At 38.8% G+C, this 121,896-nt stretch overlaps 1 protein-coding gene across 2 annotated transcripts; it reads right to left on the bottom strand.

Moving 5' to 3' along the window:
- Nucleotides 1-6,486: 6,486 nt before the first annotated feature.
- Epc2 (enhancer of polycomb homolog 2) lies at nt 6,487-98,130 on the bottom strand. Of its 2 annotated transcripts, XM_032903264.1 has the most exons (14): nt 97,680-98,130; nt 68,849-69,008; nt 43,304-43,449; nt 34,005-34,211; nt 28,739-28,887; nt 27,594-27,726; nt 25,479-25,670; nt 22,352-22,441; nt 20,690-20,838; nt 20,245-20,588; nt 12,115-12,251; nt 10,345-10,504; nt 9,461-9,794; nt 6,487-8,498 (listed from the first exon to the last, which is right to left on the bottom strand). In XM_032903264.1, the coding sequence occupies exons 1-14, from the start codon at nt 97,830-97,832 to the stop codon at nt 8,426-8,428; spliced, it is 2,427 nt and encodes an 808-aa protein (XP_032759155.1). In that variant the 5' UTR covers nt 97,833-98,130; the 3' UTR covers nt 6,487-8,425. The 2 variants fall into 2 exon arrangements, with proteins under 2 accessions (XP_032759155.1, XP_032759156.1); XM_032903265.1 differs by lacking the exon at nt 25,479-25,670.
- Between the last annotated feature and the right edge of the window lie 23,766 nt (nt 98,131-121,896).

Raw genomic sequence — 121,896 nt, 5'->3', positions numbered from 1 at the left:
AGCATCCAAGGGAGAAAAACAACCAATTCCCACCAGCTGTATAACCTACAAACTGTGACAATGACCTACATGTCCAGACATCCCCAACAAATGGCAATAAGACAATAAATGGCAGTTACAGTTTTGGGTTAACCAACAGCTGTCTCACTGAACTTAAGGGCCATGCAGGAGGTGGGATTTGAGCCCGGTACTGTAGACCTAGTCAGTTACCTGTAATCGGAGATTGTGGCCCTCGATGAGAACCTATCACTCCCACTTTCATAAACCAGTACAGTTCCTAACTATACTCTACAGTCCAGCCCTCATTAAAGAATTTGTTTTTAGCAGACGGAGACCATTACAGAAAGCCACGATAGGTTAAAAACCAAAGAACAATTGACTGTGGGTTGCCTAACCCCTGTCCATTTGTCTACAACACAACCTCTGTACCTCAGGCTCAGGCAACTCTGTGAATGAGGTGGTGGCAGTGTTGTAAGAGGTGGAGGCTAAGGTAGACTCATAAAGGAAGGTTTAGCTGAAGCAGACACAGGTGAAAGGATGTTGTGCTGAAGCAAGCACGTAAAGGGAGGGACACATGCCGAAGGATTCTTCATTAACGACACACATGTACTGTCCACCTTACATTGCGTACTTGAGCTCCATTTGTCAGAACTCCAGAGAGAGAACCCACCACAAACTTCTGGAGGTGTGCTGCAGACTCTTGCTGCTTCTGATTGACAGATGATGTTAGCTGAGACAGACTCATCATGTACCAAGGCAAGACCCGTGAAGGACACACGATGTTTGGAGGGACTATAAAAAGGACTCAGAGGACAGCGATGGGAGTTGAGCTTGACTTGCTCATAGAGCTAGCTGTGCAACACTTGCTGGTTGGTATCTTCGCTGATCTTCATTTCACTGTGAGAGGCACAGGAGAACTCTTCCTGGCATTCCCATTGGCCCTGGTCCCTCCCACTGACTCACGCTGAGGCTGAGGCCTATCTGTCTCTGCTGGGCTGTGCCACCACTGCTTATTCATGTCTGCTATGCTGACTCTACCCAACTGGACTGCTGTATATCCGTGAAGTGTTTACAAGCAGATCAAGCTGCCACTGCTAACCTGTGAACTGAACTGTCAGTTTCCAGGCAACACAGACAGGGGTTGCTCCAAAGAACCTTTCTTTTCTTTCTTTCTTTTTTTTTTTTAAGATTTTATTTATATACTTCATGTATGTGAGCACACTGTAGCTGTCTTCAGACACACCAGAAGAGGGCACCAGATCTCATTACGGATGTTTGTGAGCCACCATGTGGTTGCTGGGAATTGAACTCAGGACCTCTGGAAGAGCTCTAAACCGCTGAGTCATCTCTCCAGCCCCCAAAGAACCTTTCTTTTTTCTTTTTTTTTTTTTTAAAGATTTATTTATTTATTATATATAGTACACTGTAGCTGTCTTCAGATACACCAGGAGAGGGCATCGGATCTCTTTACAGATGGTTTTGGGAGCCACCCTGGGAATTGAACTCATGACCTCTGGAGAGCAGTGGGTGCTCTTTGAGCCATCTCTCCAGCCCCAAAGAACCTTTCTAATCAGGTCCACCCCCCTTGTATCCTTTCTTTTCCACTAACTTGGGTGGGTGGTGGGCTAAAAGGGTGGTTGAAGTGTTTAAGAACCATCATTAAAAGTAAGTTTCAAAAAAATTAAAGTTACAGATGTGCTGTGAGATAGTTTCTTGCATGTGTGACAGTGAAGCTGCACCATGAAATCTAAAAACCATGGTCATTTAAAGTCTTACTGCTCAACCATAACACCAGTTGACACGCCATTGAAGCTGGGGAAAGTCTCACAAGGTCCTGCACCTAGATGGAGAGCTACAGGAAATAAATGGCTGCTGAGAGAAGGAAAAATGTCTTTGCTATTTGGTTTCCAATCCCAAGAGACTACCCTTAAGCACACACGCACATGCACACAGGACACACAGACAGACAGACACACACAGAGACAGACAGACAGACAGACAGACAGACAGACAGACACACACACACACACACACACACACACACACGAGCAACAGTAAATGGACCCAGCAGGTTGTAGTAAACATACATATGTAGATATACAGTTAAAGAAGTCATGAATTGGAAAGGAGGGGAAAAGAGATGGGAAGAGTTTGAAAAGGGAGCGGGAGGGTTAAAAAGCGACATAGTATTCATTTGTAAAACTCTCAAAGACAAATAAGAGGTGCATGTACTAAAGGCCTCTTCCCAGCTGCTGAAAATCCAATCACTGAGGTGTGATTGGATCCTGAGGGCTCTGACATAATCAATGGAGTAGCCCATTGTTAGATTGTCAATTCGATGGCATTACTGAGAGGTGATAAGCTCTCTGGGAGCCAGGGATCTACTTGGAGAAGGTAGGCTATTGGGGCTGCGACTTTGGAAGCATATCGTGTCTTGAGCCCCTCTTTGTCTGTCTTATTCGTTGTTTCCTGACCTCTGTGAGTGAGCAGCTTTGCCCTGCCCTGTCCTTCTGCTGTGATGTTCTGTCTCACCCAGAAACAACACAGCTGGCCGATGGTCTATGCTTTCTTTTGAGTTGTTTCTGAGGCATTTGTCATAGTGGTGAAAAACGGGCCCCCAAGCCCTCCACACTCAGGGGTTCCACTTCCTCTGATACAACCAACTGAGGGTTGAACGATGATTAGAAACATCATTTCTGCTCTGAAGTAGCACAAACTTCCTTCCTGGTTATAACCCAAAGAATGTACAATAGCTATTATGTAGTGCTGACTTTGTATAAGATGCTATAAGCAATCCGGCCATGACTTAAGTGTATGTGAGAGGGGACATCCTTCACCAGGGGCTGGCTAGGTAAATGGAGAGAACTAAAAATATTGAACGAAGTAACCTAGACTCAGACAAATGTCACATGTTCTCTCTCACCTGAGGCATTGCAAATTTAGTTTAAATAAAAATTTCCCATCCATCTGGGATGACAGTGCTCCCCCCAAGAGCCACAGACAGTAGAACAAAAACCCCAACACCAGGCATGGGAAGCAACCTTCTGAGTTTTTGGTCAGAGCAGAGAGACTCCCAAAACATCACAGGGTATTGTTGTCCTTGGTAGTGGTAAGTCCCTACTTCAGAAGACAGCTTGTGTCTTGAATTGAAGACCAGGGGGCCTGAGCTGGATCTGAGTTGAAAGCCTCATCCCTAAGGACTAGCTTTCATGGTACTAGAAGGTTCCACGCAAGCTTCCAAGGGAGGAAAGCAACCAATACTCCTACCCAGCTATGGAACCTATGAACCACAGCAACCAAGGGAGAAATGAGGTAACTATAATCTCAAAAAATATTATTATTTTGGAAAGTATAGTGGAGGATGTGTCGGCCAACGCAAATGCTGTGCCACTTCACAGCTGAAACCTGATATCTATGGATTTTGATACCCACCAGGGTCCTGGAACACCTTTCTTTCAGACAACTGATGCACTGAATAGAGGGTCCCATGCTCTCCTGGGCTTCAGGAGTCCACTGGAAGCCTTGGATGTATCCCCATGGGTCTACCATAGTAATACACACACATTGAAGAAGGCATATGGCAGCAAGGTCTGGAGAGCTTGCAAACCTTGAACAGTAAATAGATGAACAGACTCTAGAATGTGCTCCCTGCACTGGCATGGAGGGGTGATTCTTGGAGAAGAATGTTCTGGAAGTTACTTGGAAGCCTGGATTGCTTAAGGTTTGAAGTATATCTAAGACTCATGTAGAGATTAAGGAGCCGCATTTAAAATGTGCAGTGGGCTGTTGAAAGAGTGTCCCCCTTCCCCCCAACTAACTCTTACATGCTTAAAGGGGTAAAGAACAGCAGTTGATAATTTCATGCAAATTTCATATATATATATATGAAATCCTAGTGGCTGGAAACATGCACACTCAGAGAAATTTTTATGTTTTAGAGAAGCAAATGAAGCTGGGGAAATAATTTGTTGCACCTAACTGCCAAGCAAGGAAATAAATCCTGTGCTTCTAAGCAGTTGCCTGCACATTATCACAACTATAAAGCAGAAATATTCACTTTGCTGTAGTTATTATGAGCCTCAGGAACCTGGAAACACATCGACCCACTCAACTACATAAGCAGTCTTGGAATGACCTAAGCACAAAGTCATATCCTGACTCAACTCTGGTGAGCCCAGTCCCATGTGTGAGCACCTACCTTTATTTTCCGGAACTTTCTGCCCCTTGGATTGGTACTGCTGCGGCCTAGACTCAGCTTCCTAGTATCCAGGGCTACAGGTGCGCTCTGCCATGGCCTGCACAAATCTCAGAAGTTCTTGAGGCCCAGAAATGCGGACTGGAACTGTTCCTCACATATCCTCACTCTACTCCTACATCCCGAGGATTTCTACAGAATTTCCTCAGAGTACTCCTTTCTCCCCCCCGTTGGCTTTTGCATGGCTCTCCTATCACGTCTGCCCTTGTCCTTCCTTGGCCCCTCTCCACCTTGCCCCTGTAGACAGGTGCTCAGGCTCTGCTGCCCACTGTTCTTGAATCCAGCTTCTACACACGCTCCGAGGGTGCCAACATCTCTTTTCAGCCCTGACCTGATGGCCTGCCCATCACAACAGCTGCTTGTACTTGAGTGCCTTGAATCGTTTCTTTACACAATTTGGCAAATAATTTCATCACCAGGCAGCAGACATGACCTTCAGTGATGGCTTAAAAAAAGTTATGAATCTCATGGCTATATGAAAATGAATTGTTGCAACCCCAAGAGCTTGGAAATGGATCCCTCTCTATTTGAACAACTAGATTAGAAGGAAGCCAAGTACCAGGAGACTGCAGTAATCCCAAACCTACACAGTGACATCAGTCAGCAGGGTTAACATATGGGTGTCCTCTGCTGAAATCCAAAGACTTCATCTTGCCTATCTTAACCTGACTTCACTTTGTTACCGACCAAAATCAACTTTCTTCAGTGAGACAAGTGGATTCATCACATTTTTAAAAAAGGCTGTGTGTCTATGTGCCCTGGTAGCCCAGAGTTAAGCAGAGGAAGTTTTCTATACATGAGAAGCTACAAGTTTGAAAGTATATGTCATTGTCTTGGGAATGTGATTTTCTACAATGATTTGGATTTCTACACTGAAGGTAAAATATTTGATATGGCTGCAATAAACTCACAGATGTCAGCCTCTGATATGACTTGAAAGAGCTCTAGACTAACTTGAATCTGACATAGCTTACTTCCTTGGCAAACTACCAGTGGCACACAGGCCCCACATGAGCCTCTTTTACAGTTTCAGAAGCCTTCTTACCTTACAGATGGAGAAACAAAGATCCAGAAAGGGACAACTTGGCCAAGTCCTGCTCCCACTGGTGTTTGCAGGCTGGTGTTACGTTTGGAGCACTCGCTGGCTAGGTCTGGAGAACCAGAGCATAGCTAGAAGCCAGGCTTTCAAATGCATGCAGTGTGGGGGAGGAGGAGGCTGCCTTCTGTTGGAAGCCTTAGACTGCTGCAGATGGCAGCGGCACAGTGAGGTAGTTCCAGAGGAGACTTTCATACCAAAGGGGGAGACAGTGCTCAGAAGAGCAGTGACTCCCTACATTTAATAACCTGGCTCAGAAACTCAGCTTGCTCTGACCTTTTTCTGACCTGTAAAATGAAATAGTACTTTCTAGAACTGTTTGCCAAAGGGGTTAAGGGACAATAACATATTGAAAAGTGTAGCATCATACTTAAATTCAGCTGAATTTAATACCTGGTCAAAGTTTCTAAAACATTGGCCTTCTCTACTATTCTCAATGTATTCCACCCCCCAAGTTATATTAACAATAAAATACCAAACACAGTTGCAAACACTGCACTCTACTTTTAAAAGACCTATAATACTATATGTATGCATTTAAAAAACCTACACTGCAAATATTTTCATTTTTTTCTTGGTCTTCTGCAAAAGAAACACACTGTGACTTCCAATACATGTAATACTGACTTTGACTTACTGAGAAAGGCAGTAAGGCAGAAAAACGCAGTTTGACATTTTGCCTATACCGATCAAAGGATGACCCAGCACACAAGTCATTTTTTAATTTAAAGAAATGCACACGTACAAGTAGAACCTCTCTTCCTACGCCTCCAGAGGAATGCATTTCCCCAGTGTTCTGAGAAGTTCCATGGCGGCAGAAATGGCAGCACACAGAGCAAGTACACAAGCCATCCTTTACCAGTGCTTCGTCCTTTCAGCACTGGAGAAGTGCTGGAACTGTGCGCATGGGTAAATGAAATGCATTCTACGAAGCAGGTACAACCATCGCCAGAAGGCTGAGATTGTCTATTTGACCTCAAAAGGAACAAATCAACTGGCCATCAGTCTTTCTCCTAAGTCCTGGGTTTGCTATGGCTTCCAAAAACTGTACAAATACACAGTTCTCATTTCACCTATTTAAAACACGCACACAGACACACACACACATACACACACATATATCACATAAGGCAAATTAACTTCATGCTTTACTTCAGCGAAATGGGGGAGGGGAGAAGCTTTCTCTGAAATTAGCACTGAGTTGTTTCAAATTCTTAATAGCAAGATACATCCAACTGTAAGCAGAATGAACACAGTCATATACATATCAATCAAGTTATTTCCTTTATATCATCAGCAGTGAACCCCAGAGGTAGTATGGCAAAAACGAGCATGGATCCTATCAGGTCACAACCGACAAAGTCATTAAATTTATTTTTTCCCCCTGTGGTTTTGACCATAAATTGCTTTACATTTAGGATCTGAATAAAAACCACTCTCAGCAGAAATCCTGGCCCATTAATTTAACTGACAATAAGTTTACAACTTTCAGGACTGCAGATATAAAAACGGTATAAAATTATGTTCGGTTTGAAATGGTTTTAATCATATTCATTAAAAATATTTACATTTCCCAGGACTTCCAAAACCCCCTCGCAATATAATTCTACACTATACTCTATTTACTTATAAAAGGAGGCTCATTTATGAGATTTCATGACTGCTATACTGCAAATTACTTACATTCTGTAAAATAGTTTAAGAACTTTCATAGCAAAGGTAGTTTATATTGGATTATCTGAAACCCAATCGAGCCCAGGGATGAGCCTTAGATCTTCTCCTCAATGCCAGGAAAGCCTGGGGGGACACGTGCTGCACGTGCCGGCCTGCCCCTCCTGTCCTCGCTCACACTGTGTGCACATGGTGAAATAAACACATATGCAGCATGGCCGTGTTTTGATATGTATTTTTTATTTCCCTGCAGGTTTCACTTATCAAGAACAAGTAACAGGGAAAGTTGTCTGAACTAGTGCATAAACAAACATTCTGAAACACCACTACACGTATCTAATGTACAAGAACCGTATAAAAAAGTCACTAAAACACTACACTATGAAGGTGTCCAACACTTACAGTCAGACGTTTTCCAACCCGTTACTTGCCTTGTAGCCACAGGAAAACTCTCCAAAATTGAAAAGACAATCTTGCCACAACCCTCCCCCCTCCCAAAACCTGGGATGGCTCGATATATAGACTTCCAATAATTATTGCAATGATATGATGCAATACATACCTGGTAAATATCTTTTATGTGGTGTGTTACAGTTTTAAAGCCAGTTAAAATATGCAGTCTTCAGATAAAATGTAATCCATGAAAAATTTTCATATCTGCACAGTTTAAATGTGCTAGATGCATAATTTCCTAGTCCACTTTTTCTGTGTAATTATTTTTTATAAACTGGTATTATAAATAGAAATATACATTCAAAATATATGGAAAAGTGAGTTACTACATTAAATTTGCATGTATCGATCCATCCCTTTCCCCTGCACAGTAATAGAAAATACTATTTTGCCTTGAAGTCGTATTTGACAGTGAAATGCCACTAAAGTGTTTACCAAAAAGTCCATCTAGTCAAATTGTGAAACAAAATGAACCAAGTGAAAACTTTACAGTTCCTTTAGAAAAAAATTACAAGAATTTCATTTCCTAGCTATGAATCTTTAACTTTTTAGACACAAAGTTGGATTTATTTTTTTTTACAAGATACAAAATGTAAACATGGCAAAATAAATAGTTAAAACAAGTGATGCAGGATCCCATTTCATGCTCATGATCCCATTAAAGAATTATTTTTAAAATCCATTCAGTTGCAAATTCAAGTGCAAAAGCATGATGATGAATATCTACTATTCAAGTAACAGAAATAATATTGATGATACAAATAAACTATTTTACAAGGTAGTGATTTTCCCAATTTTACAAAATATACATCATACATCGACTTAACATCCGGTATACTGCACTCCATTTGGGTCTATTGTTCTGCTCTGTGATCCAGAGTGTCGCCTTTGTATTCCGCTGGAATATGAATGACTGCAACCGTCCACACAGGTCAAAGCCAAACACTGCGTTATGTCACTTCCATAGCTACTGTTGTCTCTGCTATTCCATTTAAACCCAGTCTCTCTGGTTCGTGGTTCTCTCTGTAAGAAGGCAAAGAGGAGAATAAGCATTAGTGCTCTTGAGAATATATTGACTATGACTATGTCACGTTTTTAAGTAACTGTCACTAAACTTAACTCCATTTTTATCATTTCCAGGTAGGAATGAAGAGATTATCTTCAGTTCAGAAATTTCACTAATTTTTAATACTAATGATAGATTAGGGAATATATAACATAATTAATCCAAGTCTCTTTTTATAGGCTTAAGATCATAAACTTATTAACTCATGCAGGTCAATTTTCTTTTGATTTACTGTTCTCCTTGCATTAATGTTATCAAAAGGAACATAAACTTGCCCTGCAAAACTTTAGTTTTAGAAAATTCATCAAATTTATACTCATATATACATTCATACACACACACACACACACACACATACTAGAAAAATAAAAATTATTTTTAAAAATATAAAGAATAAGAGTTTGATTTCACCCTAAGCCCTGGTAACTGGTAAGAGCTGACCTACACTGCCGTCAGTCTATGAAAATGGGATAGGATGGAGGCGGACCCGCTCAGGAGCATGGCTGCTCTTGCAGAGGACCCAGGTTTGACTTCCAGCATCCAGATAGCAGCTTGCATCTATCTGTAACTGCAGTCTCAGGCATCTAATGCCTTTTGCTGGTATCCTTGGGTAGCAGGCACGCACATGGTACACACACATCCACGCATGCCAAATACTCATATACATAAAATAATAAATATAAAACATCTTGGTAAGTTTAATAAGTTGACGTTTTTGTGTTTGGTCTTTTCACAACTCTGGCTGGCATTTAAGGATACTACTAGGCAAAGAGCTTTCTTTGTAGTAAGCAAATCCTCAGACTTTTGAAAAACCAAGACTGTTAAAAGAAACACTGGAGTAGTACAGAGCGAGAAGACCCTTCTCTTGATTCGGAATAGCTAGTGCACAGCTCAAGAATGGTACCCACAACACACACACCTGGCTATGCTGCTGATGGCACTGCTGGGAGTAACCTTTGGCACTCTGTCCATACTGGCAGCAACTGTGGCAAGTTTTAAGGCTGTTGGCGATGGTGCTGAAGTCCGTGTATTGATATGCACATTGACAGGAGAAACAACACTGACATTATTGAGGTGCACTGCATTGGTCAGGCAGGAATTGTTCATGGGAAGTGTCTGAGGACTGCTTGTGCACAACGCTGGGATCAAGTGGTTTGTAGTAGTGTGGCCAACTGTCCTTACAAGCTGTACAGCTGAAATCCCTGGGCTGGATGATAAAGCCATATTGGTGGAATATAATGTTTTAGAGGGTCCTGCAAAAGAGGGGAGAAATCATTCAGTTAGTGTGATGAGACAATAAAAAAATGCTTAAAAAAATTAGGAACTCAGTAATAAAAATAAATGTACTCGTATTCTAATTAAATAAATATGTCTCTGAGGTTCAGGCAGTAAGCAGCAAATGGGCTTTCACAGCCACAATGTATCACAGAAGGAGTGAGGGGGAAGGTTCCCTCTGCATCTGTGCACATGGGAAAGCAAACCTAGCTTCAGACTTTGTAACAGACTGTGCTGTTTATTATTTCATTTTATAAACGACTTATAGATGATCCAATGGGGGTGGTTAACAACAAACTCCATGGATTTCCTAACATGTGAGGAAACTGACAGTCCATGAACAGAATCAGAATGGATGGACATAGGTATATAGAAGGGACAGTGAGAACTGTGGCAAACACTCAGCTATTAGTGCAAGGCATTCTCAACAGCACTGTATACAATTCTCCCGTGTATACGACAGAATCAAACACAACTTGGTGAGTGGCAATTTCAAGTTAATAAGAATTACAGAAACCCCAGTTGTACCTGAAGGCTGGACAACACCATTCATATTGTTGTGGCCAGTGTTCTGTTCCTTAGATCCCTCACTGCGACTTGGAACAGGAGCACTGACCACTGCAGATGCAGCAAAGTGGGCGCTGGCTGAGTCAAGTGTTTTAGACATACAGTCCGAGGTGCTTGAGCCCTGTAAAATGGATAGCAACGCAGTTCAGTTTTCCACATTTGTATATCATCTATTAGTCACTCTCTCTTTCTGCGTGTGTTGGGGTGGGGGATTACAGCGTGCGCATCGGGAGGGAGGACAGAGGAAAACTGTCAGGAGTTGGTTCTGTTCTACAGTGTTAGTTCCAGGGATCCAACTCAGGTTGTCAGACTTAGCAGCAAGTGCCTTTGCCTGCTAGGCCATCCTGCCAGCACCCTATACTCTGCTTTGTTAGATGTGATTAATGAATACATTAAGAAACGTGTGGAACTCAAAAGGATATTGCCTTTCTAATCCTGAATAGTCATAAGTTTCCAGATGAGAGATTTAAGACTTCAGACTTTTTTTTTGGTATATGAAGTATGAAAATCACTAGGAACTAGAAAGCAATTATTTCTGAAAAAGAACTATCAAACTGAAAAACCCATGCTCTATTAATTTTCCTACATAATAATAAACACTTTAAAAACTGCTTAATGAGTAGACACTGTGGATGAAATGAAATCATAGACATGATTCATAGCTACTCTATCACAATGTAAAAACCTAGACTGACCCAGCTTTGAAGCAGGCTGCAAATACTTCAGGTTAGTTATCTGAAGAGACTCACAAAAAGCAAACCAAACAAAGTACAGTGGCCACCCTTCTATGCTTCTGTGTAGAACTGGCTGCTAACACAGATAGCCACCGGCTATAGATAAGCCAAGCCAGATCTACCGGGACTGTCGCAGGGGTGTGTTTTCCAACCAGGGTCATTAAGATTTCCATGGTGTCACATGACTTTAAGGTAAAAGGATAGACTTTAAGGTAAAAGAATGAACTGAAGCACTGTTGGCAGATCTTGATCTGAGAACTCAGAGTGTGACTGAAAGGAGTTAACTCAGTCATTACTGGGATTGTTAATCTTTAAAATTACAGATAACGAAACTTCAGACCTAAAATGTGAAGTTTATTTTGCCAATGCAACTTTGAGATTATGTTCTTTTATTTTTGTTTTGCTTCCAATGGCTTAAAGCAATGTTCTTGCACAGTTCTAGAAGCAGGGGCCACAAGAAGTCTCCCAAGACTCCTATCAAGGTTTGCTTTTGCCGGGTTGGGTCCAGCAGCGTTCTCTAGTGCTTTCACTCTTATCACTTTTGTTTGTATTTATGGGTAACTAGGAACTTCTGGTGGCATTTCTTTTTCCTGTCAGGGAAATGCGGTTCACACAGGCAAGAGGGCTTGTGAAGCTTAGATTTAACACACAATTTAATAGAATCCCTTCTTGTCATAAGTAATACTGATGTAGTACTTAAGTATAAACTTGATGTAGAGGTTTGAAAAGCCATAGTCTTGAAAAAAAAAAGAGGGAGGTTTAAAAAATAGGTAATTATTTTATAAACTCTCAGCAATCCTTCTAAAAACTAGCTAATTCTTTCCTAAATCAAAACTACCATATTTGGCTCTCAAAATAACCAGAGACTAGTCTAGAAGCTAGCCATTCAAAACCAGATTAACTTAATAAAAAAAAAAAAAATCTAGGTTAATTCTCAAACTCAAGAACAGAGCTGCAACGTCACCTGGAGGACCGTGAGAGAGAAGAGAGAGGTCACCTGTGCTTTTGGATGTGTCTGCTGTGAGGAATGCTGGGATTGCTGTTTCTGCTGAAGCTGCGCGAGTTGCTGCCTTTGCATTTGAGCTAGCTGCTGTTGATGTGTCTGAAACTGCTCTTCTGTGATGCCCCCTGTGACTGAGAAAGGACAAAAGAGTATTAGAGCATTTTTAATGGCATAAGCAGAATACAACATAAGCCCGTACAGGTAAAAAGCAAATACAAGCCACCATATACATCTGCAAAGTAGAATCCCAGTGGCAAATCTGAGTGTTGTATTTTCACGTCTACAAGCTCCTGTGTTCCTATGTAGTTTTTAACTGTCTAACATGATGGAAGTGAAGTCTGTCTTTGAATTTTTATGAGTTGTTAAATGTTTGTGTGTTCAGCATGTGGGTGTGTGTACCACAATGAATGCACAGAAGTCAGAGGATGGAACTCAGGTCTTCGGGCTTGGTGGCAAGTGTCTTTCTTTACTCACTGAGCCATCATGCTGGCCTCAGCTTTGGAGTCTCTTAGTTTTCCACATTAGGGGCCCATGGAATAATAGCAGTAATGATAATGGTGACTATTTGCATTTACTACTGTAAATATTAATAATTACCAAGTTACAGCCTTAATGAGAGACAAAATGACTTCTGCCAGTTTTTATGACACTTAAGTGAAAATACTTTCCTTTCTGATTCTAAACTGGGGTAGAAAACAATCACATTCAGCAGACCTAAGTGTAAGCCAGTACAGTCAATGTCTGAAATAAATTCTATAGAAGTAAGGGCTGGATAGGAGACATTTTCAGAAAACTAGAGTTACAATGGATGCTCAGATGCAATCAACATGCTCTCAAGAGTATACAAAGTTATGGGTTTTAAGTAAAAGAGCAAGATCCCTGTTTTCTTAAGCCGACAGAAGGATCAGTTCAAAAGTAAAAGGTATATTTTTTCTCAAAGAAGTGTAAATGAAGTTTCATGAACTCATATTTAAGTGTGTTGCTGATGAGTCAACTTAGCGAACACAAGGTATTTTCATAAAAATTAACACTCATTTAGAATATAAGTGTCCAACGACACTAAAATAGATGTACTCTTAAAAGTGTAATTCTCACTCTTCCTCTCTCTTCCCTTTGCAGTGCTAGGGCCCACATCTTAGCTAAGTCAATCCCACAACAGAGCTACATCTCCAGCCTAATTCTACTCATTTAAAAAAGAATTTCTTCTCTATTCACTCACTCAGCAATAATTTACTGTCTACTCCATGCGGAATGTGCTCTAGCAATGTTGGTGATTATAGGGGAAAATGAATTAGAAAAAGGGTTATCAAATAAAGTCCCACAGTACATCTGGGAAAAAGCAAAGTAGTGTCACTGTTTACATGTGCTGAGCGATCTAATCAATACGATGGACACTGAGGACCCTCACTCTCCCACAGCGTGTGTTGGGGAAGACTCTCACCTACCAGTGTCTTGACAGTGTAATCTGACAGTTATACAGACAGACAGACTCATAGCTAAGCTATGCTTAGCAAGACGAGCAGAGCTTTAAACATACTTTCGTCTCTCTCATAAGATATAGCATCACAATTTCTACTGAATTATGAGGGGAGATAAATATTTTATTTCTAGAAGATTCCAAACACTGGCTTATTTATTATACTGCTCACTTTAGAATCTTTACCTGTATTTTTGAAGTACACAATAGTTATTTTACTGAATTACCAACAAAATCAAAAGTCTTTCTTTGTACATGTTAAATTCATTGCAAGTGTTCTATTTTTAAATAAAATAATTAAGTCTAAAGTTACAATCTTCAAAATCAAATGAAAGTATGAAGTATTCATGAATTTCCAGCTTTTTGAAAACCTTGGGGAAAGAGATGAAAAAATAGCTTATTAGATATGAAGGCAGGAAGAAAAAACATAAATCTAAATAATTTAGCAAGTCTTATGTCTTCTAATGCTGAGCCATTTGGAAAGGAAAAGGTAGAGAATTCAAGGCTAGCTCAGTCCAGTGAACCAATGCTCTCTGAGTAGATCTGAGCTTTACGTTGTGGAAAAGTGAGACTCATGCTTATTCATTTAAGGATAAATAGTAAGTCATCACACTTGTACTGCCATTTAAAAACAGAAATGTGAACAAGACTCTTTTTTATTCTTCCCGAAGCCTTGTGAGGCAGTTGGCAAAATGGTAGTAATTTAGAATAAAACACTAACTCTGATAATCAGAAAATTTCCAAAACCCACCCAGAACCTTTTCACCTTTTCATTGTATTTAAAGTTTTAATCTGAGCATTTAGATTTCAAATATTCTGATAAGGGATTTTTAACCAGTAAAGTTCACACAAATATTCTAAAACATTCTTAATTATGTCAGATATAGGACAGTTAACTGTTATCTAAATTCGTAAACAAAATAAAGTGTCATTTTTAATTAAATAAATTATTTTTTGGTATTGAGTGTGGTGGTACCAGACTGTGATCCTGCTAAGGCAGAAGACTGGCTGAGGCCGCAGAGGACCAGTTACTCTCGAGTTAGTCTGCAGCTAACACAATACTGCCCACTAAGTGTTCTGCACACTGCAGGGAGCAAGTAGTAACTTATGTACATATTTAAAGGGGATACTAAAACTCTCATTCTTGGTCCCACTTCTAGTAAAGAATCACTGATAAAACAACAACAAACAAAACCACAGCCAAAACCTAAAACCAAACAAAAGCTAATTCTACAATACAGATAAGATTTTAAAATTACCCTGCCCCCTTTACTCAAGTTTGCTATTCTTGACACTCAGGAATAGAATGTCATTAGGGTGCTCTGTTTCGTGTTTCAAACAAACTGTTCTTTGATCTAGAATTTTCTAGAGTACTGTTTGTTTATTTGTTTGTTTAATTCTAAGATACAATGCTGGAACAACTACCCACCCCTCTTTAAGACAAGGTTTCACATAGCCCAGGCTGGCCCAGAACTCACTATGCAATGGAGGACGATCCTGAACCATGATCACCTACTTCTACCAGTTTAATTCTACTGCCAGAATTAAAGATGTGAGCCCACATCTTTGTTAGCGGTGGAAAAGGAAAGGTGGTAAGAGAGACAGACACAGCAGTGAGCTGATTCTCACGGTTGATGAATTTGTGGGAAAGAGAAAACACTTTCTCAGTGGATTATTTTTCCTAAGTTACTGGAGTATTTCCAAGAGATTCATTTTCTTTTTCACACGGAGTCATCTTGTGGCATACATTAAAATGCATAGGAAAGGTACAGCTACAGTGAACTCATCCATTTGGGATGAAATGCAGGAAACAAACTCTTCATTGGTCAGGGTGGCGGTGGCACAGGCAGAAGTGGTTATGGGTCAAACAAGCTCTCTCCCTGCTTGCAGCCATGCGAACTCTTCTCACTAGTTTACTGTACAAGTTGGCAGCTTAAGAGCAAACTTAGTTTACTCCCCAAAGTTCTATCAGGTCACAATTACCACAAACCTGCCTGTCCTGAAAGGTGACAATACTTACTGCTTCAGGTATATGGGAAGCATTCTTTTCCTTACGTAAACAGTTTTACAAATCTTCCTGGCTAATATCCTCTGACAGACTAAAGAATTTCTTCCTTATGTATCCAACACTGCATAGAGTAGAACCTTGCATTTCTTGCTGCTGGACCTTTCTGGCTATCTTTTATATTCTGGATTTGCTATCCTTCTTGAACTGGCTGGCTTTTATTTTCCAGACAACTCCATATGGCCTTTACAGACACTAAGGGCCATCACTTTTCTACTGTGCCCTTCCTATATGGCGCTCTGCTAGCTAGGGCTAAGCTCTTTGCACCTTTCTCCCTGGTAAATGAGCCATGAGAAAGAAAACCCACAATGTATACTTCATGGCCTTCATATAGTGACATAACTACAAAGAGGCATTCCTGTGGTTATATGAAATATTCTCAAGCATTTCTTAATTTTGTTTACTGATAAACTAAAGAGAAAAATAAACAGAGACATGCACTAGTTACTCTAGAATGATAATCCAACAATGGAATATGGATCTTTTTCACTTGTGCCTGCCTTTGCTTTTTAATTTTTAACAGAATTTCTTAAGTTAAGAAAGCATGATTTTTCAAATACTAATTTCTCACTACACCTAATGTGCTGGTGAAGATAATGTTATCCTACATTCACTACCCAGTGAGTCTTGTTACACATTACAGCAAATGGTTTAAAGCAATGCTGGTCACACTAGAATTTTAAGGGACAGATCTGGGTCTGAACTGGGGGCAGGCAGACAGGGAGGTTCTGTCTTCTATCTTATATGTCACAGTGCAGCGTAAGCAGCAGTTCTCATAAAACACTGGGGGTAGTCCAGGGAAAAGCCAGAGGAGTTGGAATTACTGTACAAATGTTCTATGAACATAACTTGTAGATACAGGAAGATAACTGAAGCGTTGGGAGGGGTAGGAAACAAGGAACAAATGGATACAAGGACAATGACAACAGATTTCCGATGTCCAAACACAGTAGTTCTTATTAAAGGACTGGTAATTCCTTTAACAGTCACACTTTTAATATCTTAGGTCTGAATTTTCTTATCTTTAGAGGCAACCATAATCTCCCCGAATAAAAACAACCTTATGAGTATTTACATTAAAGCTACTTCACTTCCTAACACTTTTTATCCTTGCAAACACTTCATGGCAATTTAAGAATGGGAAAAGAAACTAAACAAGTTCATGGGACTTCATTTCTGCTTAAACTCTTCATTTATTGGGATTTCCCAGCAGGGAAAGACAACTCTAACAGGTAAAATTATATGCCTGTCCTATTAGTTTTAAAAAATGCACAGCTTTGGAGACCAAAGTTCACCCAAACAAGTAAATGACAAAATTATTAAAGGCACAGAAGGGAACCCGTATGGGTATTTACTGAATTGTACTGCGAAGTCCCTTTCGGTATCTAGCTGTTGTTTATAACAGCTCACTAAGTACCTACATCCCACGTCAGACAACCTCACTGCCCAAGTGGTGCAAGGACCCAAACCTGGGACCTACTTGGCAAGCTCTACCACTGCATGAACATGAACTTCTTCAGCCAACAAGCCCAATATTTTAAAAATTTATTAAAAACAAAAACTCTCATGATATCAAGGACAAGAAGACCTCTAGCAGTCTAGAAGTAAATAAACTCTTTGCTTTACTAACAGAAAAGCTGATTTTAAGGACTGAATTCTAGGGACGGGGAGATGGTAGAATTGGTAAGGTGCTTCCTGTATAACTAGCTACAGCAACCTGAGTTTAACCCCTCGGTACTCATGTTAAAGGAAAGTGAAGCAGAAAGCATACATAGTCCCAGTACCAGAGAAACAGAGCTGGGTACATTTCTGGAACTCACTGGCTGGTCAGCTCCAGTAATTATTAACTTAGGCTCAGTAAAAGCTCCCGTTTCTGCAGAGCATCAGACAACTGACATTGAACTCTGGCCTCCATACATGCATACACCCATAACCATATGCATAGGGGCTGACATACTAACACACACACACTACAAATAAACATACACAGAATAACCTCTAATGTATCTCTGTTATTACTTAAACACATTTATTTTGTGTGTACGCATGTTTGTTTGTGTGTGTGTGTAAGTACATGTGCCTATGTGCAGACCAAAGAAAAATCTTAGGTGTAATTCTTCAGGTGCTGTCCACCCTTAAAAAAAAAAAAAAAAAAGACCTGATTCTATTGATTCTATTACTGGCTTGGAACTTAGCAAGGAGGAGCAACTGGTTGTCAGAGAGATCCAGAGATGTGCCAGCCTCTGCCCTCTTAGTGCCTGGATTACACACATATACTACCATACTTGGCTTTGTGAGTGTGTATGTACATTCTAGAGATCAAATTGAGGTTGAAAGGTATGATATTATATATTAAAAAATACAGGAAAAATGACAACGGCATGTACACTTATGGTAACTTAAGTGATTTTTTTCATGATACATGAATAATGTAATTCATTATGAGAGCTGATTATTAGAAAACCATTTCAGTTATATTGTTATAATTTTGGATCAATATATATTCAGAATTGATATAGCAACAGAAAACATATGTTATCTAGAAAATATTTATGTCAAATCCAGAGTTCATTTGAACATAGAAATCTGTAAATACTCAAATTGAGAAGCCATTCAAATAATTTTATACAAACTATATATTGGTAGAGTTAAAAAGTCAACATATAGTCAAACACAATTATCAACACCTATACAGGGTATGGTTTGAATTCCCTTTTTGAGTAGTGTTTGGTACAGAAATTTCTATTCATATAATTTTAAATAATTTTGGGAATTGGCTGGAAAAAGATCCAATACTGTTTAACTTCCTGTAATAAAAGATTCCTAGAAACTCAAAGATCTCAAATTATACGAGATATTTTTATCCTCAGATTAAAAGGCTCATTAAGCTTCACCAACTCACAAGCTATATAGAAAGGGCATCATTTTCTTATAGTTCAGCTTAGAGAAAAGGAACCAGCATGTTCAGAGAAATATAGGCCAACTTCCACTCATTCAAACAACTCTAATTTTCTACTGCAACCTTTAAATGAATGGATGTCTACACCAAATTGTAAAACAGCTCACACACAAGACTGTGATCACCACTGACACTGAAGGAATCTAAAATGGCGCTACAGAAGTTGAATATCATTGCGGTACCCTACATAATTTAGATATGCTCGTGTTTTCTTGTATCAATAGCAGTCCACGCAGAGACTCACAGCTGGTAAAGAGGCAAAGAACATTTGACTGCTGAGTGCTCAGCCTTGAAGCTCCCAAACCATAACATCCAAATTCTGGAAACACTGAGGAAAGGAGTGAAATGAACTAGGCAACAAATAGGGAAGAAGGCTGTGAGATAGTGTCTTATGCCTAGGACATCACACTCAGGAACCCACAGCAGCTGTGGTTGACTGCATAGAGCATACACAGAACGAACTAGTAAATAACATTCACAGACAGGGGAGGGATCTATCTCATGGGTCCCTGCACCATCCAGGGAAGCTAATGGCAACCTAGGGCTGCTGGTGGAGAGGAAGTCAGCTACCATCAGTCATGTAGCTACTGGTGAGTCATTCATACTCCAGTGGATAGATCCACTCCCACATCTACACTAGGGACCATGATTAAACCCAGTGAGTCCGCAAACAAAAGCACAACATAACAAAAGATAAGAAAATGGAGTGGGGACTTGATGAGTAGAAGAGGGGCTTTGAAAAGGCTGGGAGGAAATAAGAAAGAGGAGAGGAACATGTCACCAAAATATACCATTTATGTTCATGAAATTGTTGAATAAATTATTTTAAAAATGAAATAACAGGTTTTATTTAATACATTTCCACTGGCTACCATGCATAATTGCAGTATATATATTAGAAACATATTTGTAAATTACATATACTTGTAAACATAGTAAAATTATCCACAAAATAAAACAAATCAAAATTATATTTTGGTATGCCTATTCAAATTATTCATAATGTATATACCATAAAAACACTAAATTATTTGACCACAAATTCATTACATACATACATACATGCATACATACATACATACATACATACATACATGCATACATACATACATACATAGGGAGACGTGGCCTCAAAAGTAGCTATGTAGTCAAGGATGATCTTGAACTCCTGACTTTCCGCCTCTACCTTCCAAATGTTGAAATTACACACTCATTACTATATCTAGCACAGTATCTCTTAAAATGAAAAAGGCATTTCTGATCTCAACTAGAAAGGCAAGCATGCAGATGAAAATCACTATTCAATAGTGCAAAGGTGCAACAGTGCCTGCATTCCATCCGAGTTAATGAGCATCTTTAACATAAGAAGTAGACAGCATGGTAGAGCGAGGACTAGGAGACAGCCACAGGAACACTGGGCTCAGCCCACACACTCGCCACACCATTCACGTGCCAAATTCAAGTCAGTTAGTCGGTTGTTGCCTCTTAAAGTACACTGAGACTTATTTTCCAAGTAGAAGTAGGAAAATAAGTCTCCAAAATTTAGTAAGAGTTCAATTATTCCATAATGGACACGCAGGAGCGAAGAATCACAGCAGAGATCTGTGACAGACAGAGGCTTACCTGATATGCCGTTCTTGCTGGTGTTCAATAAAGCTACAGATGCTGCAGAAACCCTTTTACTGCTCACAGTCTGCCCTGGTTTTCTTGAGGTACATTCTTCACTATCAATGTCCTGTACATTTAGTAGCCTTGGCTGGAAACACTGTAGTCGACATGATCTGATATTGCTTAATATTTCAGAAAGGGACAGTCTATTTTCACAAGGTTTACTGGAAGCATTGGTCCGAGAGAAATTAGAAGAAAAGTCTATAGTTTGGGAAGAGCTTGAAAACCCATTCAGCATCTCAGGGTCTATCTGTTTTAGGACGGGGTCATGTTCTGTGGATATTCGGTCCATTATGACCCTGTAAAACAATATAAGGGATACATGTGTATATCATAAACAACTGTTTCTCTATTGATTCCCTTTGAGCTAGAAAATGATACCAAGATCACAGCAGCTTACCTTCCACCCCTGCCAATTCGCCTCCTGGCAAACCCTATACATCTTCTTGGAACTGTAAGTGTTGTGAGACAATGCTTATACCTCAACTTATCCAAGTCTGCCAACTCTGAACTTTCACACGGATGGTTATTAGCTTGGTCCAAACGCGGCTGCAAAGAAAGAAAACAAAACAAAACTCAGAGTAATTCTGAAAGGAAGAAAAGTTAAATCATGATAAAAATAAAATGACTGCAAATTGTATTAGAACAATTAAAATTTAGATGAAAAACTGTAAAAATTGAGGCTAAAATATATTAATCCAGTTAAAATTTGTAAAATTAAAATCAAAAGCTAGTCAAATTAGATCAAAAGTTAGTTTATCCAAATTACCCTCTCTAAACTACATTAACTTAGCATGTATTTTAAAAATACCTATAAAGAATATGTCTTAATTTTAAGTTTCTTTATATATATAGAGAGGGATGAAATTATTATAGTTTTTCCACAGGATAAACTAGAATGAATTTTCAGGGGTTGGAAGGACAACTAAACATTTAGTGGAAGCATATGCACAGGTCAAGTTTAAGCTTTCTCTTTAAGGAAAGCTTTTTATTATACGCAGCATCCTGCTTTTCTGTCTCAGCACATGTTCTATCAACACAACTTCAAATCAAATCCCTATCCTTCCTACATTAAATCTGCCCTCAAAAAACTGTCTATCTGTGCATACCATAATGCAATCGAATGGTTTGAATGAACTATGCTAAAAGGTAAAACTACCTTTTCTATTCTATAGTTATATTCTATTCTATAGTTATATTCTATTCTATAGTTATATTCTATTCTATAGTTGTTATATTCCCATTCTATAGTTATAAATTCTATATTCCTTCTATTCTCTAAACTATTCTAGTTATATTCTTCCCTATAAAAAGGATTCTATAGTTATTTCTAAGTATATAAAATAGAGATTTCTTCTATTCTATAGTTACAGTTATATATTCCATAATTCTATAGTGTTATAATTTATGGAGTTACATTTATTCTATAGACATAGTTATATTCTATTCTATAGTTAAATTTATAAAATTCCCAAGTTAGTTATATATTCTATAGTTATATTCTATTCTATAGTTATATTCTATTCTATAGTTATATTCTATTCTATAGTTATATAGCACAGGCCCGTCAAGGCCATTCTCTAAACACTGCACCCAAAAAGGGACATTAATAACAAAAAGAGATTTCTTAATGTGTGCGAAATTTATGGATACATTTATCAGACAACTTTGCCATAAATTTTAAAAAATTATACTTACTGTGTATAACACACACACACACGCACACACACACACACGCACACAATATTTCAGTGAACACGAAGAAGCCACCAAAAGTTCTAAAGCCAACTTAGACATGTGCAATTTTCACAACTGCTGAAACTGTAATTAAAGCTCTAAATGAAGTAACTTTGAAAACCAGGAGCTGTCTAAGTAAAGGATGCTGATTCTTTGAAAGGATTTGGCCTCTTTCATCCTCTTCTGCTGGTATTCACACGCCACAGGGGCATTAAATAAGATATATTGATGCACTTCCCACTTTTAGACTCAGCCTACGTTACCTTGACACGAATGATCTGTTAATTCCAGCTCACAAAAATATCACAAAAAACAAAGTTCTTACAGCATAATACTGGCATCCTGCCCGCCTTCTGAAAGCACAGGGACCATCAGGATCATTTTCTTCTTCAGGTTCTGATGCTGGAGATGGTACCTAGATAAAACAGATGCTCCATTTAGCAGTTACCAAGTTAACATATCAATGTATATAATGACTGAAAATAAAATCAGATCACAAACACACCTGCCTACATCCAGCACGTAGCTAATTTGCCTGAAACATTTAATGACTGGTAAATATTTTCTGTTACCAAAAAAACCCTTTTTAAGATTCATTCTCACTTCTAAGCACAGTTGGTACTGTTTTTGAACATAAAGGCTAGTCTTAATCAGTACAGTTTTTATATATTCCCTTTATATAGTCATAAATTGTGCAGGCATAAATGCTTGATGATGAGAATTATGCTTCACCTATAGGTAGCTGTACTTTTATCTGGAAACGTCTTTCTATAATAAGGGACTCTTTGGACCCAGACACAGCCAGCTCTGAGGTGCCATGTGGGTACTAGAAGCAAACCCAGGTCCCCTCAGAGCAGCAAGTGATCTCAACCACCGAACCTTCTCTCTAGCCCCTTAAATCAAGTCAGAAACAGAAATTTAGCCAAGTATATAAAAACATTGGTTGCTGAGAGAAACTTTAAGACTACAACAGTAGAGGAAAAGAGTTGCTACATTAAAGAGGATTTTGCCAGGACCAGATGCTACCAGCCAAATATCCTTAAATAATCTGAAAAGGACCTTTGGGACAGAACTGCTCATTAGAGCACAACTTTATGTCCTAAGAACAGGTTAAGTGGTGATATATAAAACACCCTTTGGTACAGCACAGAAACAACCAATAGAATGTCTACACTAACATGAAAGCCTCAGTCCTTGCGTCCGGGTTGTCCTCAACCTCACTTTGCAGTACAGCTTATTCTCACGAAGGCCTGCCTCATCTTACTAATGTGATCGTTCTGAATCTCAAAAATCTCATTCCCTTTTAGAGAGGATTTCCCCCCTCCACATTAATTCCAAACTGTGGTGGTTACCATGGAGCTAGGTCAAAAGGGCATTTATGTGAGGTTCCAGTATGCCTTCGATAGCCCACAGGAGAAAGGGACAGTGTACTGGGGCTGATTCTCCTTCCTGAGGCATCAACTCACAAACTCAACCTGTAAAGAAATCTCAACTTCACAGTGTGGCTCCTCTCCAGGTGTCTGACAATTTCTTGCACAAAGTGCCTCACTCCTTCCCAAGTATCACCCTAGGATGGACTCCAGCACACACAGAAAGGCACAGAGCAACCGCAGGAGAACTGGAACTACGATCAGTATGGACAGGGACAGACAGGGTTTCTCCATCTTCCCAGCTACTGTCTGCTAGTCAGCCTTGGTTAAAAGGCTTTCTTACACTTATCTACTCCCCTGTTCCTTGTTTACTGGGTAACATATTATCTCCCCACATGTCCTGGGAGAACTTAGAACTACAGTCTAAAAACCTACATTATTTGGTGATGACAGTCTCCAATAACCGGAAAATACTATAAAAACTAACAAAAGTTGTCTGTGACTTAGGGAAAGGTTTCAGGAAACTCTAAAACTTGTAAAATGCAATTTTAATGTAAGAAAGGAGGGGGAGGGACAACATAAGTAACTATAAAAATTTTGAGCTGAAATGAAAACTCCTTAATACACAAGGAATGTATGACAAGTTAAGCTTAATGAGGCCTTAAGTAAGGCAGTGGATGGAATAGCAGTCTGGAAACCATGCCCCTACGGTCACAGTATCTCATGACATCCTTCTCTTGAACACAGCAAGATGTTCTACATTCTCACTAGTACTGCCAATAAACTACCTGGCAAGCTTAACTGTGTCATTTTCTGACTTAGGCTTTTTAATAATTTCCCACTTGTCTACTCTCCTTACGCCATCTGTTCTATCTTTCCCTCTCCTGTTTGACTCCAGCAATGGCAAACTGCTACACTTCCCTTTCCTCGTGCTGTATTTCTGCTTGCAGCTTCTGTCTTCTCTACCTGGAAGGACTTGATCGGCCACTATGTGCATTCCTCATTTCTTCAAAATGATCATCTGATGAGTTTCCCGTGACTACAAAGGGGTACCCCAGACTACCCAGATAGTTCCTCTGACAAATAGTGACTGGTTTTATTAAGTGGTACTTAAGAACATTCAACATAAAGCATACTTTTGTGTATTTATTAATGCATATGAACACTGCAATATCATCTGGGGAAAAAAACCTAAGTAACAGGGTAAAAATGACCACAGGAAGCACACCCTAGGAACTGGGTTTATGAGGCTGCAGCAACCAAAGGCTTTGTAAGTAGTCTTGAGCCTGAAGTTGTGTATTTGATATTGACTTTTGAAAGAAAAAATTTTAAATAAATGAAATATTAAAATATGACACATCTGCTAGTAGATTCAAGTGGTTATTGTAAATTTTTTGTAATGCTCTAGGTTATATAGAAAAAAAGAAAAACAGATTTTGTCAGAGCAGGTGCTTTTTGAAAAAAATAACCTGACCCTTTAATATATACATATAAAAATCTTCTTTTAAAAATATCAATGATAAAAATAAATTTAAAAAATTAATTCTAAATAGTTTGCCAAGAACCTGTTGAATGGTTGACAAGGAATTTTTTTTTACAAGTTAAAATTTTAATTAACTCTTTTAAATCCTTAAAATTGCTATTACCTGACAAATAAAATTTACATTAAATCAAAAGAGATTATGCTGGTAGATACGAAAGAAAGAACACTGCTGGTACATGTTTATACTTATGTGTAAATGTCTTCTTCTAATACTGGTATCTTGGACTCAGTACTGCTATTTCTAAAAAGCCACTTCAGAAACAGGAAAAAGACAAAGATGCTTGTTTTTATAAAAGGTGAAACCTATGTAAACAACCCATACAGAATACATCTCTACAGCTGACAAAAAAATAACAGAGTAAATATGAAGCTAGAGGCAACATACATGTGTGCAAACACGCATACTTATGAAGTATGTAGAAACGTTTTATAACACTAGGTGAACGAAGCAGAATCAAGACTAAATGCCAATCATGTTGCAAACACAGCAGTACCAAAGAGTAGGAGGACACGTGGTTAAAACAGTTTCAAACAAGCACCTGTGGAAATTCATCTTCATCTGAGCTCTGAAAGTCATATTGCTTAATGTCACTCTTATTGATCACAGGCACTGTCTCAGGAGTGGGCTGCGGCGGGGCTAGCACAGCCTCTGCCTTAGGCTTCTTGGGGTGCTTCTTCTTTTGACGGACCACGTCAGAAGCCTCTTCTTTCAAAGACAAATGATGAGGGTGCTGTTTACATGACGAATTTTCCCCCAAAAGGAAGAAATGAAAATCATTTTAGAAATCATGAAAAACTATGCTCCTCTTTGAAAAACATACATTTTTCTTTAGGAGTTAATTTTAATTATGTTTTAAGTATGAAAACTTTATTATGTCATAAACTGAAACATGGTTTAGATTTACTTTCTGTAATTTATAATGAAAAATAATTATGTGTTTGATTTTGTTTTTTATGAATTGTTAATCTGTAATTTTAAGACTATTCTATTCTCATGCCATCCCATGTTTAAAAGGTATTTAAATTTAATTCTTACTTAAATCCACTGTGTTGGTGAACAAAATTCATTACTTTTTAAAAAAAAATAACTGAATTAGATCACTAATTTATTTATTTAGCTCTACACTAATTTCCAATTTATAAAAATGTCTATGTGAGGTAATTTTTTGAAAAAATAGATTTATGAGCTAGACAAACACTTTCATTTTTTTAACAACATGTAATTACTGCCTTGACTGAACAATAATCCAATGGTCCTTAAGTACCCCAGGGTCTGTGGAGTCCATCTGGCATAGGGTCTGACTGAATAAAGGGTTTGGCCTCTTCTCCTTTCCACGAAGCTTTTGTTTTATATACTGGTTGATAATGCTTTTGAGAAAAGAAGAACTGTCACTGTTAAAAATGCTGAAAAAGGACCATTCTGAGCAACAAATTAAAAACAGTATTAAAACTTAAAAATTATTAAGGAAGTTATATATTGTCTCATGTGGTCTAGATATTAAAAATACCTTAGAATGAGAAAGAGCACACACAAGGGAAATGCATTTAAGGGGCAGATCATACTTAGTGAAGTCTCTTGATAGAGATGGGTAGGGGTATAAACTATTACATCAAAAGGAAACTCCATTCTTAGCAATTTTCATTGTTTTAAGGTGGGATGAATGAAAATTAAGAATAGCAACAATGTGCATGGGGTAAGGCAACAGTGTGTTACACTGTATCTCTAAAAATAATAGACTATTTTTATTTATTTAGATAAGACCTAAAGTAAGATTCAATATAATTCTGTTAGTAAATATGGGTTAAAATTTTATATTGAATACCTAATAATCATCCTCTTAGGAAAAGCACTGATTGATATAAATGGATTAAAAAATAGTTTTCAAAGTGACATTTGTTGTGCTGATAACTTTATTGGGCTATCAACACAAGTGTGATTCAAAGGGAAGCGGTGGGTGGGCTAGATGCCTGTGATTAATAAGAACCTGCTGGTTGCACTGACACGAGCTGAATAAGGAGAGTCACACTGCTCCTCATTCTTCCTTAGTGTTTAAAAATGAACCCATGAGCAATTATCACTATACAGTTTTCAAAGATGAATTTTCCACAAACACCCCGAGTCACGTATAATGTCTTACTGTCTAGGTGTTTCATTCTTATCAATGCTTATTTTAATCTAAACTTCTTAAAATTAAAGGCTCTATACATTTTTGCATACCCAAATTAAGTAATATTGAATACAGCAAATGAGTACTATAGAAAAACACTGTAGTTAAAAATACAGTGTTCACCAAGGCTAGTTCTTTTACTTGGAATAAATTACTTATCCAGAAAGTAGAGGGCTTTCTAATGCCAATCAAGGTATGTAACTGGCAAATACTGGTTCTGGCAATGACCCTGTTTTCTAGAGAAGCAGACAGCACATTAAAAACAATCCACTTTGGTAGACATAAACTGTGAGTCTAACACTTAATACTTATGACTAGAAGTCACAGAGGCAGAGTTCTTGAGGGACTAATGGGTTTGTATGTATATAAAAACATCCATCAACGTGGTGGCATAACAAAAAAACAACATGCTATTTACTTTTCTCCTTTACCACCATATTTTGTGATTCATATGACTACTCATGATGCTCCCCAAAGAATATTTACCTTAGTTTTACATTCTTGAATTTTGTGATGATTTCCATTATGAAGAGTTGCTGGACTGGCATATAACTCTTTTTCTGATCTATTAACTTTCACTTCATTAAGGATTTCACCCCCATAGTCTCCCAAATGATATCTTGAAAAGATAATAAAGTAAAAGAAAATAAAACTGAGTTTAATTATAAAGAAAAATATATTCAAAATAATGACATTTTAAGTAACTGAACCAGCAAAACAGAGTTATCAATTGGGGTAGGGGGGTAGGAAGGGGTGAGACAGGGCCTCAGGGGTCCAGCCAGGTGGCATCAAAGTAGCTTCAACTCCCGATCCTCCTGCTGAAATTACAGGCATGTAACACCAAGTCTAGCTTTAGGATATCAGATTATTGTTAAGAGAAATGTTACAAAAACAAAGCAGTTCATATTTGAAATTCAATAAACAAGAAACTTTAACAATGCCTAAGGTATACAATACATAAATTAACCACGTGATGTGTTTTGTCAAGTACTAGGAATATAGCTTTGAATGGTTATTTCAGCAATAACACAAAGTTCCCTAAAACCTAACAGAACTTTAGTTTATTTAACTATGCAGGAAAATACTTCAAGATCATAATTCTGAAGGGTGCAAACAGGAAATTTTGCCTTCCAACCATTTATTTTAGTGTTCAAGAAAAAGTAATAAAGACAAATAGGCAAGAGAATCCTTAGGTTTCATTAAGAAAAGTCAATGATTCTCCCCAATATCTAAAAAAAAAAAAAATCAATTCTCTCTATCAGTGGTTCTCAATGTTCATACCCTTGGGTCATATATATCCTTCCTATCAGCTATTTATATCATGACTCAAATCAGTAGCAAAATTACAGTTATAAAGTACCAATGAAATACTGTTATGGTCGGGGTCACCACAGCAGTGAAGAACTGTATTAAAGGATAGCAGTATTAAGAAAGCTGAGAACCACTGCTCTATATCAAAGTACCCCCACTCCAATGAAATTCAAATCCATTACAATCTAATTTTAAAAATAACTAGTAACTACAAATCTTAAAGAGGAAGGAACGAAATTCTACTAGACTATCAATATCCACCGTCCATCACAAAACCTGGCTAGCCCGGCCCTCGTAGTACGGAACAGCAGTGATGTTACCTTTTTTCCACAACTTCCAGCGTTAAGTGCAATAATTCCCGTTTGGTTTTCTCTCTTCTCTTAATCATTTCCAAAATTGTTATGGCTCTGCTGAACTCCCGCCTCAGCTTCAGCATCTTCTCATAAGAAGCCTCATCATTCTTACGGTTCTTTTGAAATAATGACAATTTTAGAGAATAATGAAATACGTATCTTTTATTTATTTAACAAGATCTCACTAAACCTCAATTATTTAAATTAATAAAACAAACATCCAAATAGCAACCCCATAAGAACTCATCTGTGTATCTGTGAAAATTTAAGTACAGGCAAATGTTTAGGGGAAAAAATGCTGATAACTATTAGCATGGAAAGAATAGTTCTAATGTGGAAAAAAAGAAAGAAAAAATCCATCTGAACCTAGTATATAAAAATTATAAAGTCTTATTGCAGTAATGTGTTACCCAGTGATAAAAAAAATAGTTCTACCAAGTTCTAGATACCTAAAAAATAGCCCAAATGAGTGTCTAAACAAAAACCGTCTAAATCTGTAAGTGGGAGCTAAACGGTTTAAATATAATCAAGACAACACTTCACTTCTAGCAACACAGAAAACTGAAAATAAAATAATGAAATTCTCACACCCTCATAGAGACAGGGAGAAGGGAGATAAAGTGGTTGGTTTGCGGAGGGGTAACCAGGAAGGGGGACAACATTTGAAGTATAAATAAATAAATAATAATAAAAAATCTAAAGAAAGAAAGAAATGAGATTCTCACACTTCCATGTATAACTCATTGCAGGGAATGAAAAAGATCTAGCAAAAACTCTAGGCTTCAGAATATTGTTAATTTCTTACTTATAAAAATAAAACATAACTTCAACTAAGAGTTGGCTTCATTGTAATAAGCAGCGTTCACCAGAATATAAAATCACCAATGACGTACACATTAGGTCACATGCTCCACAGTGGTCTAATTTAAACTTAGATCTCTAATACTCAATTTTCACCTATACTTAAGCAGTAGTCTTTTCATTCCTGAGTTAACGATAGAATATAGAATTAGAAAGAATCTAAAAAATGTCAAAGATTTCATAAATATAAGATTAGGAATAAAAATAAAAACAGAAAAAAATGAACACCCTAAGTTTTATGTTTTTGTTTTGTGTATATTTTCTTGCACTTGTAAACTAATCATCTAGAAAAATCCATATTCTTTTATTGTGCTACATATGGAGTATTTTAAAATGCTAACAGTTTAATCTTATTTAACCAAAACAAAATTTGCTTTTCCCCTGCCCCTTGTTAGTACTCTGTGACAAAAGTAAAATATAGAGCAGAGTTTTAAGTAGTTTTGGGAGTAAACAGGCAACAACACTTGTAAATGAACAAACTAACATGATCAAAAGCAAACGTGTCTACAACACTGCTAATGCTATATATGTTTCCCAGACAGACAGACAGACAGACAGACACAGACAGACACAGACAGACACAGACAGACACAGACAGACACAGACACACAGAGACAGCTCACACACACAGACACTATGAGGCCACACACACATTGACATTCTTTTGAAGCTCTCACACATTCCCAACACACACACACATCATTTAAAAACACACACAACAATACACTCCCATGGATATTCATCTAGATTCCCAAAGGATAGTTTAGCTTTATCTCTGGTTATGTATAAACATACATAGTAAGATGCAGAATGAAAATGTCCAAATCTCTAATCTGTTTTATAAAATCTTTCAAAGATCCCAAGGATTAGTGGATTTTTTACAAAATTAATTTTTTTTTACAAATCTGACTCAGAATTAAAAATTGTTTGTTCAATAATATTCCATTATTTGGAAAAGATTTTGTGCATACTTTTACCTTTTTTTGGATGGGGGTCTTGCTCACTGAGCTAAATCCCAAACCTTTTTAAATAGAAATTTTATTCTTGTAGGTATTGAAAATAGATCTCATGTTATATGAAAGGATATCAAGAGTTAGACAATACAACTTGTCCTGTCATTGCTGACTACCCGGTTAGGATGGTGACTGTAGGGCTTACCTATTAAAATATTACTTTCCCTTTTAAATTAACCTAGAATGTTGTAGAATTATTTATATTTAGTTTGTCATTAAAATTTCCTCATAAGTTTAATATACAATGATTCTTTACTTGAAATAATTATTAATATCACAGCTGCCAATTGGTAAAAGTTTCTCTGTTTTGTTGATATTTAACCAAAAGAATGACTGAAAAAAAAAGAAAACACACACACACACACACACACAAGAGATTTCCCTTCCAGATTTTTTTTTTAAATGGAAAACAAAAAAAGAGGAAAATAGATCTTGTGATATAATACATGAAACACAGGGTATAAAGTTCTATTTTTCTGTGATCATCATGAATTTGTGGTTTTCCTTATTTTTTTTTTTAAATGGAAAATAGTTACTGTTGTAGTGTATTTTCAACCTGAGTTTCACTGACACTTTCCCATGATTACATTCAGGTTATAGTTTTTTAGCCCAACTACCACAGAAAGGATATGAGTAAAGGGACATGAGAAGAGGAGCAGCCCGTGGAGAAGAGGGTTGGGAACAAGAGGGGTTGGGGACAGAGTAAAAACACACGTGAAACCTCGCACTCTGAGAATTGACTTAAACTTTATGTGCTTCCTATCTCTACTGTAACTCCCATTTATTTATGTAAGTATGGGCTCATGGGCTAGTTATGAGTTACGATTTATTACTCTCATTACTTTAATGCTTCAACATTCCCACCTAACTTCAGGTTGGCTCCTGTGCCCGACTATGGCTCCAACATTCTGATTTTCTTGAACAGCAGAATCCTTTTTCCAGGTTTATGCAGACACTACTTCTAATCTCTTCCAACGGTTTTATTCTCTAGTTTCTGTTTACCCCTTCTTATAATGGGCTCTCTGCTCTGGGCCAACTTGTGCTTCCCTTAAAAGAAAACTTTTCCATTTATGTTTTATCTTAATTGTGTGTGTGTGTGTGTGTGTGTGTGTGTGTGTGTGTGTGTGCAGGTATGTGTACAAGAGTACAGGTGTCTACAGAAGCCAGGGGTGTTGAGTCACCCTGGAGCTGAAGTTACAGGTACCTGTGAACTTGGGTCTTCTCTAAGAGCAGCAAGTCCTCTCAACTGCTCCACCCTCCAGCCCCCTAGGATTAACTCTTTCCTTCTCATTGCAGTTGTATTATACTTCTGTACCTACCATCAAATCCCTAGGGAAGTGATTTTCAAACTACTGTCATTTCGAGTAATTGTGTATCTTTTTACAACGTAAATTGATTCACAGGTGATTGATGTGCACAGGCAGAACTGAGAACCCGGGAGTTTCCCTTCCCACCTAATTACTTTTTTGAGCCAAATAGAGGTAGACAGATGGTACAAGCAATAAATAAGACTGTATCTCTGGAGTTAGCATATTAAATACACACGCTGATTAGGATTTCCATGCTAGTACATTTAGATAAGATCACCTGGTGTAAAAATGTCCTAAAGTACCGATTAATATCCAAATTAATTTTAGTTCAGTGAGTTATAGCTAAGTTCTAGACTGTTATGTAAACATTTCAGGAGACCTTTTGGTCTTTGCATAAGCTGTGTTTTTAAGTTTAATGATGCAAAAAGGAAACAGGACCTTGTTCTGGGCAGTATTATCCCAAATGCTCCATCCTGCCTACCTCCTCTCTATCTTGTATGCAATACAACAATCTGTGGAGCACTTTCCCATCCTTCTAATTTTGAAACACAATAAACATCTGTTAATAGCACACAGTGAATAGCAGGGATAATCCATTTGGTCTACAATTGAAGAGAAGAATAAAAAACAAAGAGCACTGAAGAGGAAATGTAGTACCCTACAGAGGAAAATGAAAATAATGTAGCAAAAGGTGAGAGGCAATGTTAGGAGAAATTGGTACTGGTGATTGTGGAGCAGTGACACGCCCACTTTAAGAAACAGTTACTAGTAGTTCTCATAATACAACTGCTAAAAAAGAATAAACTATATTTTTATATCCATAATGTTACTTACATGCAAATGAACATCAATTTTCACATTTACTCACTAAAAGAAGCACAATACTATTTTCCTTTCAGCAAAGATTCTAAGAGTCATATCTGAATGTAATCCACGGAGCTGGTAGTTCACATTGCCAATGCTGACAAGTCTCTTTTTTGTATCTCCAGTCTCCATGTAAGCAAAGTTTAACTGTGCTCATAAACATAATTCATCTTAGTCTATTCTAATTAAAATGTTACACCTTCAGAATCCTTACATCTCTTTAGCTAAGACTGGAGTACTAAACTGAGAACTAGGCCTGTGATAGTGGCAGTCATATATTTAGGAAAATCTGTCCTCTGATGTTTAGGAAAACCACATTCATAACACTCACAAAAAATTTCTAGTTATTAACCAGTAGGAGAGTTTTTCCTAAAATATAGAATGCCTGCATCTGCTATACTTCACAGCTGTTACACTAACAGCTGACAGAGACAAGTTCTCAATGTTAGGAGAAACAAGAATCCACAGAAGATGCTTTGTTCCAAACTATAATTCTTCAGTATTTATCTGTGTGTTCCTGATCCCTTGTGGTAAGAGAATATGTTACCATGGGTAATATTTACTGTTCCTTATGAGAAATACAAGGCAGTGAACAACACTCTGAAACAATATTTTCATTTTATTCTATATCATTTCACAATACAAAATTCTATTTCTCTTAAATTCTGGTTCACACTTTTGAATTTGAGATGGAGACATATATGCCAATTTGAAATGACATAACTGACAACTAAGAAAATGAGCAAAAAATGCCACTGTTACTCTTAGGGATTGCCAGAACAACTCTTCCTTACTTCCAACCCCAAAAAGAGGCAGCAAGACCTATTTGCAGGAACAAGAATATCATTTCAAAACTCCTAAGTCTCCAATAAGGATAATTAGTGTTCAAATTCTTAACTTCCCAAACAGAAGTGACTCATGAGTGGATGGATACACAGTTTACTGAGGAACCTAAAACCTGTGAGGTTATAAGCACAGGAAACTTCCTATTGCTACAACCGCAAGTCTAAACTAGTTGTGATCAGACTGCTAAGGCAGGCTAAGGAAATACTGCAGACACATGGTGAAAAGATCAGCTGAAGTGTGGGCGTTCAGCCGTCAGGTCATCAGTGTCACTGTGTTCAAATAAGTAATGACAGTAAACACTGTCAAGCTACAGTTAGTTAAGTTACAATCGGACATTACCTTCCGAGTCTGCATCTTCTCTGTTCTCCTCCGAAAGGCAACATAAGGATCATTGTTGGTAGAGCCATCTCTCTTCTCTTGCTTAATCTGGGGGATGAGGGACGGCCCCCTGCAGTTCTTGCGTTTCCTCACCCAGTAGTCATATACAGCTTTAATAAGGTAGTCGTCTTCATTCAGCAGCAGTTTTGCTTCTTGAAGTGTTACAAGCTAAACGGAAAGCACGAGACGTCATCAATGGAAACATCCGAGAAAAGAATCAAGATAAACTACAGCAATTACAGAAAATGTGATCCACTGAAATAATTACAATTAGATACCATGACGGCAGGTGAAGATGTAATTCTATTCAACCTAACACAAGTCTTTTAAACTGGGATGTTATTTTAAGAATTCGTATTTTGCCCAGGGAGGTGGTGGTTTCACTACTTAAAATATCTGATAAGGAGCTGGAGAGATGGCTCAATTAGAAATGTGTTTGCCTTGTAAGCATGAGGACCTGATGTCAGGGATCAACACCCACATAAAAAAGGTGTGTGGTGTGTGTGCCAAGGAGGTGGTGACAAGGGACTCCTGCATACTGCCGGCTGGCTCGTCCAGCTCAGTCAGCAAACTCTAGGTTCAGTGAGGAACTATAACTCAAAAAGTAAGGTGGAGAGTCACTGAAGAAAGCAGGTATAACTTCTGAACACATGCATGTAAGCTCATGTGAGTTCCTGTGTTGACATAAATTTACAGAATAAATGTACTGACCACTGGATTTCCCAAGTCTATGATATTGACTTCTAAGGTCTATTATAATTTGACTGCTCTAGTATGTGTGTACACACACTTACACATATATAAGTCTTCACACAGAAAACTCTTCCTATTGCTACAACTGGAAGTGCTAAGGCAGGCTAAAGAAATACTGTAGACACATGGACAAAAGATCAGCTGAAGAGTAAGTTTTCAGCAGGTCAGGTCATCAGTGTCACTGTGTTAAAAAGTAGTGACAGTAAACACTGTCAAAGCTACATGCAGTTGAACCATCACAACCTTGCTGTATTACTTCTGGTAGGCTTTCCAGTCTTGAAATTACTTGATCTTTTTCTAATTCAGAGTTCATTATAAATAACTGACACCTCCATTTACATCCTGCTAAAAAAAGCTAGTTGAGTGATCCCATCTTCTCAAGGAGTAAGGTAATATATATGATTAAGCAAATTTTTATATATCTTATTTTGAGTTATATAAACATTTTACCTGCTGAATCCAGAAAGGAGAAATAAACCCATTAATGCCTATGTCAGAGCTCTTAGGGAAAGCACCTGTCAGAGACTTAACAGTATCTTGAACCAGTGTTGAGAACAAGAAATTTCTAGCACTAAGCCAGAGAGAGTAGTGGTTTTCTTTTATATGTAATTCCTACAAAGAAAAGCATATACTGCTAATTCAGCTAATTCTATCTAGTCCATGGGGCAGTCAGCTGAGGATACAAAAGGACTAGTATTTCTAAACATCGTTTTTTAAAGCTATTTTTAAAAATTATGCTTATTTAACTTGTATGCATGTATGCAAATGCATGTCTGCACAGGCCACAGCTCCTGTGTGGAGGCAGATGACAACTTTCAGGAGTGGGCTCTCGCTGAGGCATGCTCTCTTGTTTCTGCTGCTGCACTATGAACTGTAGCTTAGCTGGCATGGGGGCTTCTAAATGATTCTTCTCTCTGCTAGTCATCCTATGATCCTATCCCAGGATTACAGATTTCTGCCACTACATCTGACATTTTGGACACGTTCTGAGACCTGAACTCAGGCCATCAGGTTTCTTGTTGTTTTTAGCAGCTAGGTATTTCCCTGATCCTCTAAACGCAATCTTAAGAGAGAAGCTTCAAACTGTTAAACATTGTGTTGAACAGTAATTCAGATCCCTAAGGTCTACAAGAACAGGACTAGAACAAGAACTGAGCTTTCTGTCTGGTTCCTTCCTGTGCATCCATGTGCGCACGAGAGAGTGTAGCAGAGTAACTCAGGACCTAGAGCGGCTAGCTGAGCACCCACCTACTGACGACACTATTAATCCAGAACACAGTCCCTGGGCTTACAGATTCTACTGCACACTGACAGCACCACGGCATCATGGGCAGCAATCATGTGTTGTAGAGCCCAGAAGAGACAATGCTCTGCTGTGCTGCATGTGCTTAGCTGTTTGACCATTAATTACACTGCTGATACCATTTCATAATCCTTGCCAATTAAATCAAGATCTTAGTCTAATTGTAGAGTGAGGAGGGAAATAAGGGCTCTTTTTCAGTCAGCAGAACAAAAGCGAGATTCTTAACCTACCCCACACTGTGAAAACTTCCTATGCTCCTGCGTGTGCTAGAGGACTAAATCGCCTCTGTTTACCTCTCTTTTCTCATGCACTTTACTCCAGCTTGCAATTTCTTTTTAACTTTTAAAATATTTTATATTGCAACTAATAATTTAATATACAATTTATGGTTAAACATTGTGACATTTTTCAATGTCAACTATAGTTTCCAAACATCTATAAAATGACAACCCATGACACTTATGTATGTTTGTTTGTTCATGCATACAGGATATTGCTGTTACTGTAGTCCTGGTTCACAATTCTGCCTCAGCCTTCTCACTGCTGGGATTTGAGCTAGGCACAATTGTCCCGAGCCTTTTCTACCACTTTGCACTAAGTTTAAAAAAAAAAAAAAAAAATCTGTCACTAAACATGCATTTATTTACTAAAACGCAGTAAAAGCCAGTAGTGAACTGGCACAAAGGTCTGTAGTAAATATGTTACTTCTGAAACAGCTCCGGGCTGCTTGATCATCTGGGCATCAGAGGCAGGGAGAAAACTCCTTACCGCTGGGCTTCTCTTCTAGACCATTACAAGTTCTGTGGTACCAAGAACAATTTCGTTTGCTGACAAAACCCAAGGCCTTGCAATCTCAATATATGTTGAATAAACAAATTATAAAGGAGAATTAAAGTTTTTTTTAAATCAGTCAATTAGGCAAAAAGAAAGTATCAGCTCCATTAGTGCACAGATTGTAGAGAAAGGGAAAATAAACTTAGATACATTCTCTGGCTAAAGACACTGAAAAGTGGACAAGACAAATAATGCTGAAAGGGAATGTGGGGACTTCTGGCCAGCGTATGGCTGCAGTCAGACACAGCAGAGCATAGGGTGCTTCATCTGGTGAAGTCTGCATCTGTGAGGGTGACTGCTACGGCCCTCTGTCTTACCTTTTTTCTTTCAAACCTAGTAGTTTCTAAATAACTAATCATTCACATTAAGTGTTAAATGACACCTTTTCACCTTCTGCTCTCTAAGAATGAATAACTACATTCAGTTTAAAACGGATATAGTGAGGAGTGACATGATTTTATGCAGATAACATGAGAAACATTTTTACTTATCAAATCACTTGTAATTTACAGTGCCACACAATTATAAAAAAGACATTGTAAGAAAAAAATCATTTAATGAGGTAGAAATATATAGTATTCTATGTGTATTAAATTGAGGAAAAAACATTACTTTTTCCAAAGGTCTTCAAACTATGGTAATGAAGCTTTGACAGAATCCCAGTCTCAGAGACAGGATCACCGAGAAAAGCATCGTGACATCAGCCCTGTACTATTTTTCAAAGGATATGTGTCCAAATTAGAAGAGTTCTATTTCAACTCTAAGCCTATTAATACCACAGCTAAATAACACAATACTTCCCTTCTTTATATGGAACCAACGCTAACCCATTAAAATTCATAGCACTACCAGGTGTAGTGACAAACACTTGTAACCTCAACGGTTGGGAGGTAGAGGCATGATGATTACGAGCTTCGGGCTAGGCTGATCTACATGAGACCTTGCCTCAAAACAAAACAAAAAATCAACTAGCCAAGCAAACAACAAACAAACTTGTACTATTCCACTTATCTGCTTGTTTGAGTTAACTACTTAAGAAAAATCTTTGTAATCCATTCTTTCAAAGCTCTCACTACAGTTTCATTTAGGAAAACCTTTTCTAGCCACATACTGATAAGATCAGATGTGCTGAATCCAACTTCTGCAACAATACACAACACTCTGGGTTTCCAGTAACACGAGGTTAAAACAAATCTGGGTCCAATAACACTTTGAGCTGCAATGGAAACCATAAACACTAAATTCAAGCGAGTTATTTTAAAAGTTGGATTACTTGGGGGCTGGAGCGATGGCTCCGCAGTGAGCATGAGTTTCTCAGCACTGACATTGTAGCTCACATCCCTAACTCCAGTTCCATGTGATCCAACATCCTCTTTTCATCTCTGCAGGCACCAGCATGGGTGTGGTACAAAAACACACAAGCAAATAACTCTTGCTCATTAAATTTTAAAAATCTAGAAAAATTTTAATTCTTTCATCAACTTAATAACATATATGTAGTAAACATATCACAGCATACAGTGTGACTATTTAAGAACTGCACTTTTGACAGTCATAAAGAAGGTTAGACTACAAAACAGCCCTTTATCAATATTATTTCTCTTGAAAAAGAAGTAACTATTCAGAATGCCCAGGAAGACCCCACAGCTCTAGTTCCCCTTCTATTTCTAACCTCATAGATTCTGCTAGGAATCTAGCACCAGAAAAATAAAACTGCTGAAATCCTGGAACCTTAGTGTGGACCTTGGCTGAGGAGAAGGAGCAGGGCAGAAGTCAGTGAGACTATTTATTCACTACGTCACAGTGTGGCTGTGAAGATGGTAGGCTTTAAGCAAGTGTGAAGTGTTTAGTAAAGAATCATTCCACTGGGATTTAGACTACTGCTTACTAAACCACAGTAAGAGATGGAGACTTGGCCTTTTAAGCAAATGAATCAGTGAAGATCTATAAAAACCCACAGGGCATTCATTGGGGAAGCCAGAGAGAAGCCATGCACCTGGAGTCAGGTGGAAGACTAACACTTTTTCCTCCTGCTTAAAAGGGATTTTATTAATAAAATAGCTTCTAGGAGAATAGGAGTTCAGATGAGAGACAGTAACAAAGAGGTGGAAAAGACAATACACTACTTCAGAAAAAAGCACTAGTTTCGTTTAGGGTACACTTAGCTGTGGATGGTTATGAGTACAAGTACGGTCTGCCAAATGCAAGACGATCCCTTTAAGTAGAAAGGGAGAGCTGTAGGATTGACAAGGGGTCTGAAGAAGATGAATTTGGAAATTCTGCTATGTCAGAAATGTTCTAGAGAAATACTGCCTGGAGCTCAGCAGGTAGACACAAAATGTAAGGACCAGCAAGAGGCTACTGGTAGCTTAAGTTATAGAAGAGTAAATGAGTGCTAACACACGTGACAGGAAAGGGCAATGGAAAAAGAAGAAAAGAGAAAACCATTAAATGCGGGCAGCATAACCTAACACAGGGAGACTGAGGGAGGAAGGTTGAAAGAGGTTCCCAGATGGCAATCTGGAGACTAGCATGACCTTGGGAAGCATCCAACTCAGTAGTTTATGAGTAAACGCTTGTGGTAAACGTAGGAAGCAGCAGCAAATCATTTCTTATCTTTTGAAAATTTAAATTTTCAAAACATAGTTTGTTGAGAAAGATGAAAAGAAAGGAATCTCTTGGAAACAAAGATCCTTGGATACTTTTTGAAAAGACAAAGACTTAAGAAATGTGAGGAAAGATAAGTAAAACTGAAATACTGAAGAAGTATGCAGTTATATATGCAAATCAAGGAGATCGGGAGTCTGCCTTTGTGAGAGGATAAACGGAGGTACGTAACTAGGAAGGGCGGAAAACGGTACAGTTCATGGGTGATGGGTCTCTACTTTCCCCACATATGATCAGAAGCATTCTGTTCAGGGCAGGGATGGTGGAAGGCAAGAAGTAGTCTTTCTACGGGAATGTGTGCTAAATGAAAAGCAATGATAATAAATACAGCTCATATATGAAAAAAGAAAAAACTTGTTTTAGAAAGTATTTTATTAAGGTATTCATATTGATAGGAAGTCAATGAAAGAATGCAACTTAAGGTAGCTTGTGACAAACAACTCAAAAACATAAAACAAAAAATCAAAAGCCTACACTAAAACACCAAAAATATTTTCATTTAGAAATGACTGCAAATGTAAAAAGAAGCTTGCAAGTAGAAACCATTTCAAAGAACGTCTGTGTACTTTTTAACCTAGACTCAATTCACTATCTTTAATACTTTTATCCAAACTATCATCTATGTTCTAATTTTGTCAAGTGACTAAGAAATGATCCTCCCACTTGCCCCTTTCCGGTATGAGGTGCAATCTAAGTTCAGGCATTGGAAATAGCTTTCATGACTGAAAATATTTAAAGAAAAAAGATGTTTGTGTAATCTCTGCAAAGACATGTTAGGGCCACCAGGATGAGTGGGTAAATCTAGTCTGAGAAGGGTGTTAAGCTTGGGGGTCTTAGTGGAGATGCAGAGAGGTTAATTATATCAGAAAAGGGGGAAAATCCTGAAGCATCTCAAAGTAGTTATGGGAAGAGAGGTCCATGGCTTGTTATATCCATTACAGCACCAACGTGCTATTACCCCAAATGCAGGTAAGAACACTGAGAATGACTTCCACCAAGACAGCTGTACTGCCAGTCCCCAGAAACCTGAGGCCAACTCCACAGACTGAGAAACAAGGCCTTGCCTCAAAGAAAGCAAACACGAAAACAGAAGCATCAGAGTGCAGTTCAGGGGATTAAGACCAGAGGGACAAAAGTGTTTAAGAACAACACTGGAGACAGTTTTCAGATAAAGACTCAGCCGCTCAGCACAGTGGAGTTTTTTGCATGCGCAAGACCCTGGGACCAGTGGCCAGCACTACAGAGGGAGGAGGATAGGGAAACACAGAAATAAGCAATAGATGGAGACTGAAACCAATCACAGCATTTGCGAAGGTTTTTTTTTTTTTTTTTTTTTTGGTTCTTTTTTTCGGAGCTGGGGACCAACCCAGGGCCTATGCTTCCCAGGCAAGCAAGAGATCCTACCACTGAGCTAAATCCCAACCCATTTCTGTAAAAGTTTTTAATTGGATAGCATCTCCAGAATGACAGGAGCAAATATTTTGCCTATCTCTTTAAGTTTTTCTTCCACCAACCTAATAAACCTTTGCCCTGTGAGGCTATGCCAGCCCTCCAAAGGGAAAGCAAGAGATCCATGAATTAATGGAGCAGGGAGTTAGGAGGACACATGGCCCTTTGGGGGTCTGTAAAGAACAGAAGACTTTTGATGATATGATCTCAGCCATACCAAGTAAATTTCTAAGCCATTGCAAAAAATAGAATAGATTCCAAAAGATTTCCTCAGCTTAAATTTGCTGGGAACATCTGTATATATATAAAAGGACCCCAGAAACTACTTGATACCTGTAGATATAAACTCGGGACAACTGTATCCACAAATCTAATGAATCCTGATGTGATAATGAAGGAAAAAAAATCTAATATTAGTAAGCTTAATAATACAAAATTTAACTTGCAGAGTGCTCCCCTCCTCCCCTTTAAAACACCGTCTATGTTTCCCAGGCTGATCATAAATGTGCCGTGCTGTCAGTTGATGAATCTGTAATATTGCCAGCTACCTCTGAAGAGCTGGGACGACAGGCGCAGGCCACCACAGCTGGTTGTGTGGCAGTGCTACAGATCCAGGCTTGGTAAGCACTTTCCCAACTGAGTTTTAGCCTTAGCCCGAAGGATGCTTCCTTTGATGGAACGCTGGGTATTATCTTCTACCGAGACAGAGGGAAGACTGGCTAACAGTACAGCTAAGGACTTTTCCAATGGAAAGGTTTTGAAAATGTTTTGAAGAGCAGCGAATACCTGAGACATGCAGTGGGTCTCAATCTTCCTGATGCTGTGTCCCTTTACAGCTCCTTACATGGTGACTCCCAATCACAAAATTATTTTTGTTGATAGTTCATAACTATAATTTTGCTACTGTTATGAACTGTAATGTTAAATATCTGATATGTGATCACAAAGGGTCATAACCCACAGGCTGAGAACTACTACATTAGAGATTTAAAGAATTTAAGTTGTAGGGGAAATTGATTTTTATAGATAAACTGATTTAAAAAAATTAAGAATCTATTGTAGAGTTTATTTGTAATTTTGTTATATCCCTAACATTCCTTATGAATAATAGGTACATTAATATAACATACAGGTTCACCAAAAGTAATTTTAAAAAGTTTATTTAAAAATCTAATCATGTAATAATACATCCTTTATTATAGCAAGTTTGCAAGACAAAAAATAGCATAAGGAATACAAACGGCCACCAAATGTCCGCATCCAAATACAACCATCGCTGGCATTTTGTTGTATCTTCTTTTTCCTAATGCATACACGCCAAGTATGTTTTGAACAAACCATAGTTTTCTAAATAAATTCTATATCCTGTTTTCAAAATCAAAAATATAAATAATATCCATAGTATTAGTCACCATTTAAACTCATTAATGTCGGCACTATACTCCATCTTGCAGGCAAATGTCTCTCTCTCTCTCTGTGTTTCTGTGGGACAGGGAGAGGCTACCAGGTCTTACACATGCTACATAGGAGCTTCACCACTGAGCTACACTCCCAGACACCTATTTACTCTTCTGTGAATAACTTTAGACATGAAGCCATTAAGTCAAATGGACAAATACTTAAAGCCTCCTGACATGTGGTGTCTAATTCTATCTAGAAAGATAGTTATTATTTTAAATTCCTTGTGAAATTTTAGAACAGCTCACTAAAGAAAATTCTCAATTACTTTGTGAATAATTTCCTATATTGTATATTCCTATACAATACTGGAATGTATATGTTATTAAAGTTAAAATCCCCCCCCGCCCAATAATAGAAACTTGTATAAATTTAGGCAACTGAAAACAAGATTTAAGATAATTATTTCAGATACCCACATAAATAAAATTAGTTACTGAAATATCAAAAATACAGTAACTATTCAACGGATCAAGACATTATGACATTATGTTTTACCCACGTGGGAAGAAGTCACAGTATTCCTCTAAGGATCTATTCAAGAAAATTATGAAGTATTTTGTTCAAATAGAAATTCTAGGATGCTGAGCGGGTGGGATGACAAAGAGAGGGAGAGGGAGAGGGAGAGGGAGAGGGAGGGGAGAGGGAGAGAGAGAGAGAGAGAGAGAGAGAGAGAGAGAGAGAGAGAGAGAGAAGAAAGAAACTCAATGCAGCACTTTCAGAGAGCATAGGTAAGCACAAAGGTGTTAATTGGTTCAATTATAAACATAAGAGACACTTTTACATGGTACAGTACCTGGTTAGAACTGGCTTTTTCAAGTCTGTCAATCATAATTTCAAATTGCAAAGGTTTAATTTCCATCTTTCTGTTAAGTCTATTTAATAATGTCTCATCTTCAGAATCCATATCATAATCTGGTTGCTCATTGTCTAGGTTAAAAGCTGGAAAAAAAAAAGAGAGAGAAATTCTTCAAATTGAGCTGAAATTATGAAGTTACACACACAGTTTTAGAGACTGTACAGTGACAGGCATATTGCTTTACATGTGGAATAAGAATATCAACTGAGACATTTCTTAAAGTATTTCACATATATGACAGAATATAAAGCAGTAATTATAACAGGGAGGAACATGCCAACATGGCAACCTAAGAACTATGAAGAACGTTAAACATCCAGGATTAAGCTTAGCACACAGCACAAAAAGTATGAAGATAAAATGTAAAATAAAAATAATTTTTTAAAGGTATTAGAATAGCTGACTAGTTACAAAACAAATTTAGGCTAATGCCTACTCTTATTGAAAGCTAATAAATAACAATATTACAATATTCAAGAAAGAAAACCAGATACACTAAAATATAAAAGAAATTACCGAAAGAACTATATGAACGGTTTCAAATTAAAATATAACAAAACTTAATTTAAAATAATTGCCTATATACATTTTATATTTCTACATATAAAATTTTGTAAGTCAGTAAGAACTGAGGAAAGAGTAACATATAAAAGGCCACTTTCCTTATACCTAATACCTTTAAAAAACTGGCCAAGAATTTTTAGGGGGGGATAAATACCAAACACTTTTTAAATGCAAATTACAGACAGAAACACAGTATTTTTCAGTTATCAACTAGATAGACTAAGATTTAAAAGTTGATATTAAACTATTTTGGGCTGTGAGGAAGAAATTATAAACTGATATTTATCAATCAAAATATACTTTCAAACTTGTTAATTCCAATAACATAAATTTACATAGAAAAATAGAAGTATTAAATGTGACACCTTGAGAAGGAAAAACTGCAGAATAAACAGTCTACAGAGGAAAAGGGAACCGGCAGTGTGCACATGCTCAGCAGGCTAACCGAAGCCAGGGAGGATACTAACGGGAGCAAAGTGGAAGAACAGGAGGCAGGGGGCAAGGTACAGAAAGGACATGGGTGCATATACATACATCTATATGTGCAGACTATTTCTGGAGAAAAAAAGAAATTGCTGATAATTATCTACTTCTGGTCAAGAGGGCTATCAAGAGAGGAGTTCAAGAACAGAAAGGAAATTATAATTTTCCCCCTGATATATTGTTTGACATTTAAAAATATCCTTGTCTTTACTCAAAAGATTAACACGCACAAATATGAACTGAAAATAATTGGAGAGATATTAGAACAAAGCAGTAAGAAAGCCCAATCCCCAGCATGCCTGCATAGGAAGGTAGACCCAGATATATTTATCCTCCACATCTGCATCAGTCACAGACTTAGCACATCATTGGAAAGAGTAATTCCTAATAGTGACAATAGAAACAAAGGTGTGTGCTAATAAACTTAAAAAAGAAATCACTCAGATAAGATTGGAACTCTAATTCTTTAAAGTATTTTACCACCAATAACAATAAGAATAAAAAGAAATTTTAGCCAAGACTTATAAACTTTTATAGCACTTACTATGAGCCAGGCAATGGCCAATATGCTGTGTACCTACTAAAAATGAGTGTCTCACTGTCTCTATGTAGTAGATAAATTATGTCCCAATGAGTCTCACATTCTGAAAAGGTATTTAATTGGTTTTATATTCTACAAAATAAGCTAGTAAGTCAGGAGGTTCTAGCTATTGGTAGTAATTTTCAACATACTACTCTGTACTTATGCTTTAAAAGTACACTACTCAAATTTTTAAAAATGTAATTTTTATCTGTTTTATATTATTAATTATTTAATTATATGATTACCATTTATTTACAGGCATGCTTTCAAAAAGCCAATCTACTTCATATCAAACTCAATGAGAGATGTTACAGATCCTATACACATAAAGATACAGATGACTAAAAGCTACTCTTCCACAAAGACAGTTTTGCAGCCGCACACAATGAAACACCTAACAACAGGTAACCAGGTAGGTGACACAGGTCACACTGCTTTGAAGAAAGACTTGCCTAAGCGCTAAGCAGCAGTAACTCAGTGTTACTGTGCACAGTAACAGAAATTCCCACGGTCCGGGGGCAGAGCTATCTGTAAATGTGCATGAGCATGTGCACACACCTTCCTGCCTACCCAGTCACCGGCTGCTCCTCCACCTCCTATCTGCTCCAGGCTCTACTCACTCTACTCTGACAAAAGCCAGCACCTGCTTGTGAGGCAGGGCAAAGGACAAAGAGCTGGGAAATAGTTTGGAAAGATTAGTGGTGAGAATTAACAGGAGATCTGACAGTGTGCTAAATCAGAATCAGGGTAAAGACTGGCTTACACCAGCCCTCCTTTACCTTATTTAAAAACTGTACAAGAATTCTTAGAGATTTAGACTTTCTTTCCTGCTGTTTGCAAACCAGGTACATGTGTTTCAGCATTCTGTTTACTGCATACTTGGGTTCTTTATGTTATCAGACAAAAAGGCAGATTCTCTTGTAAAAGCTGTCACTGCTTTCCTCATAGTTAGATACCTCAGCATAGAACTTGGGGTAAAATGAGTACTAAATGCTGTTGGCTAAACCAGTATTTGTTAAATACAGTATAAAAAGATACTTTTAAGCTGTAAGCAGAATATTTTTAATTTACTGATACCTCAGTTTATGAAATGCAATTAATTATTCTTGCTACATAACAAATGATAAAAATAATGGGTTAGTGTTGCAGGCCAGTCAGCCCCCTTCCCCCCACAAAAAAAGGGAGAGCACCCTTATACATAAGGAGGTGGAGAGGAGAGACAGAAGGGCTGGAAATGTCCTGATGTAACAGACTGACAGAAAGAAGTAAGGTGTCATCTACAAAATATTCCGGTACCTAAGGCTCAGAGAACATTAAGGAAGAGGGGGCAGAAATATTGTAGGAGTCCGAGGATCAGGGAGTTTGCTGTGAAATTTTGTCTCCTAGGAATGTCAGAAACTATACCCATAAAGTCACATCAACGTGATTGCCCAAACACAAGCTCAACACTGACAACAATAGCCTACCAAAGCAGATGGGGAAAAGCCCATGAGGCCTTAACCCTACAGTCAACTATGGAATGCTGGGAGCAGAACAGTCATCCCCAGGAAGGAGCACACCAAGTAGTTGCCAGGTGCCAGACAGTCAGCCCTGAAAACATATAAAGTACCATAACATGGACAGAATAGGTTTTATTTGGGGATACCCGTGTATATGCATAAGCATACATGATGGTAATAACAGTGAATTTGAAGAGTAGGGAGGAAACAGGAAAGGGCTTGGAGTGAGAAAGGGGGAGAAATGTAACTATATCATAATTCAGAAAGTGAACATTTAAAAAGGCACTGACAAACGAATAAGGGTGTATGTCTCTTTCCCTGTGTGTAGATTTCTTGTGGTAAAAGACTATCAGCAATGAAAAAAGGGAAACACGAGAGGATTTAAAGGTGTGAAAAATCACACTGAGAAGGGAAACCAAAGTGGGAAAGAAAGCGGAAAATTCCCTGCAGTGTCCACCAAGAAAGTGTGGTTACTTTCTGTAAGAACAGCAGCTTCTGTATGGGAAAGAAATGAGGATATCTTGACAGGCTATATGACGGATTTACAGGCTGACTGGTGTTAGCTTAGGGAATATATGCATAGTTTAGCTAGGAATGCCTTTCCAAGTTATTTAGCATTATACCATGTTCATATCCAAGTCTCTAATAAACTCAGCAGCCTAATGGAATGAGAACCACACAAAACCAGGAAGAACAGATTTCCAACAGCTGAAATATGGTGAGATGGCTTCAGATTGAAGCGGCTAAGCATGGTATAAAATGAGTGGAATCTAATTCAGTAGGGCACATAACAAGGACAGGCAGTTGCTGTCATCACTTCAAAGTATCATCATTAATATGACTGTGAACTACTATATTGTATCATGCTCATTACACATTGTATGATACAGTGAAACACTAATTCTCTTCCTCTCTTTTCTCTTCAATCTCCCAGGAATGGTAGTAGTAGCTTAGTTTCTACATGCTTCAGTTTCCTTCTGACACATGAATCTAGGAGAATTTAAATGAGGGTACAAAGATTTTAAAAGAGGGTACATTTATTCTCTCATGTCTTCTGTAATGGTTTGAATATATTTGGTCCATGGGAAGTGACACTATTAGGAGGTCTGGCCTTATTGGAGGATGTGTGGCCTTGTTAGTCTAAGTGTGTCACTGTGGAAGCAGAGCTTTGAGGTCTCATATATACTCAAGTCTGGCCAGTATGGAGTCCAGTCTCCTCCTGGCTGCCTTCAGATCAAGATATAGAACTCTCGGTTCCTTTAGCACCATTTCTACCTGCAAGCTGCCATGTTTCCCACTATGATGATAGTGGACTAAACCTCTGAAACTGTAAACCAGCCCCAATTAAATAGTTTCCTTTATAAGTCGGTCACAGTGTCTCTTTACATCAATAAAAGCCAAACTAAGCCATCTTCCCTCCCTCCATCCCTCTCTGGCCTCCACTGAATGGTAAGCACTGTGGAGCTAGGAAAACTTAATTGGGTGTACTGCCTCCTTCCCTGTTTCCTTCTTTCCTTCCCTTCTTCCCTCCTTCTTTCCCAAGGTAACTCTTATAAGACCTGATACCACTGATCCAGTAACAAGTATTGTGATATGGGTGTCTAATGCAGGTCTCAATTATAGAGTCTTTTAAGAAAAAAAAAGTCCTTTAAGACACATTTTTTTCTTACCTTCTAATAGTACTAATTAAAGCTATGTCTGTTTATCTGTTTTTAAGTAGAAAAGGGAAAGGAATGGTACTTTGTTCATTACAGTATTTTTAAGCAGTCAATATTTTCTGCTACTCCTTTGTTTGACACCAAAACATTCTATTTCTAAAGTTTAGTTTCCATCTCATGGTCTTTTGATCTATAATATAACCTTCACCCAATCACAAGAGTGCAGCAGCAAAAAGTATTCTCTAACATACTGAACATGCTTATCAGAGTGCTTAAAAATCAAGGCTTTCCAAAGAACAAAGACCATACTGATCAGGTGTCTATTTATTTGTGAATTCAGAACTCTTTACACAAACCATCCTTATATTTATAATGTCTACCTTGCCCTGGACCCCTCTGTTATATGTGACACACTTCCACAGGGAACTGTACCATAGATGTGCTACTCACTCAAACAGCCAGAGTTTAAAGTATATAGGACAGATTTCTTCCAACAAATACATGAACATAAATTAAACAAGGCAGGTGATCATGAGGCTTGTCTTAAAATTCCATGCTCACAAAAGCAAATGACAAGTCAGTAGAGCGGATGAGAATGAAGTGAAAATAATAAATGTTTTAGAATTAGCAGGTCAGAGAACACTGAAATATACAGTACAATTCAGGAAGTCCCCTTCCTCCTTTGTAACTAGGAATTAGCTAAAAAAAAAAAAAAATCACATTTCCTTCAAAAGGGATGAATGTGAATTTGAAAACATGACTGATTGAAAATCTTTACAGAGATAAGACTTCTTCTCTCAGGGTAGCTATATGACCACTTTCTGCTCAAATATCAGCCTGAAAGTTAATTTATAAAGGCTTACTTCAGAAACCTGGACTAAAACACTAGTCGCATCAAAGACAAGTTGAGGTAAACACCTCATGTCAAAGCAGCATGACTCATTTGGTAAAAGTGCCTCTTGCACAAGCCTGACAGTCTGAGATGACTCCTAGAGCCCATGTAAAAGTAAAGAAGAAAACACGGCCCAAAAAGTTGTCTTCTGGCCTCTCATTTGGGTTCTGACAGTTATTCCCTCTGAATAATAATTCTTTTTTTTTTCTTTTCTTTTCTTTTTTTTTGGAGCTGGGGACCGAACCCAGGGCCTTGCACTTGCGAGGCAAGCGCTCTACCACTGAGCTAAATCCCCAACCCCCTGAATAATAATTCTTAAAATAATTAAAAAATTTTAAAGTCAACACAAATGTTCATTGCAAATTTAGTCGCAATAGCCAAAATTGTCTTCCAGTGGTGAAGCAGTAATGTATACAACAATGCATAAGACCAAATTACTGATATATACAACTTGAAAAATTGCAATTATGCTGAGTTTGAAAAATGTCAATTGTACAAGTTACACAGTGTACATTCTGTTTATGTAACATTCTTGAAATGACAGTTATAGAGCTAGACAAGAAATTAAGAGCTACAAAACAATACCAATAAACTTAAGTATCTCGTTAAATTTTCTAAGAATAAAATAATTTGCACCTATCATAATGCCAACTACTGAGCAAGCAATCAAGAAATATAGACAGCTCCTCTGATTCAATTCTACATCATCAGTTGACTAAGACTATTGTCTGATTTAGCAGGAGTGAAGTAAATAAAGTACAATACAATGTTACAGCTCATTTTAGTATTGATGCCCATTATAATTCATATACAGAAATCATGTTTTTAAAATAAATATGGTAAGTCTCAACTATAGCAGGAAATAATATTCTATTGTAAAAATAAGGAGCTTTTCTGCCTCTCTGTTGGCAAAGACAAATCCCAACTCTAATTTTAGGGGATCCAAAAGGCATATATGTGGTATAGAGACATGCAGGTTAAAATATCCCTATACATAAAGTAAAATAAATGAATCGAAAATAAAAGTTTAAAAGATTTTTAAATGACACAATTTTAAGTAGTACCCTTTGCAAATGAGATATCATTTATTAACCTCACATCAACAAGTAATAAAATGAGAGAACTGTATCTAATCAGAGGCAAAAATTTACATTTATATGTGTATATACACACTAACAACTATGTATGTCCAATTTAGCTACAATGGGTGTTTACATTAAACAATAAAACACATAAATATACAGGCCATCTACCTACGAATCCTCACTTTTTACCAGCATAGTCATTCATCTATAGGCAGCAAGCACATTCACACTGTTCATCCACGTTCAGAAGCACCTAGCATGTTCTAGCCCATCATCATCTCCCTCTGTCTTTCCTTATTATGCTGCAGAAACTGCAGTGAAGTTATTACTACTGCAGAGAACTGATGAAACAGGCAAGGGCTTCCAGGCTTTCAAGGATGACCGATTTCTATGTAAAAACATACCAGAATAGAAAACCTTGTGATTACCAGGGTTTTCTTCACAAATACACCTTGTGGTTACCCAGCTTAGAAAAAAAAAAGTTGTATGGAAATGTTAGGGAAAAAAATTGTATCCTTTGAATTACTTTGACCATCTATTTTAGGTTTCTCTGTAAGTCACCTTTTTACTTGGATTTCTCACAGTAAATAAGTTAACCTGAGACACTTCTGAGTTTGATTTCTCTGTGATGAATTGGGTATTGAATACTACTGAGTAGCATCCCTTCCAAAGGAGTCAGGGGTGGGGGTGGGGGAACAACAACTCCTGTGGAAACCAGGCAAGCAGCAGTGTTTGGAGAACACACTGCCAATACAGAGGGGGAAAACTCATTTACAACAAAGCAAGCGTATCATCAAAACTTAGAAATACATTTGCGGAACACATACCTCACACACTGAGAGAGCTAGAAGACACACCAAAAGGGAGTAAGAAACGTCATGTTTGCTAACAGTCTCCATAGAGTTGCTGGTAGGAATGCACAAAACCACCTCAGTATGTTTCCTCAGAAAAACATAACTATGTATTTGTCAATATACTAGTCATCTACACAAACCCTTCTTTTCTCAAACACAAAGAGCAAGAATAGGCTTTGTATTTGATCTTATTACCCAACAGAGAGAAGAGTACATGTAAATTGGGTAGGATGATTTATAGTTTTTCTTCAGAAATGGAAACTTGTGGTGGAAAGAGGTTAAAAAAAAGTCTTAAAAACAAATAGCCCCTAGAGCTCAGATGTTCAAAGAGTGACGTAAGTCCTTCTCTTCATGTTTAGTAGAAAAACACTACGTATGTTGAAAAACTATGCAATTAACAATGGTCGCTCATGTAATAATAAAGGAAAAAAAATCAATCTTAAGACTTGTATTGCTGTGCTCACTCATTCATGGAATCCAGTTTGAACTTTTAAAAATTCTCTTCTTCCTACCATCATTTTCTCTGTATGAAATACAGAGAAATGTATGGAATACACAGAGTATTCCACCTCAAAATAAGCCACGCGGGCCCAAAAACTATTCTCAGATAAAGATAATTGGAAAGTAGCAGATCTAAAAAGAGCATGACAACCTTCCCCTTTGCTTCCTCAAAGCGAACAAAGCTCTCGTGTGAAGAGACGTCACCAAACAGGAGATGGAGAGCAAGACAGCCAAGAGTAAGGCTACAGACAAACCTGCTATCTGCCTTTCTTTTTCCCATTACTTTTTCAGAATTGCTATTCTTTGTTCAACACAGTACATCAGTACCTGGATCCACCTACTTTTTCTGATCTTCATTTACCTATGAGGTCCCCCATGCAGCCATAATAATCTGTATGCTTCTCTTCTAATAGTGTCTTTTATGTGGGTTTAATCCCTAGGGCCAGCCAGAATACTCCCGCTAAGACCTTATTTAAAATAAACAAACAAACAAGGAAGTTAAATCAAGACAGACATATGAGTTTATTTATGTGTTGAAACAGCAAAGTTAAAAAATTTAGAGCTGAAAGACTGTATCTTACAGCTCAGAAAATGGTTAAGAACCCTGGTGAGCTGAGCACAGGTCGGGATCTTATAATGACTGGCATTTTATTACACACAGAAGCCAAATCACATCCTTCTAGTCTTAGCTGTAGCAATGAAAGTGTTTGGAACATCAAAATGGAACATCAATATGTCAAAAGATAGCTTTTGTTTTATATATTAAATATAATATTTATATTTTAAATATTTAAGCTTACAAATTATATTAATCAAAGACAATAAGTAAAGATTATCATGGACTGGTGAGATGGCTCTGCATATCAAGGTCCTTGCCTTATAAGCCTGTTGAGTTAGAGCCATGTAAAGTTAGAAAGTGACAACTGACTCTACACAGAGTTCCTCTGACCTCTCCACACATGTGCTACATTTCCAACATTTAGCTATGAATTATAGTAAACAATCATATTAGTCAGGCTAGAGAAATGGTGACTGCTCTTCCGGAGAACCTAGGTTCAATTCCCAGCACCTACATGGCAACTTACAACTGTCTATAACTCAAGTTCCAGTGGATCCAACTCCTTCATACAGACAGATCAAACACCAATGCACATATTGATTAATTAATTTTGATTAATTAATGAAATACATTAAAATGTATTAACCACATCCATCTATTTCCTAAATGTTTATCCATGGAAAACTACTTAAAAAAAATTCTTCTGATTGTAGGCAACACAGTAAGACAAAAACACAAGTACATCTTGTCCCCAAGACTTGTCTTTGAGCACTTATAACAGTACTCCTAAGAGAAGCATGTATTTAAAGACTAACCAGACTATATCTTCTATCCAACTCTCCAGTTCTTTCTTATGACTTTTAAAGCCATTATTACTTCAATTTATCTAAAAATAGCTAACAACACATATGGCAAGCTCCCCTTGGAAGCAAGCAGCATACCAATACTGTAAAACACAGAGAAAGTGAATGCAAAGGCATTCTAGAAAGAACAAAAGGAATAAGGAGATGGGTGTGCTTAAGCACAAAATATAAATTGCCAAACATGAGACTGGGCAAGAGGCTATGTGGCCCAAATCTATCTTCAAAGCAAAGCAAATATCCAGGACTACATGGCCAAAGAAGTTGTATGAACGTATGAGGCATATGTTTAGAAAGCAGAACTGAAATTTTGTACATTCAGTATCAATAACCAAATCTCATGTTAAGTAGAATAAAACAGTATCTGCCCAAGATCTCACACATTCCTCCCACTTACACGGTAATCAACACAGTCTTGAAGTCAGTGTTTCTCAAACTTCACCATTCACTAGAAACCACATGGAGAACTTGTTAATACTGGAATCAATCATTTATTCGCAACCTAGTAGGTCTAGAGTGAGATTTATAAGCCTGTATTTCTAACCCCCAAGTGACACTACAGGACTCTATTCTGAGAACCACAACTCTAGTGCACTAACATCAGAAATATTGTGTCTAATGGAAAATACACTGAAATTCAAGAATTTGTAAAAATTTCTATTCCTCAGGGTTAAAATAACTTTTAAAGGTAGCTACTGAAAGCTAACAGAGAAGGCGCCTCTGTTGAGAGCTCTCCGAGGTCCTGAAACAACAACGGAGCCTGCCTGAGAGCCATCAATCAAATCACTCTGAATATGAGTAACCAGTACTTTTAAAGTGACTCTCCCAGGTTTAGAGTTACAAGACTTAGCCAGAGGTAGTGTCCATACCTCTCATCTCTAACCTACAAAGAAAGTGAACTGCAGCCAAATTCAAAGCTATTTCTACAATGTTGTGCAATGAAATCCAACTAACCACTGATTGATTCTTCAAAAGCTCTACAATCAGGATTATTCTTGGTCTTTCTGGCCAACCAACTACCCACTTCCAAAGACTCATTATATATAAATAAATAATAAATATCACTGGCCAAGAGTAATGGCAATTACAGGAACTATAAGCAATGATAATGAACAAGTTGGAAACGTTAATTGTTTTAAGTTGGAACTTGCAGCCTGGAAATACGGCAAAGCAAGGACACCTACCCCTTCCTTTTCAGAAAGTTGCTGGGCTGCCAGGGCTCAGTAGTAGAGCACTTGCCTAGCATACACAGAGCCCTAGGCCATACTAAGAACACAAGACACTGTCTTCTCAGTGAACACCAACTGCTTATCTACTATCAAAGGGCTAACCCTGAAAACGTCACAGAGTTAAAGTGTCAAGATAATTTTCTTATTTCCCCTGTATTATTTTCTCAGTCTTCATCTCTTCTTTCAGATTCTCATTCTTTTGTTGCTTTGTTATTCAAGAAAAAAAAATCTGTGAAGGATAGTAATAGTTCTGAAAGTAAAAATGCTCCTAAAATTTGAAGACATTCAACTTTATAAGAAATATACGTTATAATGTTACCAAGAGAAACAGAAGACACAGGTACCAGACTAAGACAAAGGATATCATTACAGGAATCCAAAACTGGCTGACAGTGTACAGGGACTATTTGTACCACTTTTCTCTAAATAAAAAATTCTATTTCTGAAATAAAGGATTTAATAATTTAATTTTTAAAATATCGTGATAGTTTAGGCATGACATATACTGGAAAAAAGCTACTATGCTGAAAACTAGGGAATGCTGAAAGCAAGAGAAACTGTCTTCTCCATGGACGAGAACACCAACTAGTTATCCAGTATCAAATGGTCAGTCTGAAAACATGTATATAATAGTATATAATAATACAGTATATATACATAATGTATATACACATTTATATACATACATACAGGATATCTAAGTATATAATAAGATAGTATATGAGATGTTGCATCTATAACTATACATGCATGTGTATATACATATATCCATGTAACAACAATAATGGAGAAAGAGCCCATGAATTTGAAAGAGCAAGAAGAGGCATATGTGGGGGTTTGGAAGGAAGAAAACAAAGGGAGAAATGATGTAGTTATAATATAATTTCAAAATTAAAGAAAAAATATACTATACCTAGGTAGTTTCTTCAATAATTAGACCAAACACTAAAAGCAGCATTTTAATTAGACCCCCCCAAAATCAGCATTTTTTCAGGTTAATATAAAATGGTAAAGTCTCCAAGAATATATTTGAACTTTTATGACAAATAGAATCATGCTTCTATGAAGTTCATTATATTCAAGAATATTCACTAAAGCACTATATGTAACTATATGTAACAGAAGGTTGGAAACAGTCAAGTCTGCTTTAACAATAAACTAGATGGGAGGGAGGGGCGTGCACACCACACACACACACACACAGGCTTATTTAAAAAAAGAAAAGGACATCCTATACACGTCAATATAAGATTATTTCCCAGACTACAGTCTTTTTAAAACTACTCTTAAAAAGGCAAGGTGTAGAAAAATCATACAGGGGAGCAGAAAGTTAGCTTAGTAGTTAAGAGTGCTGGCTGCATCCAAGGGACCCAGGTTCGAGTCCTAGCAGTCGCATGGCAGCTCAACCTTCAGTAACTCCAGTCCAAGAGGATCTGACATCCTCTCTGGCCTCTGTGGGCAATGTACACATATGATGCACATACACACATACAGGCAAAAACAGCCATACACATGTGTACTTGTGTAATGCATTTTAAAAAAAGAGTAAACTACACACGGGGTATAATAAGAGGTACAGAACTAAAAAGAACCACATACTTGAGTTTAGGTGAGAAGACAAGACAATATAGGAACTGATAAAGTAGCTCATTGTAAGATGGCTGCAGTGCAGGCTGAACACGCAGGAGGTTTGTTTCATGGTGGTTTTGTTGTTTGTTTTTAAAGAATCAAAAGGACTCGGTTTATTTAAAGTCATCTTGTATTTGTGACTATAAAAACCACTTTGTGTTTTAACAATTCTGGGTCAGTGGTCCCTATTTACTCTCTGACACACTCATATTTTCTCTCTAGACTATAATTATTCTTGTTCACTCTCAAGTTTGGCAGTTAGAGAATGAGAGCTGAAATTCTTATCTAGACCGAGGTCAGGCAGCAAGTGATAATCAACATAAACTAAACCCCAAACCAACCCACACATAAGAACAGACATATGTTTCTCAGCATAAATTTCAAAAATCAAAATGAATTTCTAGAATCTTAACGGAGTTGGGGTTTGTAAAAGTAGCAGTGTTTTCCAACAGACTGGCTGTTTCAACATTTACAAGACAGTGAACTCAGGTCTGAACTCAGTACATAGCTGAAATGAGAAAGATCTGGGGAAAAAGCTTATAAAACAAAATTTTGTGGGCAATTAATGTTGTTTTCTTTACTAATGGCATTCTTTGCTAAGCATTTTACCAGTTCTTTTGAAAGTAAATAGCTGTGTTGAGGATATGAGAATTCTAAAGTGCAAAATATAAATTACAAAGCTACAGTGATCCAAATAGTAAAAATATGAGCATAAGGTTCTTCAAAGTAGAGAACTCAGAAACGAATCCTCAGGTGTATATTAAAATGACTGACAAGGGTCCGGAAATGAACCAATCGGAGGAAACAGATGATGGAAACTGAATATTGACATACAGAAATGAATTCTTATATTATAAAAAAATAACAAAAAATGGGTTTAAAACCAGAAACTATAAAACTGCTAGAAGAAAACACGGGAAGTAAGTTCTGACAAGATTTCACACTAACTTTCCTTCCTGTACTTCCCGCCTCACCTCTAACAGAGCCTTACAGTATAAGCCAGGTAGATCTGAACTTTTCAACTCACAGTACTCCCATGACCTAAGCCTCCCCATAAACCCCTCTGGCTTGTTTGCTATGACCAAAAGCACCAAAGCAAACTTCACTTCTGCACAGCAAGAACACCATAAAAGAACTAGGAGGGAAAGGCAAGGCATATATGCAGTAAGAGGGCACTATCCCCTACCAAGAAATCCAACTTAAAAATGTGCAGAGATCTTGAAGAAGTACTTCTCTAGAGAAACACAAACAACCAATAGGTACATGAAAAGATGCTCAACACCAATAATCACAGAGACTACAGATCAAACCAAATCAGATCTAACTTTCCTCCTGGTCAGATGGTCACTAGCATCAAAAAAAAAAAGCCTAAGAAAAAATGGACTGCTGGGCATCAGTTAGTAGGCGGTCCTCAAAGCAAACAACTCCAACTACTACCAGTGCGACCACCACTGCTGGTCACGATGATGATAATAACAACAACAATAATAATAACTCGATAATCCAACCTTGGTTAATGCCCAAAAGAAACTGAAAACAGGATCCCGAAGAGGTATGTGGATATCCACACTTAGTGCAACATTGTTTAGAATAAACAACAGAAGCAACCCAAATGTTCATATACTGATGAACGATTTTTTAAAAAAAAATAGGTAGACACAGTGGAATATTATATAATACTATATCAAACACTATAAAAACAAAATCTTGTTATAAGCTAATGACATGGATGAATCGTGTGGGCATTATGCCAAATGAAGTAAGCAAGTCACAAAAGATACTGTAGGAGTCAACTCAGCAGGTATGGAACAGAAGGAAGGCATAGGGGCTGGCCCTGGGGAGGAAGTGAGCAATTCTCATTCAAAAGATAAAGTTTAGTTTTACACCAAATGAAACATAAGTTCCAGAGATCTTTTGTCCAAAAATGTGTATATAGCTAATAATATGTACTAGAAGTTATTAAGGTAAATTTATGCTCTGCCATTTCTTTACCACGATGAAAAGGTAAGCAAAAGCCCAACATTCAGTCAGATCCATGTCATAACTGGCAAATCCACATTAAGTACAAAGTACTACAAAGTGCTTGGGCTGTCCCCTAAACACATCACTGGCATGAAGCAAAGGAAAACTTAGGAGTAGGCTGAGGAGATATGACAGATAACGAAAAACATTCCTGGGGATTTTCCTTTACTATAAAGATTTTATATAAAGAGCTATTAAATTATGTACAAGGCCAAAGAGATTAATTATATTATATCAAAGACAACTTATTCATTTTGATAATCATGTTGTGGTTAAATGAGAACATGCCATTGTTCCTAAGAAACATACACTGAGGTATTTTTAAGTAAATCTTAAATTTACTGGAAAAGGTTCAGAAAGAAAACTACCTTGGAGAGGAAAGAGAATGACAGGGGAATAGGGAGAACTGGAGAAGAAGCAATGAATACTGCTAACTCTCCATTTACTGAAGCATGAGAAGAGTCTACAGAATTCTTTATGCCATCCTGGCAACTTTCCCTTGAGTTGGAAGTTATGCCAATTTTAGGAATGTAATTTAGAGTATATCAAAATAAAAAGTTCTCAGAAAGTGTTAGGCACCATTTTCTCTCACTACCAATTTCATCTTCTAATATAAATGCATTTAAAAATAACAGATACCAACTATAACTAAAGGTTGTTTTATAGCCCCCCAAATAGAAAATTCATAAATATTAAAATCTGTTTCTTTTCAAGTCTGGACTAAACACTACAAGTAATCAAAGAGATGTAAATTGTCCTTTGCTCCCAGTGTGTATTAACAGTGATACTACACAGTTCAGTACCTTGGAAGAAGAGGCTCATCAACTGCTGAACTCTCACACCTAGTTTCAGCCACATTCGATGTAAAAACAAACAAGCAAAACCCAAAACCAACCTGCCTAATTCTAGATCCTTCTAAAATGGTTCCCATAGTCTGTTTCTTTATACCTAATAGAGCATTTTGGTCAAGAATTCCTGCTCCCAAATTATCAATGCCTAAAAACTTACAAAAGACCAGCTAAAGAAAATGAAATTCTTGGTTAAAAGTTAACGAAAGGGGGCTGGGGATTTAGCTCAGTGGTAGAGCGCTTACCTAGGAAGCGCAAGGCCCTGGGTTCGGTCCCCAGCTCCGAAAAAAAGAACCAAAAAAAAGTTAACGAAAGCTGTATTTTCTTTGTATGAACAAAATTGAACAAAATAGTGAGCGAACTTACAAATAAATAAACTGGACTAGTGTAGTGGTGCGTTCTGAAATCATAGTACTCAAGGCAAGGGCCAGATGCATAATTGAGGGTACCCTGGGTTACCACAAATTTCAGTCCAGCAAGAGGTACAGAGCAAGACCTTGTTCCAAAACAAACAAACCAAAACCTAAAGCAACTAAAATATATATGTGTACACACACACACACACACACACACAGTCAAATCACTTGAAGTAAAAGTTGAAAATGATCCTATTTAAAATTAAAATTGATTTTAAAAGTAAATAAGTTGCACATATATTCTAAAGAAAATACTCGAGAAATGATTCTCTGCAAGCACGTCCAGGACATAAATTATAAAAGACCCATGTATGCAATCCCAGCATGAGGAGACAGAGCAGGGATATCATAAGTTCAGTGTTAGAGCAGACCCAAGAGGAAAACAAGAAAGAAAGAAGGCATGAAGAAGGAAAGAAGGAAAAGAAAGAGAAAGGTAAAGAACAAACAGCAAAAAATTCTTTAAAACAAATTAATACCAAAGTTATTAACTAAAGTGGAATAAACTCCATTAAGCCATGAGACAAATATTACTGAAGGCATCTTAAACACAAACCATAAAACATTCCACAAGTTTCTGACTCTTTTCTAAGTCTCTAGCCATCACAGAAGACAAAAGAACAAACACAAGCAGTACTTGTTTTCACTATCATCACCTGCAGACTACAACTATGTTTTAATTAGAGGAAAACAATAGATTGTCAGAGAAAGTCAGAAACCAATTACATACATAACTTCAGGTTTCCAGGTAAGGGACTGAAAACTTGCCACTTCATTTTAATAACACAATGAAAGGTAAACAAACAAAACTAACAAGGTTATAGTTTAAGTCACTGTCATCAAAACTGGAGAGATGGACAGGTGAATTCAGAGACCCGGGAACCAATTTGAGAGCATGTGCCAAACTTAAGTGTGCTTAATGAAACCTTGACTAAAGGTGCCCTGGACAAGTCTAAGCACCCAGCCACGGGGGTGCTGCATACATTTTTTTTTCTTTTACCTTCAGGTATGTGAGTAGGTCTTCAGGGAATACAGGGTCCCTCAGTGCTTCTGGTGGGGAGGAGAGTGAAGCACTGAAATATAGCAGAACACTTAGTTCTTGGCCAAGGCTAAGCATGAGTTATCTCACCAGAGCCTGATCTACTGATGCTTTATCATAAAACCTGGACTGGTGGAAGAGAAAAGTAACAATTCTAGAGGCTTGGTGGGCACTGTCCCGTTACTTGTCCCCATCGAAAGGACAAAAAATGAGGGTTGGGGGTGGAGAAAAAGAAACACCTTGAGAAGCACTGAAGTTCAGAAAGATACCCAGGCTCACCAGAAGATGAATCTGTCTGTCTGTTTTGTACTATTAACTAACTCCTCCATTTATACCATTCAAGTTTTCTTTGCTGCAATTCACTTTGCCCAATACATCACATCTACAAACAAAACATAAAGCACAGTAAAAATTAAAGAGAGACGTAATAGGTATCACAGTCAGATCTAGGGCCTGATAGGAATGTTGTATTTTCTGACTAGGAATTAAGAAAACTCTAACAGCCTAAATGACAGCAAATTAACCACATGCAAGGCAGCTGGATAATGTAAGCTGGAAAACAGGAATCCTAGAGAAGGAGATCTAAACGAGTGACAAGATCAAACTTACCAGCAACAAAAAGTGCTACTGGAGATTTACAGACTGGAGACGCCTAGGGAAGGAGTCTCTTGTGTGGGCCCAGGATGCCCAGCTGTAATTCCAGCTCTGAGGAGGCTAAGGGAAATCACTCTAAGTCTGAGGCCAGCTGGGCTGCAAAGCATGGCCCTGCCTCAAGGATCCAAAATAAATCTAAAACTCACAGCACATTAAAAAAAGGATAAAAGCTAAAGACTTGAAACTAGAGATAGCCCTCAAGTTAACCTTTAACCTCAACACAAACGGTGCGTGGCATGTGCACAAGCACACACACGAGCATGCAGAAACACTAAAATATACATAACAACAACAAAAGATAAAAGAATTTTAAAATAAGCCAGAAGGAGAAAGTAAACCTATAGTGGACCAAGATAAAAATTACACTCAACAGTCTTAAAAATGCAAGCAAAGAAATATTTGAAATTGAAAACTAACATAAAACCTTCTACTCTGAGAGTACATAGTCTATGAAATAATCCTCCCAAAATAAGGCCATAAAATGTTCTCAGACAAATAAAATCTGAGGTGATTTGTTGCCACACACTTGACTTGAATGAAATTTCAAAGTCCACCAGAGAAACAAAATGACAAGGCTAAGAGAATCTAATCTGTATAAAGGAAGACCAGAAAATAAGTAAACAAGAGCGAAACAAAACTATGATTTTTCTTATTCCTAATTACCTAACAACAAAAAAATAATAATTTGTTCAAAACAGTAGTGATGACAACATATAATGCACACACATGTGATCTTTCATGTGATGATTCAGTCAGCTGTGAACTACATACAACAGTGGTTCTACATGACATCTAAAAACATTTCCATCATTCACTCGTTTGTGGGTGATACCGGTATGAATCACACTGTGTTGCTAGTCATATAAGAAGCACAGCACATTCAGTTGTGTACAGTACATGATAGATGATAATAAATGACTGTAACTGGTCTATGTATTCACTCATTCCGCTTTGTCGTTGTGTTGTCCATGTTCATAAAATAGGATTGCACTAGATTCCTCAGGGTGGTCTGGAATGTCTAGGCTCAAGTTATCCTTACCTCAGTCTCTTGCATAGCTGAGACATCCACTATGCCTAACACTATACTACATCTTTTATCATTAGAGTTCACTCTTCTAAAACACACACACTAGTGTAAAACACTCACATATTCAGGTATATAACACAATGCACAGTTAAAACAAAGTTACTAATTGCATGTGTAGGTTATCTTTAAGAAATGAGTTAATGATTTTCTTTTGCAACTAACACTATAAATTTTTCTTACGCTATTTGTATATATGTGCCACTGACTGCATGTGGAAGTCAGAGGATAATTCTTTTTTTTTTTACAATTTTATTTTTCTTGAATATTTTATGTATTTACATTTCATATGTTATCTCCTTTTCCCTCTTCCCTTCCCCCTCCCCCTTCCTTCTGCTTCTCTGAGGATGTTCCCACCTCAACACCCTGGCATTTCCCTACACTGGGGAAACAAGTCTTAAACGGGATCAAGGGCTTCTCCTATTGATGCTGGACAATGCCATCCTCTGCTACAGATGCAGCTGGAGTCATGGGTCCCTCCATGTGTATTCATTGGTTGTTGGTTTAGTCCCTGGGAGCTCTGGTGGGGTCTAGTTGGCTGATATTGTTGTTCTTCCTATGGGGTTGCAAACCCCTTAAGTCTTTTCTCTAACTCCTTCACTGGGGTCCCCATGCTCAGTCCAATGGTTGGTGCAACCATCCTCATCTGTATCAGTAGGGCTCTGGGAGAGCCTCTCAGGAGACATCCCTCTCAGGCTCCTGTCAGCTTGCACTTCTTGGCATCAGCAACAGTGACTGGGTTTGGTGGCTGCATATGGGATGGATCCCCAGGTGGGGCAGTCTCTGGATGACTTCTTAAGTCCCTGCTCCACTCTTTGTCCCCGTATTTCCTCCTGTGAATATTTTGTTCTCCCTTCTAAGGAATGAAACATCCATATTTTGGTCTTCCTCCTTCTTGAGTTTCATATGATCTGTGAATTTTTTCTTAGGTATTCCAAGCTTTTGGGCTAATATCCACTTTATCAGTGAGTGCATACCATGTGTGTTCTTTTGTGACTGGGTTACCTCACGCAGGACTTTTTCTAGGAGTTAGTTCTCTCCCTCTACCATGTAGAAGCCCTGAACTGATCTCAGGTCAAGCTTGGTGGCCAAGCACTTTCATATCCACACACCTCTCATTCCGTGTATGGTCTTAATAAAACCTCTACTTTTTCACTCTATTACTTATTCCATTGACATACTGAGGATGGGTGACCAAACCTTGCTTGTTGGGGTTGAGAGTGACCAGGCTTATTCCCTAGATCTCTGGGAATAGTATGAGACACAAATGGCCTAGTGTAACTAAAGTTTTTAACACTAAGCAGGGTCTGGACATAGCTCAGTTAACATTAGCTATCTCACTATTAAGAAGAAAAGTTTCGTTTCCTATTAAAATTCTAAGAAATAAGCATTTTCAGAAAATTTTAGGGCAGAGAACTTTGTTTTTGAGGTGAGGGGGGTTCAAGACCAGGTTTCTCTGTGCAGCCAGTTATCCTGGAATTTGCTTTGTAAACCAGGCTGTCCTTGAACTCAGAGATCCACTTGTCTGCCTGCCCTCTTCCCCCAGTCCTGGGATTAAAAGTATGTGCTGCTCCCACTACCCAATAGCAGAGAACATTATTTATAGATAGGTAGCCCACAGAACTGTAAGGCAGGAAAAGCAAACTTCCCTTAGACTTTGTGTCACATAGGAAACTAAGATGCCAGTTTGTGCCAACTCCCAAGGTAGTGTAGCATCACTCCAGCGTCTTCAGGAAAGAAGCGAGTAGCTAGATCAATGTGCTAAAGGTCTATTCTTGGTAATCCTACTAGCACAACCAGGTATGCTAGCTTTCTACAGTGTACACTGTGCACTGGTGTAGGAAGACACACCAGGGGGTTCTAAGTGCTTTTAAGCCAGCAATAATACTACTACTACCCATGTCTGGTGCCTTGTCCCTTCTCATGCACAATGTTCTGCCATTCATTAGTTCTCTGCCCAGCCCAAAGAAAAGTGTGTCCCAACAGCTGTGTGTAGCACCCTTTTCTATCAATAGGTAATATGTTTTCTACAGCCAACCTCAATATTTTTTAAATTTTATAATTTTAATAGCCATAAAACACATGTCACAATACATGCGATTTAACTATTAGAGTGGTTTTACTTTCTCCCTGATTGCTTTACTCATAACTGTCTGTCATATTTGAATCTAAGCGATGGTAAATCCATTCTCCTCCTTTAAATACCAGATATGCAAATTACTGAGGTCAAAGAAGCATGCATTCTCCTTGAACTCAAGACTTTTCATCTTTCTACCTAAATGAACACGGGACTGATTATTTTGTTCTTCCCATAATACCTTCACTGACTAGCATGTTCTAGGAACAGCCTCCTTACTGAACTAGCACCCATCCAGAAACTGCTCTACCATTTCTATTTACCTCATGTTAGACTCAGGAGGTGGTGGTAGTTACTGAATAACCTGGGGGGAAGAATTTTAGAATTGGCTGATCTGAACTGCAGTTGCTGTCTGTGTCTGGCCTTGCTCAATATCTCAGTCAGTCTTCTAAACACCTGAACCAACTTAATCTGGAAAGTGCCACAAATGTGATACAATCTGCCTCTAACTGGTGGTACTGTTTCTCTAGTACTTGATTATTTTAATAGGGGATGTTATTTCATACAATCTATACTCAGTTTGATTTCTTGATACTCAGTGACATAGACAGACAGACAGATAGAGATGCATGCCCCAGAAATAGATTCTTTCTGCCAAGTATTCCTAATATAGTGCAGAACTGCCTTGTTGGATTTTTCTCTTTCAGTCAAAGTATACTTGGATCATTTCTAACTCTTCAATGAAATTATGCTTGTCCCGGTCTCAAGGGACAAACTAGGACCAGTTTTGTTCACTGGGGAAAACACTGAAGAATATTACACAGATAACAAAGTAAAATTAGATGTTAGTCTAGCATGTATTTTACTTGTTGAAAATAAAAACGGTATAAAAGCCCACTTTATATTGAGTGTTAAGTTTCCCTTTCTTTCCATGTAGGATGAAGATGATCAGCTTATCAAACAGCCTACATCAAGTATACTGAAATGAAAAGACTGTCCACACATACCTATCCTCTCCGGCTTTAGGATCTTAGGAACAGATTAGAACAATTCAATCCTTTTTGAGTGTGTTTTCAACCTGACAGGTAACAACAAACTACTTCACCAGTTCTTTACTCTGAACTCTCTCCTAGTTCAGCAGGGGAGGTAATCTATAGATACATATTTGCAGGTTGTGATGGTGTGTATGCTTGGGCCCAGGGAGCAGCACTATTTGGAGGTGTGGCCTTGTTGGAGTAGGTGTGCCACTGTGGGTGTGGGCTTTAAGACCCTCATCCTAGCTGCCTGGAAGCCAGTCTTCTCCTAGCTGTCTTTGGAACAAGAGGTGGAATTCTCAGCTCCTCCAGTCCCATGTCTGCCTGTAGGCTGCCATGCTCCCGCCTTGATGATAATGGACTGAATCTCTGAACCTGTAAGCTAGCCCCAATTAAATGTTGTCCTTATAAGAATTGCCTTGGTCATGGTGTCTATTCAAAGCAGTAAAACCCTAATTATGACAGAAGTAACCCTAACAAAGACACAGGTGTAATGCAGCTGTGAACCTTCCTTTAAACCAAGAAACAGAGCCTTGCTACCAAGAACCATTCTGCTAGCTGAAAGAGAAGACAGATACAAGTTACTGTAATGCAACACTCCAAATTTATCCATGTTCTAAAATTCTGACACTTGACAACAATTATAAAATGTTTTCCCATTAAATAAAAGGGTAATGGGAAATTAAATAACTGACTGAACGTAACCACCACTGTTATAAGGAGATCTGAATTTAATTAACTTATTGAAGTCCAAAAGGAATATCCTCATGTGTTATGAGTAAATTCTCAGAATACCAGTTCAGTGACTATAGAAAACAGACACTGAAAAGGACAGGAGTGAACAAGATATTTATTTCACATCCAGATTTATTCCACTTTCAGCATCTTGGGGGTTGGGAGTGGGTGTGCTAGGAGTCAAACCCAGGGCCTTGTATATGCTAGACAAATGTTCTACCACTAACCTTTATTTCTGGCTTTTGCTTTTATGAGTCGGAATCTTACTATGTAACTCAGACTGGCCTTGAACTCACAACATTTCTGACTTTACTTCCCATATGGTGGTATCATAGGAATGTGTCGTCAAACCTGATCCACACCCAATCCATCTATTCTAAACCAACATTGCTAATGATTAAGAACACTCACTTTTTAATTTCTAACTTGGATGCCACAGAGTAAGTCTTCAGATTTCACTGTATGTGTTAATAAATTTAGTCTGATATTTAACTCAGTATATAATTTTTATGTCCTGCAAAATTACTGATTGAGAATGATCATGCTGTATATGTATTTATCTTTAATTTTCAATTCATTTACTCACTTATTCAACAAACATTTAATTGTGATCATAATCATGTTATATAGTATACTAGGCAAGGAGATTTAGATTTTTAAAATGTGAATCAGATCTCGATGTGCTTTATGGCTTTAGACAGACATCAGAAGGGGCTTTAAAGCAAACAATACTAAGAATTTTGCTGTATGGAGTCAGCAAACACTCCAAAAAGCCATCCCAAGGACAAGACTTATTGTAAAAATAAGTGTAAAAGGATTAAGAAGGTATAAACAAATAAGGTATATATAAAGCAAGTTTTAGAGAGTTCCTATAGCTTAAAGCATGAAAGGCTAAAGAAATTAGAAAAGCAAACTTTGCTGTGACAGCGGTTTCAGACTGCACCGGGTAATGATATACTGTAGTGAATGTGATGGGTTCCTAATGAGCTTAGAGTGCAGAGGAGGAGAGGGGGGAAAGAAACCCAGTTTTAATTTAGTTCAGCAAAGTTGGCATTAGAGAGAAAAACTGCAGAGTCAAGCATGGTTGGTGAGATCATGAGGCTTTACATTATAAAAGCAGGCTAAACCTTCTAGCATATAGATAACAGACAAAGGTGCTGAGACATTTTTAAATGGGTAAGTACAGTTGTAGGAGTGCATATGACTGACTCAAAGGTATAAACTCTAAGTAAGTTCTATTCCAAGCAGCCCTTATTCTCCCTCCAGCCAAAACAAACCCACAACTACAGGAGATTCTACTCAATACCTAATAATCTAGGGTTTTTTGTTTTTGTTTTTTTTTTTTTTTTTTTTGCCCTTAGTTAGGTAAATGACTTAGAAATCTTCAGTAAGAAGAAAAGAGAAAAATTACTGGCATTTTCTAAAATTCCTTGTATTTATGGGGTTTGTAAGAAGTTGTGTTTTAAATTTAAGACTTTCTTTTAAAAATCTAATTTAAAAAATAAGCTTGAGATCTAGTATACCCAACCTTAAATATGATTGGTCTGTAAGGTGAGCAAACTGTGGAATATCAATTTGACAAAAATTTACATATAAGCTTAAAATGACAGGTTATAGATATAAAACCTTAAAATTTGAAATTTAAGTGGAAAAGGTAGAATATAAAACATGTATAATATGAAATATAATACAGTACATACTACATGTTAACAAACAGAATGAAATAAAGATCAATGTAAGAGTCATGCTTATTGAATGGGGTTGATTCAAAGGTGTTATTCTTAGTTTTGGTGTTTTATTTCCCAAGAAAAATATATAATTAGGCTTGCTAAACACAACTGTTTCTTTGGCTTGGAAAAAGGAGCGACAATCTGTCTCCTTCCTTACTGATATTAAAGTAAAGGCAAATTTAATAAACTGAAAGGATTCAAAGTCAAAGACACAACAAATGACATAAGTAAAGCTTGCAAATATATATGTCCCCAATCCTTCCGGGAAAGGGCTGCAGTGTGGCTTAGAGTAAGTACGGTATTTGCCTAGGTCGGTCCTGTCCTCAGTACAGCAGGAAGACAAAACAAAGGAGATTGTGGGAAATGATTCTTTCACAATAGGGCTTAATTTTTAGTATCATTTAAAAGCAGTGAATCAACATTCATATAAAAGCTTCAGTTAGGAACAATAGGAATTTAAGATGAAAACTCAATTCAGAGATAAGGAACAAAGACAGATCTTAGGACCAATGAAAGTTAATCAATCTTTATCTTGATAATAATCAAGATAAAGAATGCTGATGTTTCAGAGGGGACTTTATTAAAAGTTGTATCATTGGGAAGATGCAATCCAGGGGTAGAATACCTGCCAAGCATTAACAAACCCCAGACCTAAATCCCTGGCGCTTTCAAATATGCATTTCCAGTCGGCATAGCCATGGACAATCAGAAAGAAGGGCTTCAGCAGGACTTCCCCAAAGCCCTGAATCTCTATCTTAACAAGTAACCCAACATGTAAAACAAATTGGCAATTCTGAAAAGATATGAAAGACTGACACTTGTGTGCAGAATATTAACGATATGGGAAATAGGATTTTAATCAAGAACAAGACTGTATGAGCCTGAGAATTTGAAAGACCAGTCTGATGCAAGGCAGACTTTGTAGAGAAGAACAGAATAGCATAAGGATGAAAAACAGAGGGTGGTAAAAAAGTTAAACATTAGGAAATCATCAAAATAATGTTAAGATTGGAGATGGTGACAATTTATGTACCAATAGTGGGAGGAAAACTGTAGTAAAAGAGCACTAAAAAATTACAATTAGAATTTTATGAAACTTAAATGAAAGATGTTTTGAGTTTTTCTAAAGATATACCCCTACTAGTAAACATTATAGACACAGGCCTTTTAAAAAAAAAATCATCCTCTTTTTAGTGGTATAATAAACTGTCTTCTAAAAATCTTATACTTTTTATTATTAAAAAATTATTAAATTTTTAAAAATACTATTAAAACTCAAAGTGATCTCCAAACTCAAATGAAAATATCAACAGTTTTAAATATCTAACGTTTAACATTCTATTCACCAAAGAATATGAACTAAAAGCTTAAGGTCTCAGACAATACAGAATATTTTCGGTGGCTGATAATTTAAAATTACAAACAGAAGACAATCAATTAGCAAACTTACGCTGAATATGAATGAACTGTTTGGGCTGTTTAAACTCCCCTTTGTACAAGCGATTGTAATAGTTGACGTTACTCTCCGCCTCAGGAACTGGAATGACCATGCTCTCTTTTTTTTCTCTAAATACTTGCTGTGCTGAAATAGCTCGCTGTAAGTGATGTTCCTGGAAAATGTAAAGTAGGCAAAATAAGTTGTGTTAGTAATATTAACTCAATACATTCTATTTAAAAGTTAGTTGTTAATATATAAAAAAAACAATTTTGAATAGTTCCCCTTTGCTAAATAATAGCTTTTTTCTGTATACCCAAGAAAGCATTACCATCATTCTCCCTTAATTATCAGCATCACAACTTTATAACAATTTTAAAAAGTAGAATTCTTAAAGACTATATATACATGTTTATAATAAATTTATACTTTGTGTGCTAAATAAAATGAGGTATTTGTCACCACTACCAGATTAAGAAAAAAAATGTTCAAGTCATAAGTTTGTATTATAAATTTTAGGTATCTTCTACACTTGAAACTGAATAATTAAAATAGAGATGAGTGCAACAACTCATATAACAACCATGGCAGGAAATATTTAATAAATATTAAACAAAAAATGTCTATGAAACATATGCAGTTTCTGGTCACTTTTCATCAGCAGCCTCTGTAATCTTCTAATAGAGGTACCCCTTAGAGCAGCTTTAACTTAGAAGTAAGCCAGATCATGCCACTCCCACAAGATCACCTTTGTATCAGTATAAGGTTAAATTCCCCAATGACGTTTATTTAAGGCTCTGTATCTCTCAACGTCTCAACCTCTCACCCTTTGCTCTAGCCAATGTTTCTTCCTGTTTTGAAGTTGTATCCAAATAGCCCATTTTTTAATTTCTTTAGTTTCATCTATCAGAGAGGCCTTCCTAGAATTTCCTTGTCCATCATTTCTTGAAAGGCCTGGCCTTCCTCCATACCATTTAGTAACATAGGCTACACGAAAAGTCTCATTTGTCCATCCACCTGCTAAGCATAAGATACTCTAGGAGCAGTTAGTTCTGCTCCCTCTGTAAATTTTTACATCTCCCAATTGCACAAAACAGTAACAAAAGCTGATAAATACATATTTAATAAATTTAATCTCCTAGACTACTAGTATTTTAGAGAATGAAAAATATATTGCATTCAAAGAAACTGGGATGTAAATAAGCTTAGTGACATCATGACCACATAGTTCTAAGTGTGAAACCATGTATGAACTCGGCTACATGTGTGCAAGGCCAAATTCTTAATTATATCACTTACATAATTTTAATTTTTGAAGTTCTATAAAGCCTAAGAACATAGATTCTAACTTCATTCATGCCTTTAGTGTAGGGATCTCCCAGCTACAGCCACACTCACAACTCAACCACAGCCCTACAATGGTCACAATAACTATGAATGTGACTCAATGCAAAACCATAGTCTTACTTAAACATTATGAAATTTTTTGATAATTTTTAATAATTCAGCTGAGTGGTTCTCATCCATGAACTTTGTGAACACCATCATAATGTCATGAAAAATAAATATGATATCTTCTCACTATCTATATGTATACTTGGCTTCAGTCTGCAGATGATGTGCACCTTTTTGGTGGCACATCCAAGCACAATCCAATTCACACCATCAGACATAAATGTGCTCATGGTAGCTTGGTAAGTGAGATGCAGCAATTATCAGTAATAATTTAGTCTACCTCTCTAAGTGATGGGTGTTTCATGTCACTCAAAAGTTACAGATGACTATGAGCTAGCATGTAGGTGCTGGGCAAGGAATCCAGCCCTTCAGAGTCATTTGTTTTTTTAATACAATGTCACATGTCCCACTAATGTTGTTGCTTTAAAAACAACAACAAAACCTTTTATAACTGAAAGTTTTTTAGTTGTACTTTAAAAATATTTTAATTGTATTTTAAGATATTTTTAAATCATTTAAAAATCATAACTTCAATTTTAAATAAAAATATCAGAAGATACTGAATGGAGAAAAGAATGTGATCCTATTTAGGAGAAAGAGGAACACTCCTCCATTGTTGGTGGGATTGCAGACTGGTACAACCATTCTGGAAATCAGTCTGGAGGTTCCTCAGAAAATTGGACATTGAACTGCCTGAGGATCAGCTATACCTCTCTTGGGCATATACCCAAAGATGCCCCAACATATAAAAAAAGACACGTGCTCCACTATGTTCATCGTAGCCTTATTTATAATAGCCAGAAGCTGGAAAGAACCCAGATGCCCTTCAACAGAGGAATGGATACAGAAAATGTGGTACATCTACACAATGGAATATTACTCAGCTATCAAAAACAACGACTTTTATGAAATTGTAGGCAAATGGTTGGAACTGGAAAAATATCATCCTGAGTGAGCTAACCCAATCACAGAAAGACATACATGGTATGCCCTCATTGATAAGTGGCTATTAGCCCAAATGCTTGAATTACCCTAGATGCCTAGAACAAATGAAACTCAAGACTGATGATCAAAATGTGAATGCTTCACTCCTTCTTTAAAAGGGGAACAAGAATACCCTTGGCAGGGAAGAGAGAGGCAAAGATTAAAACAGAGACTGAAGGAACACCCATTCAGAGCCTGCCCCACATGTGGCCCATACAAATACAGCCACCCAATTAGACAAGATGGATGATGCAAAGAAGTGCAGACTGACAGGAGCCGGATGTAGATCGCTCCTGAGAGACACAGCCAGAATACAGCAAATACAGAGGCGAATGCCAGCAGCAAACCACTGAACTGAGAACAGGACCCCCGTTGAAGGAATCAGAGAAAGAACTGGAAGAGCTTGAAGGGGCTTGAGACCCCATATGTACAACAATGCCAAGCAACCAGAGCTTCCAGGGACTAAGCCACTACCTAAAAGACTATATATGGACTGACCCTGGACTCTGACCTCATAGGTAGCAATGAATATCCTAGTAAGAGCACCAGTGGAAGGGGAAGCCCTGGGTCCCTAAGACTGAACCCCAGTGAACTAGACTGTTGGGGGGGGCGGCAATGGGGGGGGGTTGGGAGGAACACCCATAAGGAAGGGAGGGGGGGGGATGTTTGCCCAGAAACCGGAAAGGAATAACACTGAAATGTATATAAGAAATACTCAAGTTAATAAAAAAAAAAAAAAAAAAAAATTCACTAATAGAAAAAAAAAAAAGAATGTGATCCTATGTTTCAGTCACATATGTGTACATTATTATCACTCACAACCAAAATTGCTAAAGGATTCCAATACCATAAATGTACCGAGAAGGTTTTACTGCTTATAATAAAATTAAACTAAAGCCTTCAAGAGATTTAAAGATTATCAAATAGTAACATAGATTGCTATTCTTATCTGTAGTGTCCTCAGCAATGAACAATGCTCTACTTCCAAATAACAAGGTCTATAGGGCCCATGTTTAGAACAGCACATTTAAAGTGAAATCTAGCCATTCACTTTTTCCCTCCTAGGAAATAAAACTCTAGGCCCTATGGATCATCCTCACCCTTCCAAGCCCTCTTTTCTTTAAAGTCCTTTTTATCATTTCTCAAATTTATATACCTTTCTGTTATAAGCCCTTTAGAGTCACAGACTTACTTAGTTGTGTATTGAAGGCTATGGTGCTCACAGAGCTTCTCCATCACACTGGAATAAACCAAGGCAGGTTATCTACCACCCACTACTGTCTCATTTTCTAAGCTCCCTAAACACAAGCTCTCATTCTATCAGCATGTCTCTTCCCCAAGCAGACTCCTTCACAATCACAACGCTTACCATTTCCTCTACATCCTCCTGCCTACCTTCACCTCTTAAAACCCTGGCCCTCTCCTGAAGACAAACAACTTCTACTTTCCATTCCACACACGCACATCTCCAGTCTGTTATGAACAGTTTGTTCCTCGATTTTATGAAAAGTTTCAGCTTCTCAACTTTTCCATTTACCTATCAAACTCATTCATTGCCTTCATTCTTTATGCAGGTCTGGAATATACTGTTAAGACTATTCATCTTCTCTCCATTCTTCTGATAGTTCATTCTATGTAATAAGCATTGATCAATAATAACTCAATATTGTATAACTTTAAGCTCCACCTATTCTTTTCACATATATTCAAGCATAATACACATAGCACACATACATGCAAAAAATGGGCTTCAAGATACAGAAAGTGCACTAGGCCAATACAAAAATCAGCTGATGCTTCAATAGATAAATTTAAAAATGATCTATTATCAGTCATCCTTCCAACATGTTTAAGTGTACCTGTTTGACTTTGATATTATCTTGTCACTTGAATTGTTGGAGTGAATGAGCACAGTCTCTGCTGTTAGGAGCTCATTTGGTAGAAGGGAAATAGTCAAGTATGGGATCATGTTTGAACCTGACAAGTGTGTCTCTTCTCAGTTAGTCAAACCACTGTTTCTGGACAACAGGAAGATATATCCAAAGAATGCAAATCTAAATTGAGACTTTTAGGAAGATAGACGATTTGACAAAGCAATAAAAGAAATAATCCAGACAGCAAAACCAACATGAACAAACTGGACAAAAAAGCCCAGCAACAAACGGAAAGCAGCTTAGGACAGGACTAGTTGTGTTTCCACACTTTCAGCAGACTTTTCTTTACAGGGTAGGATACCAAGCTCACCAATTACATTTCCTCATATAATAATAACTAGTACTGTGCTATATAATTTAGAACACATTAGTGGTAGAAATTTGAGTCGACTGAGGAACTGTAGATATCACATAAAAACAACACAAATAGCATTCAGAAACTAAGAGGCAAAGCCTTGGATAAGATAAGACACAACAGAAACTGCCTCCCTTTCAGTTACACAGTGTTTTCTAGTTCTTAGAGACGATCTACAATCACAACAAACTTGAGAATCAAACAAATGACCTGTTCTTAGATACATTACGTGTATATTAGAGAATCAAATTTCAGGACTCTGGTTCCAGTGTTGTTTGACAATTTTATCCTCATAGGACAAGGGCATTTGTTAAAGATGAGAAACTACATTCTTATAATACTGACAGTCTGCAGACTTGAGTAATAAGAATCTAGATTGAATAGCACCACATTTTTTTTTATTTTTTTATTAACTTGAGTATTTCTTATTTACATTTCGAATGTTATTCCCTTTCCCGGTTTCCGGGCAAACATCCCCTAACCCCTCCCTCTCTATATGGGTGTTCCCCTCCCCATCCTCCCCCCATTACTGCCCTCCCCCCAACAATTACGTTCACTCGGAGTTCAGTCTTGGCAGGACCAAGGGCTTCTCCTGCCACTGGATAGCACCACATTTTACAATCTGCATTCTTCTAATATAAACATTACTTTCCTCCAAGTATAAAACATTTTAAAGTATTAATATAATCAAATTTTAAAGTATTAACATTATCAAAACATTTTAATAATGAGGATTTCATGCTAATTCCTAACAAAAATTAAGAAATTTATTTAATCTGGTGAACAACAGGCCTCCTGCTTGAAATCACTCATTCACTGTTTTATCTTCAATTCTAAATGAAAAATTTTAAAGTAGATCAGAAATTATTTAGCAGAGTTGGCAGATGAGAGAGCTGTAGACAGAAATTAAAAAACAAAACTTTCCTGTTTTAAATTAAGAGGCCAAAATTGTTTCTAAAAATAAATGCCCAGCTATCATTTCCTTCATCAGATTTTGAAGCAGTGTGTTAAAAAGGGGGTGGGGGACAGCTGGAAAGATGGCTCAGTGGTTAAGGGCACTTGGCGCTCTTACTGAGGGCCTACATAGTAGCACACAACCATGTGAAACTCTAGTTCAGAAGATTCAGTGTCCTCTTTGAGTTCTGTGGGCACCAGACTTCCATGTGGTATACATACATATACTTGGGCAAAACACTCATACACATAAAATAAATCATTAAAAAATTGTGTTAGTGATCAGAACAGGAATAACAAGGTTTCTAGAGGCCTGTGCTTCAGCTATCCCATCCCTGAGGCTTGTTCAAGGTCATCCAAGTCTATGGACCTACTGACCTACATGAAACCCTGTTTCCAATCTACTACCACAACAGAAAAGTTAAAATGGCTGGTGAGATGGCTCAGCAAGGTACATAGCTTTGCCAACAAACCCGATGACCTCACTTTGAATCCACGTGAATGTTGAAAGTGAGAACCAATTTCTAAGTTATTTTCTGACTTTCACAGTAAGACCATGTAGTATGTACACATACCATAAACACATAATAAGTAAAATTTAAAAATAAAACTGGAGGGTTGGGGATTTAGCTCAGTGGTAGAGCGCTTGCCTAGCAAGCTCAAGGCCCTGGGTTCGGTCCCCAGCTCCGAAAAAAAGAAAAAAAAAAAAAACCTGGCTATTACTATAATTACACCTAAATATTTTGTGTTTTCAAAGAGATTATTATAGATTATTTTCACTAGTAAACCATGGAATTACATTTGCTATAAAAAGCAAACAAATTAAGTAATTTATGACTTTTAGTCATACATAGGTACCACAATCTTTTTATTTTTTCCTTTTGGGAAGGTATTAGCTGGGGTTCTATGGCCATCCATCCAGTAGAAATCAGGACTAAAATTTAGATCCTATGTGAATCTTACAGGACTCACAGCCCAACTAGTTGGCTTTCAGAATTTACTCATTGAATGAATGTAAGGAACTGTATATTAAGTCAAAGGTTATCTGTCATTTTTAAAACCCCACAGGTAATACCATCAACTAAAATCAACTCAAAGGCCACTTGCTACTATAAAGTTATTTATAGCAAACTAAACATCTTATAAATCACAAAGACAAAGGAAACAGACACTAAAAGCAAAATTCTGGAAACTAAAATACTCACGCAGAAGACCACAGGACACATGGCCTATAAAGGGGGCACAAAAAAAACCCAAGTCTACCTGACCCACAGAAGATTAGACAATGGCAATTTTGAAATACTAGCAAGAAGAGCTGGAATTTTTAAAAAGCCCTAATTTAAAAAAAAAATTATACACAATGGGAAAAGCTGAGTCTACAAAAATGACAATGAGAGAACAAAACTTAGTAAATCTGTTCAATAATTTAAAACCCAGAAAATACCATTCAACTCTACCTACATCAATTGATAAACTCTTGTTATTCCTGGGATGAAGGTGCAAAAAGAAAAAGAAACCCAAACTTAATTAAATGAAGCTCTGTCCCATATGATGACATTCTGGGCAATGACTGACTACATAAATAACAGTGACCCAGATTCCTCTCTGGTAAAAGCCATCATTAAACAATGTGTAGCATTCTACAGAATATATAAAGCTGTATTCCCAGGACCAGGATGTGGCGGCCCATACCTATAAATAATCCCAGAAATCAGAAGTAGAGGCAGGAGGATCCAGTGTTTGAGTCCAGTCTGGGCTACACAGCAGAAATTGTCTCAAAATAACAACACAGACCTGGGACTATTGGCGCATGGCTATAGTAATCTTAATACTTAGGGCCAGAAGCAGAAGGACCTAAAGTTCAAGGTAAGCCTGGATTAGCAGCAAGACCCTGGCTTTAAAGACTAGTAAAAATAAAAGTGTACAACCAACCATATTCCAGAAAATCTTGAAAGTAAAAACTACAAACTTACATAGTAAATAAGGCTTCTTACTGGGGAGCGAATTGGAGGGACAGTATGCCTGAAACTATGCTCTTCCACAGAATAGTGACATTGTGACCCAAAGAGCCTGCAGAAACAACAAGAGCCAACAAGATGGGCATGTCTGTGGAGCATTTTCTTGAGTGCTAATTGATAGTGAAGACCATAGGCCACTGGGAGGTAGCACCCTGGGAAGTTAGTTCTGTTTCATGAGGAAGACAGCTGAGGGAAGCCAGAAAAAGCCTGTAAGCAGTTACCCATGGTCTCTGCCTAAGTTCCTTCCTTGGTTTTCCTCGATAACAGAATGTAACTCTTAAGCTGAAATAAACATCTTCCCCAATAAGTTGGTTTTGGTCAGAATATTTCATACAGCAACAGAAAAGTAAACTTGAACAAACACCAAAAGAACCTTGATGCATTAAGAAAACAAACAACAACAAAAAGTACCTGAATTGAAGACCCAAGAGGCTCCATAAGAGGTTTAACTAACCAGAACAACCTATGAACTCAGGAGACAGGTCATAGGAAACTAGTAAAAGGGGAAAATGCAAAAATGAATGAAAGTACAAAAAAATCTACTCCTAATGGGACACAATCAAGTGGGAAAATACACATGTTAAAGAAAATTAAGGAGGAAGCAGGAAAGAGAAAGTAACAAGGACCTTATATGAAGAAATAATGGCCAAAAAACCTTCCATATCTGATAACTTTCAAGAAGCTCAAAGGACAAGGACAAGCCAAAGATAACCACACCATGAGACTGTCAAAAGCTGTTAAAACTTTTGTGGAAGTCATATAACTCATTAAAGTATTTAGAATAGTTTACTGTATATATAACATAACGAATGTTGCTTACTTTTAGGAAAGACATGACTAAAATAACCACAACAATAGAATTTTAAGAACAAGAGCAAAAAAAGACTACAAAATTTAAATGTTTACATTTTACAAACAAACTTTCAATAACTCATCCATACTTGAAATTTCCCAAATAGGAACTTCGTCAACCTGACAGAAGGCAAGCAACCATGAGAAGTCCCCTCTCATAGTATACGTGTGATCAACACCAGTACAAGACAAACGCCTCTGCGCTCATGTCTAATCACACTGTACTTGAGTTTCAAATTAGTGTAAATAACAGCATGCAGATTAAAAAATAGGAATAAGATCATCTTGTATATAACATAATCATGACTCAGGTGTGGCGATTACAGTCTTAGTTTCTTTGGCAGAGGAAATTTCCAGAGAACATATAAGTAATCTGTGGCATAGTTATTACTGATAACTCTTAGGCAGATTTGCAATGAAATACAACATATGGGACAAAAAGAAATACAAATTGTACAGTTTGGAGCAAAAAAGTGCAGTAGGAACTTTATTTAATGTTACTGTAGAAGACAGGTACAGAGAAAATTGTAACAATACGGAGACTCCTTTAAGGAAAGGCCGGTTCTGCACTGGAATAAAGGAAAACACCCTCAAGGCAAGACCTCACCCAACTTGTACAAGCTTCCAACTTGTAGAAGTAAAAGGTCTAAGAGTTTTGCTCCAAGAAAATAACAGCATACTAAAACTTAGCCTGCTAATACAATTCAAGAGGACGAGAGTCAGTACATGACAGTGGCTTTGGAAATATAAAAAATTTAAGAGGGAGGAGACCATGAACTCTTCCTCCATGATTTCAGAGAGGCCAGGCAACGTGGGAGTTCTGGTGCTTCTGAGAGGAGGCCCTGAAAGATCACTGGAAGCCATGAAAGTTGCAGTGGATAGTCCAGTGTGTTGAAAATGACCAAACCATGAGACATCTACCTACCAAGTAGATCTAATATAAGGAGTTAAACCAGCTCAAGAGAGCTCCAGAGCAACATGGGCTACAGACACACAGACACACAGACACACACACAGACACACACACACACACACACACACACACACACACACAAATAGAAGCAACACTTACGAAGAAAAAAGAAGATATTTTGGGCTAAATTCAGTGGGAGAACACTGGGCTAGCAATATGTAAGGCCCTGGGCTTAATGCCCTGAAACACAAAAATTAAATAAAATAATCCAATAACCTGAACATCTACCTTAAGGGAATAGAAAAAGAAAAAGTTAAATGCAAAGTAAGCAAAAGAAAGGAAATAATCAAGACAAATGAGGGAATCAGTTAAACAGAAACCAGAAAAATACATGAAAGGGAAAGCAGATAATTTAAGAAAATCCACAAACTGATGCTAATACGGATCAGAGAGAAAAGAGGATACAAACTACCAGTATCAGCAAACATTCTAATCAATTTACTGCCAAGAAATTGGACAATCACTGACAGGGACGAATTTCTTTTTCCCCTCTTCTGGTCCCTCCCACCTCAAATTATACAATATATTCTGACCAGTTTCCCTTCCCCCAACTTCTTCCAGATTCTTCCCCACCTACCTAATTTCACCCCCATTTCTCCTCTCTTTAGAAAACTGACAAACACGATTAATATTAGGGAAAAAAAACCACTAGAAATACACATACAAACAACTCAGAAACACAAAAACACAATACCATTGTCTTGTGTTGGCCATCTATTGTTAAATGTGTGATTAATACACCCAATGAAATTCCATTGGTTAAAACTAATATTTTCCTTTGTGAGTGTCAACTGGGATAGTTTATAGATTGGGGCAAAGAGCCCATGTCCACTTCCCCTCTCAGAGCTGGGACCTGGTCTGTCTGGAGCCTCTGCAGGCCCCGTGCATGCTCCCACAGTCTGAGTGAGTTCACATGTACATCCGTCCTACAATGTCTGGACGAGTTTCCCTGGTGTCATACACTCTCTATGGCTCTTAAAATCTTTCCACCTCCTCTTCACAGAGATCCCAGAGCCCCGAGGGAAGGGGCCTGATGAAAGCATCTCATTTAGGACTGAGTGCTTCAAAATCTTTCCACTCTACACACTGTCAAGTTGTGGATCTCTGTGTTGGTTCAGGGACAGATTTCTTGAAAGAAACAAACTGCTAAAGTGTACTCAGGAAGACACAGATAACCTGAGTAACCTTGCAATCATTGGCGTGTTTGAAATATACTTTTAAAACCCATAAAAAGAAAACCCATGGATAAAGGCTTTACTGGAGGATATCTTCAAATAAATAGCAAAGCAGAAACGACAGCAACTCTATCCAAACTTTGCAAAATTATGAAGAGAAGAGACTGTCCCCAAGTCATTTTACGGAACAGTATTTCTCTGATGGTAAAATGAGAAAAGAAAATTATACCAAATATCCCTTATATATGTAATCACTCAAAGCAAAAACTGAGTAAATAGAATCCAATAGTGTAGAAATACCATTACAGAAATAAATGGGGTTTATGTCAAGAATGTTAAGAGCTAAGCTGGATATGGCAGTAAGCACAGAGGGAGAGGTAAAATGAGCAGGAACTGAAGAACGGCTTAGGCTATGTACTGAAGGTCAGCCTGAGCTAAACCAAGACACTGCCTTGAAACACGCAAACAAGAAAATAGTCTATGACTACTGTCCACAACATTATTTTTAAAATGAAAAAAAAAAAAAAACCACACACACACATGATAATCTCTATAGAAAGAGAAAAAAAAAACACTTGAAAAACAAAACAAACAAAAAAACCCCAAATATCTATTCCAAAACTCAGAAAAATACAAAAACTGGGGTTAGAGAATTTGCTCTGTGCTTGAGAACACTGGATGCTTTTCCAGAGGCCCCAGGTTTGATTCTCAGTACCCATGTATTAGCAGCTCACAACTGTCTGTAAGATCATTCATTCTCCACTGGTTTGAGACTCATCAGACAACTTACCACACTCTTAGAACTAACTGTCTGATAACACTTGCTATGCAGCTCTAAGGTCTTAAAATTATTACGTTCTGGCCTACAGTCGTCATTCCAATATCAAGATTAATGGGATTCATATGTCAACCAAATTCTGAGTCTAGTATCTAAAATCTACCTTTTCTTTCTTAATTCTTTTCTATTATTTGTCTGTCTATTTGTCTGGAGACAAGTTGTCACTATTGTGGCTCTGGCTGTCCTCAAAGTCACAGAGATGCATCTGCCTCTGTCTCCCAAGTGCTGGGATTTAGGGTACACATACACCACTGCAGCCAGTTTGAATCTTCCTTTTCACTTAACACATGTTTCTACAGTATGACCTTGAATTCTAGTCACCCTATTAGTATCCATCTAAGAATCTGTTGTAGTTCAGTGGTAATGCACTAACCTAGCATAGTTTTAATCTCCAAAGTTTTTGTGCATGCAGGGTATGTACCATATTAAAATGTCATAACCAGCCCAATCTTTAAGTCTTCTCTTTACAAATGCCATTTAAAGAATTCAGACTTAGTAAGAGTGATTTCCAGTTCTGACTAAGCACATCCTGAATAATCAGCATTTTGAAATGAAGAAAATCCAATCTCGGCTCTCAAACATTTGTAAGCATCAGGATGATCTGACAGGCCTTATTTCTTTTTCTTTTTTTTTTGACAGGCCTTATTTCAATACTCTAATAAAAACTTCAGAGTCTCTAATTTGGCACATCTGGGATGGAGTTAGACAATGCATATTCCTAACAAGTTCCCACAGGATAATGATGTTGGAGATTGAAGACTACACTCTGAGAACCACCTGTTTAAGAAACACCCGCTTAAGGCGATACAGCCCATAGACTGTGGTCCTCTATAATCACATGTACATCCGTCCTACAATGTCTGGACGAGTTTCCCTGGTGTCATACACTCTCTATGGCTCTTAAAATCTTTCCACCTCCTCTTCACAGAGATCCCAGAGCCCCGAGGGAAGGGGCCTGATGAAAGCATCTCAGAGTAGACATCTGGAAACTTAAAAGCAATTTGGCAATAATTAGGTACAACCAATATTTAAAATATGTGGTCTTGTATTTTCCTACCTCTCTTACTTTTCTAGTAACATATATTTTTATTTTACTTGACAACAGTATAGCTATGCAGTGAAAGAAATAAAATTATTAAAATTAATATTCATTAAGAAATGTTCAAGGCAGGCAGTAGTTATACACATCTTTAATCCCAGAACTCAGAGAGAGGCAGGAGGAGTTCTATAGGCCCAACATAGTTGGCAAATTGAGTTCCAGGACAGGCAAGGATACACTGAGAAACTCTGTCCTAAAAATACAAAAAATAAACAAAACAAACAAAAATGTTCTTCAAAATAATGAGACATATCTGAAGACTATCCACTTCTCTGGTATTTCTAAACATACACTTCCTTTGAAGGTGACATCATACCTATTTCACTAAATGCCACCTTTGCCTGGCAGTGGTGGTGCGCACCTTTAATCCCAGCACTCGAGAGGCAGTAGCAGGCAATCTCTGAACTCAGGGCTGGCCTGGTCTACAGAGTGAGTTTCAGGACAGCCAGGGCTACACAGAGAAACTGTCTCAAAAGACAAAAACGGAGACGGAAAGAAAATATAAAAAACACAATCAAGTTTTAGCTTGGAATTAAGTTACATTATTAAACCTCCTGTTCATCAAACAAATTAGGTATCCGTTCGCAATAAATTCCTTTAATTGAAAAACAAAGTAGAGGTGGTTCTTTTGTCCTGAAAACAGCTGAAGTATTTAAGTATTGACATGTGCACATGTGCACAACTTCTCTTTTTATTATAATTACTTGGGAGGTATATGAAGGCAAGGTGGAGTCAGGGGTATTCAGTGTGTTACATTATAAGCAGAGGTGGAAAACTGGAAGCCATCTCAACTGTGGAAATGTCATAAGCTTTATTATTTGACTTACAGATCAATGTCTCAAAAACTCATTATAAGTTACTTTAACATTAACATGCTCCATTTGATAAAGTAACAAGTATCTGCCCTTTATTCCTGCATCTGACTGCTGGGTTTCTGAAACCTTGTTCCGAATCATGTATTTGCTAATGCTAGTTAAGAACATAATCTTCAATATCAGTTCTTCCTTAGGAAGGTGACACAAGCATCCATGGCATTTAGTCTATGATCATTTACTCAAAAGAGAAATGAGCAGAAGATTCAAAGCAAGTAAGATTCAAAGTACGCAAGTAAGTTACTGACATTTAGTTGTAAAAAAAAAAACAACTTAATTTTATTTGTCTTTATTTCTCAAATTATCTTTCATTCCTATGATACTAGGATTGATAACCTCATACAGTAGTTCAAGAACTACATTTTCAAACCAAGAATCAAGGTGTGGGGAGAAGGCTCAGTGGGCAAGTGCTGAGCAAGCATGAAGACATGAATTTGGAGCCTCAGTATCCTATGTAAAAGCCAGTTGTGGTTATGTGTGCCTATAACTTCCATGCTTGAAAGAGGTAAAGAGATGGAGACAGGATCAACCCTACTAACCTAACCAAAATATAGGGAGCTCCATAACCAGGGAGACATCCTGAGGGGTTAAGGTGGAGATACCTGATATCTTTCTCTGGCTTCCACACAGGTTTAGGCACACTTAGAGATACCTACCACAACCCCCCCCCCGCCCCCGCCCAAATATCCAAGAACTGTATTACTGTGTGGTAATTTGAATAACAACGGCCCCCCATGGGCTCGAATATTTGAATATTTAGTTCACAGTTGCTAGACTGTTTAGGAAAGGTATTGGCCTTGTTGGAGTTGTGTTACTGGTGGGGGGTTTTGAGGTTTCAAAAGCCCACAATAAGCCCAGTGTTGCTCATTCTTTCTGTGCCTGCAAACTGTGGATCAGATGTAAGTTCTCAGCTACTGTCCTGCTCCAGTACCATGCCTGCCTGCTGCCACCATGCTTCCCACCATGATGGAAATAGAATAACCCTCTGAAACTGTAAATTAAAGCCTCCAATCAAACTAGTAGCTGTTCTAAGTTGCCTTGGCCATGGTGTTTCTTTACAGCAATAGAATGGTAACTAAGACTCAGCGACTGTAAAAGAAAGATAAAGAACATAAGGTACAGTTAGCAGCCTGCCAACTCATCAGGTGTGGTGGTATCAAAATGAATGGCTCCTATAGGCTTCTATGTCTCAGTACCACCTCACCCCTACACCCTACCCCACCCCTACACCCTACCCCCCTTGATAGAACTGTTTGGGAAGGATCAGGAGGTTAGTACCCCTGGAATGCCCAGAAACTATAGTCTCCCAGTGATCTGAGATCCTGTCACGTTGACAACCTTAACCACAATATTCTCCATTATCAATATTATGTCATATTTTTTAACTAACAACTATCTTACTATCCGCAAACCAAAATGTGTCAAAGCCTTCAGGTGTTCTATACCTGAAACAAACAAACAAACAAACATGAAAAGTTCTGCTCCCCAAAGATTCTCAAATCCTATAGAGCATTGAAGGAACCTAGGGAATCTTAATAATAATAATAATAATAATAATAATAATAATAATAATAATAATAATAATAATAAATTTAAAAGTTCACATTTTGATTCTCTAACCTTAGGATGGGACCTGGTGTTTAACATTTTAAATATTCTCCCAGGTAAGATCAAATCGCCATGTCAAACTTTTGCACAACAAGGTTTTCAATTACATAAACATCTAAAATGGTATAGTTATGGTAGACCCTCTGTGGAAACCATCACGACAGCATGTCTTATAGACTCCACACTTTGAAACCACCATGACCTGAAGCCATTTCACTGCAGACACTTAGTTACTAAGTCATTATCCTCACAGTAACTGTCACCTAACAGGTGAATGGCTACTGTACAACAGCTATAATAGGAATACCAGTTAGCAATAAAAAGGGATGAAGATTCCTTTCAGAACTAGGAAGACTTTTTAAAAACAATTGTCTCACTCTGTAATTGGCAGATCTGTAACTACAAATTTGTGGTGATCTTCCTGCCTCTGTCTCCTGAGTATTGGTTTATAAGTTTGTATGGCCACACCCAGCAATGGATAAACTACTGATGTTACAATATGTATAAATCTTAAAAATAATTAAATTCTGAGTAGCAATAAGGTAGAGGGTTAAAAGTATATTATGTTCCATTTATACAAAACTCTAGAAGGTATTATTAATCTCCAATTACAGAAGACTGCTGCTTATTTAAAACTCAAGGTATGGGCTGGAGATGGCTCAGTGGTTAAGAGCACTGGCTGCTCTTCCAGAGGTCCTGAGTTCAGGTCCTGGCAACCGCATGGTGGCTCATGACCATCTGTAATAAGATCTGATGCCCTCTTCTGGTGTGTCTGAAGACAGGTACAGTGTACTTACATATAATAAATAAATAAATCTTAAAAAAAAAAAAACCTCAAGGTAGCATGCTTTATCCTGACTGTGGAAATGGTTTTGCAGCTACACACAAACACCAGCACTATCCAATTACATACCATGTATAGTGTGTCAAGTATACATAATATAAGAACTCTGCCTTTTAAGGGGTTGAGAGTGGTAGGTAGTAGGGGACTCTGAGGGTCATTTAGAATTTTAGTTCTAAGTTAACACTAAGCACATGTACTGGAGAGTGAAACAGACAATGATGATCCAGGAGTCTGATGGCACTTATCAGAAGAGAAACCACTATCTGGACAAACTGTTTTTTTAAAGATTTATTTTATTTTATGTATGTAAGTACAGTGTTACTGTCTTCAGACACACGAGAAGACGACATCTGATCCCATTATAGATGGTTGTGAGCCACCATGTGGTTGCTGGGAATTGAACTCAGGACCTCTGGAAGAGCAGTCTGTGCTCTTAACCGCTGAGCCATCTCTCCAGCCCCCTGGACAAACTGTTATTAATAGCTATAGCTACGAACTTCGTCTTACAAAATATAAAATTGCAGTAGATATCTCTGCAGGTATTTGCCCCAATCTGTAAATTTCTGTTCTCTTCCACAAACTGAACAGCCATCAACCAAGCTGATTAATCAGTCACCTCATCATACCCAAAGTCACAGTTAACTGAACCAGACTAGATATGTAACCTCAACTAGCCAACCACACTCTACCTCTCAGTAACTTAGAAGAATGGATTACAGAAGCTTTGGGCTGGCCACATTTGGTCAAGAAGGTGTCCAAGATCCTTTGTAGAGAATTAAAAGAAAACACTATTTGAGGCCTAGTGTTTGAGAAGGGAATCGATGCATCTAGCATAATTACATCATTTGGTAGTGTTGTAGCATGAGAAATTAACATACAGAAATCAATCGCTTAGGCTAAAGAGATGGAGCAGTTAGGTTAGGTTAAGAGCACTTGTTATTCCTGCAGAGAACTGGGGTTGGCTCAGAGCACCTGTATCAGGTAGCCCATAATTGTCTGCAACTGTCAATGCAGGGAATGCCCTTTTCTGGTTTATTAGGGCACCAGGTCCACACAGGGTGCACATACATATGCAGGTACTTACCTATGTGTATATATATAATCAAAATAGGTGTTTTTCAAAGTAAAAAAAACCAACAGTTTGTAAACACAATGACAATAGAAGGGAATATTAAAATGCCATTTACAATAAAAATCGCATAAAACTCCTATAAAAACTCAACAAAAGAAAAGCATTTCTCAAAAATAAACAGACTTCAGCAAATGAGAGAATCTATAAGTGTATCAATTCTCTGTAAGTGATTGATCAATGTATGGTGAATCCTAACAAAAATACCAACATTATTTTCTGGATTTTTGGCAAAATAATTATAAAGTTCACATGAAAAAAAAATGCAACGGTACCTAGGAAATCTCTAAGAAAGCAGAGCAGTGAGAGAGGCATCGAAAGAGATGAAATAACTGATAGGACGTAATGATGAAATTATAAGACAATTAACAATTAAGGCAGTAAACACTGTGCTCAATGGAGCCGAAGAGAAAGAAGCTGGGCATGAGAAAGAAGGGCCGGCACACAGCTCTAACCCCTCTGCAGGAGGCTGACACACGGGCAGCACTCGAACCCTACCTCAAGACAGTCAAAAGGCCCAGTACCTAGGAAACTTTGCAGAAAAGATAACTGTAGTTTTTCTTGGAACAACTGGATGTCCGTTTGGATGAGGGAAGCTGGTAATAATTTTGGGGCTTGGGATATGAGTCAGTGGTAGAGAACTAGATCTAGCAAAAACAGAGCCTTGGGTCTGACAGTACAAACAACAGCATATACTAGAAGAAACCATAGAAATTCCATATAAACATTACAATAATTAAGAACCAAAGGGAGAGACCTTTTAACTACAATTACATAACAGAAATATTGTAATATATTGTCGATATTGTCAAAATGTAACTGACTGATAGTAGCCCCATCTTTGAACCACCACCTAGCTACACCAGTGCCACAGAGCCTACAAGGGTTTAATGAACATGAGTTCATAATACACATGAACACTTAAGTTCCTTTGGTTCTGAGCACCACTATTCATCCCAAACTCAGGTTAGACAATGATCCAACTATAAGCTGTCTTATTTCTATATTATCTATGTCCTAGGCTTCAGTGACAAGACCATATAGACTCAACCAAAGAGATTCATTTCTAAGATTTTTCAATCTAACAGAAACAGGTAAAAACCAAAATAAGTTAAGTGTCTGTTCCCCTCTCATATTCATATATAGGATACTGTAGTGGTATCCAATTAAATACTTACGCTGATTCCATCAGTGGCCTGTTCCTCACTACCCGCCCTAATGTTCTGGGTTCTCAAATGAAAGGCACATGCACAGCCTTTATATGTGGATATGCCTAAAACAACTCAGTGGCTGGGCCACTTCCTAACCTGCACATGGCTAATCCACTTCCCTCCAACATTCCCAAGTTATTGCTTACTAAACTGTGTATTCCACCTTTGTTGTCCCGGACCCAGTCAGAGAGCCCTTTTAGGCTGCAACACCCCCCACCCGCTCCTACATGGTGGCTACACTCTCTGTCCAGTACCTTCTCAGATGTGGTGTCTTATTTTTTAATTGGGTACTACAACAGGATACTTACACATAAAAGGGAGAAAGACGGAGAGCAGTACATTCACCTCAAAAGCCAAACATTGACTTCTGAAGGTAGATGAGATTTAGGGAATCAATGTTTCTTTTCCATACTTTTCTGGCATCTTTTCACATATTTAATAATGATATGATAGAAAAGTAGTTATAGGATACACAGACCTAATCTGGAAATCCAAAAGGATACTGCAACCAGAAAATTCCACACCTATAGTACACAACATGGAAGTTAGTAGAAGTGATGTGCCATCATAAACAAAATAAAAGTTATAAAACCATATGATCGATTCAACAGAACAGGGCATTTGAGAAAAACTCAAGAGTGTAGAAAAAATTTAACTCAAAAACATGGCTACTCTGGCTGGAATACAGATGAATCTTTCCAGAAGACAGAGGTAAACAGATCTCTGAATTCAAGGCCAGACTTGTACAGAGTAAGTTCTAGGTATAGAAAAGCTTAGGTAAAGACAGGGTGGTATGTACCTTTTCCCAGCACTGAGGAGTCAGTAGAGAGGCAGTGCAGCAGAGTGGGGTGTGGCAGTTTGGCTGGTGGCATTTCAGTTCATAGAGTTCAGTTTTTTACCATAACAGTTTTACAGACAGGTTGAAGAGAGAACAAGCTGACACAGGTAAAACAGAATGACCCAGAGAACGGCAGGAGCCAGAAGATGAAAACAGATCGCTAGAGTTAGTTTGAGGCCAAGCAGAGTAATTCAGTCAGAAGTCGAGAGAGAAGCTAGCTTGAATCATTCAGCTTGGAGAGGAGTTTTAGTCAGAACAGCTGAGTTGAACCAGCCAACCAGAGATCATAAAAAACTAGAAACGGTGAGTTTATTCAGTAGTCTCAGAGATGATAAGATACTTTTACACAAAAGGAACAGAGAGCAATATATAATGATCACCAAAATAAGCCAACCCCTATCGGTATAAGGGATGAGAAAATGGGGGTTGGGGATTTAGCTCAGTGGTAGAGCACTTGCCTAGCAAGGGCAAGGCCCTGGGTTCGGTCCCCAGCTCCAAAAAAAAAAAAAAGAAAAGAAAAAAGAAAAAGAAAAAAAGAGAAAATGTTTAATGCTTTCACACTAAGACCTAGAACAAGACAAAAATACCCACTTGAACTGCCTTTACTCAACACAATACTAGCTGTCCTCCTCAGTCTAATCAACCAAGAAAAAGAAGTAAAGAGCATCTAAAATGTCACTCTGCAGATGGCATGATCTCATACACAGGGAAACCCAACTCCACCAAAATACTAGAATTATCAAAATTGCAGAATACAAAATCAACAAAACAAAATGAGTAGCATATCAATACACCAATCAATTCCTAAAGTATTAGAATGGCAAAACCAGTGTCATCTAGCCATCTACAACAGCTACCAAAGCGGGTTAGGGGGCACAGAACTAAAAGTCTCAGACTGAATACAGAATGGAAGAAAAACATCTCTCCAATAAGAACCATAACACTGATAAAGAACCTATAGAAAATAAAGAAACATAGAATGATATCTACATTAACCCCCGTCTGTCTGTGTGTGTGTGTGTGTGTGTGCGTGTGTGTGTGTGTGTGTGTGCGCGTGCGCGTGTGTGTGTGAATGAAGCTGGAAAGATGGATGGCCCAATAGTTACCACATACTGCTCCTGCTGAAGCCCTGAGTTTGGTTTCCAGAACTCATGCTGGGTGGCTCACAACTGTCTGTAATTCAAGCTCTAGGAGATAAATAAATAAATGCTCTGGCCTTTTGGGGCACTCCTACACATATGGCATATGTAAACACATGCACATAAATAAAAAAGAAGGGAAAAAAAAAGAAATGGGGCAGGGGAGAAAGGGCGAGATAGGAAGGGGAGGGGGAAAATTATCCTGGATCTCAAAATTGGGTTCCTAGACAAATGGCAGCAAAATCTTACACTGATTGTCAATCTTCATTGTCAATTTGACTGAATTTAGCATCATTATGAAAACATACCTATGAGTTTGTCTACATATTTTCAGAAAGGTTTGAGTAGAGAAGTTCCCACCCTGAATATGGGGCTGTACTATTCTGTGAAGAAAGGAGAACCATACTTGAGCACTAGCATTCCTCTGTGCTTCCTGCCTACAGTCACAATGGAACCAATCACCTCACTCCTGCTGTCTGCTGTCTGCTCTACCACCAGTGGACTGCAACTCTCCTTAAATCATGATCAAAAGCAAACCCTTCCCTTCACAGGTTATTTTTGCAAATTATTTTGTCACAACGACAAGAAAGGTAACTGATACACTTGGAAGTATCTTTAAAATGAAAATTCTTCTTTTTTTTTTTTTTTTTCCGGAGCTGGGGACCGAACAGGGCCTTGTGCTTGCTAGGCAAGCGCTCTACCACTGAGCTAAATCCCAACCCCTAAAATGAAAATTCTTAAGCTCTATACTAGACCTACTGATTGAGAGACTGAGACTGTAACCCCTAAAGTCTGCTTAAATAAACTTTCCAAGTAATCTGACACATGTTAACATTTGAGATCTACTGAAGGAAACCATTTACACTACTCTGGGGGTACTATGGAAGCCCTGACAAGTCCTGCTAAGTGGCTAAACTATCTCACATGGCCTCCCTACCAAGTACTATACATGAACAATCCTATTCTCAATCTTTAGGGAAATCAGTAACTGTCTTTTACCATAAAGTAACAATCAGTGTATCTCCTAGATAACAGGCAAGCAGCAATGTTTCTTATGACATCTTTTCATAAATCTTTATTCCCAGGAATCATAGGTCCCTAAAATAGTCACAGAAAATAACCAAAGGATCCACACAATGGCTGAGAAAATAGTCATCTTTTAACTTCCCTAAACTCAAGCAAATTTAACATTTTCTTTGGTTTTACTAATGTAGTCAATAGTAAAAAGTAGTACTAGCAATACTAACAGAAATCATAAATCTTTTCATGTCATGTTACAATGTTACTTGTCAAAATATTGTTCAAATTTAACATAATCAGATCCAACTCTGCACCCTGCTTTAAAGCTAATATCATTTAAACTGTTTTCTAATATAACTCTCTGATTTTTTCCCCCTCAAACAGGGTTTCACTGTGTAGCTCTGGCCAGGAACTTGCTCTGTAGACCAGGCTAGTCTTGAACTCAGAGATCCGCCTGCCTCTGCCTCCCAAGTGCTGAGATTAAAGGTATGAGCCACCTCTGGGGATTTTCTCTGATTCTGCATATTAAGGTATTATCAGACAGCCAAAAGGATTCATAACCCAGAAAAGCTGAGACTCCCCAGATAAAGGTTCTCACATCAAGTGTTATAGCCTCCATTTAGAAACTGATAGGGGAATCATTTCCTAATTACCCAAACTGGAATGCTACCAGAAATTAATGTGCAGGGGGCAGATGTAAACATTTCTCATTCTGCCTGCAATAGTCTTGTTATCGTTCACTACAGATTGAATTGCTAATAATGTTCCAGCTAAAATATTACAAGAATAAAACATGGCACGGCTACATTCACCAACCTTGTTCTCTAAATGTGCTAACCCTGAAGCTCACTGACATACCAGACTGTCTTCATCCACTCTTGTGTATACTACCCCGGAAGAGGCTGTCAGCACACAAATTTATTTTCTCTCATAACTATGCATTTACCCAATTTTTAAAATAAAAATCGACTCTGAAAAACAAATACAATAGTAAACTATACATTTAAAACCCAATTACTGCTTTAGAAGTAGCTAAAAGTTTTGTTCTTTTTGCCAGTAATTTTAACTTTTAACTAAGTCAATTTGACTGTTAATCACTCTGCCACAAAACAGAAAAAAAGGAAAATATACATATTAACTTGCTAGTGCACTGAACTAAAGCTTTTAAAAATAAAAATATTTTCAACTGGCAAGATAAAGAAAAAGTGGGAAATTTATGTAAGAATGTTTTGGGGAATACGTCATATTTTATTCTTCCCTTTCCTTTTCTCTGTATGACTGAAAACTGTTCATCAATAATAGTTGTTAACAAAGGGCATATAAGGCAGATTCAAGTCTTGCCAAACACGAGCTCTTCCATTTTAAAGCTATGCTTTGAGGGGCTGATGAGATGGTGCAGCGGTTAAGAGCATCTGCTATTCTTAAGATGGACTGGGATTCGGTTTCTAGCACCCACATGGCAGGTCACTACCATTTGTAACTCCAGGGACATAGGATCTCACACTCTCTTCTGGTCTTTGGGGGCACCAGGCATGTACCCAGTTTACTTAAATACATGTAAATACATGCAAATGTAAATACACATTTAATAAAAAATAAATAAATCTTAACAAAAATGACTTTTTGAGATGGTTATCACTTCAACTGTCCATGGGAAGAGGCAAAGGCTAAGGTTATTTTTGTCCAATTAACTACCACTTGTGAGATTCTTGGTCAACCTTTACCCACTTTGCCTGAGGAGGGCAGTGGTAAGGAGATGAAGCACTGACAAGTAAAAACATAGGCTTACTCCACAATGCAGCCATCTGATTTCAACACTATACTCACTGAAGGGAAAAAGAAACCTAAAAAACAGATAAGGAAATGCTGCTGAGGAAAATCTGGAGTGACAACTATTTACTTGTACAATACTAACTCCAGAAAGAACAATCCTGAATGGTGAGGTAGGCAAATTTGAAGTTGTGTTTGTTCCATTTATATAGTACAGTCAAGGCCCATAATCAAAGACTAACTTTAAGACAAAGTCTAATAACTGTAGGAGACCTTCTGCCATCTGTATTGGTCTCCTTAGTGACTTATTCCTATCAGCCATTCCTCCTGGCTGACCCTGCCATTCATTATCCTTTCATTTCCACTCTACTTGAAGATGCAGGGATACATGCAGTCATACAATCAAACTTAACCAAGTAGCTGTGAGCACAGTTACTACCTATGTTATAAGTAAAAAGGGACCTAAGTTCCTGCTTGATATCCTGTTTGTGTTAGGTATTAAATTAAACAAACATAATAACTTTCCTATGCCCATTAGTCTAGTTGGGAAAATGTATACTCATTCTCTCCTTTCATATACAGCATTCGTACTCATACAGTTTTACACACAAAGCCAAGACACAAGAAAGCTGACTAAAACAGTTAATAGTGATGAGTAATAGCAGTAAGATAGTGCAAGAAAATCAGAGCTAATGAAACAGCCAAAATATAGACTAGACTGCTCTATCCCTTTATAAGACATAAGGTATTAGACAGTGGATAAACATAATGAACTCACATATAAAAAGTACTCCATGTCAAACAAGGAATGGCTGCAAGAACTGCAGAGTTCAATCTTAAAGGAGCATCCCAACACCTAGTGCCATATTTGTTCTCTTCATCTAGTTATGTCTGGATTGATAGACAGAATGGAAACTTGCTACGCAAGTCATTTGCACAGGCAAAAGTCACCTAAAGGTCAGTCTAATTCTATTTCAGAAATGAGGAAACTACAGGCCAAGAAGGCTAAACAAGTTCTTTGAAGCCACAGAAACTTACATAATTCTGCAAAGTATGAAGGATTTGCTTTCTTTAAACACATTTTAGAGATTTCTTTTATTCTAATCTAATTAAAACCCTTTCAAATTCATGATTTGTAAAACTAAGTACATGAATTCACTACAGTTCAAACCATGGATTTAAAAAATTAATCTACCTGACTTCCATACACAAAGCAGTAACTGTCTGGTTGACTTCCTGCCTAGGAGTAGACCACCTCTGTAACTACCAGGCTTAAAGACAGAAGACAGAAGCTTCATGCAACTCTCACGGAAATCACGCTCCACATACCAAGAATCTAAAATTTTAAACTGAGAGAAATTTAGCGGTGATAAAAATAGTAGGGCTGGTGAGATAGCTAAGGGGGTAAAGATGCTTGTGCTAACTAAGCCTAACGATCTTGCGTTCAACTCCCAGAACCCACAGATGCAAAAACTGTCCTCTGACCTTCATACATGTCACAGTTTGCATGCATATGCACATGCATGTGCACACACACACTAAATAATTGCAATTAAAAATTTTAATTTAAAGATAGAAACACTTGATATTTAGTGAATGCTTACTCCATGCCAATTTAACTTTTCTAAATACAGGACAATTCATCTTTCAACAAATTGATGGGATCTTATAAATACTGGCATGTCTAACAATGCAAAACAATATATAAGTGTGTGTGTGTGTATTCTCATGTTCTCTCTCTCTCATGCACATATATATATACATGTATATATATGTGTGTGTGTGTGTGTGTATATATATGCATGCATGCATGCATTCTGGGGCTGGGAGAGGGAGAGGGCCTGAACTAGGAACCCGTACACTTAGCCAATATTGTTCAGTGCTTCTTAAAGATAATTAGTTATCAGTGATACTGATGTCACTTGCTACTAAAGGGTCTATCACTGCCATGGTTCCTGAACTTGTCTCTGAGAAAATTCTCAGAGCTCCTTAAAGTAGCCAGATTCATTTTTTGCTGCTTGAAACCAACAAAATCATCTTAATTGTAAAATATAAGATAGGGCCTCGTTTTCAGAGCCTGAAACAAATGATAAGCATATACCACAGATATAGCATTCCTCTACATTTAAGTGGAATGTGTATACAAAAGGAACTCAGATTCTTCAATAATACTGTCTGCCTCGAGTCATTAATTTAATTTAATAGGTAAACCAATACAAAGGTAAGGCTCAGAGTCCTGACATCAGACACAAGACCTCAGTTCAATTTCTGACTCTACTGTATTTTATTTTAGATGGGTCATGTTGAACAAGTTTAATTTCTAAAGTGCCATTTCTGCCCTCTAGAAATAAGACATTCACAGGTATATATCCTATTGCTATAACGAACTCTAACCCCTCCGCTAACTTAACAAGATGTGGGACACGCTCAACATACTCTGGATGTTACGTAACATAAACAACCTGAGATAAGGTAGGAACTTCCATTGATAAAGGCCACCTAATGATCAGAACTAGAAAAAAAAAAAAAATGACTCCAGACCCACAACTGAAAAAAATCTTTCTTCCAGACTACTCTATCACCTCCTGGGCCCAACACTCAAAGCCACCTAGAATCTGGTATAGTTTTATGCTTTGCTCAACTTAATCTCCACCCACTTTTCTTCAACCACTTACCAAATATTTACTGAATTTCAACTATATTTGAAGCATTCAGATAGGAAATGTTAGAAAATAAAGTTTTAAAAAAAAGTCTGCATATCCAAAAAAGAAAAGGCTAAAAAATAATAAAATTAGTATAGAGCACCACTGTCTCCTCCTGGAGTTTGGATCAGTAGGTGAAGGTTATGAATGAACAATAAGGAATCTGGAAGGTCTGGATAAGGACCTTGCTTTAAATACCTTACGTTCAAATATCTGTATTAACATATAATGTACAACACCAAGCTTGAAAGATCAAAATTGGGGGGAGCAAGATAGCAACTGGGTAAAGACAGTTGCTATAAAACCTGGTACCTGCGTTTGATCCCCAGATCCTACATAAAAGTGGCAAAAGAGCTGATGCAACCAGGTGGTGACGGCAGAGGCAGGAGGATCTCTGTGAGTTCAAGGCCTGACTGATCTACAAAGCAAGCTTCAGGATAGCCTGGGCTACACAGAGAACCCTTCTGGAAATACAAACTAACGAAAAAGAGAACTGATACAATGAAGCTATCCCTACCCACACCTGGCATGTATGTACTAGTTCACACAATGTAACATTTAATAGAAAACTCGAAATTCTCTTTCTGCAGGAAGTTTTCTCTCAGCCTGGCAACTACACTGGCATTTTACTTTTTCTGACATACCCTTACATCTGCCATGTTAACTTAAGGTCCTAGTTTGCTAACTTTCCCTATACTGTACACAATCTTTACCTCAAACGACTCACTTTAAGCTCCATGAAATCAAGACATATATTTTCTTGAAAAACTAAGAATACGTCTGCACACTGGCTTATACATAGCTTTAATAACCATGCATCTCAATAACTAATATCCTACTATCTCATCTTAGTAACATAACACTTACCATGTTTTTACAATATCAATTTACAAAACTGTACTTTATCTTCTATCAGAAATCATAGAAAACACAAGTGCCTAAGTTAATTCTGAAAAGATAATAAGACTCAATATATTTAACTCAAAAAACATCAATTAAAATACAAATGACAGAAATCAAGAAAAAGTAATGGGTGGAAATTACAAATTCAAGTCGGTCCTGTTTTCTTTGAAAGTAAGCTAAAAGGTGGAGTGGACATAGCTACAATTTCATGGGGAGTAGATGCAGGAAGACAGTGAGTCTAAGGCCAGTCAGGCTACAAAGCAGGACTCTTGTCTTAAAAAAAAAACCAAAAAACTGACCATATATATATATGTAGGTACATGTATGCATGCATATATGGGTATGTGTGAATGATAAATCATATGATTCATGCAACCCTTGACTTGTGCCTGAATGAAGCTCTCTCTCACAGAAATCTGCCCATAGTTATAATAGGTAATTAACACAGGACAAAAAAAATAGTATATCAGTCATAGCTTTGTGTTAAAAAAAAAAAAACAAAAAAACAACCTGAGTATCAAAAAAGGCCTGTACTTATAACTCACAAAAGTAATTTAAAGAAATTTATATCACATTTACATAAAATTCTTAGTACAGTATCTTAGATCTAAATATTCGACAAACAGGAGATAGTAAAAACAGTAACCACCACACTACAACATTCGTGAAGAAATGACAGATTGATTAACTGATCACTTGATTTTTCAACTGACAGTCGTTAGGCAAAAGATAGCAAACATAAGAAAGAGAAGAAAACGATGTAAAGACACGTGTCTAAAAGAAATGGCTGAGAGAAAGATGGGATCAGCAAAGACAGCATCATGCTACCAAATGCAGTTTCTAGATCACCTATAGAGAGAAGGTTAACTCAAAATCAAGTCAATAACCTCATAAGCAAACTTCTCAAACACAATTCAGCTCTATCTAAATCTTAGACATAAAAGCTGGGCTCTAATTTTTTTTTTTTGAAAGATTAAGAAGGGGCCCTATTTTATATTCTACTGAATATGTTAAGTCAGGTAATCAAACACCAAAGCGAAATGTGATTAAGTCAAAGCACCAACACAGTGAGGTCAGAATTCGAGCAGCCAATCAAAGGCTTAAAGGCATTTCCTGCAATATTAATAGTCAAAAGAGAAAACCAATCACAGAAACCTCCAGCTTTCTTTTGACAGTCAGAGAAGCAAGGGAACCAATCCACACACACCCGTGGTTGACAATAAGGCGGGACTGAAGGTTCATTGAAGAAATTCTTCAGGGTGCAGTTACTATGAACTTCGCACACAAGTAACAACACTCCAGAGTCGTAAACAATGTCAAATCAGAGGAACATCAGTCTTGGGTATAATTTAACCGCTGGGAAGAAGGAAACAGCATTTGGCAAAAATTTGAACATCTGGCCAAAAATGCAACTGTCAATGCGGACGCTCTGAGTCCTCAAGTTGTAAACAGCCATATCACATGCAACTTCCCCGGACGCTGCACGGGAAGCGCAGGCCTGGAGGCTAGCTCCAAGCACTGGGGCCCCGTCCTAACTCTGCGCAACCAAGGAGGGCCAGTCCGGCAGGCAAAGCCCGCGTACGGTTCAGGGGCTCGCTAAAGCAGAGTCCGGGACGGAGGTCGCTGCCCGGCCGCAGGGTTGCATCGTCTATTCCCGCGGCACCTCCTCCGGCGGGCAGCGCAAACCATCACCCTCCTAGCAGGAAGATGCATGTTTTGAAAGAGCTTTACTTTTCCTACACCGTTGCAAAGGCAATTTCATGCACACACGAATTTTAAAATGTAACGAAAATATCGCCTAGTCAAAAGACCCCTCTCGACCATTTAATCCCGCTCCCAGGGAGATGTCTACAAGGTAAACAGAGGCCGTACGCCAAGTGCGGCCGGCGCATCCCTGCGCCATTCCCGGTCGCTGCTTACGGCAGGGTCCCCTTACGGCAGCGTAAGCGGCGCCGAGAGCTAATCACAACACTGGGACGCAACAACATGGCGGCCGCGGGCGGGCGCTGCGCCGGCCGACAGGTTTACGCTACTCCGCCGGCGTAGGGTCCGGAGCGCGCAGCGGCAGCGGCGCCCTCCAGCGAGCGTAGAGCGCTCTGTGAATGGCGAGGCCCGGCTGACAAAGGGGAGGGGGGAGGAGGGAAGGGGGGGTAATAAACACTCGAGTCCCTACCGATTCCTCCTCCTTCTCCATCCCGGTGGGCATCTGGGGCACGGCCCGGTTGATGGAGACGCAGTCGTTGAGATCAGGCATGTCCTTGCCGCGGTAGATGGGCAGCGGTTTGGCGGCGTCCAGCGCCCGCGCTCGGAAGGAGAGTTTACTCATTGTCTCCCCGCCTTACAGGAACAGCCCGGGCGGCGGCGGCGGGGCGGGCGGGGAGGGGGGAGCACTCCCGCCGCCTCCTCCACCTCCTTCCTCAGTGCAGCACGGCCGGCCCGCTCCTCCTCCTCCTCCGCACTGCCCCCGGCCCCAGCATGGGCGCCCACCCCGCCCAAAAACAGCCCCCCGCCGCCCGCGGCCGCTTCCACACTCTAGATCCGCCGCTCGCCCGCCCGATCCGCTCCCTGCGCCATGGCCAACATGGCGGACATTACCACAGCGGCGGCGAGCGATCCCGGCAGCCCGCGCGAGAGCGCGCCCCCGCCGCGGGGACGCGCGTCGCCCTCTCCCTCCCTCCCTCCCTCCTTCCTTTCCCTCCCCTGCCTGCCCACCCACTCTCTCCGCGGCGCGGCGCGGCTAGCCAGCCCGCGAGAACGAGCTGAGTCCGGGTGCCCCTTGGCCGGCCGCTCGGCACGCAGGCGGGGCGGCAGGTGCCAGGTGCTTTCGGCCCGGGCTCCGGAGCAGGCGCCTGTGCCTCCGCCGCCGCCGACTGGCTCCGCGCTCAGGGCTCCCTCGGGAAGGCTCCGAGCACAGGATCGCCCGCCTCAGGGGGCAGGAGGCGGTCCACCCCCGGGCCACCGGCCTCCACTGGAGCCTGCCTTTAGACAGCTCTGCTCTCCCGGATGCCTGCTAGCTGATTTCGCGCCTCGGGTTTGCGCATCCCGAGGAGGTACGATAAGTCCGCTGCGTCTGCCTACGCCGAGAGGCACAGCCCTGCTGCGTCTCGCGCTCTGAAAACTTGGGCAGTCCCAGTCCAAAAGAGCTCTGCAAAGCTCTTTTAGGCACCTGAGCGCACCCTCGCCTTCACCAGGAGGATGTTCTTGGTAGACACGAGGGCTCCTAGTTTGAGGCTACTACTTGAAGAGTTGCTGGACGCAACAAGCGGACTTGCACCTGTCATCCAAACTTTCTTAATTTGATGCCATGCATTTCTTTGATTTCAAAAACATGCCGGTTCTTAAAGGTTCCACTTGAAATCTCTAATCAGAGATAAATGTGTGTAAAAACAGTGGTTACTGCGACGACTCAAAGAGTTTAATAAAGTTCCGGACTCCAGTTAGCTTGCGTGTTACTGTGTTACAACCAAACTGTTGGATAATTAGTAGCAAGAATCGTAAATACTTGAAAGGGAGCCGCAAAGATGATAGTCCAAAAAATGGAAATACTTGAAGAAAACGATGCAGATGACACAAGAGTGATGGGAGGTTGATTACCAAATGACGTCAATGGACAGTTGCTGTGACAGGTCAAAGAAAATGAGACATTGCTTTGGTCAGAAGTGGTTGGGGAAAACTCTGCAAAAAGAATCAAATTGACTCAATTAAAGACCAGCTACTGTTGACACAGACCTTTTTGTTGCAGTTTCTTAGTCTTTAAGCATTACAGGTTTCAAAGCAAATTCCCACATAGTGCAACAATTTTACCACTTTCTAATCCTTGGGAAACACCCTACCTAGCTCATAAAAGGGAAGATGGTTTGCTAAAGTCCAACAGTAAAACGGATTTCTTTGTCAAGTCTTAATATAGCAAAACCATCTTTCTTCGTTGTCACCCATCATTTTTCTCTATTTCCTTCTCTCCCTGCTTTTTTCTACCCTCCTCCCTCTCTCTCCCCTTTGTCTCTAGCTTTTCCTTCCTGGTTACATCTAAATAATCTAACCAGTCTGTCCAGGGACACTTTGGAACGTTATTCAGTGGCCTTGTGTTTTATGTCCACTTGTTATTGGTAACAACGCAAACAGACTGTGACCCGTTTCTTGTAAGCAACACCTTTCTCGTGCTTGTGGGCATGCCCTGTTCTGAGGGTTACCCTCTGGAGTAGTTCCAATCCTTTGTAAGGAAGAACAAGAAGTTCTCAGAATAAGGGGTGGGGATGGGGGTGCAGACCTGAAAATCAGGGGGAAACAGTGGTTGAAAATAATGAGTCATCCAGACCTTTTATTTAGATGCCCATCCCTTCTCAGGCTTAGTAAAGATAGCTTCCTTCTAGTCTCTGTGCCTAATGTTACACTCAGAAAAAGAAGTGTGAACAGTGTGTGTGTGTGTGTGTGTGTGTGTGTGTGTGTGTGTGTGTGTGTGTGTGGTGTAGTCCCAAGTAGTTGAAGTCCACTTAATTCTTATTGCTATATACTTCTGCATAGGGAGAAACTCTGTGACTTTTGCTAAAAAGGAAACTGAGACCCACACCTATAACTTGTCAAGTTCCAGTACGAGAGGACCACAGACCTGGACTCAAATCTGGGTCTATGCTAACTCCAAAACACTTGTTCTCCTAGTCATACAATTTATTATGCAAGCTCTTTGGTTTATTGACCACCCAAATGTTCAAAAGTTTCTGACCCAAAGTCAATTAATGAAAGCCTCCAAAGCTAATTAGTGAGAACGTCTAGCCAATGGGAAGACATCTGCTCTTTCATTTCTCTAACCCTAGTTCCGTACCTTACAGAAAGCAGGCATCTAGTATGTTTGCTGATAGCTATGACATCGTATCAGCTACATGAAGAACTTCAGTGCTGCTAACCCCATTCTGCCGCAGGTTAGAGTTTGAGTGCCTTCCTGACCTGGCATCAGGCTTAGCCATTGATGCTAATTTTTCTTTTCATGGCCTACTCAGCTCCTCAGATTTCTACCTTTGGTCATCAGAACTTTAGAAACAATAAGAACATCTCAAAGAAACTTTTTTTTTCCTAATGTAAAACTCAACCATGAGAATGGCTTTTGTGTCATAGTTGGTTTACTGTTGGTCTTTGTTTTGGATGTGTAACAATTTTATCTTCCAAAGTTCCCTTTTCTTTTTGCCTTGTAGGCAATGACTACAGAGCTAAGAACAAAAGAGTTTGAAGCAAATGTCACATTAGCCTTTCACCTGAGAGTCAGTCTGTATTTCCTTAGATTCTAATTCATTGCCTAAACCCAAATGCCTGTTTCACATCTGGAAAGGATTTTTTATTTGTATGAAAATACTATTTATTATAATATTTATTTCTATTTGTTGAGTCCTCTTATTTGTTAGTGCTAAAGACATAGATATCTTTTCAGCGTTTAAAGTAAATCCTCTTAGGAAACTTACCAAAAACCTGTTTCAAGTGGTTATGCAACCTAACCTATTATAATTTCCATATGCAGTGCACATGTATGCGTACAGGCATCCTGAAAATCAACCCACTTCAAATGTGTTCTGGATCAATCCAAATGACAGTCATTTAATCTAGTGAATGTAATATATAAACACCAAGAATTAGAACCAGTTTTATGACCATAAAAATATACAAATAAGTAACTACAAAAAAAAAATAGAAATGACATTTTAAGTTTCTAGTTCCCAGTATAATAATCGAGGCTTCCAAATAATAGACAAGTTCCTTTTTTAAAAGAACCTTTAAACTAGTAAACACAGTTGCTATTCAGTGATTTCAGGGTTTTGCAAATGTCACGTTCTTTCTAATTGACTCCCAGTCTCAGCAAACCCAATTGAAAGTTAATTGGGTTGGTATGTGGACTGTATCTCCACCCTTCCCCCCTCTCCGTTTCTAGGAATGAACCTAGTACTAATAAAGCTTCCTTGTTCCCCATATGTAATCTGAATGTGGAAGTCTGCATTCATTACAATCAACTGGAATCAATCCTGCAGTCCCAGAGCGCTTTGTGAAGGCAATTCTTGATCATTTGAAAGGTTGGGATAGAGACAGTACTGAGGGGACACATGACAAATGTCTACTTTCACCTCTTCATTTGCCACCGGGAACATGAGACAGTAAATAAAACTCTGTCGCTGTGGCTTAGTCACCGAGCAGCATCTCTTCTCTCAGACCTGGTTGGAATCACAGGGTGCCACCTTGTGTATAAGCTGACAATTTACTTCCCAGCTCTGCCAAGGCTCCAGACAGACTCAAAAATATAGTCTGCCAAAAATCTCTGCGTCTTATTGACCAGCGAAAGATGAAACAGATTCATTGAAGGAAACAAATTTGAAAGCACACATCTCCAGAGAATCTACGCCACTTTATTTTAAGACCGGCAGCCCGTCTCATTTGTCTTCCCACCCCTGACCGGAAAACACACCCAATGTCCCACATATGGAATAGATTGACTCGGGCTTTTAAGTGGAGAAGGGGGTAGAAGTAATTAAAGCTCTTGTGATGGGCCTAATATTTCTGATTTGGACACTTATCTGTGTTCTAACCTGTGAGTGAGGGAACTACTTAGATTTAATTTCAGGACTTGGAATTTCTTACAGGCATTAGGTTCTATTCAGTGGGTGAAGTCGTGAATGGTCAAATAAGATATCTTTCACTGCTCTTGCTTGAGGAAAAAAATCTCCGCCTTCAGTAGTGCCATGTAGCTAAGGCTCATGGAACTAGCGGGACCTTTTGTGTTATTTCCAAGAAGGCAATGGAATGAAGAAACTTGGGGCTTGTCAGGGCCCTGTGGGTGTGTTATTGGTTAGGTCTCCTGTAACATGTTCATCTCAGCTACCTTCCCCGACTTCCCTTACTGGATCATCATTTTCTCAATCACCCCAGGAAGGTAGCTGGGAAGGTATATGCATTTATTCATATTCTCCCTCTCCTCCCCCTTCCTGGTCTCCCTGACCATAAACAAGCTCGGAGCACTCAGCTCTCTAGGTTGGAAAGTGTTAGCTGAGAGGACTCCATTGCTAGGAAACCTGGTTTCAGCTATTTTAAATGCTTCTCTCCATCTCTGATTTTTTGTTTGGTTTGTTGTTGTTGCTGCTGCTGCTGCTGTTGCTGCTGCTGCTGCTGCTGTTTTGCTGTTGTCTCCCACGGACAAAAGCTAATGTTTAACATAAAAGCACAGATTGGTGGATGAAGTACTTAGCTGGAATCCTGAATTAAAGAAAATGGAGAATTCGGATTTAGTAACGGCAACGCGGTTTGGAGCTTATTGTTGCTGTCCTAGAACAAAACAGCTCATTTCCTATGGTATTTACATATTGAATTCCACAGTGGATAGTCAGGAGGTGGAGAGGAAAGCAACTTTGTATCGCCAAATCTAAAGGCCATTCACTTACCTTTCCTCAGCGGTTAGGGGTGACTTTGCTGGGAAAGAAACAAACTACTGAAATAAAACACTAATGATTTACATTTTTACTAGTATACCTATTTCACCTTATTTCAGAAAGAATTTCATGTGGCTTTTGGAGGTAGCTAACATATGTAGTAGGATGGCATTTGAACTCTAAATTCCTAGCATCATGAAATAAATGTCAGCCTCACAGTTCATGGTTCCCATTATATAATATGATTACTCAGGGTACTTACTGCTGCTCTCAATCAGGATGTCCAGAAGTAACCAGAACAGTTAGATAGTGCAACATTAATCTCAACAGTATCTTTACAATAGACATAACAGGGCCCCCTAGTGATGTTTCCTGCAGTGACCTCCCATATAAACTATGAGATTAAAATGAGTCTGGATGTCTGGGACTATGAGGATGAACCCATACAGGTTTGAGGGTAAATGGATACTGTGGCCCCAGGCAGCCCTTCAAGAATAGCTTTTTTTTTTTCTCTACTGTCTCTGAATAAATTGGACAGAGCTGAAAATTGGGCTCTGTCCTTTTCACCTGGAGTACAACTCTTCTAAGTGACCACTTACATTCACGTCCCTCCAATGACCATGCTACAGAGCATAAAGTTAGAATTCTTTTTGTGGAAAAAAAAGAGCTTAACAAATACCAATAACAAGTGACCTTTCAGAGTTAAGAGACGATTTGACTTTGGATAACTGAGGTAGGTATTGTCATCTCATGTTGGATGGCATCGGGGGATGGGGATGCTGAGAAAGTGTCCTTGTATTTGCCGGGTGAGATGGCAATTCCTGGTTGTCAACTTGTCTACATCTGGAGTGAATTACAATTCAGAAATGGAGGGCACACCTGTGATCCAGAAATTGAGGTTGAAAAATACAGGCTTCTGGCCTGGATCTCAGCATGGAGATTGTGATGTAGAGTGGCCATGAAAAACTTAGACCTTTAATCCCAGGAGACTGAGGCAAGGAGATCTCTGAGTTCAAGGTCAGCCTGGGACAAAGCAAGTTCCAGATCCAGGCATGCTGGTACACACCTTTAATCTGGGCCACACCTTCTGCTAAAGGCCTACTATATAAGGACATTGGAAGAAGGAAGACTCACTCTTCTGCTTGTACCTACTTGCCAGCACATCTCTTGCTACCCACCTCCATCTCCTCAGGGTTCCAGCTTATACAGAAGACCAGCTGAAACAACTAACTTGGTGGGCTGAGTAAATACTAGACTTTCACGTCCCACCCACAGCTGCCCACTGTTGGGTTAGATGGACTACAGACTGTAAATCAGTACAATAAATCCCCTTAATATAGAAAGACATTCCCTAAGTTCTGTGACCTCTATAGAACCCTAATACAGAGGTTCTATACAGGTACTAGGATTGGTTCTAAAGGAGCAGAAGTATAAAGATGAATCTTTTAAGAATCTGAAATTGGCTTAATAATTCACCAGCACCTTCTAATTCACCAGCACCTTCAACTGCTGAAACCCCTCCAGATACTTCCTCTCCTGGGAGCTCTGAGAATATGGAAGGTCCATGGTGAAAACTATATTTCAAACTTAAAGAAGCAAATGCCTTTGATCATCTCAATCTATCAATTGTGACTGGCAACGAATTAGGTGACCCAGTATATGAAATTTTCTACAGTTTGAGGGAAAAGAAGGAAAATGATTTTGCTGGCTTGTTGCTCTTAATACCTCTGGATAAGTTGACGAAGGAAAAGAATGAGCTGTCTGATAAAATCAAACGGCTCAGGATGCAAATAAACAATCTAAAGGTTTCTAAGTGTGCCCTTGAAGAGAATCTAATCTCCAGCAGCCATAGAACTCAGGTGGCAGAAAATCAAACTGAAGCTCTCATTATAAGATTGGCCAAATTACAGCAAAAATTCAAGTCTGAGCCTCAGAGGGTGTCAGCAGTTAAAGTACGGGCATTAATTGGCAAAGAATGGGATCCTATAACTTGGGATGGGGATGTGCAGGAGGACCCTATCGACACTAAGAACTTTGAATCCTCAGATTCTCAAGGGTTTACCTTACCTGAGGATGTAGTACCCTCAGCCCTGACCCTTGAAATAATGCCCTTTTCACATGAGGCAATTAATCCCTCAAAGTCTGATAAACCAAGCAGAGACTTTCTCTGAAGAAAATGCAGGGCAAGACAATACTGACGTTCCTCAAGGCCCAACAATAGTTTCCTCCAGACCTATAACCAGACTCAAGGCAAAGCAGGCCCCTAGAGGGGAGATAGAATGTGTGGTCCATGAGGAAATATGTGTGGGAGTGGATTTTAAGGGTGTAGGATAATGGTGGAAGGAACATAAAACTAGGTCAGGCTGAGTTTATGGATATGGGCCCTGTGAGTTTCTAGGTTCCCATGGTTAAAAAAAATTATCAGAAGTTTGAATGGTTAGTTGAAGCGTTTCTCAAACGATGGCCTACTGAAAAGGAGTTGGAAATGCCTGATATTCCTTGGCTTAGAGTTGCTGAAGGGATTTTAAGGCTCAGGGAAATTGCAATGCTAGAGTGGATACGCTGTATAAAGCCTAATCCTCCACAATGGGGAGGCCCAAAAGATATGCACTTAGGGAATTCTATAGGATGCAAACTGCTGAGAGGGCCACCAGCACATTTGAAGAGTTTTGTTCTTGCCTTTTTCCTCATGCTTGGAGATGCTGCTACTCAATTGGATGAATTAAATGCAATGGGTTTAATTGGGCCCAGAGATAGCAGGGGCCAGGTGGCAGCATTGGATCACCAGAGACAAAGTGAACATAGTTCTTATAATGGGTCTCATAGACAAAACAATGTTTATAATGGCATAGCCCTTAGTGGTCAGCACAGGAGAGGTGAGATTTATAATGATATGACTCGAATGGACCTTTGGTACTGGCTGATCAGTCATGGTCTTTCCAAGCATGAAATAGATAGGAAGCCTACTGCATATCTGTTTGATCTGTATAAGCAGAAAAGTTCTCAAACAAATGAAAGAAAGGTTGTGTTGGCTCAAGGCAATGAATCAATTTCCAGACTTGAGCCAATTTGCAGACCCACAACCCCTTGAATAAAGGAGTTGTCAGGTTCCCCTGAGGAAGGGTCTTGATAGGCACCTAAAAGTTTTGCTGCTAGTCTTTCTCCAGTCCTTCCCAGAGGGACCTATAGCCTTTTACAAGGGTAACTGTACACTGGTGGAAAGGAAATAACCAGACTTTCCAGGGTCTATCAATACTAGTTCTGAATGGACACTGATTCCAGGATATCCCAAGAAACATTGTGTCCCTCAACTTAAAGTAGAGGCTTATGGAGGCCAGGTGATTAATGGAGTTTTGGCTGATGCTCGACTCACAGTAGGTCCAGTAGGTCTCTGATACATTCTGTGGTTCTTTCCACAGTTCTCTAGAATGTACAATTGGGATAGATATACTTAGAAGTTGGCAAAATTCTCACATTGGTTCCCTGACCTGTGGAGTGAGGGCAATTATGGTTGGAAAGGCTAAATGGAAGCCTTTAGAGTTGCCTCTGCCAAAGAAAATAGTGAATCAAAAACAGTATCGTATTTCTGGAGGAATTGCAGAAATTACTGCCACTATCAAGGACTTTAAAAATGCAGGGGTGTTGGGTCCCTCCACAACTCTCCTATCTGGCCAGTGCAGAAGACAGATGGATCATGGAGAATGAAGTTGACTATCAAAAACTAAATCAGGTAGTAACTCCGATTACAGCTGCTGTGCCAGATGTAGTTTTGTTACTTGAGCAAATTAATAAATCTCCTGGTACCTGGTATGCAGGTACTGATCCAGCAAATGCTTTATTCTCAATACTTGTCCATAAGGACCACCAGAAGCAATTTGCTTTCAGTTGGCAAGGCCAACAGTATACCTTTACAGTTTTGCCTCAAGGATATATTAACTCTCCTGCCCTGTGTCATAACTTAGTTAGAAGGGATCTGGATCATCTGTCTCTTCCACAAAATATCACATTGGTGCACTATATTGATGACATAATGCTGGTCAGGAGGCAGCAACCACTTTGGACTCATTGGTAACACGTATGCATATCAGAGGTTGGGAAATAAATCCAACCAAAATTCAGGGACCACCTACCTCAGTGGAATTCTTAGGAGTCCAGTGGTGTGGGGCACGCAGAGATATTTCTTCCAAGGTGAAAGGTAAGTTATTGCGCCTGGCCCCTCCCACCACCAAGCAAGACGCACAACGTTTAGTGTGTCTATTTGGATTCTGGAGACAGCAGTCTTCACTTGGGCGTGTTACTCAGCCCCATTTATTAAGTGACTCGGGAAGCTGCTAGTTTTTTTTTTTTTTTTGGCCCTGGAACAGGAGAAGGCTCTTCAACAGGTTGCAGCTGCTGTGCAGGCTGCTCTACCGCTCTGACCACAAGATCCAGCTGACCGGATGGTACTTGAGGTGTCGGTGGCAGATAGAGATGCTGTTGGGAGCCTCTGGAGGCCCCTATAGGAGGATCACCAAAGAGACCTTTGGGATTTTGGAGGAAAACTCTACCATCATCTGCAGACAGTTATTCCCTTCGAAAAACAGCTCTTGGCCTGCTATTGGGCTGTCGTGGATGGAAAGGGAACATTTGACAATAGGACACTCAGTTACCATTTAGTCTGAACTGCTCATCGTGAACTGTATGTTATCGGATGCACCAAGTCATAAAGTAGGACATGCACAAGAGCAGCAGTCTATTCTCAAATGGAAGTGGAATATACGAGATACCAAGCAGGTCTTGAAGGCACAAGCAAGTTACATGAAGAAGTTGCTCAAATGCCTATGATTTCTACTCCTGTTACGATGCAACTATACCCTCATGGGGAGCTCCATATGGCCAGCTGACTGAAGGAAAGGGGACTAAGACCTGGTTTACTGATGGCTCTACACATTACGCAGGCACCACCCAGAAGTGCACAGTTGCAACATAAAAACCCCTTTCTGGACAAGCCCTAAAAGATACTGGTGAAGGGAAATCTTCACCGTAGGCAGAACTTCAGGCAGTACACATGGTATCGCAGTTTGCTTGGAAGAAGAAATGGCCAGATTCACCGACTCATGGGCTGTAGCCAATGGATTGGCTAGATGGTCAGGAACTTGAAAAGACCACAGTTGGATAATTGGTGAGGAAGGCATCTGGGGAAGAAGTGTGTGGCTAGATCTCTCCAAATGGGCAAAGGATGTGAAGATATTTGTGTCCCATGTAAATGCTCATCAAAAGGTGACTTCAGCTGAGGAGGGGTTCAATAATCAAGTGGATAAGATGACCAACCAATTCTGTGGACAGTCAGCCTCTTTCCTCAGCCATCCCTGTCATTGCTCAATGGGCACATGAACAAAGTGGCCATGGTGGCCAAGATGGGGGTTATGCTTGGGCTCAACAACATGGATTTCCACTCACCAAGGCTGACCTGGCTACAGCTACTGCTGAATGCCAGATCTGCCAACAGCAGAGACCAACACTGAGCCCCAGATATGACACCATTCCTCAAGGTGACCAGAGAGCAACCTGGTAGTAGGTTGACTAGATTGAACCACTTCCTCCATGGGAAGGACAATGTTTTGTTCTTACTGGAGTTGATGCTTATTCTGGTTATTGATTTGCTTTTCCTGCACGTAATGCTTCTGCCGGAACCATCCATGGACTTACAGAATGCCTTATTTACCATCATGGTATATCACACAGTATTGCTTCTGATGGAGGAACTCATTTCACAGCCAGAGACGCATGACAGTGGGCTCACGATCATGGAATCCACAGGTCTTACCATGTTCCCCATCATCCTGAAGCGGCTGGTCTGATAGAAAGATGCAATGGCCTTTTGAAGGTACAGTTAGGGTGCCAATTAGGTGGCATCAGCATGGAGGGCTGGGGCAGGGTTCTTCAGAAGGCAGTATATGCTTTGAATCAGCCCTCGATGTACAGTGGTTCCTCCTATAGCCAGGATCCACGGGTCCAGGAATAAAAGGGTAGAAAAGGGAATAGTTCCACTTACACCACTCTTAGTGAGCCACTAAGAAAGTTTTCTCTTCCTGTCTTGACAACCCTAAGTTCTGCTGGCCTCGAAGTTTTGGTTTCAGAGGGGGACAGGGGTGGGGTGGGGGTGGGGGAGAGATGCTCCTGCCAGGAGCCACAACAAACATTCCACTGAATTGGAAGCTCAGACTTCCCACTGGCCATTTTGGGCTTCTAATGCCCTTCAACCAACAGGCTAAAAAGGAATAACAGTTTTAGGAGGGGTGATAGATCCAGATTACCATGGCGAAACTAGATTGCCTCTCCGCAATGGAGGTAAGAGGGATCATGTCTGGAAGAGCAGGAGATCCTTTAGGACATCTAAACTAGAGCAAAGTTGGAGAGACCCACGGTTATGAATGGCATCCAGCACGGGACGTGTAGCCAGGCTTAGAGCCTGAGAACTCCCAGCTGGAAGGTGGTTTCCTATTGAAAGAGCAGAGAAGGAGCAGAGGCTGCCAGAGGTTGAATGCTTGGCTCCTTTAAAAGCTCCTGCTGAGCAGAGACGTGGGTCTCTACCAGAGCATCAGGGCAACTGCAGTTTCTCAGAGCTGCCAGCAGGTGCCCATGAGCTAAACGCAGCAAGGGCAGCATGAGGCCTGTGGGAGTGGCAGAAACGACTGCCTACCACCAGCTCCCAGCCCAAGGAGCACCTGCAGCTAAGGCGCGACAGAGCACAGGGACCCAAGATCCAGAAGTCCCAAGTTCATAGAAGGCTCTAGTCGGGTACAGTAACTAGTAATTCCCCAAAGTAAGAGTTTATATATACTTGGATACAGAGATCAATATTGATTTTAGAAGCAGTAAGAGAAATAAAGTGAAGTCTATAAAGGAAGGAGAGAGAAAGAAAAATGAAGATGCTATGTAAATGTACATAGAAAATAAAGTCTCCACAGAAAAGAGTTTAAAGAGAGATTAAAAGAGAAAATACTTTCAATGTTAAAAAACAGAAAACACTGTAGCAGACGGCACTTGGAACCTGTATAATTTCGTTACAATTATCAGCATTGAAATAATTGTAAGTTCAATGATTGTAGTTTTAGACTCTTTAAGGAAGAGCAGAATAAAACAGACTTAGATACGGACAGGCCTGAAAGATGGAGTGCTAGGTTACAGACGATAGAACGGAGATTAGAGGATCCTTTAAATCGGAATAAAGGATCTTCAGAAAAATTCAATCTGGAACCTACAGTGACAGCAAAAATATTAGTTCCAGATGAGCAAAAGCCACGAAGGCTTGAGGAATTGGGATGACAACCCGTAGAGACGCAATTTACTGAGTTAAGGGTACAGATTATGTCTGAGGCCATCTTAGAGCACAACTGATGGTGTGCTTCGTTTTGTAGACTTCGAAAAATTAAGATATGTACATGTTACTACATCGTACAATTGATACTGAGGATTACAATATGCTTTTGCCTTGAGTTCTAAAAAGTTTATTAAAGATGGCGGCTACCTTGGAGACAGCATTACAAGTTGAAGCAGATGATACTCCAACATATGTATCTTTAGAATATAATATTTTAGACATTGTGGCACAGAAAATGTTACAGATATATCTTACAGTCCTGCAGGTCAGACACTTATGCAGAAAACTAACAGGACTTTAAAAGAAATACTTGTTGAACAGAGCGGGGATTTGGGATCTCCCAGAGACAGATTAAATAATGCTTTATTGTCTTTAAATTTTTTAAATGTCAGTGAGCCTGATAACACAGCTGTTAAAATACACTGGATTTTAGAAAGGACTGATGAGTTAGATCAGTAAAAATAGGTGATAACTTCAGAAAGGAAGGCAGGAAATATGTTCCATCAGAGAAGAGGTTTGTTTCAATAGAGAAAGAAAAATTATGAATTCCATCAAAACTAATAAAGATTAGATTAGGGGAGACCTCCAGAAGATCTAGGCTGTACTCATAGAAGGGGGAAAACAACAACATCGACAACGACGACCAGATAACATGGATGCTGATCCTTCTACATGGGAACAGCTCTGAACCTGGCTGAGGCATGAATAATCTACACCCAGGACTTCAGCTTTGCATAGCCAATAGATTTTGTTGACTACAGAGTCCTCAGGACTTATCATGCTATTCTTTCAAATGGCATAGGTAGAAATTTATATTACAGTTTGTCTATAAAGTCCAAATGGATTTATAAAGTTTGATGCCTGTCACCTGCTCAAAGAACAAAGTATCGTCTTAAGCTAAATTGTCCACACTGCATATTCCATACATGTGTCAGTGCAGAGATGTATATAACCTTCGAAAGTTTATACGTTTGAAGAATAAAAAGACAAGATACCATAGAAGAAAAGTACCCATGTGGCTTGAGCCTCACAGACTGCCTCAATTGCTCTTCTCTTAGAAATCTGCATCCTGAAAAGCTTCCATATGGCTAACTAGATCATCCAGCATCACCAACTGTTCCAGACAGGATCAGTTGAGCCCTGCACTTTCCCATAACACAGGGAGCAAACCCAAGCTTATGGCCTAGGCATTTATTCGTAAATAAATAAGCCTCCGAGTTCTTACTCAGGAACTGGGATGTGACTGGAAAAGCCTGAGGTTACAGAGGTCATGTTGCTACACTTTCATTGTTTCAAAAAGAACCATCATACATGGCAGCTGCTTTAACTCACTGAGCCATCATACTGGGACAGAAAACTACATTTGAAGCTTTTTGAAAGATTTATTTATTTTATGGATGTTTTGCCTACATTTATGTATGTGCACCACTCATGCTCGTGGTGTGCTTGGAGATCAGAAAAGGGCATTGGATTCCCTGGAAACTGAGTTAGAGAATAGTTGTTAGCCACCATGTGTGTGTTTGCAATCAAACCCAGATTCTCTGTACGAGCAATGAGTGCTCTTAATTGCTGATTGATCTACAGGCCCCAGACTCTGAGGAATAGATATAAAACAAGAATTATTTCCAAAACATTTCCTTAGTGGGAGAGCTCTCAGCTACCTTTCCAGCACCATGTCTACCTGCATGCTGGCCTGCTGCCTGCCAAGATGATAATGGACCAAACCTTAGAAAAGGTAAGTCTCAATTAAATGCCCTCTCCTTTAAGAGTTGTGCAGAATTCTATCAGACCTTCATAGAAGACCTCATACCAATACTGTCCAAACTATTCCACATAATAGAAACAAAAGGAGAACTACCCAATTCCTTCTATGAAGCCACAATTACTCTTATACCTAAACCACACAAAGACCCAACAAAGAAAGAGAACTTCAGACCAATTTCCCTTATGAATATCGACACAAAAATACCCAATAAAATTCTGGCAAACCGAATCCAAGAGCACATCAAAACAATCATCCACCATGATCAAGTAGGCTTCATCCCAGGGATGCAGGGATGGTTCAATATACGGAAAACCATCAACATAATCCACTAGAAAACCATCAATGTAATCCACTATATAAACAAACACAAAGAAAAAAATGACATGATCATTTCATTAGATGCTGAGAAAGCATTTGACAAAATTCAACACCTCTTCATGATAAAAGTCCTGGAAAGATCAGGAATTCAAGATCCACACCTAAACATAGTAAAAGCAATATACAGCAAACCAGTAGCCAACATTAAATTAAGTGGAGAAAAATTTGAAGCAATCCCACTAAAATCAGGGACTAGATAAGGCTGCCCACTCTCTCCCTACCTATTCAATATAGTACTTGAAGTCCTAGCCATAGCAATTAAACAATGAAAGGAAGTCAAAGGGATACAAATTGGAAAGGAAGAAGTCAAAATATCACTATTTGTACATGATATGACCCCAAAAGTTCCACCAGAGAACTACTAAACCTGATAAACAACTCCAGCAAAGTGACTGGGTATAAAATTAACTCAAACAATTCAGTAGCTTTCCTCTACTCAAAGGATAAACAGGCTGAGAAAGAAATTAGGGAAATGACACCCATCATAATAGTCCCAAATAACACAAAATACCTCAGTGTGACTCTAACCAAGCAAGCGAAAGATATGTATGACAAGAACTTCAAATCTCTGAAGAAAGAAATTGAAGAAGATCTCAGAAGATGGAAAGACCTCCCATGCTCATGGATTGGCAGGATTGATATAGTAAAAATGGCCATTTTGCCAAAAGCAATCTACAGATTCAATGCAATCCCCATCAAAATTCCAACTCAATTCTTCACAGAGTCAGAAAGAACAATTTTCAAATTCATTTGGAATAACAAAAAACCCAGGATAGCGAAAACTATACTCAACAATAAAAGAACTTCTGGGGGAAATCACCATCTCTGATCTCCAGCTATATTACAGAGAAATAGTGATAAAAACTGTATGGTATTGGTACAGAGACAGGCAGGTAGATCAATGGAATAAATTGAAGACCCAGAAATGAGCCCACACACCTATGGTCATTTGATCTTTGACAAAGGAGTTAAAACCATCCATCCAGTGGGGGGAAAAATAGCATTTTCAACAAATGGTGCTGGTTCAACTGGAGGTCAGCATGTAGAAGAATGCAAATCGATCCACTCTTATCACCCTGTACAAAGTTCAAGTCCAAGTGGATCAAGAACCAACACATCAAACCAGATACACTCAAACTAATAGAAGAAAAAATGGGGAAGAGTCTCGAACACATGGTCACTGGGGAAAATTTCCTGAACAAAACACTTGGCTTATTGACCATATAATTGGTCAAAAAACGGGCCTCAACAGGTACAGAAAGATAGAAATAATCCCATGCGTGCTATCGGACCACCACGGCCTAAAGCTGGTCTTCAATAACAATAAGGGAAGAATGCCCACATATACGTGGAAATTGAACATGCTCTACTCAATGATAACCTGGTCAAGGAAGAAATAAAGAAAGAAATTAAAAACTTTTTAGAATTTAATGAAAATGAAGGTACAACATACCCAAACTTATGGGACACGATGAAAGCTGTGCTAAGAGGAAAACTCATAGCGCTGAGTGCCTGCAGAAAGAAACAGGAAAGAGCATATGTCAGCAGCTTGACAGCACACCTAAAAGCTCTAGAACAAAAAGAAGCAAATACACCCAGGAGGAGTAGAAGGCAGGAAATAATCAAACTCAGAGCTGAAATCAACCAAGTAGAAACTAAAAAGGACCATAGAAAAGAATCAACAGAACCAAAAGTTGGTTCTTTGAGAAAATCAACAAGATAGATAAACCCTTAGCCAGACAACGAGAGGACACAGAGAGTGTGTCCAAATTAACAAAGTCAGAAATGAGGAAATTCAAAAAATCATCAGATCTTACTATAAAAGCCTATACTCAACAAAACTTGAAAATCTGCAGGAAATGGACAATTTCCTAGACAGATACCAGGTACTGAAGTTAAATCAGGAACAGATAAACCAGTTAAACAACCCCATAACTCCTAACGAAATAGAAGCAGTCATTAAAGGTCTCCCAACCAAAAAGAGCCCAGGTCCAGACGGGTTTAGTGCAGAATTCTATCAGACCTTCATAGAAGACTTCATACCAATATTATCCAAACTATTCCACAAAATTGAAACAGATGGAGCACTACCGAACTCCTTCTATGAAGCCACAATTACTCTTATACCTAAACCACACAAAGACCCAACAAAGAAAGAGAACTTCAGACCAATTTCCTTATGAACATCGACGCTTAAAAATACTCAACAAAATTCTGGCAAACCGAATCCAAGAGCACATCAAAACAATCATCCACCATGATCAAGTAGGCTTCATCCCAGGCATGCAGGGATGGTTTAATATCTACGGAAAACCATCAACGTGATCCATTATATAAACAAACTGAAAGAACAAAACCACATGATCATTTCATTAGATGCTGAGAAAGCATTTGACAAAATTCAACACCCCTTCATGATAAAAGTCCTGGAAAGAATAGGAATCCAAGGCCCATACCTAAACATAGTAAAAGCCATATACAGCAAACCAGTGGCTAACATTAAACTAAATGGAGAGAAACTTGAAGCAATCCCACTAAAATCAGGGACTAGACAAGGCTGCCCTCTCTCCTACTTATTCAATATAGTTCTTGAAGTTCTAGCCAGAGCAATCAGACAACAAAAAGGAGGTCAAGGGATACAGATCGGAAAAGAAGAAGTCAAAATATCACTATTTGCAGATGATATGATAGTATATTTAAGTGATCCCAAAAGTTCCACCAGAGAACTACTAAAGCTGATAAACAACTTCAGCAAAGTGGCTGGGTATAAAATTTACTCAAATAAATCAGTAGCCTTCCTCTACACAAAAGAGAAACAAGCCAAGAAAGAAATTAGGGAAACGACACCCTACATAATAGACCCAAATAATATAAAGTACCTCGGTGTGACTTTAACCAAGCAAGTAAAAGATTTGTACAACAAGAACTTCAAGACTCTGAAGAAAGAAATTGAAGAAGACCTCAGAAGATGGAAAGATCTCCCATGCTCATGGATTGGCAGGATTAATATAGTAAAAATGGCCATTTTACCAAAAAGCGATCTACAGATTCAATGCAATCCCCATCAAAATACCAATCCAATTCTTCAAAGAGTTAGACAGAACAATTTGCAAATTCATCTGGAATAACAAAAAAACCCAGGATAGCTAAAACTATCCTCAACAATAAAAAGGACTTCAGGGGAATCGCTATCCCTGAACTCAAGCAGTATTACAGAGCAATAGTGATAAAAACTGCATGGTATTGGTACAGAGACAGACAGATAGACCAATGGAATAGAATTGAAGACCCAGAAATGAACCCACACACCTATGGTCACTTGATTTTTGACAAAGGAGCCAAAACCATCCAATGGAAAAAAGATAGCATTTTCAGCAAATGGTGCTGGTTCAACTGGAGGTCAACATGTAGAAGAATGCAGATCGATCCATGCTTATCACCCTGTACAAAGCTTAAGTCCAAGTGGATCAAGGACCTCCACATCAAACCAGACACACTCAAACTAATAGAAGAAAAACTAGGGAAGCATCTGGAACACATGGGCACTGGAAAAAATTTCCTGAACAAAACACCAATGGCTTATGCTCTAAGATCAAGAATCGACAAATGGGATCTCATAAAACTACAAAGCTTCTGTAAGGCAAAGGACACTGTGGTCAGGACAAACGGCAACCAACAGATTGGGAAAAGATCTTTACCAATCCTACAACAGATAGAGGCCTTATATCCAAAATATACAAAGAACTCAAAAAGTTAGACCGCAGGGAGACAAATAACCCTATTAAAAAATGGGGTTCAGAGCTAAACAAAGAATTCACAGCTGAGGAATGCCGAATGGCTGAGAAACACCTAAAGAAATGTTCAACATCTTTAGTCATCAGGGAAATGCAAATCAAAACAACCCTGAGATTTCACCTCACACCAGTGAGAATGGCTAAGATCAAAAACTCAGGTGACAGCAAATGCTGGCGAGGATGTGGAGAAACAGGAACACTCCTCCATTGTTGGTGGGGTTGCAGACTGGTACAACCATTCTGGAAATCAGTCTGGAGGTTTCTCAGAAAATTGGACATTGAACTGCCTGAGGATCCAGCTATACCTCTCTTGGGCATATACCCAAAAGATGCCCCAACATATAAAAAGACACGTGCTCCACTATGTTCATCGCAGCCTTATTTATAATAGCCAGAAGCTGGAAAAGAACCCAGATGCCCTTCAACAGAGGAATGGATACAGAAAATGTGGTACATCTACACAATGGAATATTACTCAGCTATCAAAAACAACGAGTTTATGAAATTAGAGGCAAATGGTTGGAACTGGAAAATATCATCCTGAGTGAGCTAACCCAATCACAGAAAGACATACATGGTATGCACTCACTGATAAGTGGCTATTAGCCCAAATGCTTGAATTACCCTAGTTGCCTAGAACAAATGAAACTCAAGACGGATGATCAAAATGTGAAGGCTTCACTCCTTCTTTAAAAGGGGAACAAGAATACCCTTGGCAGGGAAGAGAGAGGCAAAGATTAAAACAGAGACTGAAGGAACACCCATTCAGAGCCTGCCCCACATGTGGCCCATACATATAGAGCCACCCAATTAGACAAGATGGATGAAGCAAAGAAGTGCAGACCGACAGGAGCCGGATGTAGATCGATCCTGAGAGACACAGCCAGAATACAGCAAATACAGAGGCGAATGCCAGCAGCAAACCACTGAACTGAGAACGGGACCCCGTTGAAGGAATCAGAGAATGAACTGGAAGAGCTTGAAGGGGCTTGAGACCCCATATGTACAACAATGCCAAGCAACCAGAGCTTCCAGGGACTAAGCCACTACCTAAAGACTATACATGGACTGACCCTGGACTCTGACCTCATAGGTAGCAATGAATATCCTAGTAAGAGCACCAGTGGAAGGGGAAGCCCTGGGTCCCTAAGACTGAACCCCCAGTGAACTAGACTGTTGGTGGGAGGGCAGCAATGGGGGAGGGTGGGGAGGGAACACTCATAAGGAAGGGGATGTTTGCCTGGAAACCGGGAAAGGGAATAACACTCGAAATGTATATAAGAAATATTCAAGTTAATAAAAAAAACAAAACAAAAAAAAAAAAAAAACAAAAAAACACTTGGCTTATGTTCTAAGATCAAGAATTGACAAATGGGATCTCATAAAACTGCAAACCTTCTGTAAGGCAAAGGACACTGTCATTAGGACAAATCGGAAACCAACAGATTGGGAAAAGATCTATACCAATCCTACATTTGATAGAGGGCTAATATCCAAAATATACAAAGAACTAAAGAAGTTAGACCCTAGAGAGCCAAATATCCCTATTTAAAAATGGGGTACAGAGCTAAACAAAACATTCTCAGCTGAGGAATATCGAATGGCTGAGAAGCACCTAAAGAAATGTTCAACATCCTTAGTCATCAGGGAAATGCAAATCAAAACAACCCTAAGATTCCACCTCACACCAGTCAGAATTGCTAAGATCAAAAACTCAGATGACAACAGATGCTGGTGAGGATGTGGAGAAAGAGGAACACTCACTCCTCCATTGTTGTTGGGATTGCAAACCGGTATAACCACTCTAGAAATCGGTCTGGAGGTTCCTTAGAAAATTGGACCTGAGGACCCCGCTACACCTCTCCTGGGCATATACCCAAAAGATACCCCAACATACAACAAAGACACATGCTCCACTATGTTCATAGCAGCCTTATTTATGATAGCTAGAAGCTGGAAAGAACCCAGATGCCCTTCAACAGAGGAATGGATTCAGAAAATGTGGTACATCTACACAATGAAGTACTACTCAGCTATCAAAAACAATGACTTCATAAAATTCATAGGCAAATGGATTGAACTAGAAAATATCATCCTGAGTGAGGTAACTCAATCACAGAAAAACATACATGGTATGCACTCACTGATAAGTGGATATTAGCCCAAATGCTCCAATTACCCAAGATACAATTCACAGACCACATGAAGGTCAAGAAGAAGGATATTGAAAGTGCAGATGCTTCACTCCTTCTTAAAAGGGGGAACAAAAATATTCATAGGAGGGGATATGGAGGCAAAGTTTGGAGCAGAGACAGAAGGAACGGCCATTCAGAGCCTGCCCCATATGTGGCCCATATATAGCCACCAAAACTAGGTAAGACTGATGAAGCTAAGAAGTGCATTCTGACAGGAGCTGGATATAGATCTTTCCTGAGAGACACAGCCAGAGCATGTCAAATACAGAGGCGAATGCTAGCAGCAAACCATTGAACTGAGAACAAGATCCCTGTTGGAGGAGTTAGTGAAAGGATTGAAGGAGCTGAAAGAACTTGCAACCCCATAAAAGCAACATTGCCAACCAACCAGAGCTCCCAGGCACTAAACCATTAGCCAAAGACTATGGACTGACCCATGGCTCCAACTGCATATGTAACAGAGGATGGCCTTGTTGGGCACCAATGGAAGGAGAAGCCCTTGGTCCTGACAAGGCTGGACCCCCTCCCCCAGTGTAGGGGAATTCGGGGGAGGGGGAGGGAAAGGGGTGGTTGGGGAGGGGAATATCTTTATAGAAGAAGGGGAGGGGGATGAGATAGGGGGTTTATGTCCTGGAAACCAGGAAAGGGAATAACTTTTAAAATGTAAATAAAAAAATATCCAATTAAAAAAAAGTTGCTGTGGCAATAGTGCCCTTTCACAGTAATAAAAGTCTGCCTAAGATACCCTACCAACTCTCAGCCAAGACAAACCTTTTCCTTAATTGCTTCTTGTTACTTACATTGTTGCAGAAATGAGAAAAGTAACTACACAATGATCATTTAAATTTTAAATGTTTTAATTTAAAAATGGAGCAAAATGAAACATTCTTTCCCTGCACACTCTTGCTTTAATACCTCCTTCTCTGTGTCTTTTTGGTTCCTGTCTACTAGCCAGTGTAGGGATAACAATTTACACTATCATGATAATGTGATACCAAAGCCTGGTATAGAGATACTATGCTCATAAGCTAGTACTCAGGAGGATGAGGCAGGAGGAGTGCGAGTTTGAAACCAGCTTGGGTTATATAGTAAGACCTATTTCGGTGGATGGAAGATAGATGGAGAGAGAGAGGGGGAGAGGGAGAGGGAGAAGGAGAGGGAGAGAGAGAGGGAGAGGGAGAATCATGCTGGGAGGCAGAGAGGTGATGGGAATGGCTCACTCAATATAGAATGTAGTTCTTACTATGCAAGCACGAGAATCTAGCACCTGTGCAAAAGTCCATGCACTGTGGCTCATGCCTGTAACCCCACAGCGGAGAAGGCCGAAACAGGAGAAACCCTGGGTCCTCCAGGCTTAGTCATTTTAGCCAATTGGAACCTCCAGGTTCAATGAGAGACCCTCTCTCAAAAATCCAGGTAGAGAAATTAGAGAGAGATATCTCAGTGGGTAAGTACACAGGCTGTTCCAGAAGACCCAGGGTTCAATTCCCACCAGTCACATGACAGTTCACGACTGTCTGTAATCACAGTTTCAAAGGATCTGAGGCCCTTTCTAACCTCTTCATGCACCACATAAACAAGTAGTATACAAATATATATGCAGGCAAAACACCCATACACATATAGTAGTAAGAAACTTTCTTAAAAATGATGTTGAAAAAAAAAGGAAAAAAAAGAGAGAAAAAAGAAAAAAAGTGAAAAAAAAGAAAAAAAGGAAAAAAAATGATGTTGAAAACAATAGAAGAAGATACTTAATGTCACTCTCTGGCTTCCTCATATGCATACACATGTGTAAACATACACCCCTTACAATATAAGTAAACACACACACACACACACACACACACATATATATATGTATATATATATATATATAAAATGTATATTCATTGAGAGTTGCACTTGTTTTTGCAGAGGAATTGGTTTGATTCCCAACATTGATAAGGCAGTTTGCAAACCATCTGTAACTCTAGCCTAGAGATCAAACACCCTCTTCTGACCTTTGAAGGTACCAGATATGCATGCAGTACCCATACATGTATGCAGGCAAAACACTCTTACACATAAAATAATAAAATAAATCTAAACAAGATTCCAAAAGTTTTCTTCCATAACTATGGAAAGAATCATGCGAGGAAATCCTGCCCTTTCCTACTTTCTTTCCTTCACCTTTCTTCCCTCTCTCCTTCCCTTATTTATTGTGTGTGCCTCTGTGTGTGTGTGTGTGTGTGTGCTTGTATATGTATGTATGTATATGTGCCTGTGTATGTGTCTGTGTATGTGTGTGTGTGCCTGTGTGTATGTATGTATGCATATGTGTCCCTGCATGTGCCTGTTTGTGTGTATACCTGTGTGTGTCTGTGTGTGTTGTGTATGCCTATGTCTGTGTCTATGTATGTGCCTATGTGTGTATATGTGTGCCTGTATGTGTGTGTATGTATGTGTGTGTATGCATGTGTGTGTATGTGTGAATGTCTCTGTGTGTGTGCCCATATGTGTGTATATGTGTGATATATATGTGTATGCCTGTGTCTGTGCCTAAGTATATGCCTACACATGTATATATCTCTCTGTGTATGTACTTGTGTATGTGCCTATGTGTGTGTGTCCGTGTATATGTATGTATGCAAGTGTGTATATGCCTATGTGTATGCCTGTTTGTGAGTATGCCTGTATGTATACCTATGTGTGTGTATGTGTGCCTGTATGTGTGTGTATATGTGTATGTCTCTCTGTGTGTGCCTGTGTGTGTGTGTGCCTGTGTGTATTTATGTTTGTGTATGTCTCTTTGTGTATGTGTTTTCAAGTGTGTATGTCTATATATTTTTATTCCTGTGTGTGTATGCCTTTGTGTGTGTGTGATCTGTGTCTGTGTGAGTGTGTGCGTATCTGTGTGCTCACAGGCTCTGAAGTTAAAGGAGTTTGAGGGATTCCAGGCTTATTACATGGGCTCTGGGATCTGAGGTCCAGTCTTTGCAATGATGCAGCAGGCACTCCTAACTGCTGAGCCATTTCTCTAGCCCCTTGGTTTTGGTTTTTCATTTTCCTATCATAAGGGTCAGAGATTGGTGTGCTTACAAGTTTTATGACTAACTCTGAGTGCCTTTCCAAACAGAGTTCCCAGGATGCAATGAGCTTTCCCAAGTCTCCACTGCAAAAGACTCTACTGTTAGATACACATACTGTGTAGTAATTAAATCAGTCCCAGGTCAGGTGTGGTAGTGGTGCATGCCTGTAGCCTGAGTACTTGAGAAGCAAAAGCAGAAGGATCAGGAATTCAAGGGCAGCTTAGGACATGAGATCCAGACTCCAAAACAAGCAAGCAAGCAAACCAACAAAAATAAAACAAAACAACATGACCTGTCTTACTCACCTTTTGACCTCTTTTTTAAAAAAAAAATCTCTATTTTATTTATTTATTTATTTATTTATTTATTTATTTATTTACTGTTCTAGTGCTGAGAATCGAAGAAGTGTCTCACATGTACTAGGCAA

The sequence above is a fragment of the Rattus rattus genome, chromosome 5 (genome assembly GCF_011064425.1).
Source record: "Rattus rattus isolate New Zealand chromosome 5, Rrattus_CSIRO_v1, whole genome shotgun sequence".
In the NCBI taxonomy this organism is placed as follows: domain Eukaryota; kingdom Metazoa; phylum Chordata; class Mammalia; order Rodentia; family Muridae; genus Rattus; species Rattus rattus.
The sequence above is the reverse complement of the archived record's forward strand: the minus strand, read 5'-3'. Positions and strand labels throughout refer to the sequence as shown.

Bases quoted from the DNA above. Each gene is read 5' to 3' on its own strand.
- Epc2 (XM_032903264.1), bottom strand. From the start codon at position 97,832: ATGAGTAAACTCTCCTTCCGAGCGCGGGCGCTGGACGCCGCCAAACCG. The intron at 27,727-28,738 runs GTAACATCACTG...TATCTTTTCAAG, and splicing joins CTGGAAGTTGTGGAAAAAAG to ATATCATTTGGGAGACTATG. The intron at 25,671-27,593 runs GTAAATATTCTT...TCATGTAAACAG, and splicing joins TTCAAGAATGTAAAACTAAG to CACCCTCATCATTTGTCTTT.